The sequence below is a fragment of the Tiliqua scincoides genome, chromosome 4 (genome assembly GCF_035046505.1).
Source record: "Tiliqua scincoides isolate rTilSci1 chromosome 4, rTilSci1.hap2, whole genome shotgun sequence".
Classification (NCBI taxonomy): Eukaryota; Metazoa; Chordata; class Lepidosauria; order Squamata; family Scincidae; genus Tiliqua; species Tiliqua scincoides.
The window spans coordinates 167,571,599-167,694,982 of NC_089824.1; the positions used below are offsets into that span (position 1 = coordinate 167,571,599).

The window sequence follows — 123,384 nt, forward strand, 5'->3', positions numbered from 1 at the left end:
AAATGGAGAAGGTGCAAAAGAGAGCGACTAAGCTGATTACGGGGCTGGGGCACCTTCCTTATGAGGAAAGGCTACGGCGTTTGGGCCTCTTCAGCCTAGAAAAGAGACGCTTGAGGGGGGACATGATTGAGACATACAAAATTATGCAGGGGATGGACAGAGTGGATAGGGAGATGCTCTTTACACTCTCACATAATACCAGAACCAGGGGACATCCACTAAAATTGAGTGTTGGGCGGGTTAGGACAGACAAAAGAAAATATTTCTTTACTCAGCGTGTGGTCGGTCTGTGGAACTCCTTGCCACAGGATGTGGTGCTGGCGTCTAGCCTAGACGCCTTTAAAAGTGGATTGGATGAGTTTCTGGAGGAAAAATCCATTATGGGGTACAAGCCATGATGTGTATGCGCAACCTCCTGATTTTAGGAATGGGTTAAGTCAGAATGCCAGATGTAGGGGAGAGCACCAGGATGAGGTCTCTTGTTATCTGGTGTGCTCCCTGGGGCATTTGGTGGGCCGCTGTGAGATACAGGAAGCTGGACTAGATGGGCCTATGGCCTGATCCAGTGGGGCTGTTCTTATGTTCTTATGTTCTTATGTTCTGTCAAAAGAGGTCTCTTTACCCACAAAACTAGTCACTACCGTGGCAGCATGCACAGGAAACACGTCCCACATATCCTGTAGCCAGTTCCTCATTTCACAAAGCATGCTTGGTTGTTATATCTACACTGGTATTTCCCAACACACAGGAATGAGGACACTTTTTTTAATCATTTGAATACCCCCCCCCCATCCAAACCAGGTGTTGAAAAGATGCATACATGCCATCCACATTTTGTGTTTGCTATAGGAAACACCAGTATACTGGCAGCAACTGTACTTACTGCATTTTGCAACACTGGACCACCCCAGCCCAGCTCTCACTAGCTCAATTTGACAGGAGATGAAAAGACGGTAATTTCATCCAAGGAGGCAGGTGAACTCACAAAATCAGGATTGTAGCAGACCATCCCGAGGCCCATACGGAAATCCATCACCTGATTCTCCAGCATGTCCACTCTGATCTTTTCTTCCTCCGTTTCTCCACCTGGAACACAGGAAGCTGCTTTATGCCGAGTCAGATCATTGGTTCATCTAGGCCAGGATCACCTATACTGACTAAAAGCAACTGTCCAAGGTTTCAGGCAGGGACTTTCTCAGTGATACCCGAGGCCTCCTGCACGCAAGATGTGATCTACAACAGAGCCCTGGTCCTTCCCATCACATCAGGAACTCTGGGCAGAGAAAAAGATGAGCCAAGTAATATCCAGGCCCCAGAAGAACTTGGGAATACTCACACAGCTTGTGCTTGCGTGCAATGTACCGGAGAATAGCATTACTCTGAGTAAGCTTGTTCTTGCCATCAATTAAATAAGGAAGCTAGAAAGTAAGCAGAAAGCAACCAGCTGAAGGCCAAATCCTTGTACTTCCAGCTCTCTGCCAATGCCCCTTTCTATCCATTCACAACTGTTCTTCAGTCACTTCACCTCATACCCTACAAATGAATACTCAAAAGGAGCCTCTTCCCCTGTCAAATACCCCCAAACTCACAAGTAACCTGAGCAAGGTCATTTCCCCAACCACCATATGGGGAGAGGGGGTGAAAAACACTGCTACATACATTAGGGAAGTCCAGCCCCAGCTTCTCTTTTTCATTGATCCACTGGCTCTTGTCATAGTCAGGAGCTGGGAAGGAGGAGAAAGAAGAAATGTTTAACACCATGCATGGAAATAAGTTCAATCGCAATTTATTCTCCATTAAGGCAATCACATATTTAAAAAAGAATCAAAAAAATCCCATCACTACAACATACACAATGCTGCAGTCTTATGGACTAAGGCCCATTGTGTTTAACAAGATTTTCTTTTGACAAAATGTGGTTTGATTGTGCTACACATGCTAACCTGTGCTAACCTGAAACCTTATTTAAATATGTAGATACTGCTTTTCCAACATATTCAAAACAATTTATAATTAAAGGTCTTAAAACCTTTTATTATAAAGCTTTATAATTTATAAGGTTTATTATGAATTATAATTTATAATAAAAGATCTGACATCATAAACCATGGCCATATCATACCATATCCTGGCCATTGTCAGGAGCCAGACAAGACTGCTGTTCTATCCATGCCACCTGTGTGCAGCATTTTAACTGTTACAAGCTGATTTGGTAGCCAATTTTGACTGAAGAACAGGGTATAACAAACAAGGCTCTGTGACAGCTGTCCACTTCAGCAACAAAGCCTCTAGATGGACTAACCTATGCCATTCCTTTATTCAGATGGAAAATACATCACAAAACTGGCTAGAGAAATCTTCACTCTCTGATCAGAGGGAATTGTCCCCACAAGAGTAGCAGGAGCTGATTACTGGTCAGACAGCCAAAGGAGGCAAAGGGAGTACCTGGGGATGTTGCAGTCCTTGATAAGACACAAACCAAACACTGTTCCTGTTGATTATTATTCTGCACTTACCCCTAAAAGGTGTTGTGCCATGGCTATTGTACTAACCAGCCATGCCCAAAACTTAGCTTAGAACTACCAGGAGCTCTAAACTAGAAGGCTGCCTTAGGTACATCCCCATAGAAGCTGCCTTTGCTTCTTCACTGGGCATGTGTCGATCAACCTTGAAGATATCCCCCAGGGATTCCCCCTTGATGATATTCCTCTCTCATCAGCATCACACTGTACAGCAAACAGGTGCATGCACAGACCAAACTGTGGTGGCCAGTTGACAACACTTCACATAAAGTACATCATGGAAGCTGTAACCCCACAGCCTCAGAGTTTGGGCAGTGAATTCATTTGCTTCACATCAGAAATACTTAATTATCTTTCAAAGTTATACATTTTCCTAGAATAAAGAGATACGTGTATTATAGCCCAGTTAATACTCCCCTGCAACTTTACAAATCTTCCAAAGCGTTGTATATTAAGTAGCAAAGGAACAAAGACACCAGTATGTGCCCTTTTACCTGCTTCCTTAAGGCAGCTCCAAGTTTGCCACCCACAACCATTCTTGAGTGTCAGGAGAATATAGAAACATGGGATATGGTGAAGGGACTGTTATGGGAGCAGAAAGCTGCCAAAAACCAAATGGAAGGCAACTTCCGGGAACCAAACACTACTCCAGAGGCAACAAAGTTTGGTACCAAGTTTAACATAGCTGTAAGGTCTATGAGTACAAAATATAGACTCCTAGAGCAGCTCTAGACAATCTAAATTAGGGGTGTCAAACTCATTTCATATAGCAGGCTGAACAGCATTCATGATGCCTGCTGAGGGTTGGAAATGACATCATGAAACAGGAAGTGAGGAAATAAGCACTTTTTCCCTCAAGAACTCATTAGATGCAAATGACAGAAGAAAAAAATACACAATTCTTGACCATATTTTCAAGATATGGGAGAGCCCAAGTATCACAGGGATTGCCCTTTCAGCAGTGACACCTCAGCTAGCTCAGCAGCTGAAAGCAGCTGGGTGGTGCAGAGAGAGCCCAAGGGCTGAATAAAGAGCTTCTGGTGGCTGCATCTAGCCCATGAGCTTTATGTTTAACACCCCTGTTATAAATAAGTGAAATAAAAGAAGCGCAGGTTAGAAAAGCTCTCTCAGCCCATGCATGCTTAGGCAACCTTGATTAGAGGTATTCTATGCACTACTGGACCATTTTGCATATATCAGCAACTTATAAGCACAAAAAAAAAAAAACCCAAACACAGGGACTTTACTACTGAAGTATGTTAACAATACCTTCACCACAACTGTAATATTTATCTTCATAAGGTGTTCCTGTATATTCCAGTAACAGCCGGATGCTATGAGCAAGCTGTAAAGAAGAAAGAAAGGAAGATTAGCCCTGGGAAAAAAGTCAGCCCCAAGGGAGCCAACAGCAAGAGAAAGGAAATCAATGGGGTGGGGGGTATGGACAGCACAGAACATCGAAATGCTCCTCTGAGACTTCCACAGCCCCTAATCATTCATCCACCCAATACGTAGCAGGCATTATACACGAATTAAAACAAATAAACCTAGCAAGCAGAGTCTTGTAACTGAACTCGGAGATGATAAAAGGGCAAGTGGCAGCAACTGTTACCCTGCACATGCCCGATCTCGTCTGATCTCGGAAGCTAAGCAGGTTAGTACTTGGACGGGAGACTGCCTGGGAATACCGGGTGCTGTAGGCTTATACCATAGTCTTTCGAGACTGAAGGTTGTCAACCAAGTTGTCAAATATGAAGCATGCCCAAACAAACAAACAAAAAAACCATTAACCTTCAGATGACCCCTTGCAAGACTTCCCTAGTGACCACTTATAAAATGGTTCCCCTTTCAAAGAAGAGTCAGAGCACAAGCCTCAAGAAACTGTGCTTCTCCTTCCACAAACAGGAGTGTTACAACTGAACTCACAGCTACAAATCTCGCTGGTCAGAAGTTCTAAAAAAAAAAATCCATGCCATTTCCTTGCCTGTGAAATTCACAGCAAAGTCTTCACATCATTGACATCTGAGACATCAAAATCAATTGCAAATTTACAATGTCTTAGGACTGTGTCAATGCTTAACACTGAAGTGAGTGTTGAAACAAAGGAAAACCTCTCTGGCTTCATAGCTGTGATATCAACTACTATCACTGCAGTACATGCTGCTTTCCAGTATCAAGAGATCACAGTAGTACTGCAGAAATAAAATTCCAAAGGCATAGCAGAACTAGGACTTTCAAAACAAGTTTTGTGGGACCCATGCTGGCTTGTTATTCTCAGGTTAACTGTCCAAACTTCTAAGACGCACCATTTTCTCTGCACTCACAGTTAAAGGCCTAATTAGTGTTATGTTCAGTTAAACACCTTTTATAGTGTGGTTCCAAGTAAGCATGTGCAAGATCAACTTCTATTGTGCTCAGTGGGGTTTACACCCACATAATGCATGCATGGGCTTGCAGCCTCCAAGCGCAAATCTAGGAGCAGCAGCAGGAGAGACAGCTTTGCAGGGGGTAGGACACAGATCCAAAAGAACCAGCCCACCTCCCGAAAGCAAGCGACAGTGCTGCAAGGTAGGCACAGAAATCAGGCGGCCTCCAGCAGAACCAGACAGGGCAAAGGCTGCCTTAGAGCCAGCAAGCAGGGAGAGGTGCCATCATGGGGCTCAGAGACCACAGAGTGCCTATGCATGTGGGCAGGTGCAGCTCAAGAGGGAAGGGTTTGACAAGCTGCCAAACTTCTGCCCGATGGCTGAAGGCAGAGGCACTCTGCCCGCCTTGGCATCTGGTCAGCCCGCACTGGGACCGAAGGGCCTTTGGCAGGCGAGCAGTTCTCGCCAGAGGGGACGCACGCAGGGCCCGGAGTGGGCTTTCGCCCGCAGACAGCTGAGCCAGCTCCACGTCCAAGGCTGCGATCCGCGGTGCAGGGAGAGCCCCGCGGGTTGGGCTGGAACACGTCCCTGGGGAGCGCGGAGCAGGGCCGGTGGCTGGGCGTGCGCGCCTCCAGGAGACCCTCGGCCACCCGCTTGCCCAGCCAGGGAAGCCCTGGAGAGGCTCCTGCCAGTCTCTGCCTCCGAGGCGCTTCCAAAGTCCTGCCTCGCGTTGCGCTTCACTCCCGCAGCCTCGGGCTGATCGAGGACCCCCGGGAAAGGCCACCAGGCCGCCCCGCAGCCGTAGCCCCCGCGGAAAACCCAGGGGCGAACTCCCGGCAAGGCTTCGCCACAAGGCACCGGGGGAGGCACAGCCTCCAGCCCCGTGCGCCCCTCGGCGCAGCACTCACCCCTCGGATGTCCCAGTAGCCCAGAACCGCGCTCATGGTGCCCGCAGCAGGTGCTCCGCTTCTCCGCGCTCCCCGCCCGTCTCACTCGCAGCAGCCTCGGGGGACGGACTTCGCCAGCCCCTGCTGGGGGGCGTAGATTTCACTGGAAGTCTTAAAGGCGCAGCGCCGCCGACGGTCCTGGCAGTCCTTCCTCGTATCAGAGCCCCAGCCATGCATGTCTACTCAGAAGTAAGTCCCATTGTGGTCAATGGAGCTTACTCCCAGGAAGTGTGGATAGGATTGCAGTCTGAGAGATCAAGCCTAGGCATGTCCAGTCAGAAGTAAGTGACCACTGACTGTGATGGGACTTCCTTCTTAGGAGGCATGTGTAGGATTGTGCTGAAATTGCTTACTCACATCCTCGAAGACAAGTCTAGTAGGTGCCTGAGGGGGGATATGATTGAGACATACAAAATTATGCAGGGGTTGGATAGAATGGATAGAGGGATATTCTTTTCCCTCTTACACAACACCAGAACTAGGGATGTCAACTAAAATTCAGTGTTGGGAGAGTTAGGATAGACAAAATATTTCTTTATCCTGCATGTCATTAATCTGTGGAACTCCTTGCCACAGGATGTGGTGATAGAATCTGGCCTGGATGCCTTTAAAAGGGGTTTGGACAAATTTCTGGAGGAAGAGTCCATCACAGGTTACAAGCTGTGATGGGTATGTGCAACCTCCTGATTTTAGAAGTAGAATGCAAGTAGAATGCATCTGGTATCAGAAAGCCAGATGCAGGAGAGGGCACCAGGATGCAGGTCTCTCCTTGTCTTGTGTGCCCCCTGAGGCATCTGGGGGGCCACTGTGAGATAAGGAAGCTGGACTAGATGAACCTGTGGCCTGATCCAGCAGGGTCTTCTTAGGTTTTTATAAGACTCTTCTGTCATCTTTCAGATTGTCATAGGACAATCTGAAAGCAATTTCTTTCAGACCTGGGATTGGGGTGATCCAAACCAGTTCAGGGAAGGATCAAGAATATTAAAACTTTGATCACCCTCCTTTTCTCTTCTTTTTTGCAGTGGAAATAGCAACAGGCATTTGTGATCTATTTTAAAGTTTCCCTGTCCAACAGCCCAATCTTAGGCATGTCTACTCAGAAGTAAGTCCCATTAGAGTCAATGGGGCTTACTGTCAGGAAAGTGTGGATAGGTTTGGGCTGCAAGTCAATGTACATCTACTCAGAAGTCTCATTGTGTTCAATAGAGTTTACTCCCAGGAAAGTGTAGCTTTTGCTGTGCAATCCTATGCAATCAAGAATAAGCCCCATTGAGTTTAATGGGACTTGCTCCCAGGTGTTTAGGATTGGGATTTAGCATAAGGGCCCAACCCTACCCAACTTTCCAGTGCTGATGCAGCTGCAATGCAGCCCCATGGTATGGAAAAAAATGTTTCCTTACCTTGAGGAGGCTTCCATGATTATCCTGCCACCCCAGGATGTGGCACATATCCACTGGCATGGCTGCATCAGCATTGCAATGTTGGATAGGATTGGGCCTGAAATTGTTAAAGCCAACTGTTAAGGATGCAGGGTGACCAGATGGAGTAGCCTGAAGATGACTGAGCCCTTGAGAGGGGAGTAGTGGGGATAATTTATACCTGGGCCCAGGAGCCAAAGGAGAGGGACCCAGAACTTTTCTGGGATCTTACATTTTCCAGTCTTACCCAGACTTGCTGCCTGTGTGGCATGCTGAGGGTGCATGACAGCAGCTGCTGCCACAAGCCATGTGCACCAGGCTGAGGATCGCATACAGTACATGACACTCCTTGTCAAATTTGGGAGAAAACTGGCCTGCCACAGTAGCTCTTTGGCTTGTGGAGCTTCTTCCTATGAAGGAGTCTATCAGAGCCCAGGGACACAGCTGTTGGACTACAGCTTTAGCAGAAGTAAGTTTTGGTACACACTTTGCATTCTAGTGTGAGCCTAAAAACAATGATGATAATTTTCTGCAATGGTTTTCTATAGATTTTTGAGAGAGTCAGGAGTGTTTGGTTTTCTATATTTCTGTATCTAGCTGCCAACTTTGTGTGAGCTGGTAGACCTGGGCTCCTTCTCATTCCCCAGTAGATCTGGGCTTCAAAGATTTTCTGACTGTCACCACCATTCCTTTGTTCTGTTTCATTTCTTCCTGGGTGCCCCCCCCCCATTCTGCCCACCTCCATTACCACTCTCCCCTGATCTGTTTCACCTCTCCCCCTTTGGTGGGAGGTCCTGGGAACTTCTCAGAGGACCTGTGGCAGACTGAGGTTCCAATACTTTTGATAGTTTTGCAGAGAGGGCAAAACATTCATTCTTGTACTCAGTTATTAAAAAGCTGCTTGGGTTGCATCCAGTCAGTCTGCTTTACAAAAGCCAAAGGAAGAAGTATGCGCATTGGAGGGGGAAATGTCATACTTAATCTGGAGAAGGCAATTTGAGTGCTATTTAGTGAACTATGGCATCTCCTCCCTGACCATGGAAGTAGCAGAATTAAGTGAAAGCCAAGCAATGTAGGCACAAGTAACTGACCTGGCCAGTTGTCCATGCTCTGGTCACCCCTAGATTAGATCATTGTAATGGGTTGTACTTGGAGCTGCCCTTGAAACAGTCCAGACCTTCAGTTGGTGCAAAATGCTGCTGTCCGTATGTTAATGGGGACAGGTCTCTGGGAGCAGATCATACCTTTTGTTGCTCAGTCTGCATTGGCTGTCTGTATGCTTCTGGGCTCAATTCAAGTTGCTGGCTTTGTCCTTCAAAATCCTAAATTGTTTAGGATCTGAAGACCTGAAGGACTACCTTCTCCCATATGTAAGCCTTCTCCCCACATATGGTCAAATCATCACCTGAGGTGTTGCTTCAGATACTTGGGTTATTGGAAGTACAACAGATGCTCAGAAGGAGCAGGATCTTTTCAGTAGTGGCACCAGCCCTCTCAAATGCTCTCCTCTTGAGGAGAAGGTAGGCATCATTCTTCACTACCGAAGATGTAGGGCAGATACTTGTACCTGAACAGACCCTCTCAGGGAGGGAGTCTGAAGAACTGAGTCAGTTAGAACTAACAAGGGATAAAGTTCTAGGGTGTATTGGCAGATTAAAAATTAATGGCATCCACCCAAGAGTTCTTAAGAAATGCAAGTATGAAATTGCTGGTTGTTAGAAAAAAAAAAATCCTTAAAATCAGCTTCTGTATCAGAGGACTGGAAGGTTGCCAATGCAACACCAGTATTTTAAAATGGATCCAGGGAGGATACAACAAACTATGAACCAATCAGCTTATCATCTGCTCCTGGTAAATTGGTGGAAGACATAATTAAACTATGAAGTATATAGAAGAAGCCTTGCTGTGAAAGAATCAGCATGGTTTCTGCAAAGGTAAATCCTGCCTCACTAACCTAGAGTTCCTTGAGAGTGTCTGCATGGAGACTGAGATGATCCAGTTGACACTGTATCCTTTCAGGAAGCTTTTTACAAAGTCCATCACCAAAGTAAATTTAGCAGTTATGGACTAAGAGGATAGATCCTTTGCTAGATTGGTAACTGGTTAAGGAATAGGGATCAAAGAGTAAAAATAAATAGACAATTTTCATAGTGGTCAGGAGTAAGAAGTAAGACCTTTCAAGGATCAGTATCAAAATCAGTAAGATGATCAAGTTTGCAGATGACACCAAACTATTCAGAGTAGTAAAAACCAAAGTAGATTTTGAAGGGGTCCAGAAGGACCCTTCAAAAATGGGTAGATGGGTGTAGTAGAATAGCAGAAGATCTGGTGAGGAGGTAGAATGTGGTGTCCACAGTGCCCCTTGCTCTATGTAAATGCAGGGTTAAAGCCCAGGTGGTAGATGGAGGTGTGCTGCACAGCTGCAGCCACTAGAGGCTAAAGTGAACCTGGGAGCATATAAACAGCACCTGGAGGAACTAGTGGGTGTGGGGTGTAGGTAGGAGAGATTGATTGGGCTTATTGACTTTGGAATTGGACTGTGACTTGGCACTTTGACTTTAACACCCTGACTGATTTGACTGACTTACCTGGAACCTGACCTCAGACTGTAACTCCGCTTATTGGCTCTGGACTCTGATTTGGCAACTCTCATTGATTGGACTGGTTTACTTGGAATCTGTGGACTGGAACTGGACTCTGACTTTTGCTTGCTGCGCTGGTGAGTTTCACAAGGGAAACTAATCAGCCTTAAGCGGGCATGAGGCCCAGTGGAGTGGGAATCAGGCAGAACAATGGGCAACAATAGCAAATGCAGTTGTCTCAATAAAGCATACAGTGATGATAACTAGGTATTTATATACCGCCTTTCTGATAATTTCATTACTCCTCTGACTTTATTCAAGGCGGTTTACATAGGCAGGCCTTTCTAATCCCTCAAGGGGATTTTTACAATCATAGAGGTTCTCTCTTTCAAGAAACAACATTTCAGAATGGATCTTCCTGGTTTGGTCTCACTTCTGGCCTCCAGTTCTCCCACGCAGGCTGACAAGCAGCTCCATCTCTCACATGGAGGGAGCCAAGATGCTTCTTGCTCACACCAAGAGAGGGTGGAATCACTCAGCTCAGCTTGTCAGCTGCTTCAAGGTCTCACCATTCTCAGCCATTCAGGGAGCTGCCAGTGTCCTCGAACTGGCAACCTTCTGATGTTATCTTTGGGCTAATGGAGGCTGTATCCTCTAGACCAGACCTCCTGCCCTCTTGTGATGCACGTTGAGGTGAAAAAGTACATTTTTGCTCCACACATTGGTAGGGGTCTGAATTGTCAATGACAAACCAAGAAAGTGACCTTGGGAGTCATGGTGGATAGCACAGTGACAATATTGACCCAGTGTGTAGCCATTCTCAAGCTGAGTGTCGTGCTAAGAATCAGAGGAAGGGGTGGACATCAGCTCAACTACCTCCATGCAAGTGGAGAAGCAGGAACAAGTGAGGGACGGCTGTTAAGAAGGGGTAAGGGACAGGGCTAGCCATTAGCCTCAGGGAATATCAACACCTGAGCAAGGCTGATGAGAACACTGTTCAACTGGAGGGTAACTAGGCTGCTGAGCTTTAGTAGGAGCATGAGGGCAGCCCAGGAGAAGGACCACCCTGTGGTGGAGTATAACCCTCACCTCTAGGGTAGTTTATCAGGCCTTGAACTCAGAAGAGAGGCTGAGTTGAGGAGGGCTGCTGGTGGGATAAAAGGTAGGGAACCTAGGAGGGCCTGTGTGATTAGTCTAGTGCTGTTGGATTCATCCAATGCTGACTTTAACTTACCCCATGCCCCGGGATCCCCAACAGCAAGGTGGACACTGAGACAATTAGGTAAGGGACCAAGAATAAAACTGTTATTGTTATATTGTCCCTATACAAATCTATGGTCTGGTCACATTTGGGGTGCTATGTACAGTTTTGGTCACTACATCCCGCTACACCAGTGGGATATTGCACTGGTCAACCCCAGCTAAAGCTTGATTCAGGGAGCAGTAGCTCATACACACAGCAAGTAAGCTTGCCTCACTCTTAGCCAGTACACATGTCCAGCCCCTTCCTATTAGTTTTCAATAAGATGATGCAGGGAAGAGAGAAGCAGAGATCTTAGTACTATTCGGTAAAACCTGACTATTACTTGCTTTAATACAACATGAGGAGATGCAATGGCACAACAGCTACTCTAGGACAAGAGAGAAGTTCAGATTCCTCTCTCAAGAAAGAAGCTTACTGGAATGCTTTGAGTAATTATCACTGTTGCCTAGCCTGACTATCCAAGTTGCTATGAAAATAGGATCCCGTTTTAGAAGATAAGAGTGTTGATGAAGATAGTTATCCAGCATTGATACTTATACTTTTCTCTTTTTCCCTCCAGAATGATTCTCAGCAGTAGCCTTTGCCAGCTTTTAGTCACTGTATGTCCTACACCAGAGACTGACACACCAACAACCACCATCTATTTTAAAACTAGCTTCATTAAGGATGTTACACCAGATGCATGGTGTTAGCTGCAGAAGCATGCATGCTGAGGAAAACACATTAAACAGTGGGGCTGATAACCACACCATGCAAGAAGTCCTGTTTGTGACATATCTAGGCAAAGCTCAAAATACAGTGAAAATTCACATCAGCAACCAACCTTCCTATCTTTAATCCAACTTAAACCTTGTGATGAGAGCAAAAACAATTTGTGTCCTAACTGGGTCCTAAATACAATCAAAATGTTGGTTTTCAATTCATAAGTCTTCCTTGATTTCTTTGTGAGAAAATGACAGACTTCCAGCTCTTCTGGGAGACAGAGATGGTTTTGCCAATTTAAAAATCTTGTGGTTCTTTGTGTCTAATCAGTTGGTCTTAAAGGTACCAGAAGTCTCTTGCTTTTTTTGCTCTGTCAACCTAACTAGCATTCAGAGATGTCAAGAACCATCAAGTGCATGTATTCATGCCTTGGCTGCCAGGACACTGAAGAGAAATTTCTAGCAAGTAGTGGCGTCGCTAGGAGGGTGCGGATCGCACCGGGTGACGTGGCGGGGAGGTGACGCGCCTGGGAAGATGATGTGCTAAAATCACAGCTTTAGGAGATACCCCATCATGCCATACATGGTTGGAGGCAGAATGTCCAGTGGGATGCAATGCAAAAAACCAGAGTGAAATAGCTCCTTTCCTTCAAAATTTATGGTCAAAAAACCAGAACGAAAAAATGCATGGAGCCCTATGGAAAGTGAAAGTGAGCCATATTGCATGTTTACTCATGAGTAGGCCTACTTGCCAAAGTCCTTCAGAAAGGGCAGGCTGACAGGAATCCAACAACACCAGAATGGTCCCAATTCAATGAATGCAGCCCCCAAAAACACCTGAGAAGGAGGTCCCTCCCTCCCAGCTGTGAGTCTATTGAGCCCTACGGAAAGCAAAGCAGCCTCACTGTCATGTTTACTCATGAGTAGGCAGACGAGCCTTGGCTGGTGGTCAGGCCAGGCAAAGGGGAATGTGAGGACACCAGAATGGTGCTGATCCAATGAAACTCGAGGACAACAAATGCTCCAGAAGGCAGCCTCCCCCCCCACTAAAAAGTACAAAAAAGAAAAGAGGCTTGAAGTGGTAAGAGGAATGTTTTCTATTTTGCACTTGCAAAGCCAGGTGGGTCTTTGTACTTGATATGCTTGAAACAGAAGAACTTTAAACTGGGCACTGGAGAGGGCTGGAAATCTCACTGATTCTTTTTGGGGGGTGTTATTGCAGGCAGGCTACAGAGAAAATGCAGGTGGTGGAACAGGACTGGCTCCCCCTTATTTAATTATTTATTTTATTTTAATTTAATTATTTATAATTTTAATTTGCTTGATGACGTCACTTCTGGCCATGACATCACTTCCAATGGGTCCTGGACAGATTGTCATTCTTAAAAGTGGGTCCTGGTGCTAAAAGTTTGAGAACTGCTGCAATAAGGTGTTAGTAAGTTGACACAGGGTGTGTGCGTGTGCGTGTGCGTGTGCGTGTGCGTGTGCGTGTGCGTGTGCGTGTGCGTGTGCGTGTGCGTGTGCGTGTGCGTGTGCGCGAGAGAGAGAGAGAGAGACTCTACAAGTTTTCAAAATCACTAAAATCAGAGTTTGGAGGAATAATACCATCATGTTAAATATCAATCAATGCGTAATTTCATGCAGAATGCAATGAAACAAACCACATTGAAATATCTGTGTTCTGACAAAAGATACAGCCAAAAAACCAGTAGGGGCGATGGTACTGCATGGGGTGGCGTGCAGGCCTCCTGCACTGGGTGACGCAAATCCTAGAGATGCCACTGCTAGCAAGTACAGAAAAGATCAGATAACTAATTGCCTCCAGCCCTGAGGCTATTGAAAAAATCAGTTACTGTAGCTGCTAATTACCCTCCAAGGAGCTCAGCTCCTGCAGTTTGCATGATAGTTGCTAATTGCCCTGCAAGGAGCTGAACTCCTATAATTTGCAAGCATGTGAAATAGACAGCAAGTTTGAGGGTATTTTTTCCAATTATTATTATAAAATATTTCTTTCTAGATCTTTTTTTGAGAGTATGGCAAATCTAGGTGGGGCCTGATAAAGTGTTATTTTAAAAAGTGGGTCCTGGTGCTGAAACATTTGGGAATCACTTACCTAGATGAGCCAATGGATTGATCTGGTATAAAGACAGCTACATATACCACACATTATTTAAACAAGTGTCATCGGAGATAAACACTATGCCTCTGACCCCATCTATGCTTTGACACTTTGAGTTAGCTATGGCTTGAAACATTTTCTCCATCCCTAAACCTTCCTTTTTCTTTCCTTTTCCAAAATGTTATGTGTCATGTTCAAGTATGTCATTACTATGCTGAAGAAAGTAGTTTTCCAATAGAGAGAATCTTGGGTTTCCAAGTACTGCTGAAAATCTACCTTGTTTAATCAGGGTCATTTGTTTTTGATAAGTAATCAGGAGTTGCCTAGGAAGCTTGCCTCTTGAAATTTCTTCATCTAAAAATCCCAGTGGTCCTCATAGTGGCAGAAGACCATGAGCAACACACCCATAAACATCCTATGACATCACCTCTTCATCCAGAGTGATACAACCACTCCTGCTTTAAGAGGAACATAAAGATGGCACTCGTGGCATTAGCCAGCCAGCAAGGAGATGATGGAACATTCAGCACAGCACCACTGCCAACATAATTCCAGAATTTTTTATTAACTATAGCATTCAAGAAAAATGCAAGCTAAGTTGCCTTTCTACAGAAAAAGAGTACTGAGGCTAGAAAACAAATTCAGCTAAGGCAACCACAACAAATATCCAGCAGCAACAGGGATCCGTTCCACTATTCTTTCTTATTACCCCATTTAGCCATCCTGTTATTAATAGGAGTCTTCATAAAACGGTTGGAACGCATGTAAGCAGCAATCTTCTCCAGAGCCTGAGGACACAAAAAAGGAAGTATTTTGGAGGAGTGAGAGTGAGAAAGAAAAGTCTGTTTCCGTAAGTCACAATCTAAGAACGGCTATAGGAAAACTGCCAATCCTCCTTAGCAGGTTTGAACCGGCCAGTTCTGCTTTTGTCAAATTACAAATCCTCTAAGCCAGGGGTGTCCAAACTTTACAGCAGGAGGGCCACATAATCTCTCTGACACTGTGTTGGGGGCCAGGGAAAAAAAGAATTTACTTTTCAAATTTGAAAAAATTTACATAAACGAAGATATTAGAAATGGAACTTATATGAATGGATGAAGGTCTTGCAATAGCTCAAGGCCTATAAAAGGCCTTGCACAAAGCAAGACCAGCCTTTCCTTTGCTGCTGCAGCATCATAGACGTAAAACACCAAGCAGAGGAGGGTCCCCTTGTCCCACAGCTCATGTGAGAGGTCACACAGTTGGCCATCACACTAAGAGCAGTTGCATCAGGCCAGCGTGGGCTCCAGCAAGTCTCCAGAGGGCCAGAGGCTCATTAGAGACTGTGGGCTCCCTGAGGGCCAGATTGGGAATCCTCGAGGGCCACAAGCGGCCCCAGGGCTGGGGCTGGGGCATCCCTGCTCTAAGCCCATGGCTCTTCTTTCAAGAACTGATTTTAGTTCAGACTTTCACTGATAGATTGCTTTTTGGGTTTGGCCCCAGCCAGGAGCCTGCTTCACAGGTGTCCTTAAAGTGGTTCAGTGACTCACATGCGAGCTTATCCTTATAGGAAACGTTCTGAAAATAGCTAAAGTCTTCACCTGCTGAGCAAGACACTTCCCAGTCACACTGTTCTGGAAAGGGCTCCAAGAACTGGCATCCACAAAACCCCAAACAACCCAACCAGGCAACATGTCACCGGTCATGCTGGCAACACAAGACTGTGCCAGAGAAGCTTCCTGGCCTCATCAGATGACAAGAGGCAGCCGTCACATCTGCCAATTGGCATGGGGCAAAGGTGTGGGCCCAGTGGCGTTGCTAGGGCGGTGCAGCCCACACCACGTGACAAGCGTTGGGGTGACACCGCTAGTGACCAAAGTCACTAAAATTGCAGTTTGTAGGAATACCATCATGTTATATACCATTTGACGTGTAATGTACAGCAGAACGCAATGTAAAAAACTCAGAGTGAAATATCTCCATTCTATCAAAAGCTCAGGCCAAAAACCAGAACAAAAAACGGCAACTAACTAAAAAGTACATTTCCATAATTCCAAACGGACCGGTGAGAGAGCCAATGAGATACTATGACATAGTATGGAACCATAAAGGTGTTAGTAAGGCGATACCCTCGGGGGGCCGACACCACTAGTGTCCAAAAATGGCTAAAATCATCGTTTTCAGGAATAATATCATTTGGTGTGCAGTTTACAGCAGAATGCAATGAAGCAAACTGCTTTGAAATATCTCTATCCTACTGAAAGTTATGGCCAAAAAACCAGTAGGGGTGGGACAATGGTACGTCACCACACCCGCTACATGGACTGTTACCCCACCTACTGCATGGGAGGAGGTCCATCATGGGGGTGACACGCTGGCCTCCCACACCGGGTGATGCAAACCACAGTGATGCCTCTGTGTGCACCAACACTACAAGTAAGCCTTCCTCTGTCCCACAAATCCCTACACGTACAAACACCAGTCAAGATTTCAGCACCGTTACTAAAGTTTGCAAATCCATGCACTGCCAGCAGGAACATTAAAATAAGCAGTGAATGAAGTTACTCCTACAATGCACAAAAGCTGAATGTGGCATTCAGAAGCCTGTCCTTGACCCATTATATGCCAAGATAGAGACAATGCCCCTCGTATTCTTGACAGTGCCAGTATGGGTGGCTCATTTAGAAGTTATGGGGCTTCTTGCCAAGAACTAATGAACCAGGACACAAGATACATACAAAAGAGCTGCAAACAAGCTTGTCACAGAAAGGCGAGACTAACCTCAAAGCGAGCAAGGAAGTCCTGGAGGTTCTTGAACTCATCAAGGCACTTGGGTTCAAACATGCGGTTTTGGTCGAGGACATCATACACAAGGAAGTCCACAAATGTGATCTGGAAAGAGATTAAATGAGGATAAGTAACTACAAGAGTCAAGCCAGCCCTCGGATGCTTGCACACAGCTATGCATGTACCTTGTCTCCAGCAAACCACTTTCTCTCCCCCAAGAACTGTGAAAACAGTTTCAGCTTCCCTGGCAGCTGCTCCAGGTACCCAGGTTTCAGTTTCTCCTGCAAGTCAGGGAGGAAGAGAAGGACATTTGACGATGATCAAGGCTAAAACCCAACAGAAACATGAGGCTCAGTGCTGCCAATGCAAGAGCTGCAATCGCCAAGATGCCTCCAGACAGAAACAATAAGGCAGTGGAACAAACAGGTTCCTTCAAGGAACAGCTATTGGCTATTCAGACAAGAAGTTACCAGGCTTCACCCAGAACAGCATTCTTCTATCAAAAGAGGTTTCTTTACCCACAAAACTAGTCACTACTGTGGCAGCATGCACAGGAAACACGTCCCACATATCCTGTAGCCAGTTCCTCATTTCACAAAGCATGCTTGGTTGTTATATCTACACAGGTATTTCCAAACACACAGGAATGAGGACACTTTTTAAAAAACCATTTGAATACCCCCCATCCAAACCAGGTGTTGAAAAGATGCATACATGCCATCCACATTTTGTGTTTGCTATAGGAAACACCAGTATACTGGCAGCAACTGTACTTACTGCATTTTGCAACACTGGACCACCCCAGCCCAGCTCTCACTAGCTCAATTTGACAGGAGATGAAAAGACGGTAATTTCATCCAAGGAGGCAGGTGAACTCACAAAATCAGGATTGTAGCAGACCATCACGAGGCCCATACGGAAATCCATCACCTGATTCTCCAGCATGTCCACTCTGATCTTTTCTTCCTCTGTTTCTCCACCTGGAACACAGGAAGCTGCTTTATGCTCTACAACAGAGCCCTGGTCCTTCCCATCACATCAGGAACTCTGGGCAGAGAAAAAGATGAGCCAAGTAATATCCAGGCCCCAGAAGAACTTGGGAATACTCACACAGCTTGTGCTTGCGTGCAATGTACCGGAGAATAGCATTACTCTGAGTAAGCTTGTTCTTGCCATCAATTAAATAAGGAAGCTAGAAAGTAAGCAGAAAGCAACCAGCTGAAGGCCAAATCCTTGTACTTCCAGCTCTCTGCCAATGCCCCTTTCTATCCATTCACAACTGTTCCTCAGACACTTCACCTCATACCCTACAAATGAATACTCAAAAGGAGCCTCTTCCCCTGTCAAATACCCCCAAATTCACAAGTAACCTGAGCAAGGTCATTTCCCCAACCACCATATGGGGAGAGGGGGTGAAAAACACTGCTACATACATTAGGGAAGTCCAGCCCCAGCTTCTCTTTTTCATTGATCCACTGGCTCTTGTCATAGTCAGGAGCTGGGAAGGAGGAGAAAGAAGAAATGTTTAACACCATGCATGAAAATAAGTTCAATTGCAATTTATTCTCCATTAAGACAATCACATATTTAAAAAAGAATCAAAAAAATCCCATTGATACAACATACACAATGCTGCAGTCTTATGGACTAAGGCCCATTGTGTTTAACAAGATTTTCTTTTGACAAAATGTGGTTTGATTGTGCTACACATGCTGGTGGAATTTTATAGGAAAGCTGTTAACCTGAAACCTTATTTAAATATTTAGATACTGCTTTTCCAACATATTCAAAACAAATTATAATTAAAGGTCTTAAAACCTTTTATTATAAAGGTTTATAATTTATAAATTATAATAATTATAAATAAATAAATTTATAAATAATTATAAATTATAAATAATATATAATTTATAATAAAAGATCTGACATCATAAACCATGGCCATATCATACCATATCCTGGCCATTGTCAGGAGCCAGACAAGACTGCTGTTCTATCCATGCCACCTGTGTGCAGCATTTTAACTGTTACAAGCTGATTTGGTAGCCAATTTTGGCTGAAGAACAGGGTATAACAAACAAGGCTCTGTGACAGCTGTCTACTTCAGCAACAAAGCCTCTAGATGGACTAACCTATGCCATTCCTTTATTCAGATGGAAAATACATCACAAAACTGGCTAGAGAAATCTTCACTCTCTGCTCTGATCAGAGGGAATTGTCCCCACAATAGTAGCAGGAGCTGATTACTGGTCAGACAGCCAAAGGAGGCAAAGGGAGTACCTGGGGATGTTGCAGTCCTTGATAAGACACAAACCAAACACTGTTCCTGTTGATTATTATTCTGCACTTACCCCTAAAAGGTATTGTGCCATGCCCATTGTACTAACCAGCCATGCCGAAAACTTAGCTTAGAGCTACCAGGAGCACTAAACTAGAAGGCTGTCTTAGGTACATCCCCATAGAAGCTGCCTTTGCTTCTTCACTGGGCATGTGTCGATCAACCTTGAAGATATCCCCCAGGTATTCCCCCTTGATGATATTCCTCCCTCATCAGCATCACACTGTACAGCAAACAGGTGCATGCACAGACCAAACTGTGGTGGCCAATTGACAACACTTCACATAAAGTACATCATGGATGCTGTAACCCCACAGCCTCAGAGTTTGGGCAGTGAATTCATTTGCTTCACATCAGAAATACTTAATTTTCTTTCAAAGTTATACATTTTCCTAGAATAAAGGGATACGTGTATTATAGCCCAGTTAATACTCCCCTGCAACTTTACAAATCTTCCAAAGCGTTGTATTAAGTAGCAAAGGAACAAAGACACCAGTATGTGCCCTTTTACCTGCTTCCTTAAGGCAGCTCCAAGTTTGCCACCCACAACCATTCTTGAGTGTCAGGAGAATATCAGAAACATGGGATGTGGTGAAGGGACTGTTATGGGAGCAGAAAGCTGCCAAAAACCAAATGGAAGGCAACTTCCGGGAACCAAACACTACTCCAGAGGCAACAAAGTTTGGTACCAAGTTTAACATAGCTGTAAGGTCTATGAGTACAAAATATAGACTCCTAGAGCAGCTCTAGACAATCTAAATTAGGGGTGTCAAACTCATTTCATATAGCAGGCTGAACAGCATTCATGATGCCTGCTGAGGGTTGGAAATGACATCATGAAACAGGAAGTGAGGAAATAAGCACTTTTTCCCTCAAGAACTCATTGACCATATTTTCAAGATATGGGAGAGCCCAAGTATCACAGGGATTGCCCTTTCAGCAGTGACACCTCAGCTAGCTCAGCAGCTGAAAGCAGCTGGATGGTGCAGGGAGAGCCCAAGGGCTGAATGAAGAGCTTCTGGTGGCTGCATCTAGCCCATGAGCTTTATGTTTGACACCCCTGTTATAAATAAGGGAAATAAAAGAAGGGCAGGTTAGAAATGCTCTCTCAGCCCATGCATGCTTAGGCAACCTTGATTAGAGGTATTCTATGCACTACTGGACCATTTTGCATATATCAGCAACTTATAAGCACAAAAAAAAAAAAACCCAAACACAGGGACTTTACTACTGAAGTATGTTAACAATACCTTCACCACAACTGTAATATTTATCTTCATAAGGTGTTCCTGTATATTCCAGTAACAGCCGGATGCTATGAGCAAGCTGTAAAGAAGAAAGAAAGGAAGATTAGCCCTGGGAAAAAAGTCAGCCCCAAGGGAGCCAACAGCAAGAGAAAGGAAATCAATGGGGGGGGGGTATGGACAGCACAGAACATCGAAATGCTCCTCTGAGACTTCCACAGCCCCTAATCATTCATCCACCCAATACGTAGCAGGCATTATACACGAATTAAAACAAATAAACCTAGCAAGCAGAGTCTTGTAACTGAACTCGGAGATGATAAAAGGGCAAGTGGCAGCAACTGTTACCCTGCACATGCCCGATCTCGTCTGATCTCGGAAGCTAAGCAGGTTAGTACTTGGACGGGAGACTGCCTGGGAATACCGGGTGCTGTAGGCTTATACCATAGTCTTTCAAGACTGAAGGTTGCCAACCAAGTTGTCAAATATGAAGCATGCCCAAACCAAAAAAAAAACAACACCATTAACCTTCAGATGACCCCTTGCAAGACTTCCCTAGTGACCACTCATAAAATGGTTCCCCTTTCAAAGAAGAGTCAGAGCACAAGCCTCAAGAAACTGTGCTTCTCCTTCCACAAACAGGAGTGTCACAACTGAACTCACAGCTACAAATCTTGCTGGTCAGAAGTTCTAAAAAAAATAATAATCCATGCCATTTCCTTGCCTGTGAAATTCACAGCTAAGTCTTCACATCATTGACATCTGAGACCTCAGAATCAATTGTAAATTTACAATGTTTACTGCCCATCAACACAAGAAGTAGGCCAATGTCTTAGGACTGTGTCAATGCTTAACACTGAAGTGAGTGTTGAAACAAAGGAAAACTTCTCTGGTTTCATAGCTGTGATATCAACTACTATCACTGCAGTACATGCTGCTTTCCAGTATCAAGAGATCACGTCTCCAGTAGTACTGCAGAAAAAAATTCCAAAGGCATAGCAGAACTAGGACTTTCAAAACTAGTTTTGTGGGACCTATGCTGGCTTGTTATTCTCAGGTTAACTGTCCAAACTTCTTAAGATGCACCATTTTCTCTGTACTCACAATTAAAGGGCTAATTAGTGTTATGTTCAACCAGTATCCAGATTATTCTGTTATTGACATTTCCTCCTGATATTTTGCACATCAATTCAAATGCTGCTAGCTAAAGCAATCTCTCTGCCCTATTGCTATGATCATGCTGCTATCCTCCAGAAACCTCCTACATGCCGACTTAATTTCTGGGCGAAAGATACATACAAGCCTAGAAGAACAACATTCCAATTTTTCCAGAACCACTATAACAGCAGTTCTCAAACTTTTTGGTCCCCAGGGATCTTTACATCTTTTTTGCATCTTTTTAGATTGTGAGCCCTTTTGGGACAGGGAGCCATTTAGTTATTTGATTTTTCTCTGTAAACCGCTTTGTGAACATTTAGTTGAAAAGCGGTATATAAATACTGTTGTTGTTGTTGTTGTTATTATTATTGGTCAGAAGTTCTAAAAAAAAAAATCCATGCCATTTCCTTGCCTGTGAAATTCACAGCAAAGTCTTCACATCATTGACATCTGAGACATCAAAATCAATTGCAAATTTACAATGTCTTAGGACTGTGTCAATGCTTAACACTGAAGTGAGTGTTGAAACAAAGGAAAACCTCTCTGGCTTCATAGCTGTGATATCAACTACTATCACTGCAGTACATGCTGCTTTCCAGTATCAAGAGATCACGTCTCCAGTAGTACTGCAGAAATAAAATTCCAAAGGCACAGCGGAACTAGGACTTTCAAAACAAGTTTTGTGGGACCCATGCTGGCTTGTTATTCTCAGGTTAACTGTCCAAACTTCTAAGACGCACCATTTTCTCTGCACTCACAGTTAAAGGCCTAATTAGTGTTATGTTCAGTTAAACACCTTTTATAGTGTGGTTCCAAGTAAGCATGTGCAAGATCAACTTCTATTGTGCTCAGTGGGGTTTACACCCACATAATGCATGCATGGGCTTGCAGCCTCCAAGCGCAAATCTAGGAGCAGCAGCAGGAGAGACAGCTTTGCAGGGGGTAGGACACAGATCCAAAAGACCCAGCCCACCTCCCGCAAGCAAGCGACAGTGCTGCAAGGTAGGCACAGAAATCAGGCGGCCTCCAGCAGAACCAGACAGGGCAAAGGCTGCCTTAGAGCCAGCAAGCAGGGAGAGGTGCCATCATGGGGCTCAGAGACCACAGAGTGCCTATGCATGTGGGCAGGTGCAGCTCAAGAGGGAAGGGTTTGACAAGCTGCCAAACTTCTGCCCGATGGCTGAAGGCAGAGGCACTCTGCCCGCCTTGGCATCTGGTCAGCCCGCACTGGGACCGAAGGGCCTTTGGCAGGCGAGCAGTTCTCGCCAGAGGGGACGCACGCAGGGCCCGGAGTGGGCTTTCGCCCGCAGACAGCTGAGCCAGCTCCACGTCCAAGGCTGCGATCCGCGGTGCAGGGAGAGCCCCGCGGGTTGGGCTGGAACACGTCCCTGGGGAGCGCGGAGCAGGGCCGGTGGCTGGGCGTGCGCGCCTCCAGGAGACCCTCGGCCACCCGCTTGCCCAGCCAGGGAAGCCCTGGAGAGGCTCCTGCCAGTCTCTGCCTCCGAGGCGCTTCCAAAGTCCTGCCTCGCGTTGCGCTTCACTCCCGCAGCCTCGGGCTGATCGAGGACCCCCGGGAAAGGCCACCAGGCCGCCCCGCAGCCGTAGCCCCCGCGGAAAACCCAGGGGCGAACTCCCGGCAAGGCTTCGCCACAAGGCACCGGGGGAGGCACAGCCTCCAGCCCCGTGCGCCCCTCGGCGCAGCACTCACCCCTCGGATGTCCCAGTAGCCCAGAACCGCGCTCATGGTGCCCGCAGCAGGTGCTCCGCTTCTCCGCGCTCCCCGCCCGTCTCACTCGCAGCAGCCTCGGGGGACGGACTTCGACAGCCCCTGCTGGGGGGCGTAGATTTCACTGGAAGTCTTAAAGGCGCAGCGCCGCCGACGGTCCTGGCAGTCCTTCCTCGTATCAGAGCCCCAGCCATGCATGTCTACTCAGAAGTAAGTCCCATTGTGGTCAATGGAGCTTACTCCCAGGAAGTGTGGATAGGATTGCAGTCTGAGAGATCAAGCCTAGGCATGTCTAGTCAGAAGTAAGTGACCACTGACTGTGATGGGACTTCCTTCTTAGGAGGCATGCGTAGGATTGGGCTGAAAGTGCTTACTCACGTCCTCGAAGGCAAGTCTAGTAGGTGCCTCAAGGTGCCTGAGGGGGGACATGATTGAGACATACAAAATTATGCAGGGGTTGGGTAGAGTGGATAGAGCGATATTCTTTTCCCTCTCACACAACACCAGAACTAGGGACGTCCACTAAAATTCAGTGTTGGGAGAGTTAGGATAGACAAAATATTTCTTCATCCTGCATGTCATTAATCTGTGGAACTCCTTGCCACAGGATGTGGTGATAGAATCTGGCCTGGATGCCTTTAAAAGGGGTTTGGACAAATTTCTGGAGGAAGAGTCCATCACAGGTTACAAGCTGTGATGGGTATGTGCAACCTCCTGATTTTAGAAGTAGAATGCAAGTAGCATGCATCTGGTATCAGAAAGCCAGATGCAGGAGAGGGCACCAGGATGCAGGTCTCTCCTTGTCTTGTGTGCCCCCTGAGGCATCTGGTGGGCCACTGTGAGATAAGGAAGCTGGACTAGATGAACCTGTGGCCTGATCCAGCAGGGTCTTCTTAGGTTTTTATAAGACTCTTCTGTCATCTTTCAGATTGTCATAGGACAATCTGAAAGCAATTTCTTTCAGACCTGGGATTGGGGTGATCCAAACCAGTTCAGGGAAGGATCAAGAATATTAAAACTTTGATCACCCTCCTTTTCTCTTCTTTTTTTGCAGTGGAAATAGCAACAGGCATTTGTGATCTATTTTAAAGTTTCCCTGTCCAACAGCCCAATCCTAGGCATGTCTACTCAGAAGTAAGTCCCATTAGAGTCAATGGGGCTTACTGTCAGGAAAGTGTGGATAGGATTGGACTGCAAGTCAATGCACATCTACTCAGAAGTCTCATTGTGTTCATAGAGTTTACTCCCAGGAAAGTGTAGCTTTTGCTGTGCAATCCTATGCCATCAGGAATAAGCCCCATTGAGTTTAATGGGACTTGCTCCCAGATGTTTAGGATTGGGATTCAGCATAGTGGCCCAACCCTACCCAACTTTCCAGTGCTGATGCAGCTGCAATGCAGCCCCATGGCATGGGAACAAATGTTTCCTTACCTTGAGGAGGCTTCCATGATTATCCTGCCACCCCAGGATGTGGCACATATCCACTGGCATAGCTGCATCAGCATTGCAATGTTGGATAGGATTGGGCCTGAAATTGTTAAAGCCAACTGTTAAGGATGCAGGGTGACCAGATGGAGTAGCCCAGGAGAAGGACCACCCTGTGGTGGAGTATAACCCTCACCTCTAGGGTAGTTTATCAGGTCTTGAACTCAGAAGAGAGGCTGAGTTGAGGAGGGCTGCTGGTGGGATATAAGGCAAGGAACCTAGGAGGGCCTGTGTGATTAGTCTAGTGCTGTTGGATTCATCCAATGCTGACTTTAACTTACCCCATGCCCCAGGATCCCCAACAGCAAGGTGGACACTGAAACAATTAGGTAAGGGACCGAGAATAAGACTGTTATTCTTATACTGTCCCTATACAAATCTATGGTCTGGTCACATTTGGGGTGCTATGTACAATTTTGGTCACTTCATCTTGTGAAGGATATTGTAGCACTAGAATAGGTGCAATGGGGGCGACCCCAGTGGTCAAAGAACTGAAGCACCTTAGTTTTGAAGAAAGGTTCCAACATTTTGGACTCTTAAACTTGGGAAAAAGGCAGTGAAGGGGAAATCCTTAGGTCTACAGCAGTGGTATTCAAACTGGGGCGTCACGACGTCCCAGCTTGTGGGTCCTGGCCTCTGCCCCCTTAAGGGGCTGGGGCAGCCAGGAAACAGGGGGAAGGCAGCAGCACAATCTGCAGGATTGCACCGCTCAGGGGGGGCTGCAGGGGCTTGGGTGCACTTGCCCAAGCCTCCTGCAGCCTCCCAGGGGTGCAGGGAGCCCTGTGCAACCTTCGGCATGGCTCCCCAGGTCAGGAAAAGTGAAAGCGGAGCGATTGCACCCCGCTCCGCAAAACCGGAAGCAGAGCACGATCACTACGCTTTCCCTTCTGACGGGGCTGCAGGGACTGGGGTGCCCCCTCCAATCCCTGCAGCAGCCGTCCCTGTGTGCAGGGAGCCCTGTGCGAGCACCTGCAGGACTCCCCAGGTCAGGGAAAGGGAGAGTGGGGCGATCGCGCTCCGCTTCCACTTTTGCGGAGGCAGAGCAGATCGCTCCACTCTCCCTTTCCCTGACCTGGGGCGCCCTGCAGACGCTCATGCAGGGCTCCCCGCACACAGGGACAGCTGCTGCAGGGACTGCATCCTAGTCCCTGCAGCCCCCTGAGCCCCCTGAGCGATCCCCAGGATCGCGTCGCTGCTTCCCCCCCCCCCCCCCCGCAGTTTGAAGTTTGAAAACCGCAGGTCTAGAAGGTAGATTATTATCCACAATGTGGAGAGGGTGGACTTCTTTTCTCTCTCCCTCCCTCCTAATACTGGATTCAGGGCTCCTCCAATAAAACTGATTGGCGATTTAGGGCAGATTAAAGCAAGTACTACTTCACACACTGCATAATTTGTGAAATTTCTGTTATGAGATGTGATGATGGCCATGAGTGTACAAAATCCTATCCTCTCTCTTCTGTCAGCTTTTCACAACTCGATCCTACTGCAGCAAAATAGCTGGTACAGGACCATAGAGTTCAATAGGGACTGTGAGAGCTTTCCCAAGGGTAAGTGAACAAAAATTCACTTACCCCAAGGAGACCATGTGCACTCCCCCCCACCATAGGATGCAGTGCATACCTCCTTGGCATGCCTGCATCAATGGTAGGGGTTTTTTAGGTTGGATTGTGCTGTTAGGTTCATTTGAGAGTGGTCACTACAGTAGATCTCTTTTCAATTCTTACAAATTAAACCTTTGTGCTACACTGGTTGCCACCAATCAGTCTGGCATAAGGTGGCCAATGCGCTTGGTTTTCTTCCCATGGTAAGTGAAGGGGTGTCCCATGGAAGGGCTTTTCACATCAAAAAATGTTTCCAAATGGTCACTGGGAATCATTTCAGTTCTTCCCATGAGAAAGTATCCACTAGTCAGGCTTGCTATGCACACAACCCTCACTTTAAAGTGGAGAAACATACAGTAAATTATCAAGCACATTGTATAGCCATAGGGCAGAAAATGAAACTATGTCTTGGTACCTAAAGATTTTTATTAGCTAGTATGTTGCAGTCTTCAGTACTTTGGCTATGAGAGTGAGAGTATAATAAAGCTTAAAAGCATGGCAAGATGTTAAGTGACTCATATTCTGTTTGCAAGTAGCTGTTCTGCATGGCTCTTGGTGTCCTCTACTCTTTTGTCTTATGTCCACTTGGCGATTCTCCAGAAAACAGGTCTCTTCAAGTAGCGACCAGAATTCATGTAAGCAGAAATCTTCTCCAAGGCCTGCAGAGAAAACCAACAGAAGACTCTTTATGGGAAAAAAGTCATTATGCACTGCAATAGTCTCAGGTTCAACAGCAGTGTCAACAGATGTTTAGTAGCAGGAATGCTTCAGAAAAAGCTTTTGTATGTTTGTTTGTTTTAGGGCACAATCTAACCCCTTATGTCAGTCCTTTCCAGCACTGGCATAGCGGTGCCCATGGGACATGTGTTGCATCCTGCAGTTGGGTGTCACTCACGGAGGCCTCCTCAAAGTAAGGGGATGTTTGTTCCTTTATCACAGAGCTGCATTGCCCTTATGTCAGTGCTGGAAAACACTGACATAAGGGGCTAGGATTGTGCTGCAAATTAGCCATCATTATGTGGGATGGGGGGAGGTGGCTTCAGAACCTTTATGATGTGCAATGATAGTGAAACCTTTGCCACTACTCCCCACACCACATCCACCACCCCTCAAATTGGTAGAACCTTTCCAGTGCATGTAGCTAGACGGAGCTGACAACCAGACCCAGAGGCTGGGTTCTGCCCTATGTATCATTGTATCAACCAATTCCATGACATGATGGCACACATTAGCCATTTTTCGAGGCAACTGTTCACAAGGCAACAGCTTCCAAGGGGCTAAATAAAACACTTGTGGGGAATGCAGCACCAGCAGAAATTTCACCAGTTTCTCCCTCTCTCTGCCGATCCTAGATCACCTTAGTGCAATTTCCAGCAGTTCCTTCTAGTACATATCCTACCTACACCATACCTTGATGTGAAGGATGGGAAATAGCCATCCTACTGTTCAGTCTTTAAACAGAGGAAAAAGGATCTTGCTCAGTCCTGAAATATAAATCTCCCAAGGAAAGGGAAAGCACACAATCACTAAAGAAATGGCACAAATATTCAAGCAGTGTGAAGGGAAACACCAAAGTATCACTTGCTTTTTACTTTTGCAACTCAGTTCAATCAACTTTGCTTAGCCTGAAGGAGAAGCAAAATCAATTTAAACATTAACAAGACATCTGTTAAGTTCAGATACATTAAAGCTACAGCAGCAGCTTGAACAAGTCATCAGCTCCTTTTAAGGCACTGCTACCATTATGTTGCAGGTACTTGTGGTTTTTAAAGATCCAGGTACATAGTCTGCCCTTAAAGCTAGGGACTGCAAAAGTCTTTATAAACCAACTTTTAAAACAGGTGTATGCGACTAGGGCAGATGCAGGAGGAGAGGGGAGAGCTTTTTTTGTATCTTGTCACATGGCCATCTGGATACCAGGGGATGTACTTTATTAAAATAAACCTTTCATGTTCTGTGACATAAAATATTGCAATTTCAGTGCTGGTAAGATGCAATGACTTCAATCCCACACAGACTAATTCAAGCTAAGGTCCACTGAAGTAAGTGGGATTAGTCCAATGCTGAATTAAGCATCCTTATTGCTACTACTACAGCACTAGAGACATAACCTGAAAAAAATGAGTTTAGTGATCTGCACACAAGAACTACATTTATTGCACAAACAAATCTTCTCCAAGGAGACATCTTAATTCTTCATAAGAAAAAAAAAGGAAGATTTGGCAGTACTTGTGTCATTCTAGCATGGTATGAACATATACTAGAGAACTGTATATTATGTGCAGTTTGAAAGTGAATGTAGATTCATAGAGGGAGATGCCTGTGCATGGCACAGACACGCAAGCAAAGGAATGGGAGAGCTGGAACCCACAGTGTTCATCTTGTATGGTTACTGGGACAAGACATAATCGCAGCAGGAAATAAAGCCTGAGAGGCAGTATCTTACTTGCATGAATTAGCAATTGTGATACACTGACAAAGTGAAAAGTTGACCCATTTGTGAAATATTAATTGGGGGGGGGGGAGATCATATTCCTTTTGCTGTAGATATCAGAATAACCGCTCAATAATCCATGATAAGAGATCCATACAAAAATCACAGTAAAGTTCACCTCAAAGCGTTCAAGAAAATCCTTTAGGTTTGTGAAGTGATCCAAGCATTTTGGCTCAAACATTCGATGAACATCCAAAACGTCATATGCAAGGAAATCCACGTAGGTGATCTGGGAATTTAAAAGGAAAGACAGACATTTTAAACTGAACCATCAAACTCACAAGAACTTGGTCTTGCTATGTAGTTACACACAGTAAGTGTACCTTCTTTCCTGCAAACCACTTTCTGTTGCCCAGAAAATCAGAGAACAATTTGAGCTTGACTGGCAGTTGCTCCAAGTACCCAGGCTTTAGTTTTTCCTGCAAAAGAGAGGAATGCTATATTCAGGCTCTCTTCCAACTTAACAGTTCAAGGCTTTACAAAAGCTAACTCCCCAGTACTGGGCCTCTTTTTTTTTTTGCCAACTCTAAACACAGATCTTTTGTTTCCCTCCCAACCCCAGGAGTGCAGAAAAGGCTATTTGTTAAGTCTTACATAAGCACTGTCTTCCCAGCCACTCACTTCGTGTTATCCCCAACTGATTCTCAAATCATCTGCTGAATTCCACATCTGACCCATTTAGCAAGGAAAGCACAAATCAACTCACAAAATCTGGACTGTAGCACACTCCTGCTAACGCGATTCGGAAATCCATGACCTGGTTCTCGAGCAGGTCAATTCTGATCAGTTCTTCTTCACTCTCCCCACCTGAGGTAGTAATATAATGTACACAAATGGTAAGAATGTACCTTATGCACCCAATCCTATCCAATTTTCCAGCACCAGTCCAGCCACAATGCACCCCTAAGGTAAGGGAACAAATGTTCCCATACCTTAAGGAAGCCTCTGTGACTGCTGCCCTACTGCAAGATGCAGTGCATGCCCCATTGGCACAGCTGCACCAACACTGCAAAATTGGATAGGATTGGGCCCTGAATCAACTATTCAGGAATGCATTTTTCTGAAATTTAAGCTGGCATTCAAATAATCACTGGTATCAACAATACTCACACATCTTGTGCTTGCGTGCAATATATCGCAGGATGGCATTGCTCTGTGAAATTTTGGTTTCACCATCTATTAGGTAGGGGAGCTGGGAAAAGGAGAAGGAAGTCAATGATAGCAGTGAGAGTATAAGAGGCATTCTATCAACCAGTCATTTTTACTATTTAACTTCCAGTTTACTTGGCAGAAGATAAGAATAGCCCTCTTGGATCAGGCCACAGGTTTATGTAGTCCAGCATCCTGTTTCCCACAGTGACCCACCAGCTGCCTCTGAGAAGCCCAGAAGCAGATGAGAAAAGCATACTTCTCTTCCACCATTGGCCCCCTGCAACCAGTATTCAAAAGGAGTAAAAGGAAGTTGAGGATAATTGTCAAAAGTCTGTCCACTGAAGATTTTCTCAGTAGAAATAGCCTGAAGAGTATGCTGCTGGCTGCTGAAATGTGACCTAAGGCTTTCAGGTAATGAATGCAATAAGTGCTCACTTAATTTGGCAGAGGTTGAGAAACTCCTCTTGTTCCTATTTGCATGTGGGATTGGGCACACACACTACAGCTACAGCTACCAGCAGCTACCTCAGTAGGTTGCCTCTGTGGATGAGAACTGAGAAGGAGCATCAGCATCACCTGGTACATTCCCTCTTCTGATTTAGAGCCCAGTCCTAAGGGCCCTGAGTGCCAGCTCCAGAGCTAACCATAAGGCATGTCCAGGACACCTGGAGTGTAAGGAGCCCCATGACAGTCAGCACTGGGTCCAGCACCAGAGGGATACCACCTGGAACACGGTAAGAGCTTTGGGTGGCAGTAAGGGTGGAGGCAGGAGGGAGACGTTCCAGGGTGATGGGAGGAACTGGGGCAGGAGGCAGTGGGATTGGCAGAGCCCTGCTCTGCCAAATCCTATCCTCTGTGTCGGGCTGCAAAGCCTGACACAGAGGCTCTCAAGTCTGCACTGGCAAAATAGCCGGTACAGACTTGAGAAGCCCCACTGTTGAGCCTGGGGCATTCCCAGAGGGAAGCCCTTCTCTCACCACCCTCTTTCAGTTCAAGGAGGCAGCAGCAAACTGTCCCTCCCCCAAACCTCAGTGATATGCTGCTAGTTGTGTCATGGCTGGCAGCTACGTACATTTGGGAAATCCAAGCCCAACTTGTTCTTCTCATTTTTCCACAACCCAGTTGAGCCATGGCTGCTAGATACGTCTGGAAAATCCAAGCCCAACCTCTCCTTCACAAAAGCCAACCGTTCCTTATCAAAATTACAGCCTGTAAGAATAGAGAGGAACAGTCAATGCAAATTCTATGCACTATCCACCCTCAATATCCACCCAGACTTATTTTCTCCTCCACACTCAGATTACCCAACATTTTTTTGCTCATTCCCAAGAGATTTTTAAGATTCATGTCTGGATCCTATAAAAAAATGACACATTTTTCTAGCTAGAGTGAAATTTTTCAGACTACCTTTAAGGGTACTGATGCAATAAGAAGCATGATGTGAATGTAAATATCATAAAGAAAAATCAGTCTATAGTCCTGAGCATACTTAACTGGAAGCAAGTTCTCCTGAATTCAGTGGGATTTACTTCTGAGTAAACATGTATCTTAATGCTTACATAAGTACTATTTCATTGATACCAGATGAGCTGCACTGTTTTTGATGTTAGTATGAGTTAACAGAGCATCATTATTGATAGGAATTATAGCTGCACAGGCTTAATTGGTCATTATCCCGTACTTGACCAGCACTATTCAAGAGGCAACAGTATTTAGAAGCAAAGACAAAGGCTTAATAAGTGAAGATTATTGGAACATCTCTTCCAGGTCCCACCACAAAAATGTTTGCACAAGATTTGTATAGAACACAAACCTGTGGTGCGGTTCATTTTAAACTAAAATCCCCATGGTCGAACAATAAGTTTTAAGTGTACAAAGCAAGAGAATGATCTCTTAGCAGTTAAAAGTAGCTAATCTGTGTTAAGTGATTACAAGTGTGCACTGTTGCTTAAGAATGTAAATAGTGTCTTGCTGGGTCTGTCCAAAATTCACCTAATTTAGCATTTTTTGGGAGACCAAAGCAGGCACTAAATAGCCAACCAGAAATTGGCCTTCACCTACTTCTGTCCATCCCAGGAAAACACCACCACCAGCAATTACACCAGGAGTGAATTCCCATTTCTCCAGCCATATTAAGAACATGAGTAACTTTTACAAAACTTTCCGATCTGGAAAGTTTCCTTTCCTAGCAAAGTGTTCTTGAGAAAGCAGATAAATCACAATCTCCAAGTCATCCTCACTATTTCTGTAAAACAAGTAACTGAAATGTACTAACCATGAAACAAGAGAAGAAAATGGGCAACAGCCCCAACTGCTGTAGGGAGTACATGCTGGTCAAAGATATTCATATCATCACTTTTGTTCCACAGGGAAGGTCAGTGATAAGAAGTTGCAAAGGTTCAGAGATCACAGTAGGAGAGAGACTGTCGTGAGGCATCATGTACCAAGGCAGTCTGATGGGGGAGAGGTCTTTTGATGTGCTTCCCACAGAAAAGTCATCCTCTTTCTCAGAAGCTGTTTTTCTGCTTATGATTTTTAAAGTGAAGTGTATGTGCATGTTTGTTTGTTTTAAAAAGACATAACGCATCAAGCCTGAACAATCCAACACAGGGAGCAGTCAGACCAGACTCAGGTTCCACAGATGTTCAGAGTGTTCAGACAGAACAAAAGTTTTTGTTTTTGATATGGTTTTTCGTTATGGTTTTTAATGTAACCACTGCTCTTCCTTTAAGTAATGCAGCCATTTTCAACCACTGTGCCGTGGCACACTGGTGTGCCGCGAGTAGTCCACAGGTGTGCCACAGGAATTTGGGGGAAGGTCACTTATTAATAGGGCCAATGGGAGATGTGAGCCCCCACTGGCAGCATGGTGTGCCTTGTCAATTGTCAAAAACCTGGTGGTGTGCCTTGACCATTTTAATGCCTTGTCAGTGTGCCGTGAGATGTAAAAGGTTGAAAATCACTGAAGTAATGGGCAGGGGAAAAGGGACATCACAAGCAGCCTTCCACAATGCCCCTTGTGTTGTACCAATATCAAAAGGAGACAGGTTAAGCTTTAATCATTATACAAGACTTTTTAATCCTGTGTGGAAGGCAGTTGCACTGTTGGAGATTAGAAAAATCTGTAACTTGCCTTAGGGCCAGGGACATTCTATGAGATGAAGTGGGTTGTGGGGGAGGGGGGGCAAGAGAGCAGTGGATTTGGGTGCCCTTCATCTTGAGTCTGGTACCACTTCCCCCCAGCCTGCCATGAATGTGAGTCACATTGATCCACATTCTGTCCTCTAAAAGTGAGCAGAAAGTGGATTCATCCACCTCCTAATTGTGCTCCTTGTGAAGTTTCCTTAGATGTGGAAGTGCAAGACTTCTAGTTTTATTTATAGGGACTGTATCAACGAAGGAGCACCTTCCAGCTGCTGAGCTGTGGAGTGATGCCTCAGCAGAAGTGGTGCTGCTAACAGGGAAGCCTGCATGATAATTAGGCTCTCCCATATCTTGAAAATATGATCAAAGTTTGCCTATTTTCTCTTCTGTCATATGTAGCCAATGAGCTCCTTGGTGGAAAAAAAAAATGCTTATTTCTGGCCATCACTTGCTTATGGATGCAACTTCCTGCCTAATGGCATCATTTCCAGCAGACATGTAAAGAGGGCAGAGCCTGAGGTGCACCTGCCCTGGGTGCTATTCCAAGACATGTGCAAGGCAGTTACTTCCAGGTTCTCCCTGAAGGAGGCAGCACTGGTGGCTTTGTGCCCCCATTGCTCCTCCTGTGGAGGCTCCCCTTTGGAAGCCACTACTGCCTCCACCTCTGGGGAGAGCCCAGAAATGACATCACAATGTCACATGATGTTGTGACATCACTACCATGGGCACCAGGACTTCTAGTTACGCCTCTGATTCTCAGCAGGGTCCATGCATACTACTTGGTCCACTGTATGAAATGAGTTTGACACAGGCCCAGCACACTTTTCCAAAAGATAGCTGGGCAAATGCTCCATGGAAATGCACAAACCAGCCATGAAAGTAATGAAACTCCCCCTGCCCCAGTGTATGTTCTCAACATTAAGTAATTGGAGGAATAGTATCTCTGAACCTGGAGATTCCTTCTAGCTCCTTACTATCTTCACTGCTGTACTGTTTGTCTTCATATGGAGTTTCTGTGAATTCTAGCAGTAGTCTGATCGCATGGGCAAGCTGCAGGCAGGACAAGAGAAAAACATAGTGAACAACTAGTCACCAGCTGTAACAGCAGAAACAAACTGCATTCGCTCTAGACAAAACTTTCAAAGGCAAAGGATACTGGCCTCAGCTGCTGCCATTAACCATAACCAGTACTGGGTGGTGACAAGGCCAGCCCAGCCAGGAAGCTGACACAGGCAATCACCACAGGAAGCAATTGGAAGGAGTTCTTCCTTCTTAAAAAGAAAGAGAGGGACAGAATAAAAGAAGAAGTGTGGAGGAGAGGAGAGTGGCAGGTTACAATGTCTCTGATGGTCTACTACCCCACCATTCCCCTCTCCTCCACACTTCCTTTTTCATTTCATTCTCTCTTCCTTTTTGAGTAGGAGCAGGATGTAGAAGGTGTAGATGCAATGCTGGGTAAGGGAGGGAGGCAACTGGTGTGCTGCCTCAGGCACCAGGAAGTCCTGGAGCAGCCCCTGGCATTCCCACAGGGTGGACACAACACTAAGATTTGTAGGGCATCTCAACAAGCCATGGAAGCCAGAGGCATTACTTGGGGGGGGGAATCCCAGGGCACCACACTGCCAGGGGTGGTGCCACCTTCCTCACACACACACACACACCATCACTGTCCACTGCTGACTGGGATCCTTTGGAGAGCCAGGGAAGCTGCGTGCCACATCCTTGGTCCTCCAAAGGCCTTGTGAGGCCTCTGAAAGGGCAAAAATAGCTGCTTCTGGTTTTTCACCAAAAACCAGAAGTAGCTATTTTTGGCCTCCTGGTGACTTCCAAATGCCTACAGAGGGCCAGGAAGGAGGCACAGCCTCCCTGGCTCTCTAAAGACCTCTGGATGGTGGGTGTGGCATCCTGCAGGGGTGGATATCCTGCAGTCCTGGCCCCTCCCCCTTGCCTCTGTATTGCTTTCATAGCCTGGAATAACTCTGAGGAAGCAGGTTGCATCTCAGGGAAATAGCTTGGCAGTTAGGTCCATTCCATGAAGGAAAAAAAAAAAAAAGCTGGGCTTGGCATATAAACTTTGAGGATTTCATTGACATTGATGGTATCCAGGGTGCCGGTGGTGTAGTGGTTTGGGAGGTGGACTTAGACCTGGAAGATCTAGGTTCAAATCCCTCCTCAGCCATGAAGCTTCCTCAGTGATCTTGGGCCAAGTCTCTCAGCCTCACCTACCTCACAAAAGGAGGGGAGCAGCTGTGTACAATTGCCCTGAGGTCTTTGGAGGAAGGGTGGTGTGAAAAATAAATATCCTGGCAAGTTCTGAAGTACTGTGTTCATCATTTAGCAAAGATGGCATTGCTTCCCAATTGCAGGTTTGGGATAGGGTGCTTGAGCAAGGCTGGTGATTTCCTCAGAGACAGTACTATTGCAACACATTTGAAAGCTACTTCCTCCAATTCCTGTTCATCCTGGCTTCAATTCAATACAGCAGTGGTTCTCACACATTTAGCACCAGGACCCACTTTTTAGAATAAAAATCTGTCCAGGACCCACCAGAAGTGATGTCATGACTGGAAGGAACATTATCAAGCAGGAAAATTTTTTGCAATCCTAGGCTGTAATCCTACCCACACTTACACAGGAGTAACTCCCATTTATTGTCATCATTAAAAGAATATACATAGTAGCTTGTTAAAAGTACAGGTGTGTAACTTTCCACAAAAGCAGTCACATACCATGGGAGCATCAAGTCTCATATATTAAAAATAAAATATTGAAATGAATGGGGACCCACCTGAAATTGGCTCATGACCCATGGTTTGAAGGTGGCAACAGGGGCAAGGGTGGGAGGATAGGGTCCTGGGTGGGGGGGACGATGGGTCTCATCCTGTATAGCGGGGTCATGGCAGGAAAACGGTTGAAGACCACTGTACAGAATTAAGCTGTTTTCTCCTCAGTTTGCCTTCCTTTCCCCCCACTCCCAGGGTTGGAGAGTGTGGGTTGAGAGCCCAATCCTAGCCATGTCTACTCAGAAGTAAGCCTCATTATAGTCCATGGGGCTTACTCCCGGGAAAGTGTGGCTAGGATTGCACACTGGCGTGGGAGTAAGCCTCATTGATCTAAGTAGACATGCATAGGATCGGGCTCTCAGACGGCTATCAACACCAGGAAGGGGAGGAAGGCTGCTCCAGCGTTCGGATTGGCTGCTCGCCTCCCCGCCTCTTTGGTCCCGACGGACTCCCCCCGCCCAGCCCTCTGCAGCTGCGGCGAGGTCAGGAGAGCCCCAGCCCACAGCAGAGCATCTGGGATACTGCCAGGTGCCGCCGCCGCCGCCGCCGCCGCGTGCACCGAAGAAGCGCGCTGCGAAGCCAGTGGCAGCGTTTTTCTCGCAGCAGAAGAAGCGCCACCAGTTGCACGCCCCTCTCGGAGGCTGCCCCTGGCAGGCAGGCAGGCAGGCAGCCGCTGCCCACCCAAGGGAGACAGGGCGGCCCTAGAGGGTGGCGCAGCTAGAGGGGGTGCCAAGCACTAAGTCTTGCAGGGAGCCTGCCAGGGGCCCTCCACTTCGGAGCGGACGCCTCAGTTTGCTCCCCGCGCCCGGAATGGCTCCGAAGGAGAGGGGGAGGCTCCCTGCAAGACTTAGTGCTTGGCACGCCTCTAGGGCCGTCTTAGTGCTTTGCAACCCTCTAGCTACGGCTTCATCCTGGGGGGGACGGGACGCAGCGCCGCCAGCCGAGGGACTGCTCCAGCTGCCCTCCTCTGCCCCCAGGCGCCGTCTTACCCCACGGATGTCCCAGTAGCCCAGGGTCAAGGCCATGCTGCCGTCTCTTTTGGCTTCTGCAAGGCGGGCGAGCGCTGGTTCTGCAGCCTGCGGGAGCCGCTTTGCGAGCTGCCAGAAAGTGGGCTAGTCCCCCCGCGAGCCTCATATGAAGGCTGCCGGCTCCGCCCCGCGCCTTCCTGCCCCCGGGGCTCCTGGGCTCGTTCCCTCCCCCTCGCGCAGCCAAGTCCTCCGGTCGAGCCCCAAACGCAGTGCCAGGGGCCGCTCCTCCTCCCGCAGGACCGTCCGCGCCCTCGAAGTGTTGCAATCCACAGCAGGCTGACCCTCGCAGCTGCCCGCTGGTGGTCCTGCTGCAGGAGGGCAGTTGCGCCCCACTGCCAAAACCCCCTCGCTTTGCTCACTCGTGGAATAAACACTTCTAGCACTGGATGGGTGGGACATAAGAACAGCCCCACTGGATCAGGCCATAGGCCCGTCTAGTCCAGCTTCCTGTATCTCACAACGGCCCACCAAATGCCCCAGGGAGCACACCTGATAACAAGAGACCTGCATCCTGATGCCCTCCCTTGCATCTGACATAGCCCACTTCTAAAATCAGGAGGTTGCGCATACACATCATGGCTTGTAACCCATAATGGATTTTTCCTCCAGAAACTTGTCCAATCCCCTTTTAAGGGCATCCAGGCCAGATGCCATCACCACATCATGTGGCAAGGAGTTCCACAGACCAACCACACGCTGAATAAAGAGATATTTTCTTTTGTCTGTTCTAACTCTCCCAACATTCAATTTTAGTGGATGTCCCCTGGTTCTGGTGTTATGTGAGAGTGTAAAGAGCATCTTTCTATCCACTCTGTCCACCCCCTGCATAATTTTGTATGTCTCAATCATGTCCCCTCTGAGGCGCCTCTTTTCTAGGCTGAAGAGGCCCAAACGCCGTAGCCTTTCCTCATAAGGAAGGTGTCCCAGCCCATCAATCATCTTAGTCGCTCTCTTTTGCACCTTTTCCATTTCCACTATGTCTTTTTTGAGATGCGGCGACCAGAACTGGACACAATACTCCAGGTGTGGCCTTACCATAGATTTGTACAACGGCATTATAATACTAGCCGTTTTGTTCTCAATACCCTTCGTAATGATCCCAAGCATAGAACTGGCCTTCTTCACTGCCACCGCACATTGGGTTGACACTTTCATCGACCTGTCCACCACCACTCCAAAAGCTCTCTTTTGGACCCCGCGCAAAAGCTCTCTTCTCTTATGTGGCCACTGCCATCCACACAGGGGATTAACACCCCCCCCCCATTGCTGCAGGCCCCAGGGCAAAACCTGGCCCGGCCCCCCTCGATCACAGCCAGAAGTACTGAGGGTTCAAAGCTTGGCAGGTTCAGAGTGTTCAAACATTAACATCCTTAATGTTTCCCCTGCCCCACTGATTGCAACACAATTTTTAAAAAGCAGGAAATAACTTACAATACTTGCAGAGTGAATAACTCATGAACCACTAATAGAAGACCAGCTTACATGGAGAAATTATATAGCCAACGAATTAAGCATCTAGACCAGTGTTTCTCACTGTGGGTCAGGGCAGTTTCAGGTGGGTCCCCATTCATTTCAAAGTTTTATTTTTAACCTATTAGACTTGATGCTACCATGGTATGTGACTGCATTTTGGGAAATGTTACAGATAGTAAATGGGACTTACTCCTGGGTAAGTGTGGGTAGGATTGCAGCTTAGGATTGTTAAAAATGTTCCTGCCTAATGATGTCACTTCCGGTCATGACATCACTTCCAGTGGGTCCTGACAGATTTTTATTCTAAAAAGTGGGTCCTGGTACTAAATGTGTGAGAACCACTGATCTAGGCAATATTTAGGGCGTGTGTGTGTGTGGTGGGGATAATGGAGACTGAGGGACCTTGACTCCATTCATACAAGTCAGTGTATTCATATGGCTGGTTGCACTGTGCAACCACTAGCCACGCCTGACAGACAGTGCCTGCTGTTGTAGAGCAAGGCTGAGCAGGATAGGAATGAGGCTGGTCCAGTACTCTGCTGTTGCTGCTGCCTGTTTTGCTTGTCCTGCCAAAGCACAACCACCACTTTCTCCCCAAGACTGAGTTGGTTCTCTTAATTTTGAATATCCCTTTGATTTAAAGTAAGTATTATTAATGGTGGACCCTGCCACCACACACTACAAACACTAAAGAAGAAGAATAAGAAGAATTGATTAATGCTTATTTTATTATTTTCTGCTAGGGCTTTTTGCTGTAAGCTGCCTTGAGGGCCCCTTTGGCAGAGAAAAAGTATGGATCAAAATGGTTAACTAAATAAATCCTTCAGGGCTTCTGTTACCATCACTGTGTTATGAAATCCAGGAGTTTCCAGGAAATTGCTTCCTCAATGAAGCAAGCTGAAAGATGCTTAAGGTAACAGGACCTGGTAAAGGAAGTAAAGGCAAGAACAATGTAATCCGATTTTCAGCTTGTTGGCTTGAGATGTTTCTCCATGATAAGATGCTTGAGTCAATTTCCCAACTCAAAAAAACCTGAACATCTTTATAGTTTAATTTAACCCATTTCTGCCCAGTCCACAGGTGTACACATTTGATCCGTGTTGCATATATGCAACATTGGGCAGGAATAGCTTATGGAGGGCTACAGTGTTTAGTTCTTTGATAGCTCCTGATCAAGTATATGCTTCTGAACCTTCTAGCAGCAGGATGGTTTTTCTCTAGTCAGATTGTGGAAAATAAATTTCCACATGCATCCTTGTTTAAAAAAAAAAAAAGTGGTTTAATATAAATTGCAGAACTAGCCATACTCAGGAATTCTAAAACTGGGAATATAGTCTCCCCTTAAGCACATATTAAACCACTGATAAGATTATTGGGCTTGTGAATATCTGCTGCACACAGGGGGCTTTCACAGTATTTGACAGTATTTGACAGAGCGCAACACATTTCAGGCCAAATCTGCTTTTTCATGATATGGGCATATTTCATGCAATGGATTTGGCCCAGATACAACAGAAGCAATTGGCAGGGGCTACTCACTATCTGTCCACTTGTCTCTACTGTTCCTTCTCCCACTTCCAAGACACTCTAACCCACCACTCTGTTCTCCTTCACACTTCCTCTTCTGCTCCACCCTTCTCCTCCTTTTCCAATCCAGGGAGTGGAAGCAGAAGATATGGCACATGGGGGGGGGGGAAAGCATCTGGCACAGTACCAAGAGGTCTTGAACTAGCCTTGCTCACCACCCTGCAAGTTCCAAATCAAAGCGATCAATACTGCAATATCTAGTCCACATATAATTAAATGAAAAGAGGGAAAGCTTTGCTTTAGGGCAGTCTTCCTTAGGAGGCCAGAACCACTTAAGTCTTTGCAGGAACAGGTTGGTTGGCAACCTTCAGTCTCGAAAGACTATGGTATAAGCCTACAGCACCCAGTATTCCCAGGCAGTCTCCCATCAAAGTACTAACCAGGCCTGACCCTGCTTAGCTTAGAGATCAGATGAGATCGGGCATGTGCAGGGTAACAGTTGCTGCAGGGGCTGGGTGATTGCACCAATGTGACCCCCAGGATCATGCTGCTGCCAGGGAAAGGGGGGTGGTGGTTTCTGGCTTACCTGAAGCCAGCTCTGACCTCCAGGGTATGCATGTGTAGGGAGCCCCATTTTGAGGGCTCTCCAAGCCTCAAAAATAATAAAAATCATGATCAGAAGCAACTTCTGGTGTTGGCCTAACTAGGTGAGCTCTCTGATGGACAAATGCCCACCCCTCACCTAGTGCCTGGCCTGGGCAACCCCTGATGCTACATCTAGTGAGGAGCTTTACTCTTTAAACCAGTTATTTTCAACCTTTTTCAGCTCACGGCACACTGAGAAAGCACTAAAATGGTCAAGGCACACCACCAGGTTTTTGACAATTGACAAGGCGCAGCATGCTGCTAGTGGGGGCTCACATCTCCCATTGGCCCTATTAGTAAATGAAATTCCCCCAAATTCCTGTGGCACACCTGTGGACCACTTGCAGCAGACCAGTGTGCCATGGCACAGTGGTTGAAAATGGCTGCTTTAAACAAAAGAAGTGTGGTGAGGAGAACCAAACCAAACTTGCAGGGTTGTTGCAAGAATTCCAACAAGATAATGTGAGAGTTGCTTTGAACCTTTGAAAGCAGTGATTAATTATGTGTTATTTTAGAAAACAGCTATTTTAGCCAGACAACAGAATCTGGGAGTGGCTACTGAGTGAGTTTTTAACACAGGACTGAATCGAACATTCTCTGTGGTGGATCACGGGTCTCATATTCTCAAAGGTAAAACAAAGCCTTGGATTTTTGGGTTCCCTCATTGATTGCAAAAACGATGTGGGCTCTACAATCACAATGCAAGATACAGTATTCAGGGCAGGCAAGTCTGAGTGCCCCATCCTGAAGCAGACTCGGGACTGCAGCAAAAAAAACTCTGCACTGCAATTGGGACCATTTCATTTTGACAGTCCCAATTATCAAGATGAAGCAGTTGGTTAAAGGGGAGCTCTTCTCAGATCATCTAGAACCCTTTGTGTTCTGGTACCAATCCAGGCATTGGGGGGGTATGTGGTCAAACATTCAGCTCACAAACAGAGGTGAAGCATAAGCAAATTAACTTCTCAACAAACTAACTGAGAAGTGAAAATGAATCATATCTCTGAAATCTAACCAAACGCCTGCTTAAGTGGCATCAAAAATAAATACTCCTGAATAAACAGGGTATTTGCCTGAATAAACAGACTATTAGCTTTCATAAGGGTTAAAATTCACAGTGGTTTTGTTTTCCAGGGTGATTGCCTGTCCTACTGTGGTGTGAGAGAAGGTTAGCATTGCCAGCTGTGGTTCTTGCCTGGACTACTTGTTATTTAATACTTCTCTCTCATATTACCTCTCATTGTCACCTCTCCCCCTGGCATTTGTAATCCAAAAGTACACAGAATTCTTCCCACAACTCTTACATGGTTCTCTAAACTACCTTTATTAAGTGGCATACTTTTTATTTCTTCAAGTGGCTCCAGCACCCAAGCACCCAGGCACACATACCAAACACTGGATCGCATTTAAACCACAGTATCCCAGCTCCACTGCTTCTACCCTTGCAACTCCAAATCATACTCACCACAGTCCAATTAAAGTTAGACTTGTCTAGGTCCTACTGAATGCAATGGGATAGGACCTCAGTCAATCATCACCAACTTGTTTCACGTTTCAATAGGTCATGCATGTTTATTCAGGAGTAAGTCATGAGTTCCATTGAGCTTACTCCCCAGTAAGTGTGCATCATGTACATTGTAAACCCGCTTGCTGGAAGCAAGTTCCGTTGTCAGAGGAACTTCATTTGGGTTCCTTCTTCACTTTGCTTTTATTTGCTCTGGGCTCTGTTTCTTCCCTGCTCCCTGCTGACTCTCGTGCTCTGCCCAAGGCCCATTTGGATGGGCGCACCCAAGCTGTGCAGCTCTAGAGACCTGCCACCACCCACATTCACCCTGTAGCTGCTGTTCTTAGTCCTCACAGGTCAGTGGACATGGAGGGCGGTGGGCACCGCTTTAAAGACACCATGGTCTTACAGGCAGGCAAGAAAGAGTATGTGGTGGTAGGGTGTCTTGCTATCCTGCTGACTACCCCAATTTGTCCCATCCAAAAAATGTTCTGTCTCCCAATGCCCGCTTTTTGGCCAATTAACACCCTCTTTATCTCTAGAAACAACAGCTGTGGTGTGCAAAGGAATGAACACAGAACTCCTTATCTATAGCAATTAACCAGAACTTATTGCTACAAACACATCCCCGGCAATCCCTCTTGTCCAGAGGCTTTCCCTCCCCAAAACTGCACTTAACTTTGGGTAAAGGTCCAAAGCCTCCAGTCCAAGTTCAATCCAGTCTCCAAAGCACAGTCTTCCGCAGCAGTCCCTCCTCTGTATCCTCTCCAGCAGGGTCCTGGCAATCCACTCTTCTGTGTCCTCCAGCAGAGTCCTGGCAGTCCCCTTCTCCCATAGGTCTGGATCAGGTAGCTGTGGGCTCCTTCTGAAGCTGCCTTTTATCCTTGGATGTCCCATAATCCAAAATGTAGCTCAGCTGTGAGCTACCTTGTTAGCCCCTTGTTAAGTCCAAATTAGGCTCAGGTGAGCCATCTCTTCAGTACATGTCCATTCAAAGTCCCATCAAGGTCAAATGAAGCTCAGGTGTCCATCAGTCTCCATTGCCCTTGATTAATTGCAGCTGTGGAGCTAGCCCTGCCCTTCCCAGAGCTGTCAACCAGCTGTCAAAACATGGGAATTGCTGTCACCACCACATCATCCACTGATGATCTTCTGATCTTCCATTACATAGGGAGAGCAGTTTGGAAAAGGCATAATCCTACTAGATGGCCATCTCTTTCTCCCAGTCCATGTACAGAGGCTTAGAAGTTGCCTACAAAAATCTGAGAGACTGAAGGGAGGCTGCATTTATTTATTTGATATAGGGATGAGTGTGGCCCACTGTCCATTCACAGACGTAGCCTCTGGCCCCCCGTGGAAAAAGGCTGCAGACCCCTGGTGTAAATGTTCAACCTCACTGAGTTAAGACAAAGTTAACTGAATCTTAAGTTTTCACTCTAATGATTCACTGTATTCAAATTGCTCCCTCCAACTGAGTTAGACCATTGTTCTATCTAGGTGCGTATGGCATACACTGACTGGCAACAGCTTTCCAGGGCATCAGACGGGGGGGGGGGGGTGTCTTCCCTAGGCTTTCCTAGAACAAACAGAAAATGAACCTGGAACTCTGGCTCTTGTTGCCCCACTCAGTGTGTCAAAAGTGTGTATTAACTGCACTTCTGTGCTTGCTCTTATGCCATTACCAGCACTGCTGCCAACTAGTTCTATTCCCTAGGAATACTGTAAGTACAGAGAGATGAAACCTACTTACTTGGCTGCCGGAGTCAGCCTCATGAATGGACCAGGCCTGCTGTGCAGGAATTTATATCCTAGCTTACACAGTCATTGTCATTTCCAGAAGTTAGTGTCCCAGACCTCTGAATTTTTTCTACTTATGGGGCAGTATCAGCATGTGCATGACCAAGGAATATGGTTGCATCACTTACTAAGATGTCTGACCACGTTCTGTGAGATTGTCAACTGTTTTGTCAATCGGCCACTGAAGGCTCTGAGGCCCCATGTCAGCCATGACTGAACCACCTTCAGTACATGCAGACCATCTGCAAGAGGAGCAAATGCTTAAAAAAGGATAAACAGCTACGGGAATGACACCCACTGAGGATTCTTTACCCTTCGTCCCAACCACCACAACCCCTTGCAATTTTTTAGAAAATCTGAAGCACCATCTTCTGGTGATGATGAGGACTGCACTTTGCAGTAATTTGCTGGTCTCCAAAAGCCTGCTTATGAAAGGGAAGCTAAGCATGCTTATGGGGCTAAAGGGTAGCCACATACACCCTTTGTGTATGTATGATCATGTATGATCCCTCTCCCCTCACCCTTAAGGAGTTGAAAAACCATTTGTAGTGCTACAAAAACCAGCAAAACAGGGTTAACTAGAAACCAACGTGAGCTAAAAAGACACAAAAATGAACATTAGCATTTGAGGCATGGACAGCTCCACAATGAATGACTACAACAGCTGTCTTTTTTTTCCCTTTAGCTCAGGTTGCTGTCAACTTGGGGATGGTCATAAAAGGATTAACAACTGCAGTTTTATGAGCCTATCCCATTCCTTATCTGTTTGTTCTCTCAGGTCAAAATCCATTCGCTCATAGTATTTTCTCCAAACAGGCAATCTTAAGTAGGTATTTGTTACACAACTTTTCCATTTGCATATGAAATTGTTTTGCAACTGAGCACAAAGTTACAGAAGGGCACCTAGCTTTGGTGCTGTTCCAAACTCCTTTAATCAAACTCTCTTAGCAAGGCATGGTGCCAGGCCAGCCTTCTGATGAAGCGGCCTGGAAGGCTTGCATCAAGTGCCAAATTGTAGGAGGGTGACAAACTGTCTGAAAGTGAGAGGGAAGAGGACTGAGCAGCAGCCCTTTTGTGCCCCTAGCACTACAGTCCAGTGGGCTAGGAAATGCAGAGCTCTTTCCACACTGTGTCCTTCCTCTGTGCAGTGTTCATCTAAAATAAACAGATAGATTGGAGCATGCTGGGAGCAGTCCCAGCATGCTCCACTCTTACTTGAAACAGGACCCTTGTAGAGGCAGTTGAGTGTTGCAAAGGAAGGGAGCCTGCCTTGCCTCCCCTCTTTTTCAGTATTTACCTGGAGCTGCCCATACATGCTTGCATGGGGTTGGGATGGCACTCTTGGGCTGACTTAGGCAGCAGCCAAGTTTCAGCTGGGCCTGCATGGTTCAGCAGTAACCAAGACCCCCTGGGTTGCATTGCTTATATCACCTCCACTAATTAATAAGGCATGTAGGGGTAGGCCTTCATTTCTGCATTCTTCCAGCACCTTTGCAGACAGGGTTGCATGTCCCACATCTTGCCTCTTCTGCAAGAACAGTGCTAGACTTTAAAGTGTGTGAAGGGATTGTTAAACTGAAGTATTTGTATGAATAAATGTTATTAGGACAGCAGATTTCCACAAATGAATAAAAAATGAGCTCCAATTAATGCAACTCTGGAAGTCAAGGTTTTTGAGGAATTAGTTCATTCAAGGGTACAAGTGTCATATGAAATTGTTTTGCAACTGAGCACAAAGTTACAGAAGGGCACCTAGCTTTGGTGCTTATGGAATCTATAGATTTTGGCACTCTGAATGATGAATGCCCTGGAGAGGGGGAAAAGTTAAAATTCCATCCTTTTAGTAAAGTGACCCAGGCTCATTTTCAGTCTGTAAGCAACCAAGGGGCACAAGTTCTTTCCATCAGAAACACAAAGAAGCAGGTTTACTTAAATAGTTTTAATGATGATCATGCTTGTATTTGATAGGTTTTCTAACATCACATTGTAGCACAGACAAGCATCGCATTCATTCAAACTACATGGAAATATTTGAGTGATAGGAAGATGCAGTGATTGCCAGGGGGATACAAGTTTCATCTCCAGCTGACAACAAAGCAAAAACTAGCATGGGTTACGCACTACGTACCAAAGAGAAACAAGGCAGGTTGTGGCAAGAAGAAGGGGGGGAGGGGAGGGGAAGAACTCAACACAGACCAAAGAACCTTCCACAACTTAGGAATCCCACATCTTCGCAAATAAGTCTGCTTTGGGCCAAAGTATGGTCATTCTGATCTGCAAGACATCTTTGCTGGCCAAAGCCAAGGTGAGACATTTTCCTTGCGGTCTCTTGGTATTCAGCAAGGCATGGAGACAGGGAGGATGCCAGACACACAAAGAGAACATGTGACTCTTTAAGAATGGTCTCTCCCCCCCCCCCAACATACACACACAGCAACTCAAAGTACAAGAAGTGCCTGTTTCAGGGGTAGAATCATGAGGAAGATTTACCCAGTCACGGCACACTCCATATGCTGTGCTAGGCAAGGCACTGGCTACAATACGGAGCCTCTAACCTTAAGTCCACAGCAGCCCCAGAGGGCACTGCAAGCTCCCCGCTCACCTTAGAAGTGCTTGTCCTTATACAGATGCTTCCCAGCTCAGCAGCCAATCTTTCCACTGATTGCACTGTCTGCAGTTGCAAGGTAAGAAGTGCTTGGCAGCAAATGGGAAGCAGTACTGGGGAACTGGCTGCTACTGGTGGAGTTTTGTATGCTCACAGAAAACTGTAAGGAGCCTGAAGGGAGCAAGTATTCTCTGAGGCTGTTCTCCTGCTCCAGGAAGAAATGCTCACAAGTGATCTCCTGCTGCACCTTGGCTGCGCAAACACAGCTACAGATGTGACAGAGGCTCAGTGTCAGAGTGCAGTAGGCTGCCGTGCTGATGAGGTTCAAAAGTGACATGCTGGTGAATCAGCTGGCCAGGAACTTGTGAAGTGGCTGCCTTCTAGCTATTAGGGACCTTTCATTATGCAGGACCCAAAATGCATGGCTGGAAAGGTCTCAATTCTGTGCTACAGGTATCCTGTTTCAGCCACATGGCTGCAGAAGTAGGGACAGAAAATACGTATTGCCTCATCTAGATTCGTTGACCTGCCCCTACAACAAGTAAGTTCCTGTCTGTTCCCAGAATTGCACAATTTTGCTGTTAAGGAAGCTTAACCATTTCATAGGCTTTTCTTCTTGCCAGCTACAGAAAAGGTATCTCTGCACATACTTGCATTATGCAAGAGCAGGCCTGGCAAGTATTTGTTTCCCCAACCCATTGCAGAGGGCAAGGAGATCACTTCTGCGGTCTGCCCAAAGCATGGGGCAAGGATGTCTCTTCACTGCTGTGAAGCAATCCTTGTCCACAGACCAAAGCAACTGGGAAGAAACCAGCCTTGGAGCGTGAGGATGAGCTACAAGCACTGCACTCCCCAGGCACATATCACAGGCACTAAGGTCAGAAGAGATGTGGGAGATTCATAACTGGACCTCTTGGGGTGTTTTTGTCTTTTACTTTAACACAGCTGGGGAAGGGGATGCTTTGATTTTGACTGGGCAGAAGCAACGGTTGAAACCCTTCCTCCTGTGCCATGCAAGATAGTAGCCACACTCAAAGCTGCTGTGACCTCTACAATACTGTAAAAAGTGCAGGCACGATGCAGGAAACTTTCTCCTCTACTATTGGTCTAACAGTAGCTTTGGAGAGGCACAAGTTAGAGATGAGAAAAGAGGCATGAGGGAAAGAGTATAACTCTCCCCTTTCCCAACACCATTGGTTCAATAAAAATGGAAGTCCTGCAGCGGCTTTAACTATTGCCACCTCAAGAGAGCTGGTCATGGATCTCTCCCATCACATCCGTGCTGGCCCAAAGGCAAGTGTTTCAGCTCCAAGACTTTCCCCTGGAGCCCTGTTCTTCCAGTGCCAGAAGTACATTTAACCTCCTCTTGTTACATTTTAATAAAGAGGTGCCACGCCTCCTCCTGATACATGATTGTAGAGAGGGACACAGGTTCATGGAAGATACACAAAAGTTAAAAATGCCTCTACCTGGCACATGAGCTTCTCTCCATTATCTGAGGTTAGACAGAAGGTCCAACACCACACACACACACACACACACACACACACACACACACAGTCATCCTCCTCCCAAGGCAGGAATCCAAGGATCTCTGCTTTCCCCCAAACTACAGACACAATCTCAGAGTCCTTGACCATACTTCACATTAGACCCTCAACACTGAAAGGTGCAGGCTGTTGCTAAACAGGAGATGTGGCAACAGGCTGCATTGATGACAAAGGGCAGGGCTGTGCAACAAAAAGGAGGCTTCACCAGCCAATGAAACACAGCAGCTAGCAACAATCAGCTTGAAGACATAATGTGAGAACAAATCCGAGGTAGCAGAGGGCATCAAATCTGCACTTTGCAAATTCCTGGGCCCTTCGTCAACACTGCTGGGCCTTAGGGTATGGCGAAAAACAAAGTACAGCATGCCATTCTGAATATAAACCAGGAAAAATGCTCAAATGCTGGTGTTTCACTGTACCCCGTCTGCAAGTGTGCTCGTATGCTAAGGCTTCCCACATTTACTCAATAGCTTCAAGCTGCTACTACAGCCTCTGCCAGTACCTGCAAACACAGCACTGACAGCTTTCCAGTTCAGCTTGCAGGTCTCTCTCCCCTTTTCAGACCCTAGCAGAAGCTTCTAAACACTACCCAAAACGCCCCAGCAGGTCACCAAGTGCAAACAAAACATAAACCCTTTTCCAGGGGGTATAGAAGGTAACAGTATACTTAAAAACAAAACCACAATAAGAAATTAAAAAGGTCCATGGGGCAGGGAGGTGGCCAGGGTCTCTTCATGCTCCGAGACAGCCCCACTTTGACAGGCTAAAATGGGGCTGTGGACCAGCATCCTTCAGCGAGCACCGAGGCTGGAACTCATAGTCAGAGGGTCTTCTTCCTGGATGGTCTCCAGTTCCTCTGTCCGCACAGCCTGTGTGATGAGAGTCAGCTCCTGGCAAAGTGTCTCCTGACGGTAGGCCACCCGGATGTCTGGCACATTGGTGCGCCGAATGTCATTGCCCTCGGGCCCCTCCTTCAGGTAGTTGGGACCCAACCAGTAGCTCTTCACCTGGACAACAAAAGCCAGAAGCCAATCTGTGATTAGGACAACTTGCACTCTCCATTTACCACCCAGCTTCAAGAACACTCATGAAGCCCTTCTAAGAAAAAGAAAAAAAAGTTTCCCTCCCCCCTGCAAATCAACATTTGGAAAAGGTTTTTTTTTTTTCCTTTTTAAAGAAATTTAATCCTTTTACTTTATGCATGCCTCTGTAACACAAAACAGGACATCTGCCCCCTTTTTAAAAAATGGCCACATCTCCATCCCCCTGCAGCAAAATAACTCTGCTATTCATTGTTATTGAGAAATGATGTGGTGATGGGATACCACACTACTAGCACTGTATCAAGGCTAACACTAGTATAGTGCTAAGAACAAAATCAAGCATCCCTGTCTTTTGGTCATCTGGAAAGGCCCTTAGAAGATACAACTGAAGTTGGCAGAGAACTGGTACTGAATTCAGACCTTATTTCCATGGCTTGCCTCATAGTGCCACATTGGATAGCCAAGCCTAGGATGCCTCTTTTTACAACAGGAAAGAAGGTTGACTTAATTGTTCTCTAAATCAATGGTCCCCAAACTTACTGTGGTCACAGCACCCTTCTTTTGCAGTGCCCTCTTCTTCCCAAGTCTCTCAGGTTGCTGCTATCTTGGATATTACAAGATCTCATACAATTCAAGATGGCAGCACCCAGGAGAGCTGGAAAGAAGAGGCCATCAGGGACATCATGCGGTACCCATGCCTTTTTGGGCACTGTGGCACACAGTTAGGGAACCATTGCCCAGAATCACAAAATGGGGTGTCTGTGCACAGCTATCCTGAGGCATACAAAAAGAAAGCAGAATAGAAGAGAGTCTCTACAAACAAATATTGGTTGTTCAGGAAGACCCCTATTGTCACACAGGCAGAGACAGAGTGATGCATATGCTCATAGCTGGCTGGTGCTAGAAGGAGGATTCCTTCCACAGCAAAGGGGCAAGCCTTCTGAAAGGAGCAACACAGGAATGAAGCTTGGAGGATGTATGCCCTGTGACAGATGTCTTCCTAGCCCAATTTTCCTCCTTCCAATGATACTTTAAGCAGTAAGGGTGGGCAAACTTCACTGCTAGAAGATCACAGTACAAGCAAAACTGAAGTCAGAGGATGTACTTCTTCAGAGTTTAAATTCCCCCATCTCACCCCTTGTCCCAACTTATCCTGTTAGAAAGGTACAAGTGTTTAGAACAGCCATTTTCAACCTTTTTCAGCTCACAGCACACTGACAAGGCACTAAAATTGTCAAGGCACACTACTAGTTTTTAATTACATTATTATGTCACAATTTAATTAATATAATTAAGGGCACAAGCCTAACCAGGTCTACTCAGAAGTAAGTCCTATTTTGTTCAATGGGGCTTACTTTCAGGAAAGTGTGGTTGGGATTGCAGCCTAATACACTGTAGGCACAATCCTAACCAGATCTACTCAGAAGTAAGTCCTATTTTGTTCAATGGGGCTTACTCTCATGAAAGTGTGGTTGGGATTGCAGCCTAATACACTGTAGGCACAATCCTAACCAGGTCTACTCAGAAGTAAGTCCTATTTTGTTCAATGGGGCTTACTATCAGGGAAGTGTGGTTGGGATTGCAGCCTTAGATCATTACATGACAATGAAAGAAATTCCCAAGAAGCCTGGAGAGGAAGGTGTATGTGGTTTCTGGAAAGGTTTTGTAGCAGGTCTGTTCAAACTGTTATCAACTGGTATGCTCTGAGATGCCAGGAGGTGCTGGCAAAGAGAGATGAGACTGAGCATACTGGAGAAACAGGGAGGGGGGGTGAGGGGCAGTGAGAAGATGTGGCTGAAAAAAGTTCAGGATTCACTGGGGGGGAGAGAAAGAGAGAGAGAAAGAATGGGAGGCAACTGGTTTTGAACTTTGGAAGGTGAGGAAGAGGGAGGGTTAACTGCAGTTATGACGGGGGGGGAGGTGGGGGGGGAGAGAAGAGAAAAGCATCACTTGCCTGCTCATTTATTCAAGAAAGAGTGTGACCAAGCCTCTGAATGTCTACTCAGAAGTAAGCCCCATTATAGTCAATGGGGCTTACTCCTAGGTAAGTGTGGATAGGATTGTGGCCCAGCGCCCTTCCTGCCAAAGCCTTGCCAGTGGAGGCAAGGCAGGGAGGGTCACTTTGGGGCATTGCTGGCAAGGAAAAAGGTTTCTCCAGGATCCTTTCCAGCTGCTTCTGGCTCCTACCTGCCTTCAGGCTCGCTATCACTCCCTCCTCACTCTCCCCGCTCGCCCGCACTCACTCCACGTTCTGCTGGGAGCTCTTCCAGGTTCTTCTGGTTGCCTGCCCAATCAGCGTGTGGGGCAGGCACCAGGAACAGCAGGAGCATCCAAACCCCTGCGGGCTGCTCCTTTTCTCCTGCTGCCGCGTGTGGCTCCGAGCAGCCGCTTCTCCCATGCGTGCTGCCGCCGCTGCTGCCCGATTCCTTGGCCCCGCAGCACACCTGAGGCGGGCTCGTGGCACACCAGTGTGCCGCATCACAGCGGTTGAAAACCACTGGTTTAGAAGGTCACAGCAGGAATACATTGCTGTATGTGCAAAGTCTGGTTGGATAGGAGGTTTTTAATACAACAATTGCTGGAGCTAGAAAGGGTAGCCCAAGCAGAGGTCTATTGTTCTGGGCTGAAGCGTGCCAAGTTGAGAGACTTTGGTAGAGGTGTAGTCACTGAGAGGTCAGAGCATGTAGGCAGGCAGACATTCTTTTAAAAAAGATCCAATATTACCTTGTGGGAGAATCCACTCATGAGCACACTGTTGCGTGCAAGTTCGCACATGTCACAGGAGCTGAGTTTCCACACCTGTGTGGCAATGCTGTACTCTTCCATCAGGGGTTCCTGTAAGAGACAATCACCAGATGTGGAAATTTACCACAGACACTCAGGTATAAGTCGACCTCACAGATAAGCCAAGGGCAAGTTTTGAGTCATAAATCATGGAATTTTCTATGACCCTCGGATAAGTCGGGGGGGGGGGGTTTAACTTAGGGGGGTGTCTGACTCAGTGGCATGCAAAGGTCATTTAGCACCCAGGGCCTATAAATTTTTGGCACATCCCATACAATGAAATAAAAATTAAATATATTCTACAATTAATTCAAATATTATTAAGAAGCATTAATACACTGTCAATCTCTTGCTGTGAGATTCAGCATGCTCTGACCTCAAAATTTATCTCCACTTTTGACTACTGAAAGAGGGTGGGGTGAAGGAAGACCACTGGAAATAAGACAAGAATTGGCAGCCATCAAAGCACCTATTCCACCTAAAGGAATTATTCTCTCTCCTGACCTTTTCAAAATTTAATGTATTACTAGTAAGGATCAAGAAAATACTCAGAGATAATTTCTCAAGCATAAGATTATTCACACACACCCATGTTTAATGTAGCATCAAAAGCCTCTAGGAACACATATACAAGAATCTAATTTAAAATATCCATATTATAATAAACAACAGACAACTAGTAAGGCTGCAAGAACACAACTAGTAAAAAACCAAAGTGTGAAGTACAATAGAGCAAGCCAATAAGATTATTCACACACAACCCCAAGAGGGTGATGGGGACCTCAGGGGACCTCACTTAATCCCTTACTTCTCCCCCAGGAGGGTTTCAGGGGCTCCTGCATGGACACAGTACATTGCAATGGGATCTCAGGCAGCTAAACTTTGCTGCATAAATGCCTGATTGCCTGGGGATACTGCAGAAGCAAGCATGGTATCCTCAAAACATAAGCAGCAGTTGCAAGTGCTTTGCAGCTCCTGCCAGCATACAGTGAAGATCTCGGGGTAAAATACCTGTTGCTGCAGAATAATTCTACTTTAAATTCTACTCTCTGCCTTTCCTGTGTTTTTCATCTTTGCAAGGTCTCCAGGACTCTTCCAGTGAAAAGAACACACACACAGAGAGATTGCTTTTCTCTCTCTCTTTCACAGATGCTCCCCCCCACATACACAAATGCAGGGACTTTTCCCCTCCAGTCCAACTTCATTGATGAGGATAGGGGGAAATGAGGTTAGCAAGGAGGTTTGCAAAAAGCTTTGCAAGGGAGAGATTGACTGTATACAGTAAGGGGGGGGAGGTGGAGATGAAAACAAGAGGGAATAGACTGGGAGCCCAATCCTAGGCATGCCTACTCAGAAGTAAGTCCCTTAATAGTCAGTGGGGCTTACTCCCATGAAAGTGAGGACAGAATTGTAACCTTAACTATTTTAAGCGCACAAATGCACACTTTTCCTTTTGTAAAAGTAAACTCTTCCTCTCCCCCCCCCCCAGTACAACTTCATCAGTGGTGAATGATTACGGGGAGAGGGGTTGAGAAACAAAGGTACAGCCTTCTGCAAGCTGCCTCTCTCTGTCTCCCCTATTTTTTCTATTTTTCTCCTTTCCCCCCTCCCTACAAGGAGAGGGCTTGAGAAACAAACGTACAGCCTTCTGCAGGCTGCCTCTCTCTCCTATTTTTTTTTTAAAAAGATCACTCTCCCCCTTTCCCGCACCCTGTCCAGCTCCATCTGTGGGGAGATGAGAAAGGGGTTAGCAAGTTGGGCTTTCCAAGGGAGTGCTTGAAGTTTATATACAGTAGGAAGGGGGTGGGAAGGAGGAACAAGAAGGAAAGAGGAGATGGACTCAGTTTCCAATGACTGCTTCTCCCGCTCAGACGCGCCCCCCCCCACACAGCTCATTGTCTCCTGGGCTCCTGCTCTGCTCTGTCTGCGCTCCTGCCCCTGCCTGATGCCTCCATGGGCACTGGTGCTGAGCGAAGGGGGGGCTGCTGATGGCTGTGGTGGCAGATGCCCCTGCTCTGTCCTGCCCTGCACAGCCCAGCCCAGCGCAAGCTCCTGCAGCTGGGCAACAGCCAGAAGGAGCAGGTGGAGTGAACCCGCAGGCAGCTGCAAATGTTCAGAAGCAGCCGCAGCCTGCACAAGGCCTCCTCTCCCTTCCACAATAGAGATTGGCTGGCTGGCTCACTCGCCTCTCCCCACCCTTGCTGCTTGCATGCCCCGGAGATAAGGCAAGCCAATGATTTAGGCTGCATTTCTGGGAAGAAATTTTTCATTCCGGAATTCCATGACATGTGTGATTGAATAAGAGTGCACAATACACCTGAAAAATGTAGACAATAGAAGCCATACTAAGCTTTCCTGTGAGCTCAGTTCTAGCCCTGCCCTGACCCAGCACAACTATTTCTGAATGAAGCATAAATTTCCTGCATCTATTCAATCTCTGACCAGATCAGACGGAAAGCTCTTCAACCTCTCCAGACTGAGAGCAAAGTCCAAAGTCCAGCTGAAATGTCTGCATGACTTCCTCTTTACTGACGATGCAGCTGTCACTACCCACTCTGCCAAAGATCTCCAGCAGCTCATGGATCATTTTAGCAAGGCCTGCCAAGATTTTGGACTGACAATCAGCCTGAAGAAAACACAGGTCATGGTTCAGGATGTGGACTCACCTCCCTGCATTACAATCTCTGCGCATGAACTGGAGGTTGTCCATGACTTTGTGTACCTTGGCTCAACGATCTCCGACACTCTTTCTCTCAATACCGAGCTAAACAAGCGCATCAGTAAAGCAGCTACCACGTTTTCCAGACTCACAAAGAGAGTCTGGTCCAACAAGAAGCTGACGGAACATACCAAGATCCAGGTCTACAGAGCTTACGTCCTGAGTACACTTCTGTACTGCAGCGAGTCATGGACTCTTCGCTCACAACAGGAGAGGAAACTGAACAATTTCCACATGCACTGCCTCCGACGCATCCTCTGCATCACCTGGCAGGACAAAGTTCCAAACAACACAGTCCTGGAATGAGCTAGAATCCCTAGCATGTATGCACTGCTGAAACAGAGACGCCTGCTTTGGCTCGGTCATGTTGTGAGAATGGATGATGGCTGGATCCCAAAGGATCTCCTCTATGGAGAACTTGTGCAAGGAAAGCGCCCTACAGGTAGACCACAGCTGCGATACAAGAACATCTGCAAGAGGGATCTGAAGGCCTTAGGAGTGGACCTCAACAAGTGGGAAACCCTGGCCTCTGAGCAGCCCGCTTGGAGGCAGGCTGTGCAGCATGGCCTTTCCCAGTTTGAAGAGACACTTGGCCAACAGTCTGAAGCAAAGAGGCAAAGAAGGAAGGCCCATAGCCAGGGAGACAGACCAGGGACAGACTACACTTGCTCCCGGTGTGGAAGGGATTGTCACTCCCGAATCGGCCTTTTCAGCCACACTAGATGCTGTTCTAGAACCACCATTCAGAGCACGATACCATAGTCTTTTGAGACTGAAGGTTGCCAACAAATAATTAACATTAATGTTAATAAATGCAAGATACATTCACATGTTTCCACTGCTCTGGGAGAAAGCAAAGTCGTATTTTACCACCTTTTCTTGCTTCTTATCTTGCTGAATCTGGCTTTAGTCCGGTAGTTCGTCTACTATCGAAAGCTCATACTGTCAATATTGTGAACTTCATGGGTAATTTACAAATGCTGTGGCCAGATTTTGCAAGTTAGCATCAGCCATAAGGATCACATTGAAAAAAAGTGCCAATTATCAGAATTATTTTTGTTAGTAGGTCTTCTGCTGCTACTACACATTTTTATGTCTTTAGGAATGTTCTTTGTTACTTCTGAGTAGACATGTATAGAATTGTGCTGTAAGTAAATCCCACTGTGATTACTGGGGCATACTTCTAGGAAGGTGCATATAGGATTGCAGTCTCAGAAATAAAATATCAATCATTAGAACAAATGGTGCAGAAGGTAAAGTAACTTTTTTCCCCAACTAACAGTGGCTATAAAACCACAGAGGTTAATGAGGCTCAGAATGGGGCCATGGGCAAAAAAGTTTGAGAAACCTTTGCTTTAGTGGTTCTAAACCGATGGTATGCATACCACCAGTGGTAAAGTGGGTGGTATGCATGGCACTCACTGCCTAGCAGCGAGACTGCAACAGGAGCTTCAAACGGTTGTAGGAGGCTCAGCCTGGTGGACAGAGCTCCAGCATGTGGTTTTCGCACGCTTGAAAAAGCCCTCCTGCCCTCACTGAGCCCTATATCACAGCTGGAAGATCCCATCTTGGTCTCTGAACATGGAAGCAATTGGTGATGACATCACCGCAAGTTATTTCCAATATGGTTGGCAACCTTCAGTCTCGAAAGACTATGGTATAAGCCTACAGCACCCGGTATTCCCAGGTGGTCTCCCATCCAAGTACTACCAGGCCTGACCCTGCTTAGCTTCTGAGATCAGATGAGATCAGGCATGTGCAGTATATAGTACTTCCAAGAACAGCATCAGAGCAAGCAGTATATTGGGAAAGCAGCGTTGATAAAAGTTGCTTTAGTGGACACAAGTTAACCCAAACAACTGAACACAAGCCACTAGGTGGCAGAACATACATCATTAGCATCCACTCTGAAGAGCTGACAAGTCTCAAATGCTGTGGGTACAGATGGCAGTTCAAGTACATGTGTGACAGCTTTATGCACACATGGCATGTTTGCACAGGCAAATCATGCGAAAATTCCCTTTACAAAGTGGAGCCCATAAAACAAGAAACAAAAAAGCAAAACCAGTTTTCTCCAGGTACAACTGTTCCTGAAGACACTTCTGAACTGCTTCAAAAGCAAGCAAGTCTCAGGGCAGAGTGCCACAACTGCCATTTCTGTCATGCCAAAAGGAGAGGAAGAGAACAGACATTTGGAAGAGTACGCATTTTCATCCCCTAAGCTCCAGGTTCAGTCCCTTGCATCTACAGGTAGAGCTGGAAAACTTCCATCTGAAACCCTAGAGAGCCACTGCTACTCCATGTATCAATCCCCAGCTAGATGACTCAATGGTCTGACTTGGTGCAAGGCAGCTTGAAGTGCTCAAAAATCAAGCAAGACCCACAGCAACAGGACACCTGAAAAGCATCCCACTCTAACAAGTTGTAAGTGATAGCTTCAGGAAAGGTCAACAACCACAAATCCCAGTCTCCAGGCCACTATGTAGATTTGTGATCCTAGAATACCTGCCAGAGCCACTCTTATGTCCCATTTCTGCCAACCTTTGCAACAATGAGCTGTATACAAAGTCATGACTCAGCACCACTGAGATAACAGAGACAAATTTCAATGGGACATAGTCAAGGCAGTTTTTCTTTGGAGCCAATCCAATGAGGTACAGTACTTCATATATTCAACCCCTCATTGATGAGTTAAAGTTTAATATTGTGTATGTTTTTATCTCCCCTCCCCCAACACTAGTACCATATTACTATGAGATGACCTGAAAATAAGGTGAGAAACCTTTATTATATCAACCAATTTGCACTGCAACAACTAAGAATTCTGTTTAATGCAGAGAACTAGTCTCACAAAAACAAGTGCAGACTTCATATTAACTTGGCCTGCATACAGATGTGCTATAAACCTGGCAGGCTTCTATTCATACATATGAGAGCAAAAAAAAAAAAAAAAAAAAAAGAGCATGTCTTCCCCTAGACATGACAAGAAGCATTTTACTTGCAACGCTAGAACTGTTTTGCAGAGGCCAAACATTACACAGAACAGGGGAATGGAGTACAGAGACTCACTCCCAGGACATCTCCCACAAATGCTTGGCCCCAGCAGAGATTGCTCTCTCTCATACAGTTCAATTTCAGATCTTTCTGTTCCTGGTTTCACTGACGCCAGACCCGCTTTGCTCCCTCCCATCAGACATACAGATGTTCATGCTTGCCTGGACAGTCTTTCAAGTGACCAGGTATGTCACAGTCTTCCCTGGCCTCTGCTATGCCACATTTACCTTAGTGAAGTGAAACTGGAGCGGGTCATCTGTGGACAAGGAGACCATGAGGCCTCGGGAGAGGTATTCTGGCAGTGGGTTACGATGGTAGCTCAAGAATAGACTGTTGTTGCTAAGTGGGGACATGGCAATGCCAATCTGGGCCAGATAGTAGAGATACTGCAGGACAGGTGCCTATGAAGAAACTCAGAGTTAGGAGCTGGGTAATAATCTCCTGCAACTGTCAAGTCTTGGCTAGTATCTGGCTCAAAGAGACCAAAACATGGATCTCCTTCCCTCCAACCTACTTAATAAGCAGAAACTTGACTATGATGGTGTTAATTATTTCGAGCATTTGCATATGTTAGATTACTAAGGCAAGATTACCATAGCTGCTTCCTCACCTTCCCACCACATATCTTGTGTCAGGACAATACCAATAGTCTTTCTCCCAGACCTCATCATACAAATCCAGTTATGGCCATGCATATACATGTACACAAGCTTTTGTATCCACATGTGGCACCGCCCACATACAAGTCCCTCACCTTGCGGAGCAGCAGGCCATGCGATATGTTTTCTGACAGCATAAAAGCTGATACCAGATGATGGATGGGTCCTGCCTCCCCACAGTGGGGGCGGAGCACAAAGGTGTGGAAGCCCCTCTTCCTAGAGGAAAATGGCAGGAAAGCACATAGCTCATGTTGCTATATAGTGGCATTTTGCAGTAGAAGCAGAAAGCACAGGAAAAGAAATGGACGCTGAGACCCAAATCTCAGCACCAAACACATGAAGCTAATACAGAACCCAGGAGCCACCAGAACACAAAACTTCCTGGGGACTGGGATGTCTGACATGCCACTATGTAGCACTATCATCAAGAGTCTGGGCTCAGGAAATCACTATTCAAAGCCTTAGAAGTCAGCAAATACAAGAGTGACATTCTAGACTTTCACACATGCAAAAAACATTGTGGAAGGCAAAAGGAGGACTGCCTACCTGCGCAGGTGATTCAGCACCACCATATTGGCATATGTGTAGTAAAGGTAGTAGGAATAGGGTGGATTGTCCTCTTCCACCCAGTTTCCAGGCAAAGGGCTGTCCAGGTTGAAGATGTGGTGTTCTGGTTTGGATTCATCATCCACACTGTCAAAGCCATCTACCTACTCGGCCAGAATCCAAAGAAAAGAAGAGAATGAGAAAACTTCACTCAGTTTCAAGGACCCATGGGACTTCTCTAACCCCATGTGGAAGAAGCCCAAGTGTTTCTGGAGAGTTGCTGATCAAGAACTCCATTTGGAAGAGGAGCCAAACAATGACTTACCTAAGATTGAACTCTCCTAGCCAGGGAAGTAGCTAACACCAGATGATTTGGTGTTTAGCCATAATCCAAAGTCAGTCTGCAAAATCAAGGCGCTCAAACCCCACATCACAATACCAGGATATGGCATTTGGGACTTACTGAAGGCTGGCCAAGAGCTGGAAAACTCCCCAAATGCCAAGACACCTCCAGTTATATCTTTAGCAAGCTTTGTAAGATGTGCTGTGTTTTCTGGTGGTGGAACTTACATGCTCCAAGAAGAGGTGCAAATCTGGGTGGCTGGCAGGATGGATAGTAGCTTCAAAGAGTGGTAAGAAAATGTTCTCAAGCATCTCCTGAAAGTTAGCCAGCTGCTTCTTTGTCTTGTACACATCACTGTTGGAAACAGAGATGCATGAAGTTACAGCAAATACCATGAACACAACAGATAGGCAATCTCATTGCTCCATGAAGAAAATCTCCAAGTTTTCAAGCTTGGTGACTGGCAGCCCAATCCTAAACTACCTGGCGCGCATGGCTGCCGAAGCATCCTACGTGCTCACCAGGTGGCACCAGCAGCTCCTCGGGGAAAGGAGACTTTGGTCCCTTTCCACTGGGCAAGGCTAGCAGCCCCTCAATGGGGCTACTTGATTCTATGGCAACCCTTGGGTCGCCATAAAATTTAGAGCCTCAGTGTTGGGCCGACAGCGCAAAATGGAGGCTCAGAATCCAGTGGAGCAGAGATCTACCAGTCTCTCCTGCCTTGCTCCCTCACTCCAGCACACCTCCTGCCTGCCTTCTCCCCGCTTTGGAACACCTCCTCCTTGCCTCCCCCCACACCCCCATCTACCTCTCTGCCGCTCAGCAGTTTGGGCAACCGCCGAGCAGTGGAGCACCAGTCTTCCACCAGTGCTAGCCCAGCACTGGGTTAGCTCCAGCACTCTGTTGGCACTGAGGACTCACAAGCATGCCTTACAACATGTTTGCGACAGTGTGTGCCTACAGTAAGCCAGGGTGCACTGTTTAGGACTGGGTCCTAAATTCCTTGTGTTCCTACACTGAGGGGCATCATTTTCAGTGAAGCACTCCACCCAATGGTCTGTTTATGTGCTAGTGTTGTAATGTCTGAGTCTGAGCTGTGCATCAAGACTTTTCACCTGTGTCACAAAATCACTAAGTGGCCTTAAGCAAACCACACTATCTCACATATACCCCAACTGCAATATGGAAAGTTATGTTGGGTTTACCTGATTTGAACAGCATATTGATAAGAAAATTGACTTGCAGCCCAATCCTAAATATGCCTACTTGGAAGCAAGTCCCACTGACCTCAATGAGATTTATTTCCAAGTAGGTGCATCTAGAACTGCAGTCTGAACACTTTAAATTGTGAAGTTATAAGTAAAAAATATAAGAAGAGCCCCACTGGGTCAGGCCAAGGGCCCATCTAGTTCAGCTTCCTGTATCTCACAGCAGCCCACCAGATGCTTCAGGGAGCACACAAGGCAACACACATTATTATTTATTATTAATTATTATTAACAGTATTTATATACCGCTTTTCAACTAAAAGGTCACAAAGCGGTTTACAGAGAAAAATCAAATAACTAAATGGCTCCCTGTCCCAAAAGGGCTCACAATCTAAAAAGATACAAATGAATACCAGCAGACAGCCACTAGAACAGACAGTGCTGGGGTGAGGTGGGCCAGTTACTCTCCCCCTGCTAAAAAAAGGAGCACCCACTTGAAAAAGTGCCTCTTGCCCAATTAGCAGGGGCTGACACAACCTGCGTCCTGGTGCCCTCCCCTGCATCTGGCAATCAGAGGCAGCCTGACTCTAAACCAAGAGCTTGCACATACCTACTGACTTGTAACCTGTAATGAACTTTTCCTCCAGAAATTTGTTCAATCCCCTTTTAAAGGCATCCAGGCAAGATGACATCACTACTTCCTGTGGCAAAGAGTTCCACAAACTAATTACACGCTGGGTAAAGAAATATTTTCTTTTGTCTGCCCGAACTCTCCCAACACTCAACTTTTGCGGATGTCCCCTGGTTCTGGTATTATGTGAGAGGGAAAAGAGCGTCTCTGTCCATCCCCTGCATGATTTGTCATAATTTGCACAATTTGTCATAATTTGGTCTTTGGGAAGCTCCTGAAAATGTGGAGGAGAAACAACTGATGTTTTACACAAGATAACCATTAGTGACTTAATCTCACTAAAGTATAGAGTAGGGCAGGGCCTGGCCCCTGCCCCCTTAAGGGGGGCACACAGTCTGAACACAATTAAAAGTGTTCAGACTTAAGGGGGGGCTAAAGCGGAGGCGGGGCGCGATCACTCCACATCTACTTTCACAGCTGCGGGGAGCCCTGCTGCAGGTCGCACTGGGCTCCCCGCACCCCCGGGAGGCTGCAGGGACTTGGGTACGTGTATGCAAGCCCCTGCAGCCCCCCTGAGCAGTGCAATCCTGGGGATCATGCCGCTGCCTTCCCCCACCCCTGCTGCCTCCCCCCTCCTGCCCACGCAAGAGCTTAGTGGCTCTCAAACTCTTCCAGAGAGTTTGAGAACCATTGGAGTAGGGGTATAAAGTATAGGGCCCGGGGGCCGGACGCAGCCTGCAGAAGCTTTTTATCAGGCCTTCGGGCTCTCAGCTGCTTAGCAGTGCTGAAGTGGCACTGCTGAAAAGGCAGCCCACATGAAAATAGGGTTCTCTCATGTCTTGAAATATGATCAAGATTTGTGTGTTTTCTCTTCTGTCATTTGCAGCGAATGAGTTCCTACGTAAGAAAAACTGCTGAGGTTATGACGTGTTTAATGACATTACTTCCTGCCTAATGGCATCACTTTCGGCCCTCAGCAGGGATCATGAATGCTGTTTGGCCCTCGGCATGAAACAAGTTTTACACCCCTGGTCTAGAGCAAGCTAGGATGGATCCGGCTTAGAGATAATATATAAATTTACAGGGCCTGACAGGAAGCCACAGGACACTCTTGCATGATTTTCCAACAAGAACTTGGGCCAGTGCATATTCTGGCCAAACACAGAACAGATGATAAAATTATTATTTAACTTATCTGAACACTTTATCCTGCCTATTTATAAACATATTCAAGGTGGCATGCAGTTAAATAGTGTTAAGTGTATCACTGTCTAACGAATGAGGAAGTGAAGGCTATTTAAAACTAATGATGCAGCTTTTCAGAGGGATAGTATAAGTGAGAATTCTCAGTGTCCTGGGATAAGCAGTGAGGTGGCCAAATTTGTGGATACTAAGTTTTTCTGGGAGGTAAAGACTAGAAGAGATTGTGAAGAGCTTCAGAAGGATCACCCCAAACCTGGAAAATGACCAGAAAAATGGCAGATGCACGTCACTTAAAGTAAATGTAAAGCAATGCACATTGGGACAATAAATCAACACTTCCCATATATGCTAATGGGCTCTGAGCCGTCTGTGACAGATCAAGAGAGAGATCTTGGGATGCATGTGGACAGCTCCATGAAAGTGTCAACGTGGTGCGCAGCGACTGTGAAGAAGGCCAATTTCATGCTCAGGATAATTTAAAAAGGCATTGAGAACAAAATGGCCAATGTTATTTTGTCATTGTACAAATTGATGGTAAGGCACATCTGGAGTATTGCATACAATTTTGGTTGCTGTATCTCCAAAAGGATATAGTGGAACTGGAAAAGGTGTTGAAAAGAGCGAGTAAATAATTAGTAGGCTGAGGAATCTCCCTTATGAGGAAGGCTACAGCATTTGGGCTCAGTGCCTGAGGGAGGGCATGACTGAAGCATATAAAAATATGCATGGGATATAGACTGATGTTCTTTTCCCTCTTGTACATCACAAGTGGATCCAGGGCGGATCCACTAAAATTTACATTGGGAGAGCTAGAACAGACAAAAGAAAATATTTATCCAGCATGTAATTAACCTGTGGAACTCCTAGCCTGATGTCTTTAAAAAGGGAATGGACAGATTTGTCAATGAAAAGTCCATCACAGGTTACAAGAAATAATGACTATAAGCAACATCTGGGCTATAAGAGGCAGCCTAACTCTGAATACCAAATGCAAGGGAGTGGCAACAGGATACAGGTATCTATCTTGTTATCTTCAGTGCTTCCTGAAACATCTGGTGGGCCACTGTGAGATGACAGGAAGCTGGACTAGATGGACCTTTGGCCTAATCCAACAGGGCTCTTAGGTTCATTCCAACTGATTGACCTTTATATAAAGCAAACAGCCTATCCTAGGCAATTATTGCTGGGGCTAAAGCATGATAAGGTACAACGTATTTTTTACTACTTCCTGCAGGAGAAGAGGGTTGCCTTCATGTCCATTCTGCAGGCTTTGCAAAAGGCATGAGGTTGGCCACTGTGAGAAGGAACTTTGGTCTCTTCGTGTGTTTTTGCTCTGGGGCAGATTCCTTATTAGATACTACTCCAGATTTTTGTGAACTTTGAGTCTTCATTTATGAGCAAGAGTTAAACAATTCCAACCCACCCACCCCAATATTAACATGCTTTACTGCTTATTTTAAAAACTGAAATTAAAAAATATAGACAAGCAAAAATATTGATTTATCAAGCAAGGTTGCTGGATTACTGAGATAATGTATGTGAAACACTCTGCCTGCTCAAAAAGTACTATATATAAATGCAGTGTATTATTGTCATCATGAAAGCATGGGTGGCTTCCTGTCATCTGACCTGGACCCAGAATTCAATTACTTTCATCACTTTCTCTTAGGAAATCCCAGCTTCTTCTATTCTCTCCAAGATTAAAAAAAACTGCCCTTTTGGTCACATTAAGGATGTTAGCATGTTTAGTTCCTCAAACAGGCCTCTTTTTCTGTGCACTGGGTCTGAGCCATAGAAGAAAGCGGCGACTCTCTCTATGCACTTGCATACACTTCCCCCAGCAAGCAAAACAGGTGCTCAGCTTAGAACACACAAGCCTATCCGGAGGACTTGCAAGCTGTGGGGATAGTGTAGCTAAGCAGCTAAGCTTCAAGGGTGCTCTCCTGCCGAGCTAGGATTACAAGCACTGCCGTCAATGCCAAACAGATAGAATCATCAATAGAAAGTTAACAGTCAGCCACATTTCTCACATCAGCGTGTTCTCTCAACACACACCCCAAAAATTACTTGTGCTGAAAGTATGCTATTCGTGGAATACACACTTCTGTGGGGTAGCTTTTACACTTCACATTTATAAGGTGCTGGTTCTAAACTTCAGAGCCCTGAATGACTTGTGGCCTGGGTATATCAAAGACATTCTTCTCCCTCTTCCCCAGGCCCTTTGTTCCATATGTGAAGCCCTGGCTCTATATACCACCAACAGGTGACCAAGAAGAGCCAGACCTGTGCAAACATGTGTTGCCCAACACATTTGTGCAAGTGCTGCTGGATGCAAATTTGAAAAGCATGACCTAGGCCAGACTTGCATTGCCTTAGATCAGGTAGACGCCAGGACAGCAGGTTTCTACTGGTCTTTGGGATACATTTTTTCCCTTTCAAAGAAAAAAATTAGGATTTTTGGTCTTGGTTTATGAAGAAACATACAATGTTGTCGTAGCCTACATATATATGAGGATAGACATGGAACTAGGAGATTCCTTCTAAACCAGGCCTTTCAAAATCTGGCCCTCTTCCCACAGCACAGGTAAGTGGTACTCACAATAGACGAGGCACCTGCACCAGCCAACGAACATTGTTGGAATGCACCTTGTGAGTCACAGCCCACTTGGCCAATTTGTCCCACTCATCCCGTGCTCGGCCATAGATGGAGAGCCGCAGTTCCGCATTCTGATACTTGCTCTCTTCCAGGTCGTACATCACTTCCTACCAGAAGAGAAAGGGCCTGTCAGTCTCATCCACAGACTCTCACAGAGTCTCATTCACAGACTCTCTCCTTGGAAAGGAGAGAAGCAAAGTTCCTGGTGAAATACACACAGGCCTGGTGTGCACACCTGGTGAAATGCACACAGCCCTGCTCTCCGATGCTACAGAAAGAGAACATACACACATCCAATGGGAATGTTTTGCATGATGAAACATCACTAAGTCAACGCAACACTTTGTACACATTACATTTTTCTTGAACTCACACATCCTACATAACTTATTTGCCTGTGGTTCTTTGCTTTAGCTTCCCACCTGCTCTTTGATAGCCTTTGAACTTTCCTAAGGTATCTGTTCTTCTGCTCCCATGGTAGATGCATCATTTATTCTCAGCTTACTGGAAATAAGAAGGGGCAGGAAAGATCATGCAACTTGGGTTCTTCTCAGGCTCAACCCTGACAGAAATAGAATCCTGCAAGGAGTACAGTGCGTAGTGAATGGAATTCAGAGGCAAGTCTGAATATTCTGCATATCCTCATGTCCTCTGCTCAAGCTTGGAACCTGGTGCCAAATATTTATTCTTAGTTATTCATTCAAGAAACTGAGAGTGGCCAACATGGTTCTCCTTGTGCCATAATAACAAGAGGTTCCTCTGAGTGATGACAACTGGCCCCAGTGAACTTCATGCTGGTGGGGAAGAAAGAGTAAGTTGCTTCCCTTTCACCAATGCATTTCCTGAACTTTTCTGTTCTTGCCTTTGCAAAAACAGAAAGGGAAGATGTTATATGAGTTTGTATGTCTCGTTCACATTGATCTAAAAGATTTCCAGGAATGCCCCAAAGAGACCAAGCAACCTTCACCTTGATGATATGGGCAAAATATTTCCCAGAGACTCGATTGTCCGTCTTGATGAAAATCTCACGCAGGATAGACTCTCCTATAGGGTTGTATTTGGCATTGAACTTGTCAAAGCGATGGAAGGTGTTACGATCCTGTTCAAAGGAGAAGCCACCAAACATAGTTAGGCAGACATAGTGACAAAGGCTGTGATCCCAGGCCTCCATTCAGCAACCCCATGTCTATAAGTCCTCAAATCACAGCTGGCATCCTCAAGATCTCTTTGGTCTAATATAGAGCCTATTTGGGAAACAGAGCCCTTCAAGCCTGTCTAATGCGCATCTTCCCCCTATACGACAAAGGCCATCACTAGGTGCACCATTTTCTATATCAAAAAAGACAAACTGGACAATGTGCAAAATGTAAATACTAGAAAGATGTGGTCACAGCTGAAAATAAAGAGACAGACACTGCCATTCAGGAGGCAAGATAATCTATGGAGGGGAATGCTAGTATCTGGCTTTGCTTGTTGCAAAAAGGAAGGATCTCCATTCAGCCCACCTTATTACTAAGTACAGAGACTACTTTCTAATAAGACATCAGCCTCCAACAGTCTTGGTTTGCTACTCTCTCCAACAAGGATTTCTGACATACCGCATGGACATCAAGCGTGTCCACACTGAGATCATAGGCTGTAAGATTCATGGTCTCAAAGACCTCCTTGAGGGTTTGCTCCTTGCCCTTCTCCACATGGACAATTTCCTCCAAGTGCTTCTTCATAGCCCGCTTGATGAAGCGCAGGAGATGCTTTTGGTTCATGCAAGACGATGCATGGATATGAGTATCCACCTGAATAAGAGAGTAGCAGTATAGTGACTAACCACATGAGCCAAGAAGTCCCAAGTTCCAATCTCAGCTCAATCACACTGTGGTCAATGGGGCTTATTCCCAGGAAACTGTATACAGGATTGCAGCCATTGAACATATTGGAGCTTACTTCCAAGTGAATAAGTATAGAAGTGCACTGAAGTGATCTCAAACAAGCCAGTGTTCTCCCACCCTCAAACTACCACCACTTTCCTCAATCTTTAACATGGGGACTAAATACTGACCTATTTACAAATTCGTAATAAGGATTGAGTTTGTGTCTTAAACATTCAAAGATCACCATATAGAATGATGATTAACACACTACAGTATAAGATTCTTGCCATGCTGACTGAGCAATACTTAAGTGGGCACAACGTCTCACCAATTCTTTGCCCAGCTTGGCAACTGGAGTGCAAAAATCAACACACACAAACTGCCTATGGATTTAGCCCAAGAGAAGCCTGTATTTCCACTAGACTTGCCAGTTCTTCCTTTGACACTATAGAAGCCAGGCAAAGCTAGGGCTATTGTGTCTGAACACTCTGTGGGAACTGCTGAGATTTGTCTGAATTCCAGTTATGTGCAGCTCTAACACATAATTCCTCAAGCCCACAGTCAAGGCCAGCTGTTGGTTAAATGGTGATCCAGATGAGAAGTGCTTTCAGCATCACTTCTCTTTCTTCAGCTTTTGAACATTCTGGGTTTCTTAATGCATTTCAGCTCCTTTCATGACTTCAATGCCCAGTCTACCTGCATGATGTATCCCATCTTATCCACACACATGACATACAGACACAATAATAAACTGTTTAATCTTATAGAAGCTCATTAAATTGAATATTTGAAGCATCCAGAATCCTCCAAGCTTGATGTCCCAGATGGTTTCCTGGGCTACTGCTCCTAAATCCTGCCCCATACACAACAGCAATACCTTCCGGATATTGTAGAAGTCACGATGTGGCACCTTCTTCTGGGCTGCCAGCTCTTTCATCTCATTGAGCAGGACATGCATTTGGAACTTTGAACTCAGATACTGGAGCCGTCTGTAGCAGAAGGATTTTCTGGCCAAACATTAATAGAGAATTCGGTTAAGCATCACACACCTCCGATCAGATCCTTTCTTAGTTTCGCTTGCTTGGCAATGCAACCCGCTAAGCTCCTTATCTATTCCTGCAGCTGGCTTAGTCTGATGCATAGGACAAATCACCACCACCAATAACTTCTCTTAGAAGTATGGACGCATGAGAAGATCAGTTTCCAAAAGTACAGCGTGATCATTAAAGTCTTCCACAACATCAAAATACATAAAATTGCTATACTGGGTCAGACAAATGGTCCAACTTGCTCAGCATTCTGTTATCAGAAAGGGACAGCTGTATGCCACAGAGGAATTCAAAAGCAAGGCACGATTCAACCTTGTTAGCTGCTGGCATCTAGTAATCAGAGGTGTGCAGTAATGATACTTCTCATTACTGCAGCGAGTAGCAATCAACAGAGCCAACCAGTCATGTATTTATGGAATCCTTTCCAAAACGTTGTTGTTGATACTACTGCCTGCCACAAAGTTTGGCTAAGGCAATGAATTCTGCATGATTATTAGCAGAAGCATAATCTACCCTGATAGAACCAAGTCCAACCAAGTAGAGCAGAGTTGTCATTTAGGAGAGAATTCTTGCCCAGACAAGATAACAAAAGTAGAAAAATTGCACCACTTACATGGGACCGTTGATGATCAGAGCCATTAGGACATTCATGTCAGCAATGAACTCCTGCAGGTCAGGGTAAGGCAAGTCTAATACTGTAGTCCTTTACAAGGGGTAATAAATCAAACAAGACAGAATGAGTGAACAAACGACACATCAAGCAGACCATACAAACCATGTAGCAGCAGCTACCCTGCACAGATTTTTAAAGAAGTAGCGATCTGAGGGATATAAAGCCAAAAATCAGCCTTGCCAATAATACAGGAAGAAGGAGAATCTAAAATCACTGGCAAAGTCACAATGGTGAAAAATACAAGATGTGGTTTTAGTTCATGAGAAAGTTAATAAAACATGGAGCTTCATTTGAAAAAAATGCAGGTCATTGCATGAATTCTCCTGGATGATACTTCTCCTCCTCTAGATAATATCTTAAAGGATGCAATCCTAACCAACTTTCCAGCACTGGCCTGGCCTCAATGCAGCCTCAAAGTAAGGTAACAAACACGACTTTACCTTGAGGAGGCCCCCTTACTACAGGATGCAGTGCATGCCACATTGGTACAGTTATGTCAGAGCTGGAAAGTTGGTTAGGATTGCGCTCAAAAGCACTTAAGGATTTCCTAAACGCACTGCCAAAACACCAAGGTATTCATATCAGTCAAGGTATTCTCATACGCTTTGTCAACACCCATAAGAATCTAAGAAGCACCCTGCAAGATCATGTCAAGGGCCCATCTACTCCAGCTTCCCGTATCTCACAATGGCCCATCAGATGCCTCCCTCTTACTTGTCTGTGATGTCCCTCCTGGTGTATACATGAACAACACCATTAATCATCTTGAGGCCAAAACCAAGATCTGCAGGCATTGATTCAGGCTCACACTTCTCATAAGGGTGCCGGTCAGTGAATGGTGGGTGGACTGGAGCATCTGCAAAAGAAGCATACAAGAAGTTGTACCTTTACTCAGCTGTCATTTTCTACAGCTCTCTCTCTCTCTCTCTCTGGAATTCAAGCCACATTTCCTTATCCAGCTTTTTTTGCTAATTAAAATTGGTGAGCAAGTGAGATGTTTAAGGCACCAAACAAGGAAATCAATTCTACAATGACTGAGTGAATAACATCCTAATAGTTTACTCCTGCAGCTGCCTAGCTGTCCCAGCTGAAGACAATGAATGACTTGCACATTTGGCGAGCACTGGTTGTGAAAGAGATGGAGGCAGCCTTTGAGCTGCTCATCACCTTAGTCTCCATTCAGCCTACCAGCCAAAGCAATAAGAGCTTTACAAATGACATCATCACCTTGTAAGAACTAGGAGGCCATGTGGCCCTGCTGCACCAGTGCAGTTTACAACTAAGCTGCCCATCATTCTCAAAAGGACACTTTGTCACTTTATAGTAAGTGCGAACCTACCTCCCTCCCCACACACCCCTCACCTGCTGCCACAGGTGTCTCAGGGATCTCCTCAAACATCCTTGGGGCCAGGGGCTTTTCTGAAAGGTCCTGTAGGAAGCGGGCTGTTGTCTTGCAGAAGCTTTGTAGAGAAAGCCCCATGTACTTCTCCCGAATGAACAATGCCTTCACCACACTCTTGGCAGCATCCAACAAATCTGTGAAGGGCACCTAAAAGGGGCAGAAGCAGAAACAGTGTGAACCACTAGTATAGCAAGCCCAAATATATATTGCGTACCAGCAAGAATGTTTTTAACTAAATCTAATCCCTTTGCCATCCGTTGCTGTGAATGTGGGACATGGTCTTCCATGCAGCAGTATTCAGACTATGAACTCTGGCCCAAGGAGGCTCATTTGACCCCTTCCTTATTAATCGCCCATCAGTTAGTGAAGGCCATTTTTGACTTGTCTCCAGTCATGGAAGCCGTCCTCTGGGATTAGGAACTGCATTTTTCCTGCTGACTTTCCCTTTTACAAAGAGAAAAGGAAGGGTACTGTATAAATGTTTTAAATAAATTAGGCTGCAATCCTAACCACACTTTCCTGAGAGTAAGCCCCATTGAACAAAATAGGACTTACATCTGAGTACACCTGGTTAGGATTGTGCCCTTACCCCAAGACATATGGTTTTCAAGCTATAGTCTGGTCTTCTTGCTGATACTGTTTATGTTTTCTCTGTTGTTCAAATATTTATTATTTCATTGCACTATTTTGACAGTTTCTTTTTTTGTATTTTTTAAAATTGTATTTATTGAACTTCTGCATGCACTCCAAGTACCACTTTCTGGGTGGAAGAGTGGCTAATAAAACTTTAATATCACTCTATATTATGCATATAATATAATGTACACATTTCAAATGCTACAATATAATAATAGATGAAATATCAATTCAGACCACATAGGACAAGGGCTCAAAATGGAGAAAGGCAAGAGAACATACACAGAAACATTATGTGTCCTATACAGAAGACAAAAAACATACATGGGAAAACACAGGGGTCAATAAGCTGCTGATCATTCCATCTGTTCCATAAGATATAAAGAACCATGTACAAGAAAAACTTCAACAATCCATATAACATAAAAGAACAAAGAATGTAAGACAGCTTTATTTTTGCAAACTGTACATGCCTGAATCTTTGTGTACAATCAGAAGTGTTGTATGATCCCATTAGCTAAGCAACCCATCAAATTTAGAGCCTGCTGTATGGTGCTGTGGTTAGAACAGAATGCTTGATTAGGGCTGGAGAGCCAGACCCACGTTCAAAACCCTGCTCTGATATGAAGCTCACAAGATGACCTTGGTCCAGTCCCCATCTCTTAGTTTACTAAACTACTTGTACTATGAAGTTTAGTATGTTTAGTTTACTACTATGAAGTCTAAACTACTTCATAGGGTTGTCATGAAGATAGAATTATATATGCCACCCTGTGGGGGAAAAATGTATTTAATAAACACAATTCAGATATCTTCTACCTACTACTGAACAAGAGTTGATTAAAATGATCAGAGATGGTTCAATACGATCCAACGATAGACTTTGGAGATAGCTACTTGAAAACACTTCAAAATATGAAAGTGAACAGCGAAAGAAATAGGATGACAGGAGCATGACCAGGTCAATTTGGAAGAAACCACCAGACAGTATATTTTAGCCCAGCTCAAATTTGGAAAGGGGCAGGCTGGGGCAGAAGGAAAAACAGGTCAGGGTATTCCACACCTGGGTGCTATCCAAGGCAGCTTTAAGTCATCAGAAAACAGCAGGTTTCAGAGCTCCTGGGGGGAAAGCATGGAGAATGGTTCCTGAACTGAATTGATTCTTTGCTTTCCTGCATCAGACAACCTTACCCCACAGGTCTCTTCTCCGGAAATGGTAACTCTCTGGAACTCCCTTTCTAGAATCACATCTCGATCTTTGGGGAGATGATCCACCAGGTCCTCACCCTGCTCCTTAAGCAATCTGAGGGGGAAAAACAAACAAGGGGAAAGGTGAGAGAGCAACAATGTGACACATTTATCTGTCTACTTCCTGCCCTGCTATAAGAGTCCCCTTTTCAAACAGGCAGGTGAAGACATCAAAGCAGGACGCACTGTACACAAACACAGGCAAGACAGGGACTTCCAGGCCCCCTCCTGACAGGAACTCTGAGCTGGGGTGGAAGAGCAAGAGGAAACTGGGGGCTAAAGGACACTGGGTATCACCAGAGAGATCACACCCTATTTTGGGTCTTGGAAGGAGAGGCCACTGTGCCACCTTCCTGTATTGGGTAATCAATCATCCAGTAAAGATAGACAGACTCAGAAGGAGAAATCCCAGAGCAACAACCTGACCTGGTCAAGTTGATGGAGCTAGTCTATGAGCAATTCCCAACACTATGACAAGGATCTTGCCTGGCTGAGCTGCTGGATCTACTAAAATCAAAGCTGGTCAACCAGACAATGCAGGGTGGTGGGACTAAAAGAAAGAAATATCAAACACAGAGACAAGCAGCTTTCTCCACCCAGTATGCCTGCCATGAAAAGAATTAACAAAAAAAAAATAGGAGGGAAACAGAGCTCAGAGCAAAAGATCAAGGGAATGTGACCAGCAGTGGACAGTGAGGAGTACCCTCCCCCCATCAGCATTAGGACACTGTAGGCTTAAGACGGGCACTTTTTCTAGCCTGGTAACTAATGAGCAACTTCCCAGCTGCTTCACCCAACAGTACATTATTCTCAAAGAAAGGGTTTGCCAAACAGTCAAATGAACACATTCCAAAATGGCAGCTTACTTTGACCTTTCCTTTCCAGAGATTTCTCCATTCTAACATGCCAACCATTTCTTCAGAGGCAGATCCACCCTGGTGGATTGGATTACCTCTTTTCCACTCTGATGTCCAATGCCTGATGACTCCTACCTGGCCGTTTCAAGGTGCTTCTAATCCTTTTAATTTCTATAGATTAGGTTTTAGTTGCAGGAATATACTGAACACAAACCCAGCGGCTGTACAAAGGTGAGCGGGATGAGCCACACACAGGTGGACCAAACTTAGCAAAGGTGACACTCACTTTGTGTCTGCCAAGGTGGGGACAGGAGAAGGATTCAGCCCACAGGGTGCTCCCGTGCCCACCCCTGAATCAAGGGCAGATAGAGTTAATGCCAGGCACTCACTGGAAGTCAGCAGCACTGTCAATTTTCAGGAAGTCCTGTTTGGCTCTGAGTAAAATGTCAGGTTCTAGTCTGAGGACAAATGGGAAGTGGAGGCCAAGGCCAGGATAAGGACAAACAAAGACAGGGAGAGACAGACGAGGAAGTGGTGGAGAAGAAAAAGAGAAACACTAGCATTAATACAGAAACCAACACCAGAAATGGCAGACACTATACAATAATATTCACCACGCAATGGAATCCAACACAAAAAGTGAATGCAAGAGGCAAGGTTCAAACATCTTCACTAAACCATGGTCTGGCCATCGGGAACCTGCTGATGGCTCACACATTTCCTCCACTCCTCCTGCATGCCAATTCCCTCTTCCACTCCCTGGTTTGTGCCACAGTTGGCCATGACATTCAGGTAAGCTAAGACAACCACTAACAATGGTTTATCTCAAAACCAGAAACCAAAAGTATTGATTACTCAGCCTGGTTTGGCAGCATATAGTCACCCAATTCGGACATCATGGCAAACTGCGACTATCACACACCAGGAAGTAGCGATGGGAATCACTGTGCACAAGGGGAGCATGCAGTACATTCCACACAGCCAGACTCCAGCTGACTAAAACATCCCAAGTGGGCCATCATCTTTCCCTATTCTCTCTCCAATTCTGGTCTCAAGAAGACAATAGGCAACTATGATCAGATGGAGCTAGTGAAAATTCAGGTTTCTTTTGCCTGCTGGTCAGGTAGCTCTGAGCAAAGCAATCCTACCAATGAAAACCTCAGGGCACCCCGGACAGGCTGTGTGCAGGACAAGTGTAGTGTAAAACCGCCAGCCACACATACATATACACTGCCATGCCAGTGGCACACAAGCAACTCCCAGTCGACTTATTGCATGAGTTGTTACTTATTACTGCAAAGCAGGAACAGTAAAATAAAAAATTCTGGAACTCCAGCTTCCTCAATGTTGTTGCTGGACTACAGCAATCTACTCTATCTGTGGCTAAAAAAGATTCCCATTTGCCATCCATTCCCAAGTGTTCTTGTTCATTAAGTCATCCTTGGCCTCAGGTGCCTTTGAAACACTCCCTCCTATTCTTGGGTGCCGAAGGAGCCAGGAGAAGGCCACAAAGCATTAGCAACTTACTTCACATCCTGGCTGATTTGCCGCTCCAACCGCTGGCGTCTCTCCTCCAGCTGTTCAATGGGGCTATCTTCAGGGAACTCATAGGGAGCACTGCGCATCTCACTATCGGCCAATGAGCGGCAGAACAGCTCCTGTGGATGTAGCAGCACAGCGATGCCGTAGTGATGAGGGAAGCAGATAGTCAATCTCCCCCCGCCCCCAAAAAGCAGTAATGAATGAATGAGCCAGCAAGCTCAGGTGACTGAATGGAACTGGCACTACTGAAAGTAGCTTAACCATTATGACTGGAACCCAGTGCTGAACATCAACAAGAGACTGGGACTGAGATCTTGTGCTGCAAAGCCTTCTCTTTCAGGATGGCAATCCACACTGAGATTAGGATTGCAGCTACTCAAAACTGCTCAAAAGAGACCGATGCTGGATGAATCTCATTGTTGCTGGCTTCTCAATGTCCAAGTTATTGGATGATACATTAATGATTAATAACCTCAAGGCCCCACCCACTATACCCCCTCCAGAATGTTTGACCCTAGTGTGTCAACATCAAGAAACCGCAACAGCTGAGCCTATGAACAGGCTCCATGTGCCTACTATACTGTCAGATGGAAGCTAAACTGGTTCTAATGCTTCCAAATCAGTCTCCCGACTACCTCTAACTGAGCACCTCACTTCTCTATTTATGGCTCCTTCCCACCATTATATTTTTAACAGGTATACATTACAGACCTGCACAGTATATGAACTAAAAAATACAACTTTTTTGGTACTGTCTGAAAGACACTGATTCACTGCAAACATTATGTTTTAATAAGTTCACAATGCAGAGGTAAATTAAAATCATCATATGATGTGAAATGTCATTTATAGGTGGCTGCCTAATCCCCAGCACCTGTGATACAGCCGAAATACCTCACCTGCCCAACCTCTGCCACAGTTTCACAGTGGTTTTTAAAATGCACATAAACCACTTAAAAAGAGCAAGCAATCCTCCTGAAGCATTAAGAGAGGGCAACTCTGAGCAGATCCAGCATTTGACTTTTACATACGTATTTATAGAAGCTTGCAAGGCTGCATTCACAAGGAGCGTTAAGAACCTCCGGTAAATACTGTTAAGAATGTTACAGCCCGCCTTTACCCACAGATCATTTATATCCTGTCTGCAAAGGATGAGGGCATTCAGAGGCATGGGTGGAACACCTGATCATCTGTGGTCAGATTCCAGTGCTACCAGTAAGGGTGAGGGCACTAACTGGAGAGGGATGCAAGAGAGTCAGTTTTCCATGTGTATTTCCCTGCTGCAATGAACCAGCCCTGAAGCACAAGCAGTAAGGTGCAATGATGCCACAAACCAGCAAGAGCTAGGAAATGCTGAGTCAGGCCTGCTCTGAAAGGATTTCCGCCAATAAATCAGACAAGCAATTCAATTACTTAACCTGCCACTCGTTCAAAGGAAATGCATTTTCAATTAATTCACTTAGGACCCCATTCTCAAAACCTTCCCTGTGGTGAATTGCACTCACTGCTGAAATGTAACTAAAGGCAGAAAGCCAAGACTGCCGCCAGCAATTACAATCGACTTTTAACCTTTTGCACAGGTTATAGGATAGCATCACCACAATTACTGGACAGGCAAACTGGGACTGCTTGGCAGTGAGCCAGATGTGCCTGCATAGACCCCTCTGGGTCCTTCCTGCTGGAAAAACGCAGCCAAAGTTGACAAGAACCTAGCCAGACATGAAGTCTGGCCAAAACTCTCCTGCAATCACACTCACACTTCAGCAAAAGATTATTCACCTGTCATTGGTGTTAGAAATGTACTCAGATTGCCTGAGACAGGAAGCCTGGAATCAAATCTCTCAACGAATGGAAAATGGGAGGGTTTTGCTCTTTTTCTTGGGTCTCTTGCGATGCTATCAAATAGCCGCAAAGTCCATCAGTCACAGATTGTTGACTCCAAAAATCATTCCAAGAATCCTAAGTGGAGTCCTGTGCACAATGATTGAATTCTGCCAGGCTGAGGCAAATGCAAATTTGCAGCAAGTGAGCCAGGACTGGGCTTGAAAACAGCCACTATAAGCTGAACCGAGTCACAGCTCTTGCTGTGTGTAGACCTGCACTGTACAATTTTGTTGACTTTACACAACCACCAGCAGACAACACAGCCACCAATATGGGGCTGCAAGTCTACCCTGGCTTTGCATCATGGTGAAAAGTATGGGACTGTGGAATTACTGTTGTAATACAGTCTACAACACAAACACTTTAACCTTCTTCTGCAGAGCAGCACTTACATCACTGGTTCCCAACCTGTGGTCCGTGGACCACAGGTGGTCCACAAGACCCTGAGAAGCGGTCCGTGAGATCTCAGGAAAAAAATCACCTTTGATCACTTCCAGTGTTTCACCGAACAAGCAATCTCCCACAGACCACCAATGAGGGCAGAGAATGCACTGCCCACAGCCATAGCCACTGAAGTGTCAGCTGTGGCTGTGGGCAGTCCATTCTCCATCCTCTCTGATAGTCCATGGGGGGGCATTGGGGGGCAGACCACCAGAGTGGGTGAAGACCAGACCCCCCACAGCTACATGTGATCAACAATGATTCCAATTTTTGCCCCAGTGGTCAGTGGGTTCCTAAAGGTTGGGAAACACTGACTTATACAATATGGCAACCAGCCCCTCAGTGAAGCACTTTGGGGCAATTCCACTACCTGCATGCATGCATGCGGTCTCCAATTGTGAACTGTCATTTTTTTCTAGCATCTGCAAAAAGAATCATGTGCGTGAGTTCTAGAAGGCTTTCCCCAAGAATAGGGCTGCGGTTTATTATTGTGAAGCATTGGGATTAACAAGGGACTGAAAAGAGGACCTCAGAGGCCTGTTCTGATTCATAACATTCATAGCTTTTGTTCTAAAGGTGACTCTGCATGCAATCAGCAGCAAGGAACAAGGCAGGCTACCTCAGCAATCTCTTTGTACTTGCCATCCATGGAGGTGCGCAGGTCAACAGGAAAATGCTTCAGGCAGTGGGGAGGCCCAGGGAGGGACCGCGCAGGCTGCAGTTGGCGGGACCGTGGTCCTCCGTGGATCTCTGTGAAAAACATACAAGACAGCAGTCAGGCAAGAGAAAGCCACAAGCTGCAGCCTTCATTGGAACAGCATGAAGGAAGAACAGAATTTCAGTAGAACACAGCCTACATGGCAATTCTGCCTCTGTCTGAAATGAGACCTGCTCCAAGCTTGCTTTCTTAGGATCATCTGCAAAACTGCTTGTAGATTCCCACACAGTTATAATTTCACTAACAATTGCAGAACAGATTCACTATCACGTGCTTCCTTCTCAGTCCACTTCACATACTTGATGGAAGTAGGCTATGGCTACCATAATATAGGCCACTTCTGTACCCTGAAACCTTCTTTGCTTCAGGCAGCGGTTTAGGAATCCCAAATATTCAAGTTAGAGCAATCCATGCCACATACAGAGATGTCAAGAACATCTTATCTTCTCCAACAGCATTACCCTTTAAAGAAGGCTCCAATCGTCTGCTTGTTTTCTGAGAATGCATTCTAAAATCTTCATGCATGGAGAAACAGGAAGCTGGTTCAGGGTATGAGCAAAGCAAATATGCTACTTAACATTTTAACTAGAAACAAAACAACTCTAACTGCCACACCAAACCCATTCTTATATAAGGATATAATAAACGGCAACTATTAACAATCCTTGAGAAACCATTTGTGAACCCTGTTGGTTTTCAGCATATTTTTTGATGCTTTAACATTGTGCAGTTCATTGAGACATGGGCTAAATTTGCAAGTGAGAAAGTCCACATCACAACTGAAAGAAAACTATTTCTAAGCATAAGTGTTCCACTCTTGTCCTGTGCAATCTGTTCACCCTGCCTCAAGGTCTACCTCAAAAGGTCAATGAGCCCCGCAATCAAACTACCAGCTGCCAATCTGAGTCACAGGTCCCCAGATCTGTTCTCTTGCAAATGCCCAAGAACCAGACTGAGCTTTATCCTCCTCCTTTTGCCATATTAGCTGCCCCAACCTCAGAGAAAAAGTCAGAGCCCCCCACCTTCATTCTGTGTCTAATCTGAAACCCACCATTCTACAGAAATAATGAGAAGAGTTTCAGTATAGCTTTTTCATGTCAAATCATTCATTTCAATATATTATACATATTTATATACCATTTTCCACCAAAAAAACAAACAAACCTAAAAGTGGTTCACAGAACATATATAGTCTTATGACAATGTCAATTTATGGACATCAATCCTCACCTCATTCATTCAAATGACACCCGTGTGAGAGGTCACTATTATACCAATTTCAAAGATGAGAGACTCAAGGTTGCCTAGCAAGTTTTTATAGCTATTAAGGGATTGGAACACAGGCTCCCAGAATGAAACCCAACACACTATCTGATCGTGCTGTGTCTCAATGGCGATTTTAAAGTTTCTCTAGTTTAAAGTTTCACAGGAGATGCTAAGAATTTGAGGACCGCATCTCACTGCAACAGGCCAACAATCCATCATCATCATCATCATCATCTATATACCACTTTTCAACAAAAAGTTCACAAAGTGGTTTACAGACAAAGCCAAATAACTAAATGATTTCCTGTCCCAAAAAGGCTCACAATCTAAAAAGATGCAGAAAAACACCAGCAAACAGCCACTAGAAAAGAAACTGTGCTGGGGTGAAGCGGGACAGTTACTCTCCTCCTGCTAAATGCAAGAGGACCACCACCTGAAAAAGTGTATCTTGCCCAGTTAGCCAGGGATTATCAACTGGCATCACCATTTAGTTGCTTTTCTAAGATACAAGAGCAATCACAATAACTTTCAACATATTTTCGGCAGCATCTCCTTACATTACAGATGAGAAAACTACAGCACAGAGATGAAAAGACAGGTGGCAGGTTTAACAGGGAACTTCTGACAGGACTAGAAACTGATCCAGAAGGACCCCTCTCCCAAAAATCCCAGTGCAATGCCCTAATTGTAATGAGGAAGTGGTATAGTGGTAGAACACATGCTTTGCACACAAGAGCAGCATCTCCTGTCATATCCATTGAAAAGCTCTCAGGTAAAAGAGCTGGGAAGTGTGACCTGTTTCAATACTCAGCTGCCCTTCTGAGGATAAGCACTCTGAAAGGTAGTCCTGTGCCATGGCTTTAATCTAGTTGGCTGGTCACTGTCTAATGTGGAAATAATAACCAGCGTCCAGCTTGGAGACTAGTATCTTAAGTGGCGTCCAGGGAGTCTGCGAGGGGAACAACACATCCTTTGTTCTGCTAGAAGGGACCTGGCAAAGATGCATCTTCTTCTGCTTGTGCCGGCAGAAACCGAAGGCAAATGCCGTAGATGGGTCTGCCAAACCCTACGCTGAGCTACAGGAACTCATTTACACAGCAGGAGAAACTGCTCAAAGTCCAATTTATAGGTGAGCGGCTCTCTTCTCTCAGGCCTGAATGTGTTCATGAGAGGAACTGCTTGCCCAGCAGGCATTTCCTCCCTGCTGCTGCAATAGTCCAGCCACTCCCAACTCCCATGCAGGGCTCAGGGGGAGTTGCTGGAGAAATCAATAAACGTCACCACCACAGCAGCCTGCTTACTGCAGTCCAAGATCCACTCAGTGGGTCTCTCTGGGGTCCATTCAGGAATCTAAAGGGGACCAAACTCAACTCCCCGACACAGCCCAGCTTGGAGCAAAGCAAGTTATTAAAACACAAACCAGAGGTGATGACCGTGTTCCCTGTCTCTGCAACTCAAGCCACCAGAGCTTACAGGCCTGACCTCAAAATTCCTAAAAATAAAGTAAGTAAACAATAAAGACTCTCCAAGGGGAGAGGAGGAAAGAACACAGAGTTACTTGAGACATTTTTAAAGCACACTGATCAACATTCCAACTGCTGTGTGGCCAGCATGCTCAAGAACAGGCTACTCTGCTTTACCACATAAAGTATCTTATTATGGACAATGCGCAGTCACATGTATGCACACAAGCTGCCACATCACTTTTTTCTCTCCAAGTCACATAGATTTTACTCTCAGTCACTGCTATCATTAGGTTTGTAATCTATAGGAAATCTGGCATTTCCTATAGCCAGCCTAAGACCTCCTGACTCCTGAGGCAGCATGCCAAATGCTACCTCCCTTACCCAATGATGTGCCAGCCTCTGCTTTGCCCACTCTCCAATGTTCCTGCTCAGCACTCTCCTCCCCATTTCTTCTTCGTCTCTGTTCCCTTCTTCCTTTTCCAATCCAGGGAATGAAAGGAGAAGCCGCAGCACTGGAGGCAAGTAGGTGAATAGATGGTTATCCCTCACCAGTCTGCAGCTGGAGGTGACCAGCTGGTTTCATGGATGGGCCAACCCTGATTAGTGTCACCATCTTTCTACCTGACAGAGCTCCTGTGCCTTCAAAGGCTGCATAACAGCATAAATTCAACCAGGTGAAACATCACGGCATAAGCAGTGGCAGAAACAGGCCAGACTAGAGGTGACCCAACTCAAACGCCTCAAAACTGCACAGCCTGGGGCAAAGCAAAGTTAAACCTGCTATGCTGACATTTGGGGAAACTCTGAGAAGATTCTAAAGCCTTGGAACTGCTAGCAAGTCTATTAAACCTCTTTACCTAAATTTCATTTGGAAGGTCTTCTCTGCCCCGTCCCGTTCCCCCCCTAAAAAGGTCAAAGAAAAATAGTACTAATTCCACAGAAGAGCATGATTAACTGTTTCGGTTCCAATTAGAAATAGAAACCCTTTTTCACAGGCCAAGGTGGAAGTTACAACAGGAGGAGGAGGCAGACAAGCTTAAGAGGAGACACTGCTGGTAAAGATGAACTTCCACATATTTGTCAAGGTTGCCTGCTCTCAAAAGGAGGAAGCCTTAGCACTTTCAAGGTCGATCATGACAAAGTGACAGCAGAAACTATGATCTCTATGTGGCCCCTCCTGGTTGTGGAACTCTGTTTAATGGGAGTGTAGGGCATCCTTTTTCTCTCAGGCTTTCAGAGGCCAATGGAGATCCATTTGTTTCACCAAGTGGGCTCCAGAGAACATCTGATATACCTGCTGCAGCTGGAAAAGATTTTTCCCTCCCCTCTCCAACCTCCATTTTGTTGTTTATATTTGATGCTTGTGTTGTTTGTTATGTCTATATATGTATGCATGCATGTCTCTATGTATATGTATGTGTGTGTGTGTGCACACACACACACACACATTATATGCCATTAGCTGCCGTGGAACAACACAAAATTAGAGGTGGAATAAAAATGAATAAATTGAAGGCAACAATCTTGAGGCTCTACCACAAATTTCCTTCTTTTAATTACCAAAGAAAGAAAGAAAAAAATACACACATACATCAAATCATTAAGCCTTTGCAGTCATGCAGAAGTATTAGGATTGAACTAGAAGACTTTTTAATGATCAGTCATTTCATAGGGACCACTTCTCATAAGCCATAGTCTCTGGCTAGCCCCATTGCCTCTAGCCTTTTTTCACTCTGCAGGTTCATGTTCTTTCCCCCCTTCGCCCCAATATATTCTTAGCTACATTTATATTCTATTCTTAGTATGTCATTAGTATGTATATTCATGGTGAACTTGCATTCTAAACAAACAAATCTGGCCTTTGCTTGCTTAACCTGTGCAACCTGTATCTATAATTACTGACTGGTTACCATTACCCAGACAGCTACATTTGTCTTCCCATCCAGGAGGGTGAGTTGCCTACAGCTGCTGGCCTAGACACTTCCAAACCAGCCCAGCTGCCTCGCAGTTACTGGTTTCCAGTTCTCACATGCTCTTGCAATAAGACTCAGAATTACTTTTTTTTTTTTTTTTGAAAGCTACTCAGTACAAATAAACAAGTAAATTAGCTGCTGTCCACCAGGAGGAGGTTAGGGGCTGACAAACGAAGCTGGGTAGAAGAACTTCAATGGTACCACAGGCACATGAAAGCCAGGCAACGTATCACTCACAGTAGTAGTAGGAAACCTTCAGTCTCGAAAGACTATGGTATCGCGCTCTGAATGGTGGTTCTGGCACAGCGTCTAGTGTGGCTGAAAAGGCCAATTCGGGAGTGACAATCCCTTCCAAACTGGGAGCAAGTGCAGTCTGTCCCTGGTTTGTCTCCCTGGCTATAGGCCTTCCTTCTTTGCCTCTTTGCCTCAGACTGTTGGCCAAGTGTCTCTTCAAACTGGGAAAGGCCATGCTGCACAGCCTGCCTCCAAGCGGGCCGCTCAGAAGCCAAGGATTTCCCACCTGTTGAGGTCCACTCCTAAGGCCTTCAGATCCCTCTTGCAGATGTCCTTGTATCACAGCTGTGGTCTACCTGTAGGGTGCTTTAGCCCTATAAAATCAACACACAGTGCAGATTCATTACTTCAGAGGGAAGCTTCATGTTGATTTACATGGAGGGAAAGCTTCCAATATATACAAGGTTGCCAGATGCAATCTGGAGAATCCTAATTGTTTAAGCCATTTCTGCATAGATGCAACAGGAACCAAATGCGTATACCTGTGGGTATAAACATTCAAATGCAGCAGGAAATTAAGCATTTTCTAATCCAGTCCTCCTCTGGACCTGCCCCAGTACTAACCCCACTACTGCTATAGCAAGCAAGATTCAAATTTTACAATACAGAAGGGACAGTGGTGGAGGAACAGGCCAGGAAGAACAGAGTCCAGTATTGTTGCTGTCTTAGAATATTTAGGACGACAGGCAGGAACTCCAAGTTGCAAGATGGCAACTGAATATACATGCAGGCAATGAGGCCCATATTTTTTTTTTCCATACACACTGTGGTCTACTGCGGCATCTGGAAATTGATACACCTGGAGACATCATTTCTGTAATGAGATACAATTATCAACTTCTACCCCATCTAGTGTTCTCTGCAGCTACATCTACAGTTGCCAGAATTCTTATCCCGGGGTCTCAGCAGCTACTGTGTAACTCAACGCTGTTCAGTTAAGCAGCTGATTGATTCCACCCCAGAAGCAGCTGCACTGCAGTAGTTATTGAGGCATATTTTTGTGAAGGTCCTCAGTTTTCTTTCCTTTAAAATGAGAGTTGCTACAGAAGGAAGCAAGCCCTGCTTTTTTTTTTTGGCTGAGAACAGGTGAGCAGCCTATTCTCAGAAACCTCTGGATGACCTGCCACTGATCCTGAAGGAGCTGTTTTTGTTACCAGGTAGGTTTTGAAAGCACCACAATTATCTAAGCAAGGTGGAGTAACCGATGACCAACTAGTTTAATCTCTTTGAGTTTATTCATTCCCTGAGCTCAATAAAGACATGACAGACTGAGCCCTACCACACCCCAAAGGCCCCTCACTACAAAAGGGTGCTATTTTTGCTTTCCATCTGGTCCTCAGCCCATCACCAGGGTACATGCCGCGCAGCAGAAGTGTCAACCCATGTTGCAATCCAGTCAGCACAAAACCATCAGCTGTCAAACTCAATTCAAAGTGTTTTTCTCTCTGTCACCCCAGGGGCTGACTATCCCCTGTATCCTACTGGGTAACTGGAGTGAAGAAGCATTTGCTCAGGAGCCCCCCCCCCAGGCACTGGCTAAACAGACCAGCTCCAGTGTGCCTCACTAATGACCCTCACATGTCTTCCTAATGGGCTCCCTGTGCGCAGTGCAAACAATCAATTCATTAGGAAAAACCGACAGGGCTGCGAAAGAGCCAGGCCAGTTGCAAGGATCAGGCTTGGCAACCCCATCAAAGTCAGCACGTGTCTTTTTTAGCTCAGGAGGGGACCAGCCAAGAACTGTTGCTCCTGTCGCTCCGAAGGTTGGCTGGGCAAAACTGTGGATGTAGGCACAGATCTCCTTCATTGCCGCCACAGCCACCAAAGTGTGGCACCCAAAACTCTAACCTGGTTGGACAGTCTCTCATCACCCACAAAAGCCAACTCAATCCCAAATCCACAGAATCACAAAGCCCCTGCAATGCTGCAGCAAAATCTCGGTGAGGTCAGCAATGTGGCCCATTCCTCCCACACTCAGGTGATTACCAAAGGTGGAATCAGAGCTTTCCTATTCTGTTTCCTACAACTAGCCACACCACGCTATGTTGTGTAAATGGCATGTTCTGAATGCATGGGAGATCCAGACCTTTCTTTCCACAGACACAAACTCCTTTCCCAAGACTAAGTACACCGAGTCAGTTCTACATTCATGCTGCTCTTTTCAAAAGACCAGTCTTTGGCATCCCAAACCCCGCCCCCACAAGCACAGACACAGAAAAGTGGCTAATGCAGACACACGTTGGTGCTGTAATATAGCCACAGCCTCATTAACACTCACATTATGAAGCTACTTTATCTGGGACACCTTCAGGGCAAGAGGTAGTGAGGTATTCTAATTTGGCTTCGAGTATCATACACTTTTTCTTTTACGCAGGATGTTCTTTGGGTTATCCCTGTAGCAAAGCAACCATGAACAGCAATTATCATAAAACAAGACTTTCTGACAGCACTATCCTATGCATGTCTACTCAGAAGTAAAGTCCACCAAACACAATGGAATTTATTCTTGTGTCAAGGTGCATAGGATTACAGCCTCGCACTGGCAGAACTAGTGCAAGGCCACTCACAGAGGTACAGAAGCCAGGCTGCTACCACACACTGCTGGTGCATAAGTCAAGAGGGGTTGCACACGTGGCAGCAGCACTGGGAGATTCCACAGGGGCAGGCCTTAGGAAGGAGAGGGATTAATGGGATGGGTTGGGGGATTAATTAATCTGGGAATTAATGGGGTGTGTCGGGGAATAAGGGGGTGGACCTGGTGACAATCATGCACACCGGATTGTATCCTCCATTTTTCTGTCCCCTGGCTTTCCTCAAACTTGTGCCAACTGTATAGCTGGTGCAGGTTCGAGGAGAACAATAGGAGATCAGGCAGCCAAATCAGGTCAGTAAAATATACAGTCATGTGCCGCTTAACAATGGGGATTGGGACCACAATCCCCATCATCAAGCAGCAATTGATGCACTGCGGACCTTCTGCAGGGAGGGAGATGCTCTGCTCCCCTCCCCTCTGGAGGGTCGTCTGAACCTCCCAGAGGCAGCAGGTGTCTGAGTGCTGCCTCTGCAAGGCTCCAAGGGAGGGAAATTGCGTCTCTTGCACGACTTCCTGTTTCACAGAGGAGCCTTGCAGAGGCAGCACTCAGACACCTGCTGCCTCTGGGAGGTTCAGACGACCCTCCTGAGGCGAGGGGAGTGGACCTCTCTTCGCATTTGGAGGTGTGCAACCCCCGACGACCAGGTGACCGTATGTGGTCCTTGGATACGCGATCCTGGCATAAGCCAGTATGTCGCAAAGGGGCACGCACTTATTTTTATTTATATTTATACAGGTATTAATATACCACCTCTCTTTGGTCGTCAGATTTCTCTTCAGACTTTAATCCAAGGCGGTTTACGTAGGCAGGCTGTTCTAAACCCCCGTAGGGATTTTTACAATGGAATAGTTCTAGTCTTTCATAGAACTCTTCCTTCCAGCTGGATTCCTTCCCGGTCTGGCCTCTCTCTGGCCCTTCGCCTCCCACGCTCCACTTGACGGCAACTCCTCTCTGCCACCGAGGGTCAGCTCATCAGTATATCAGCGTGTCGTCAGTTCTCGGGTACTTCCAGTTGTTTCGAGCTGCAGCCTCAGATTTTCAGGCATACAAGGCGGCAGCTCTACCAACTGAGCCAGACCTCCTGCCCTCCTCCTACTTACCTAATCCTGCAGCTTGCCAATCACCTCCCCCCTACCATAGTATGCAGTACAGCCTCCATTCGCAAGGCTGCTTGCTATAACATATCAAGGATAGGACCGGGCAGACAGTGGCTTACTTTGAGAAACTGAAAAGCTAGGAGCCTGCTTGAGGGTCTTTGGCAGCTTACTGCAATGGCATCATGAGAAAAGCTAGCATTCTGCAAACACAGGGTAGAGTTGGTTGGGAAAAAAATATATCACCAGCCTTTATAGAAGGTCTTTCAATTCAGTATTGGACCCTCTTCCAAACCACTGTATTCTCTTAAGAATTAGATGACTACACAAACATATTAATGTTTTTTGTATTAACAGAGCAGTGCTTTCCCCCCAAAAACCTCCTTTCTCACCGAAAAAGTCTCATTTCACCAAAATACTAAAACAGAATAGAGGGGACAGGAGCAAGAGGTCAGAACTGCCCTGTTTCTTGCATGTTTCAGCGCATCTTCCCACCACTAGGCATCATTACTCTTGTCATACAACATGCGTAGGGAATGGAACAGCTGCAAAAGAAGCTGTCATCAATCCTTGTTTGCCCCCCCCCAAACACATGCCCCAGCACCTCTATAGGGCTGGAAGACGCAGGTCTCCTTGCAGACCCCCTTTCTCCAAGCTGTCAAAAGCATCCTACCCACATGCACAAAAGACTTCCCCGTCCCCACCAAAATTTGAGACCAACACACATAATACAAACACAGCTGGGGCAGAAGTTGCCGGACCTCTCTCTTGACTTGGGGGGTCTTGATCTCCTGCAGAAGCCTCTACGCAAAGCCCTTCTTAAAAGGGAGTTTCACATGCTCAGCTCATGTCAAAGGCTTTGCAAGCACATGCCCTACAGACATAAAACTAGACTCTCCAGCCTACTAGATATAACGAAAAGGATTTACTTTGCCTGCAAACATCTTATAACTCTTGACTGATGTAAGCAGCTGCAGCTCCCAACCACCCAATCTCAGAGGGATAAATAGGAAAAGGAAAGAGATTTTTAAACCCTTACTGACCTGGTAGTGTTAGGGCCTCTCTAAGCCTCGTCTTTTCCACTTGGAACCCAAGACACTGACAGGCTACGTGTGGAGCATCCCATCGCCTTCTACTGGAGCATGGACCAGGAAGTCCCCAGGGGACACTTGGGGTGGCAGAGTGCCCACAAGCAGAATACTGAGGACTGATCAGGCTGAGGTTCCTGCTGCCGGTATTTCACAGCCTCCTCTCTGCGAGCTGCAGTCCCACAGGATTCCAGCTCCAGAGCCGGCCTGGGCTGTACCAACAACAGCTACGTGGGGGGAGAGGGAGGAGACAAAAAAAAATATTGCAGCCTCTTCCAAGAGGCAGGCAGATCCACAGATAGGAGAGAGGCCACCGGTGGCCAGGCAGCAGAGCCAACTCCTGGCCTCAAAGTAAGGAGAAGTTAACCCCTGAGGTGCTGGCCCCAGTTGCAGAAGAGGTGACAGCAGAGATCTGCCCATTCAACAGGATTTTCCCCCAAAGCATACAGCACCAGATAGCAGCAGATTTGTGCTATACAAAACAGGTGAGCCTCAAACTCTGAAGAATTAAGCAAAATGAGCTGAACTTTAAAACAAAAAAAGAGGAGCATGTTAAACATACATTCAGATGTTCTTCCCTTTTTTCATGAGGGCACAGGCAGTTTGACACCCTCTCCTTCCCATTTCACCCAGCATTCAGTTCATAAGATGTTGTTCTCTGCCCTTTCCAGGCAATAAACCTCACACTGGTTAGAATCCAAAAGCCCCCCCCCCCCCCAACAATTCCCCCTGCTCCAGACAACGAATGCCACTTTCCTCCCATTTTGAACAGCAGAGTCCATCTGATTTACTGGCTTGCTCAGTTCTATTAGAAACTACTACCTTCCAAGCTGTACCCCATGATCCGACTGTTATCACCCACATATGTTAAGGCAAGGTCAAGCTTGGACTAGTTCAGATGAACCCAAGTTAGGGCACAGCAAGTAAGGCTAATAGGGCCAGAGCTCTGCCAAAGGGAAGGAGATGCCAGTACTGGCAGAGGCTGGCTGTGTGCTTTGTCTCCAAGAATGGCTGCAGCCTCTGGTTAATTAAGAACAATGACCTTATGAGGAGCAGCTGTCCCCTCCTGCTCTCACAGGACATCATAGAAGTGTCTAGCCCTGGCCCTGCTGTCACAGAGATGAAGGGCCTCAGGGGCGACAGTGACAAGCATTTTATTACGCAGTTCAGGCTTTTGAAGACAGCCATCAGCAGGCTTCAGAGCCCAGCCTGACAATCTTTCTGGAAGCCTGCAAGCGCACCCTGATCATATATGCACACAAAGACCACACCTGCTTCTTGACTGCCTGGCCACAGTTCCATCTCCTGCTGTTGTTGGAGAAAACAGCTGGATCCAGTTCCCAAGAAACACCTCTATAGACAACAGGGTTTGGCCCCAAGTGGGTCAAGTCCAGGAAAAGTAATGGATGGAATGACAGGAATGATGTGGTGGATCAGGTCACACACATGAATTGCAAAATCACAGGCAGATTCCAGGTTAAACTATTTGTACCTAGTTATTAAACTCAATAAAGATAACCTTATTATGTTTGTTGGGGCAAATCTGTGCCTCATCTGCATGCCTGCAGGGAGAAAAAGACAGATCTGCAGCCAAAGCCTTATAATCATCTGAATCATCTGAAGATAATCATCTGAAGTCTGGCAGAGATGCCTTTCAAAAAGAATACCAGCTGGCATGAAAAACATTGTTTATAGATATACAACCTACGAAGTATAAATGTATTTCAAACATGTTTGCATAGCCTGTATTTTAAATATGTATCACCTGGGGCAGGAGACTGCATCGAAATGGAGTAAGAAGGGAATGTTTGAAGTATGGTATGACAATGTGTATGTTCCTTTTACTTAGGGCCCAATCCTATCTTAATTTCCAGCACTGATGCAACCTCAGTGAAGCTCCGAACAAATGTTCCCTTACCTTGAAGAGGCATCTGGGATTCCCCACCACCGAAGGATGTAGCTCACATCCTGTTGGCACAGCTGCATCAGAAAGTTGAATTGGATTGGGCCCTTAGTGTAAGACCTGGGGGGGGGGGAATCTGTAGTCTGCTGTAAAGAAAATTATACCACCTAGAGCAGTGGTTCTCAAACTCTCTGGGAGAGTTTGAGAGCCACTAAGTTCTTGCGTGGGCGGGAGGGGGGAGGCAGCAGGGGTGGGGAAAGGCAGTGGCACGATCCCCAGGATTGCACGTACCCAAGCCCCTGCAGCCTCCCAAGGGTGCGGGGAGCCCGGCGCGACCTGCAGCATGGCTCCCCGCAGCAGTGAAAGTAGATGCGGCACAATCGCACCCCATCTCCGCTAAAGCTAAATGGGAAAATTACTGCCATTTTCCCAGTCAGGATTTTTTTTTTTTTTTTGCTTTAAACAGCTGCCTGACAAAACTTCCTCCTACATATTTTTTTCTAGTTATTCAAAAATGTATACCCCATCCTTCCAGTTCCATAAGGCAGCTCAAGGCTGTTTACAATAAAAGAACTACAATACACAATCAATTACAGATCTAAAAAAGAAGCCCAGTAAAAGAGCAATAATAAAATAGCAGCAAAATAATATACTGTATTTCCTACACAATACAGGCAAAACCAATCAAGGTCTTGATGAAATAAAAGGTTTTTACGTCCTTTCAAAAATCCAGCAAATAGGGAAGAGTTCTAAGGTCAGCTGGGAGCAAGGCCCATAGACTAGGCAGCACAGCAGAAAAGGCCCTGTCACAAGTCACTACCAACTGCATGTCTACTGGTGACAATACCCAACAGGGGTATCTCCCATGACCTCTGGGAAGGGCAGAGACAATCCTTCAGGTACGAGGGGGCAATGATGAGGAATACTTAAACTACTTAAATTTCCTCCTACTTTGCACCTGATTTTCTTGCCAGAAGAAGGTGGAAAACTACTGTTGATGGAGAAAGCGCCTGTGTTATAACAACTATTGTATGTACCTGCAGTGCACAAGACTCCACCTCTGTGACCAAAGATGTTCATGCCATCTTGTGGCGAGGAAGTGCTCTCTTGTACACCACCACAGTCAGAATTGCTGCTAAAATGTACTGCAGTGCTTTGTTTAACATGGTTTGACTCCTATCAGAAGTCCTCAGTCTAAATACTCCCTGCTTGCCCATCTTTAGCTATGGTAGCCTGTGCTAAAGAACAGAAGGGCATTACTTCAAATCTCCTTCCACTGCTTTTTGTTCCTACCCAATTTTAATTGTGACAAAGCCCATGAATTTCTGTGCTGCAAGTTGCAATGTCATTTTTATAAGAAGCATTTCTTTCAAGGAAAGCGCTATGAGGTACCATGAGGAACAAAAACAGAATTCAAACCAACAAAAAAAAGAATGAGATTGTTTGGAAATACTGTTCTCAACCACACCACTAGGTCAGGCAGATTATTTAGCCAAGCCTACCACTGCATAATTTATTCCAATGGTAAAATTTATTCAGTTGGACAGTTTGGCAAGAGGATGTTGAGGCTTTTCAGAGGTGCACTGAGAGCATTCAGGGGCTTTGTCATGGTATCTCCTCAGAGAATTATACTTCTAAGCAGCTGCTTAACACCTGGTTCATACCACAGGCTGTTATGTGCATGTGACTAATTTTCTTTTTCAATTTGATTGACAACTGGATTATTCCCACAAAGCCTCATTTTTAACAAGCATTTGATAAGAAGTAATTCAACATACAAACAGAAAAGAAATTACAAATTGAGAAAGACAGACTAAAACTGTTTCTAAAGGAGCATCACAACGAATACAAGCATACCCTGCCAAGATCAACAGTTTGAGAAAGATAGGAGTGGAACAAGAAGGCAGGACCATTCACCCAGAACACACTAAAATGTGAATGAGCATGATGATATAAATGGGAGACCCTTGAGCCAAACTTAGGCAGCAACCCTATGCCCACTTTTCTGGAAATAAACCCTACTGAAAAAATGGACGCTTCATGCATAGGATTGTGCTGTCAATGAGAAAATGTGGTTAAGGATTCACACAAACAGCCACACTGTTCTGTAGTCTCGCAAGAAGCAGAATTCACTAAAGCTCTCGCTCTCTTTTTGGCTTAAGTCCACACTTCCCAGATCCCTCCATAAGCCATGAAACACAAACATTTAAACATGCATTTCTCCCATTGATCAATATCCTCTGCCGTGACAGCAGCCTCACTGTCCCCAATGGACAGGAACAACCTATTACTTGGATCTTACAAAGACTTCGTCTTTGTTCTTGCCCCTCATATGTTCAGCTTTCACTTCTTTTGTCCTCTTGTTTTTCCATGGAGCTCCTAATTTCTCTTCCTTAAAAGCACGCACCCTCTAATCCAGGGGTGTCAAACATAAGGCTTTTTTTTGGTTATGACCAGTTTAATGACATCATTTCCTGTCTAATGACATCACTTCCGGCCCTCAGCAGGCACCATGAATGGTGTTCGGCCCTTGGAAAGAAACGAGTTTGACACCCCTTCTCTAATCCTTTAGCCCCTACACATCTTGCTTTTTCCAGAAGCCACTTTGCACTTGCCACCTGTACCATCTCACCTCCTGCACTTCTGTCCTTTTCTCCACTGTTCAGCCTGAGGTTGCCAAGCTAAAGGAGCACCTCTTGGATATACTGCTGCATTTCCCAAAAACAAATGTTTCTTCAGTCACACTGTATGGTTCTCTTGTTCCAAGAACTATCTCCCATGAGGGCTGCAAAGCAAATATGATTGTTTTCTCAAGATTTTTCTCCCAAGAGGACCAGTCACTAATGTTTTTATATTCTTTTTTTTAAAATACGAAGTTCTCAGAATGTTTTCTTTGGGCAGCCAATATGTTAAATCAAGGGCTATGACCAAAGCAGTTTGCCATTTGAACATCTGCCCAACTGTTTCCCCTTTGATGCATGGAGCTAAATACATCTCCCAGGCACAATGCATTTAGATCAGCTCTAATCTTCCCTCTATTTAATATGCTCCAATAAGAAATTGCTTTTTTAATGCCTAACAATAACCCTTTCATCCTGTTTCTCAAATATTCCTTATACTTTTCAAAGAACATATATTTTCAAGAACAGTAGTAATTTTACTTCCCTTATGTTATGATTTCCCCCCAGGTGAACAAACTCTGTTCTTCTCCTGCCTTATTTACTTTAATAAATAATAATATTCTTTTAATCCTTCAGGCCTGCATATGCACAGTGCTCCCAGATCTCATCACAGCCCTAGGGGACAAAGGTGTCATTTAACAAAGGGCCTGAACGCTCACTCAGCAGATAGGTGGCTAGAGTGAAAAACTCAGCAGATTTGGTTGAAATCCTTTGCACTGCTCTGTACGATCCTGGACAAATCAAGGACAGGACAGTTCCCCAAGTATTCCAGCCCCACTTAAGTGAATGAGACTTACTTACACTGGTGGATAAAAGACACAAGAATTGGGACAATTGCAACAGACCTATTACACAAACCATAGGTAAAAACCTGCCTATGCAGTGAGCAAAGGATTCCACCAAATCAATCAAAGGTACCTAAATTCTACTCTAAGAGTGTATACAAACATGCACAATTCTATTTGGTTTGCATATTACACTCTGCACTCAAGAATCAGGTTTCCAAAGGTTAGATTTGTTGGCAAATAAATACTGAGCTGCAAGGTATATAAACAAAGCAAGCTGTAGGGTCATAAAGCAGTGGTCAGAGGAGACAACTCTGGAGCACAACTGCCTTACCATGAGAAGTCCTACTCAGCCTCCACCTCACCATTCTGAAATGGTGAGAGAAGAAACCTGCTTTATTTGTTTTAAGAAAAAGGAAGTCAAGATATCAACAAGTCAGGTTTTGCGCCTTACTTCAACCCCTGTGCCTGCATGGGCCTCTGATCAGCATGAAATAAGACAGCCCTGACATAATTCCTGCCTCACAGGAGGAATCCACAAGAGTGATAAGAGTACTTTGATACAAATTTAAAAAATAAAGTGGGGAAATGGTTGAAAGCATGCCTGGTATTTTGCCCGTTGCTTTAATACAGGGGTGTTCAAACTTTTTGGTAGGCGGGCCACATCATCCCTCTGACACTGTGTTAGGGGCCAGGAAATAAAACAATTAATTTACATTTCAAATTTGAATATGTTTACATAAATGAATATATTCGAGATGGAGCTTATGTCACTGAATGAAGGTCTTGCAATACCTCAAGGCCTATAAAAGACCTTACACAAAGCATGGCCAGCCATTCCTTCACTGCCACTGCTGCATCACACACATGAAACAGCAAGCAGTGGAGGGAGCTCTTGTCCCACAGCTCATGCAAGACAGTCACCCTCATGCTGAGAGCAGTTGTGCTGGGCCAGCATGGGCTCTGGCAAGTCTCAGGAGGGCCAGAAGCTCACTGGAGACTGGGGGATCCCCACGGGCCGGGTTCAGAGTCCCTGACGGCCGCAAGTGGCCCCCGGGCTGGGGTTTGGGCACCCATGCTTTAATATATGTACTGGTCTCCGGCCTATTTTGATATCCCAGGCAACCAGGCACAGCTTCATCAATTACAAGAGCATAGACAAAACCATTGTGTTTGATTGCATATGAAAAAAATTTAAGCTGTCACAGCCAGCAGTCTGGGAACAGGCACTAGGAAGTAGAGACACAGGTACATTCCTCCTTTCATTGCACTGTTTCACAAAATCTAGCCTAACGTTCTTGAAATTGCCTCTGGAAATTTTCACACCTTAAAAAAAAAAGGTTGGGTAAAAAACCAGCTGTCAGTATCTTACACTCTGAAGACCACCAGCAAAATGGGGTCAACAGATAGACTGGTAATATAGCTAAGTATCTTGTAACAGTGTCAAGCAGGGGTGTCAAGGCATTTATCTGGCCCACATGATAACTGGGCTCTCCCAGCTCCATCCTTTCAGCAGCACCATTTCTGCTGAGGCTCTGGGAGGGAGAGATGGAAGGAGGCCTCAGAGGGTAAGGTATGATTCAGGGGAAGTGGCAGACCAAGAGGGGTGCGAGGGATGAATTGCCGAGGCGCTGGGAGAGTTCAGTTATCACACGGGCTGCCCTTTCAGCAGTGCCATTTCTGTTGGGGTGTCACTTCACAGAACCAGCTCTCATAGTGATGCCTCAGCAAAAGCGGAACGGCTGAAAGGGCTCTCCCATAACTTGAAAATATTATCAAGATTTGCATATTTTCCTTTCTTTCATTTGAAGCTCACAAATTTGTACTTGAGAACAAAGTGCTTATTTCTGGCCATCATCTGCTTAATGACATCACTTTCAGCCCTCAGTAGGTGCCATGAATGCTATTCAGCTCACTGTTTGAAATGAATTTGACACCCCTGGCTAAAAGCCGATCTGCTTTAAGATAGAGTGACACAGGATGACAAGGTAGAATTTTGAACCACAGTGCTTCAGAATACATTCAGAATATAAATTTCCTGTAAACAACACACATTTGTGAATGCGAGGTTCTTAACTGAAAGGGTGGGGTATATATTCTAATAAAACATTTGAATGTCTGCCCAAATCTCTCTATTAGTTCAGTATTGTGAGGAAAACCTTAAGCCAGTGTTCTTCAACCTGTGGGACAGGTCTCCAAAGGGATTACAAAGCCTCATTGGGGGGGCATGGCAGTCCTTCAAAGCCTATGCAAGAAAGGGCGAGGATCCAATTTAAAAATGGAACTGCCTTCTCAAAACTGAGTTCTGATACTATCTTGCAGAGTCCCTTCTCGCTGTCCTGCCCCACAACTTTTAAAGCTACCTCACAGGGTTATTGTGAAGACACAAGAGGTAGAGGGAAATGGGGCAGGCAGGGATGGGTGGTGGGTAGATCAGGTCCTAGGAGGGGTGCAAGATCGGCAATGAGTCCCCCAGTCTCATATTTTATTTCTTTTTGGGGTCATGGCGCAAAAAGGTTGAAGACCATTGCCCTGAACTACTCTCCCCAATAAGCTAGATTGCTTCATGGAGGGAGTTTTTCAGAATAAAGACATTGTATTGACTGATTTCCATTGATTATCATTACAGGAATAGGGGAAAAGGGACAGAAGGCAAAACAAGAATCATTCCTTCCTCCCACACGAGGGACTCCCTACTGTCATCCTCTGCTTGCTCACCCCCAATTTCATGATGCAAGATGGAGCAAGAGCTTATTCAGATGAGCAGCCAACAGCAGCATATTACAGTATTATGTTAACCGCCTCCTCAAGTTATCAGCTGAACAAGTGGAGTCCTCTGAACACAATCTACGGAAAAAAATCAGACACTGCTGCAAACACAGGATTTGGAGAATCAGGTGGAACCACACCGTTCTGCAGTAATCTGAAGTAGAAAGATCTCATTCAGGGCAGGCATTTACCTCCAGAAATGCCAAAAGTGACTATAATACTTCTACTTTGATGTTTATGGACCCCAGTGAATACAATTAAGTAAAGATGCAATTATACACACACATTAAACATAATGGGGCTTACTACTGGTGCACAGGACTTTATCTTCCATCACAGCACATTTTATACAAGGCCATTCAGTTCAGGCATCCAACTACAGAACATTTGTTACTGGCAACAAGATACTCATTCTCAACATCAGGCCACCCAACCAGACTAAACTACATCTATTTGCACTGATTAGACCAGTAATTTGTGTTCCAAAAAAGGTCCACAGGTGTGCCACATAAGTTTGGAGGGAGGGTCAGTAGGGCCATTGAGGGATGTGAGCTCCCACTGGCAACTCAGTGTGCCTTGTCAATTGTTAAAAAACCGATGATGTGCCTTGAAAATTTTAGTGCCTTATCAGCATGCCATGAGATGAAAAAGATCAAAGATTGCTGGATTAGATAGTTACAGCATACACATTTTTTGGTACCAACTGCCTAGTATCTCAGAGTTCCAACAGAGAAAAAATCAGGCGCCTATAAGAGGAGCCAGATGGAGCAGAAGTCTGCTCCAGTAGGAGCAAATGCCACACAACCTACTGCGCTACAGCAGTTCCTACATACCCACACACTGCAGATGTACCCACACATGAAGGAGTCTGCATTTTTATGTGCAAAGACCTCCATGCTTTACACCAAAGGCAGCTATGTTGCAAGCAGCACAAAACACTCAAAAACAATCTTCACACCCCTACATAAACTGTCCCAAACTAAGCAGCAAGACTCCACCAAAAAAAGAGGCCAAGGGCAAAGAACCCCAGAAGCTAAGAAGCAGGGCTCAGGCATATAAATAGTCAAACCCTCTACTCTGATGTGCACACACTGCTGCAACTGCAGTGCAGAAATATATTCTGCACATGTTCAAATGCAACTACGTTTTTTAACTACCGCAATGTCTCAGAGTTGAAATCAGACAAATTATGGGATTAATCATTTATAGGGCTTGGTTTCTATTAAGCAGCGAGTCTGTAAAACACACACACACAAAGAACTAGAAACGTGATAAGCACTCTTTCCTAATTATTGTTACACTGCCCAAGGAATGCGCAGTTGCTATTCAGTTGTTGTGGAGGCTCAAAACATCCTTCTACCAGAGCATCTACTAAGGAGGAGGTGGATCTAAGTGTCCTTTCCTCCAGCTAGCGTGTCAGTTGCAAGAGAAGCTTAAGACACAATTAGATGGAGCTCCAAATGCCATTAAGGGTACCATCCTACGCACGCCTACTCAGAAGTAAGTCCCACTGTGTTCTATAGGGCTTCTAGGATTGCAGCCTTAGCCCTCCTAACGCCTTGGGTTCACATGCACAAACACCCCCAGAGGATGACAACACTACTGTCCACTGCAGAAGCTTCAGCCAGCATCCTAAAGACGTGGTAGCCTCGCCAAGGCTGCTTTGGGTCTCTGTTCTTCAGAAGGGGTCTTAGGGAAAGGGCAGGGCAGCCAGAGCACAAGCCTTCGCATGTCTTCTCAGAAGTAAGCCCCATTATAGTTCATGGGGCTTACTCCCAGGTATGGGTGGATGGGATTGGGCTGCCAGGCAACTCCCCCTTCCAAGCATCTCAGCCCCACGCCGCGGCTCTCTTCCCTAGAGCAGGTTTGCACCCGGGGGCGGCACACGGAGGCTGAAGCTCGACCCGCTGCGCCTCCAAACCAACAGGCTACGACGAGCCCCAAGGGAGACCCAACCGCCTGGGGAGGCGCGAAGTCCCTCGCCAACCCACAGCACGGTCAAGGAGGGGGATGTCGATGCGGGAGCTTCCCTGGGGGTGGCTGGTTGGGGGGGCCTGCTCACCGCCCGTGCTGGAAGCCTGCAGGCTGGCTCGCTTCCTGAGAGGGGACCCGCTCGCGGGGGGCGCGACGCCGGAGGACATCTTCCGCCCTCCCTTCCGATGCTCCGCCGAAGTCTCGGGGCCAGCGCTGCTGCTGCTGCAGGCAGCCCTGCTCCAGAAAGAGGCGGGGACTGGCACGGCCGCGCCCTGCCCTCCCGAGTGATGCAGAAGGCGCTCCTCCCACAGCAGGGACCGGGGAGAGCACCCCGCACCAGAGCGCCTTCAGGACGCGCGCTGGATGGAACCGACTACTCCGGGCCCTGCTGGAGTCAGTGCGCTTCACTGTCCAGTAGGCAGGCACAGGCTGGGCTCGGCACAGGCTGGGCTCCCCCCATCCAGGCTCCCCCCATCCTGCTCCCTCGTGGGTGGGCGCGCGCGCGCGCGGTGGCGTACCTGGAGGAGGTGCAAAGCGCGAAGTCTAGCAGGGAGCCCCTCCCCTTCGGAGGCACACGCCTCCGTTTTGCTCCCCACGCCTAGAATGACCCTGAAGAGGAGGGGTCCCCTGCACGCTGCGGTGAGGCTCCCTGCAACACTTAGTGCTTTGTACCCCCTCTAACTACTAGGGCCGCCACCCTCTAGGGCCGACTTAAAACCCAATCCTATGCCTGTCTACTCAGAAGTAAGCCCCTTTATAGTCAATGGGGCTCACTCCCAGGCAAATGTGGATAGGATTGGGCTGTGAGGCTGCAATCCTATCCACACTTACCTAGCAGGAAGCCCCATTGGCTATAATGGTGCTTAATTCTGAGTAGACATGCATAGGATTGGGCCCTTGGTGCTTTGCACCCCCTCGAGCTAGGGCCTGGTGGTGCTCCACACCCTGTGGAGGCAACCCAGACAGGACCACAGTCCTTGTGATTCTAACCCAGAATGGCAACCGCCCTCCTACCTAGAAGAATGCACTGGGGAAAAGTTTTACAATGGGAGGATCCAGGCTGGCCCAAGTTTTTCAGTGAGAGGATCCAGGCTCGCCCCACCCCTTAGCCATCCTGTTTGAGAATATAACAGCAGTGTGTGCATTATGTCACTCTCTGCCTATCCAGCCAGACGTCCCATTGTGTTCCGTGGGGTTTACTCCCATGAAAGTGGGCCTAAGAAGACTACATCCTTAGAGCCCAAGCTTATGCACATCTGCTCAGAAGTAAGTCCCATCATAATCAATGGGGCTTACTCCCAAGAAAGTGTGGACAGGATTGCAGCCTTATTCCCTGGTTAAGTGTGCAGGACTGAAGCCTTAAAAGGAGCAAAAGAGGCACTGAGCCAAATCATTGATCTAGGATACGCACCTTTGTCCGGATGGAAAAGAGTCCTAAAAGTGCAGGGTGACCAGATACCATGGAGCAATGGTTCTCACACTTTTAGCACCAGGACCCACTTTTCAGAATGAGAATCTGTCAGGACCCACCAGAAGTGACATCATCAAGCAGGAAAATTTGTAACAATTCTAGTCTGAAATCCTACCTGCACTTACCTAGCACTAAGTCCCATTTACTATCATTGTTAAAAGCATATAGAGTGTAGCCTGTTAAAAGTACAGGTCTGTAACATTTCTCCAAATGCAGTCACATACCATGGTAGCATCAAGTTTAATATATTAAAAATAAAACTTTGAAATGAATGGGGACCCACCTGAAATTGGCTCACGACCAGCCTAGTGGGTCCCAACCCACAGTTTGAGAAACACTGCCATGGAGGACAGAGTGCTTGTATCTTTTACTACTGTACAGAACATTGATTTTCAACCTTTTTCATTTCACGGCACATGGAGAAGGTGCTAAAATTGTCAAGGCACACAATCAGGTTTTTGACAATCCACACCACACTGCCAGTGGGGATTCACATGCCCCCTTGGCCCTGCTAATAAGTGACCTTCCCCCAAGTTTCTGTGGCACACCAATGTGCCATAGCACAGTAGTTGAAAATGGCTGCTATAGAAGAGGAAATGTTGGCAGGTGAAGCTTTTAGAACCCTTCAATATTGAGCCAAACCTGCCCAAATTCCCTCTTCTATGCAGTAGTTAAAGGTACAGGCACTCTGTCCTCCAAAGGTATCTGGTCACCCTGTTGAAAGTGTGGCAGTGGCAGTGTCCTGTTTCAAAGTCCTACACCCCCTGGCTAGTAGTATCCCAAGAGGTGAAGTACCTATTCTTCCAATTCTAAGAACTTTAGTTTGGTGGGCCAGAATCAGGAAAATAAACCCAAGCAGTGTATTTATGGCTGCACTCCTAGCCACACTTTGCTGAGAGTAAGCTCCACTGACTACAATGGGATTTACTTCTGAATATACAGGCATAGGATTGGGGTCTAAGGATGAAATCCTATCCACACTTTCCTGGGAATAAGCTCCATTGACTAGAATGTTACTTACTTCTGAGAACACATGCATAGGATTGGGTTCTCAGGCTGCAATCCTGTCCCCACTTTCCTGGGAGTAAGCTCCATTGACTGCAATTGGACTTGAGCAGACAGGCATAGGCTTGGGCTCTAAAGCCGCCTGTCGCTTTCCAACGCTTAACCAACTTGATGATCAGGCTCTCAAGCCTGGGTGTTTGTTTTTGCCAAGGAGCAGCGACTTCACAGCCCAAGCCTGTCCATGTCTACTCAGAAGTAAACCCCATTGTAGTCAATGGGACCTACTCCCAGGAAAGTGTGGATAGGCTTTTAGCCCCAGGCAGCCCTTCAAGCGGTCGTGTTTGCCGGAAGCCCTGTGCCTCAATTGATCGATCGCGGCGGGGGTGGGGAAGAGGTGGCTCTGCTTATCTGGGGTCAACCTGGCCGGGCCCGCCCGTCTTTGGGCGCGAACAAGGCCGACTTGACACAATGGACCACAATGGGAGAGCTTCGGCTCCTCCCACCGAGGCCTGGAGGCTCCGCGGCTTCTTCAAAGATGCGGGCTCTGGCGGCCTCATCCGCCCCGGAGGCGGCGCCTGAGCTGCAGGCGTGGCACCGCTGGCCGTGCTCTCTACTCCTGATCCGAATCCGAGCCTGGCAAAGTACATCGGGCACGGCTTGGCCTGCCTGGCCCCACTGCTTGGGCAAAAGGTTCGCTTGCGCAAAAGATTTGGCCTGGGCATCCGTGAAAGAAGCTGGTTCAGAGAAAAGGGGGGTGGAAGGAGGAATTTGAACGATCCTGCGTGTTAGGGGTGGGGGGCGGCAGTGGCGTGGCTAGGAGGGTGCAAAGCACTAGGTTGGGCAGGGAGCCCCACAGCAGCCTGCAAGGGGTCCCTCCCCTTCGGAGCTCTTCCAGGCGGGGGGAAGCGAATGCCTCCGAGGGGGAGGGGCCCTTTGCAGGCTGCTGTGGGGCTCCCTGCCCAACCTAGCGCTCTGCACCCCCTCTAGCTACGCCACTGCCTCCCCCCGCCCTTCACACGCAGGATCCTCCAAATTCCTCCTTTGCACCCCTTCTAGCTACGCCACTGGGCGGAGGTAGCCTGGCCCAGCGCCAGAGGAGGGAAGGGGAGGCCGGCTGCATCTGGGAAATGGCGCCGTGGGCATCAGAAAAGACTGCTGTCGACACTTGCAAGGAGTTCCTAGTTCATTATTTTGATTCTTCCCCTTAAGCCGAGATCACCCGCAGCCAACGCTCCCCAGAACAGAAGTCACCCTCTCCTAGCCCCAGATGAGATTTCCTTCCCCCTCTCTTAATTTCCATCATCCTCACGCCCAGCGGTAGACAAGAGCGGAGTAAGGGAGTGGCAAGGCTTCGGCAAGCCCGGCCACCTACACTTTCACGCGAGGCTCGACCCCCCTCCCCAACCCGGACTCTGATGGGCTCAAGAGCCCAGAGACATGGGAGGCTTGGCGCGTGCGCACCATTGAAAGGGGATCGCGAGTTTTCTTCCGCTTTAGGAATTGTGGACCTGAAAGGGGCTTCAGCCTTAGGAGGCAAGAGTCCCCTCCTGGTTTCAGGGGCATCGCAGGCTTATGAAGTTTGGGGGGAGGGGTGCAGTAGAAGATCTGTGATCCGGGGCGACGATAGAAAGTTTCACCTGCGTCTATAGCTCAGGAACCAAATGGGAGGCAAGTGAAGGGTGGGGGAGAAGGAGCGAGAGGCTTTTTTCCCTACCTGAAGCCATGCTGATCCTGCGGGCTGGGGGCGTCCGGCTATCGCAGACCTAGCAAGGGACAGTACTCAACTGTCTGTAGCTGAGTCGCAGAACCTCGAGAGGAAGCGTCCCTTCGAAGCAGCACCGCTGGAGGCTTGCGCCAGCACTTCCTGCCCCGTCCCTCCCCACCCAGAACAGCTTCTTGCTTTCTGCCCGGGAGGTGTAGCCCAGCTTTGATGTGCAATGGCCAGGATCTGTGGCGCCCCCACCCCAGGACCGTCGCAGTGCTGGCCCCTCGGGTGGAAAAAGAGCTGTCACTGAAGATCCAGCAGCACCCACTTGGCATGGCATGGCACCATCGCCAAACTGAATCGCGGAGCTCAGGTAGGGGGTTTGGAAGCCTCCCAGAGGGGAACCGTGACAAACAAGGGACTTCACGTGAGCGCCACCTCATGGCAGTGTGGACAGCTCAGAATCTGGCTACAGGCATTGGGACGCCTCCAAGTTGTCAACAAAGAGGGCTATTGAGAAATGTAGGAACTTTTTCTGAACAGCAGTAGGTTACAACACCAGCCAATCATCACACAAAAATAAAAACAACTGGAGCAAGGGCTATGCTGCCTTAGGAGTCATGGGTAGTGGCCTTCTCTTTAGATCAGTCATTTTCAGTCTTGTTCATCTCATGGCACACTGACAAGGCGCTAAAATTCTCAAGGCACACCATCAGTTTTTGGACAATTGACAAGGCACACCATGCTGCTGGTGGGGAACTCAGAGCCCAATCCTATCTCTTTCTACTCAGCAGTAAGACCCATTATAGTCAATAGGACTTACTCCCAGGTAAGTGTGGATAGGATTGTGGCCTCATACCCCCATTGGCCCTACTAATAAATGACCTCCCCCAAACTTCCACAGCACACTTGCAGACCATTTGTGGCACACCAATGTGCCACAGCACACTGGTTGAAAATGGCTGCTTTAGATCAGTTATTTAAGATCACACATGACCACAAAGAACTCCCTTTAATTAGTAGTTAACATCCAATTAACATATTGTCACAAGTCTCCCCTGGGGGCTGGGGATAAGAATAGGCCCTCAGTTTGGCTGTACTTGTCATAAGAGGCGACTGAACAGCCACCGGGTAGATGGGACTCATCAGCCTGGGAAGGCAGCTCAACTGAGAGAAGGAAAACTCTGATCCCAAACCTCCACTGCCTTGTGGCTACATCCAGTTATGGAAAAGGCTTCAGGAGTCAACCTCGAGGCAAAATCCGGAGCCAGAGTCCCTCAGGCAGTTCATGGCTGAACACAGTCACGTTCTGGCAACTCCTACGACGTCGCTGGAACCAACCGTATTGGCTTCTGCCTTTCCATTGGACCATTTCAGCGACGTGGAGAGGGGGGATTTGCTGCATGGGTAACAGTCTATCCTCCATTTCTACTTTACCCAGGCTTCGCGCACTGGAGAGGACACTCTGTTCCAGAACACCATTCAGAGCGCGATACCATAGTCTTCCGAGACTAAAGGATGCCAACATGTCTGTCACAAGTATGGATTTACTCTCCTCATAAGCACAGAATGAAAGAGTGGAGAAACCCAGAGGGCTTGTGCAATCCGCCTATGCAATTTGAAGAACAAACTGCCATCATAAACATTCAGAGTCGAAAGTGAATTCCATGTTCACAGGTGATAATTTCTCTTCATTTAAATTAGATGAGGATTCCATGAGAGGCAGAGTGACTGGGCATCCTGGTTTTCCTGGGACAGTCCTGGTTTTTGAGAAGCGTTCCATGTCCCAAGAGTTTCTCACAAATGCATCAAATTTCCCAGTTCCCCTTGCCCAACTTCACAGAACTTGCACCAAGGGTGTATTGTTGCTTTCATGATGATGTTGTGTCTGAGTCCGCCCACCCCTGTTCCACACCTCTGGCCAGCTGTTCTGTGTGCAAGACTCAGGCAAGTGGTTTTGTCACAAAGTGGTAAGGCCAGACTGATGACAGGAGGACTGTCGCTGCAGCAAAACAGGCCGTCCTCCAATTGTTGTGGTGCTGAGTGGAATTCAGGAAGGTAGAGTCTGGGACCAATTTCTGAGTGAGAAATGAAAATGGAGAAGATACAAATGGGCTTGTTCTTTCAGCAGCAGGCCCAACTCATGCATAGCAAAGAGTCATGTGGTATCAGATAGGCTTCCCCCCCTTTCAGGACCTACTGGAGAATTGGATCCCTTAAAACAGAGATTTTCAACCACTGTGCCATGGCACATTGGTGTGCCACGAACAGCCCCCTGGTGTGCCACAGAAGTTTGAGGGAGGGTCATTTATTAGTAAGGCCATTGGGAGATGTGAGCTCCCAACCAGCACAGTGTGCCATGAGATGTAAAAGGTTGAAAATCACTGCCTTAAAACAAAGAACTGCAGAGTCACTGCTACAGATCAGGTCCCCTGCACAGGAGGACATGAGGGAACTGTTGCACACAAGGCCATATCAAGGAAGAGTGACAGCCCAATCCTAACCAACTTTCCAGCACTGATGCAGCTAAAATGCAGCCTCAAGAAAAGGGAACATATCTTTCCTTACCTTGAGGTGGCCTCAGTGACTGCTCCCACCACCGTAGGATGAAGCACACTCCCCTGTTGGCACAGTTGCATTGATGCTGGAAAGTCCATTAGGATTGGGGTGTAAATTGCCCTTAATCAGGCTTTAAAACAAACAAAAAATATCTTTCTCCCCCCCCCCCTTTTTAAGGATTTAAAAGTAAAATGTATGGTGCAACCCAACTCCACCCAGCTTTTATGGAAAACAAATCCATTTTTCCTTGCCGCTGATTGAATGTACCACCTCACTGTGCTCTGTGTCTATTCTTGCTGTTTGATTTTGAAAATCTGTTGACCTTGATGAAAGATAGGTGAAGTCGTGAAATGAAGGTCTAGTTTTATCAACTATTTTGCAGTTTGGCTTTCCAAAAATGTAAGTGTTCTTCTTTTATAGGTTGGGATATTTTACTTCTCTCATGGAGAAAAAGGCTGATAGACTTATGTTACAATTTTGTGCACACTTACAGCCCAATCCTGAGCTTCAGTGGTATGCAGCTTTGGAGGCACAGAAAACGGCTGCCATCGGATCCTGCGTGCCACGGGCTACCGCAGGCAGCACCTTGGGAGAAGGAGACTTTTGTCCCCTTCTCCTGGGTAAGGGAAGTTACTCAAGTAACCGCTGACCAAAATGTCGGCGGGGGGGGGGGGTAAAGGCATTCGTGTAGGGTGCCAGAACACCTTCTCCCCACCCCCCTCCCTGCCCCCACTTACTGTGCTGTGGCTCACAGTCCATGCAACCGCCAAGTGGTGGAGGCCAGGCGCCTGCCCGGCACTAGGCCAGCCCCGGCCAGCGCTAAGCTAACATGGGTGCTGGCCTGGTGGTAAGGCTCGTAAATGTGCCTTACGGCATGTTAGTGACAGTGCATACCAGCGGTAAGCCAGCGCGTGCTGTTCAGAATTGGGCTCTTACTTGGGAGTAATCCCCTGTTGAACACTTGAGTATTGGATTAATGTGGGAAATGATCTCTGATTCCATGGTTTGTTTCTAACCAAACACTTGAGGGTTTGACTTGAAATCTTGCAGCCCAGTCCAACTTATTTTCCAATGTGACACACACTTCATCCTGCAATGGAAGGGGGGCAGTCACCGAATCTTCTCAAGGTAAGGGAATGGTTGTTCCCCTACGTCGGGGCTGCACTACAGCTACATCAGCCATGGAAAATTGATTAAGACAGGGCTGCCAATTATTTGTAATTTTCAAAGTAACATTGGTTTGAATGAAACCTACTCACCAGTAAATATGTTTTGAACTGAGTCTTAAGTATACATATGATAAAAGTTGATGTTGCAATTCAGTACACAAGTTAATGGGTATGATAAATAACAGATAGATGGCTAAATAACTCCTCTGGTCTTTCGAAGATAGACTTATGGAATTTCTTGACAGTGAGCATGTTTCACCTCTGAATATCCACTTCCATGAAAAATTATGAATTGAATTCAACATTATATCTCAATGCAACAGGCAATGATTGCTCAGTTCTTTACACAAGGTTAGCCACTAGTCGGAGCTAGAAGGCATTTTCTTGAAGGACCAAGTAAGATAAGGTTAACAAAAGTATTGCACCTGCAGGAAGATGGACAATGCAGATATTTAATATTCATGGTCCTTGGTATTTGAGAGCATATATTCTACTGTGCTGGTAGGGATTTCCCCTTTTTATTGGCCATTGTTCCTGTGCTCTTAAGAGCAACCTGAACACAGACATTTCAGGTGAAGACTTTTTTACCATTTATTTCAATGCCAAGGAAAGCTCTCTCTCTCTCTCTCTCTCTCTCTATCTCTCTCTTCTATCAGCAAGGAGGGGGGAGGAGGAGCTAGCTATGTGTATAAAACTAGAGCCTGCCACGCCTGAGCCTCTCTGCAGGAAGCAAGCATGGCCTCTGGGAACCCAGTGCCTCGGGAGCAAAGTACCAAGAGCGGGTTTAGCATCTGTGTGAGTTCAGCAGCAGGGCGCGGAAGCCAGGGCCCCAGATACCACCCTTCACTTCTCTTGAGAAGAGGAGCAGCAAACCAGTGTAAGGTTTTTAAGCACCCCTAAACAAAAACAAAAAAAACTATGCAGTCAGGCAGCCAGCAGCAGGGTGTGGGCTATCCAGTGTTTTGTGTAGAGTGTCACATGTATGACTGTATGCCTCTGGGGCATATCATGGGTGTGTCCTCAGTACAAGGAGCTCCATAGACTCGGGGAACATTTCACCCTTGAAGCCTTGGTTGCCAACCTGGAACAGCAGAGGCAGGCAGAGAAGGATCATGGGGAGACTTCCGGGGACGATCAGGCTTTGTCCCAGCCTCAGGCGTGCAGCTCCTCAGCTGCCCAGGTGGGAAGTCTTGGGGCTGGAGGACATCATCCTGGAGGGAAACAATCTCCTAGGGGGACCCTTTCTTCGGGGTATGGGCCTAGATCCATACACAAGCAGGATACTCCTCGGCGTGAGGGGGGGTCAGGGGCTTCTTGTAGTGGAGATTCGATTATAGAAATGAGGGGGGTTTGTGACGGATGTGAGGACCGCATGGTGACTTGCCTGCCTGGTGCGAAGGCTGCAGACATCACTTCTCATCTAGACAGGCTGGTAGATAGTGCTGGGGAGGAGGTAGCAGTTGTGGTGCATGTCAGCACCAACAACGTGGCTGGGAGGTCCTGGAGGCCAAATTTAGGCTATTGAGTAGGAAGCTGAAAGCCAGGACCCCAAAAGTAGCATTCTCGGAAGTGCTACCTGTTCCACGCGCAGGGCCAGCTAGGCAGGCAGAGATCGGGGTCTCAATGCATGGATGAGACGGTGGCTTAGGGAGGAGGGGTTTAGATTTGTTAGGCATGGGGAATGTTTTGGACAAGCGGGGCCTGTACAAGAGGGACGGGCTTCACTTGAACCAGAATGGAACCAGACTGCTGGCGCATAACATTAAAAAGGTGGCAGAGCAGCTTTTAAACTGACCCCTGGGGGAAAGCTGACAGGAGCTGAGGGACATCTGGTTTGGGACTCCTTATCCCTATGGGACGAGGACAGGGAGATTAGAGAACAACAAGGTAAAGACAGAGTAGGAGAAGAAATTGGGAATGATAGCATGATGGGATGTGATAGACGGTTTGGCACAATGAGAGGTTGCAGGGATAAAGGAGCTAATAAGCAGCCCATCCTGGGGCATTCCATGTTCAGATGTTTTTATGCAAATGCCCGAAGTCTCTGAGCAAAGATGGGAGAACTGGAATGTCTGGTGACTAGGGAAAACATTGACATAGTGGGCATAACGGGAACCTGGTGGAATGCGGAAAATCAGTGGGATACCGCAATCCCGGGCTATAAACTCTACAGGAGGGACAGAGAAGGGTGTGTTGGAGGTGGGGTGGGCCATGTATGTTAAAGAAGGGATAGAATCCAGCAAAGTATAGATTGAAAGTGAGTCCGATTCCACCATGGAATCTCTGTAGGTTAAATTACCAGGCCTGAGGGGCGTAATACTGGAGGCATTTTATCGTCCTCCAGACCAGAAACCGAAAGGGGACCTTGAAATGAGGAAACAGATCAGGGAGGTGTCAAGGAGGGAGAGGGTTATAATCATGTTGGACTTCAATTATCCTCATATCGACAGGGTCAATTTGTGTTCTGGTCACGAAAGAGAGACCAGATTTCTTGACATGCTAAATGACTGTGCCTTAGAGCAGCTAGTTATGGAGCCCACCAGAGGACTGGTGACTCTGGATTTAATATTGTGTGGTACTCAGGACCTGGTTAGAGATGTAAATGTTACTGAGCCTTTGGGGAACAGCGACCATGCTGCTGTTTCAACATGCACGTCGGGGGAAGAATACTAGGCAAATCTGTCACAAAAACTCTTGACTTCCAATGAGTGGACTTCCCTCAAATGAGGAGGCTGGTTAGAAGGAGGTTGAAAGGGAAGGTAAAAAGAGTCCAATCTCTCCAGAGTGCATGGAGTCTGCTTAAAACAACAGTAATAGAGGCCCAGCAGAAGTGTAACCGCAAAGGAAGAAGGGCTCCACTAAGTCCAGGAGGGTGCTCGCCTGGCTAATGAGTCAAATTAGAGAGGCTATAAAGGGCAAGGAAGCTTTGTTCCATAAATGGAAGTCTTGCCCTAATAAGGAGAATAAAAAGGAACATACAGTTGCAAAAGAAATGTAAGAAGGTGATACGGGAGGCCAAGAGAGACTATGAGGAACGCATGGCCAGCAACATTAAGGGGAATAATAAAAGCTTCTTCAAATATGTTAGAAGCAGGAAACCCACCAGAGAAGTGGTTGGCCCTCTGGATGGTGAGGGAGGGAAAGGGGAGATATAAGGAGACTTGGAGATGGCAGAGAAATTAAATGAGTTCTTTGCATCTGTCTTCATGGCAGAAGATGTCAGGCAGATAACCGCTGCCTGAACGGCCCCTCCTGACTAAGGAATAAAGTCAGACAGAGGTTAAAAGAGATGTTTCAGACCTAATTGATAAATTAAAGACCAATAAGTCACCGGGCCCTGATGGCATCTACCGAAGAGTTATTAAGGAAGAATGAAGTTGCTGATCTCTTGACTAAAATATGCAACTTGTCTCTAAAAATGGCCACGGTGTCAGAGGGTTGGAGGATAGCAAATGTCACACTGATCTTTAAAAAGGGAAGGAGAGGGGATCTGGGAAACTATAGGCTGGTCAGCCTAACATCTATACCAGGTAAGATGGTGGAATGCCTCATCAAAGAAAGAATCTCAAAACACATAGGTGAACAAGCCTTGCTGAGGGAGAATCAGCATGGCTTTTGTAAGGGTAAGTCTTGCCTCACAAACCTTTTAGAATTCTTTGAAAAGGTCAACAGGCATGTGGATGCGGGAGAACCCGTGGACATTATATATCTGGACTTTTAGAAGGCGTTTGACACGGTCCCTCACCAAAAGGTACTGGAAAACTCCACAGTCAGGGAATTAGAGGGCAGGGCCTCTCATGGATTGGGAACTGGTTGAAGATCAGGAAACAGAGAGTGGGTGTCAATGGACAATTTTCACAATGGAGAAAGGTGAAAAGTGGTGTGCCCCAAGGATCTGTCCTGGGACAGGACTTTTCAACCTGTTCATAAATGACCTGAAGACAGAGTTGAGCAGTGAGGTGGCTAAATTTGCAGACAACACCAAACTTTTCCGAGTGGTGAAGACCAGAAGTGATTGTGAGGAGCTCCAGAAGGATCTCTCCAGACTGGCTGAATGGGCAGCAAAATGGCAGATGCGTTTCAATGTAAGTAAGTGTAAAGTCATGCTCATTGGGGCAAAAAGTCAAAATTTCACATATAGGCTAATGGGTTCTGAGCTGTCTGTGACAGATCAGGAGAGGGATCTTGGGGTGGTGGTGGACAGTTCGACGAAAGTGTCAACCCAATGTGTGGCAGTGGTAAAGAAGGCCAATTCTATGCTTGGGATAATTAGAAAAGGTATTGAGAACAAAATGGCTAATATTATAATGCCGTTGTGCAAATTGATGGTAAGGCCACACCTGGAGTATTGTATCACCACATCTCAAAAAGGACACAGTGGAAATGGAAAAGGTGCAAAAGAGAGCGACAAAAGGCGCAATCCAAACCTTGAGTTTGGGATGTTTGCGCCTCCCAGAAGTGCCGGCCTGTGGCTCGGATGAGCCGATGCAAAGGTGACAGGTAGGTGTGGGGGAGGCGGGGAGGGGGAGGGAGGGAGGCGTGCCTGGGCAGGGAGAGGGAGGGCGATGGGCGGCCCCGGGGGTGGGTGTGTGGGGAGCCAGAGCTGGGTCTGGGATCTGGCAGTTATGCTGGATCCCAACCCCCATCCCCAGGGAGAAGAGAGTGGCTTCAAGCCGTTCTGCTCTCCTTAGACTTGTGCCACCTCAGGAGGTGGCGCAAGTCCAAAGAGACCCATTGGGGCCAGCAGCCCTTACCCAGGGGTAAGGGGAAAAGTTTCCCCTTGCCTCTGGCTAAGCCGTTGCTGGCCACAATCCTGCACTGGATACAAGCCTCCTGGTTTGCCTGTTCCAGCGCCAAGTTAGGATTGCGCCCTAAAATGATTACTGGGCTGGGGCACCTTCCTTATGAGGAAAGGCTACAGCATTTGGGCCTTTTTAGCCTAGAAAAAAGGCATCTGAGGGGGGACATGATTGAGACATACAAAATTATGCAGGGGATGGACAGAGTGGATAGAGAGATGCTCTTTACCCTCTCACACAATACTAGAACCAGGGGACATCCACTAAAATTGATTGTTGGGAGAGTTAGAACAGACAAAAGAAAATATTTCTTTACTCAGCGTGTAGTTGATCTGTGGAACTTCTTGCCACAGCATGTGGTGATGGCATCTGGCCTAGATGCCTTTAAAAGGGGATTGGACAAGTTTCTGGAGGAAAAATCCATTCTGGGTTACAAGCCATAATGGGTATGTGCAACCTCCTGATTTTAGAAATGGGTTCCATCTTGTGTGTTCCCTGGGGCATTTGGTGGGCCGCTGTGAGATACAGGAAGCTGGACTAGAAGGGCCTATGGCCTGATCCAGCAGGGCTCTTCTTATGTTCTCTCTCCCTCTCCCTCTCTCTTTTTCTCTCTCTCTGTGCTTGTATGACCATGTGTGCATTTGTATCAAATCAAAGGCATGAGAGCACTACTATTAAAACAGTGAAAGTCTTACATATTAGGATGTGTCACTTACTAATCAAGACTACTATTCTCTTCAATTGACACTAGTTCTGAAATCCTCAGATTCAGAACTGGTGTCTAAGAAATGCCTGATTTACCTGAAAATAATCACTTTCCATATTGTTTATTTTCAGAAACAAGAGATTTAGAAACACAGAGAACATGTTATGACCTCCTCAAATGTCTAAGGGCCGTCTAGTGCCATTTTTACGTACTATTTGGAAATGTAATATATTTATGATGTATATAATCTTCCAAGTATTTTGTACAGCTTCTTGAAACAATCTAATTAAACTATATTTCTCCTTTCTTTTATTATGGAACTCAAAGCAGCATATGTGGCATTTCATTTCTTTAATATAGACATTTTGCATTATATTTTACTTTGCTATATTTTTCTCTGGTGTGCATCTGATGGATTCTGCGATGGGCATTTTTGTCCATTATCCAACAAAAAATTACTTTGTTCTCACCTTGGGTTCAAATCTGACCATGACAGTAAATTCCAGAGAAGTGTAAGAGGAAGTCTTTTGTCACTTTCAATAGGTTTCTACCCGTGATTTAACAAATCCAAGCAGGAAGGCAAACGCAATCGCTGGCCAAGCAGACACTCCACAGGAACAATGACAAGGCCTACACTCTCTTCATCTAGTTCAGGGGTGCTCAAACCCCAGCCCTGGGGCCACTTGCAGCCCTCGAAGCCTCTCAATGTGGCCCTCAGGGAGCCCCCAGTCTCCAATGAGCCTCTGGCCCTCCGGAGATTTGTTGGAGCCCACACTGGCCCAATGCAACTGATCTCAGCATGAGGGCAACTGTTTGACCTCTCACAGGAGCTGTGGGATGAGGGCTCCCTCCACTGCTTACTGTTTCACGTCTGTGATGCAGTAGTGGCAGCAAAGGAAAGGCCAGCCTTGCTTTGTGCAAGGCCTTTTATAGGCCTTGAGCTATTGCAAGACTTTCATTCAATCATATAATAATAAAAATAATAACAGGTATTTATATACCGCCTTTCTTGGTCTTTATTCAAGACTTTATTCAAGGCGGTTTACATAGGCAGGCTTTATCTAAATCCCTATTTAAATAGGGATTTTTACAATTTCAAAGAAGGTTCTTTCTTTCAAGAACGACTACATTCAAGGTGTTTCATTCCGATCTGGCTTCACATTCTGGCCTCCATCCTCCCACGCTCAGAGCAGATGGAATTGCTCAGCTTCAGCTTGTCAGCTGCTCCAAGGTCGCACGGTGCCGGTGGCCTCGAACTGGCGACCTTGTGGATGTTATCTTCAGGCAGACGGAGGCTCTACCCTCTAAACCAGACCTCCTGCCTTATAAAGATATAAGTTCATCTTTAATATATTCATTTATGTAAATCTATGTAAATTTATTCAAATTTTAAATGTAAATTAATTCTTTTTTTTCCCTGGCCCCCAACACAGCATCAGAGAGATGATGTGGCCCTCCTGCCAAAAACTTTGGACACCCCTGATCTAGTTTATAGCACGATCACTGCCTTTTCTCATCTACCCTTTTTTATATTGTGAATTGTGGCAATGTAGCATTTAGGCAAGGCTTCTAAGAATGAAGCCTGAATACTTGGAGTTCTTGGCAAAAGGAGGAGTAATTTATTAAAATATTTATTTCCAATGAAACACAACAGATACATACAAAAAAGAACAGAAAAATACATTCACCTTTTATTCATCATCTTAAACTTATGGCCCAGTTCTGTTCCTTGCCAGCCCATAGCATGCAGCACTGCCAATGGAGAGCACTTGCTCACTGCATGCAAAAGTGGGAAGTGACCAGATGTCCTGGGAGTGATATGTAAGAAACTTTTTTATTTATGTCCCTGTATTCTGCCTCTCCTACACTGGGTCTCCTTGAACCCGTGCCAGCTATTTAGCTCTCAGTCTCTCTCTCAGGAGGTGTGACAGTCTTGGGAGAGGGGGTTAGGATCTTTATGCACCTCTGCTGCAAGATCCCCAAACTGCCCCTGGTTTGACCCAGTCCCCATTCTGATCCTCCCCCAAACTACCTCAGCACCACTTTACCTGCCTTGGTGGGCATCTGGGAACTGCTGGTGTGTGCATGGGGCATCTGGCTGTTTACACTGGCGGCTCTGAAGCATACAATTGCTGTGTGACTTTCACGTTGCCAAAACAGGGCTTATGCTAATAGATTGTGAGATCCATCAGCATAAGCCCAGCATTGTACTGGGCTGTTACTTAGAAAACATTTGTAAAGGAACAGGATCTTTCAGTAAATTCATTTAAAAACCAGCAGACTAGGATTCAATTTTATGCACCTTTTGTTGTAAGTTCAGCTGAATTCTTCTATTATTTTCGATATTCCCACATAAGTATGCATGTGGTCAGGCTACACACCACAGCATGCTATTGCCATTATATTGCACTAGAAAATTGCAGTCTCGTGTCAAAACATAGATTCACACAGTCAAAGGTTAATTGCCATCTGGAAGTGCAAGACAATGAGCACTTCCTCAACATCAGTTTTTAAAAGAAAGAAATAAGAAAGAATTCAGGCCTGATAATTCAAAAAGCCATGTAGCTCCTAGTTGTCCTAGGATGGGTTCTACTGATCTTTACGGAGATCAAGCTGAATTTGCTATAGGTAGTGAGAACTTAAACAGACAAATAGGTATCCATCACCCAGGACATCAAATACCATGTCTTCTTTGTTCAAACAGACATTTAAGCATGCAAATTACCTAAACTAATCCAGCATCTGTTCTGTCGAGGATCACCTGGCTCTGGTGATTAATAATTCAAAAGGGTATGTATTCCCTAAGTGCTTGGTGTCCACTCATGATCTGGGAATAGATGTTGTAAGGTATGGAAATGTTCTTATCATCAAATTCCATTGAAGTACCTGGCATCTTGTCCTTCAAAGAAAAGCAAGGAGCCTAAGTACTTTGCTTAGGGTAGTTATAAGGAAAGGAAGGCTTTATAATTGCATCAAATTCTTCCACTGAAGAACTCCGTTGGTGTAAACATCCAGAAGCTGGCCTAGTCAGACTCTGCTTTCCCCATGTTCAGAGCGTAGCCAAAGACAGCCAGACAATGTGTGTTAGAAAGAGAAATGTCCTGTTGCATTTTCTGTAATTGCAAGCTCTCTCTCTCTCTCTCTCTCTCTCTCTCTCTCTCTCTCTCTCTCTCTCTCATATACCTTTGCAGTACAGCTATTAATACTATTAATATTTCTAAAATACTATTAATATTTCTGATATCTAACAATTATACTGTCTTTGGCTACTGAAGTTCTTGCTTAGATTGGAACTACTTCTCTTACAAACCTTTTGTAAGTGCATTTGTGGCATCTGACAGCCATTCATTACAGAGATCGAGCCCAAGCATCAACTTTGCTAACAAATGCTGGCCCTTTGCTTCTGATATGACTATTTACTACCCCCTGAGGGCTGGGAATAAGAATAAGCCCTCAGTTTGGCTGTACTTGTCATAAGAGGCGACTGAACAGCCACCGGGTAGATGGGACTCATCAGCCTGGGAAGGCAGCTCATCTGAGAGAAGGAAAACTCTGATGCCAAACTCCACTGCCTTGTGGCTACATTCAGTTATGGAAAAGGCTTGAGGAGTCAACCTTGAGGCAAAATCCGGAGCCAGAGCCCCTGAGGCAGTTCATGGCTGAACACAGTCACGTTCTGGCAACTCCTGCGACGTCGCTGGAACCAACCGTATTGGCTTCTGCCTTTCCATTGGACCATTTCAGCGACGTGGAGAGGGGGGATTTGCTGCATGGGTAACAGTCTATCCTCCATATCTACATTACCCAGGCTTCGCGCACTGGAGAGGACACTCTGTTCCAGAACACTATTCAGAGTGCGATACCATAGTCTTCCGAGACTGAAGGATGCCAACATTTACTACTTATACCTGGCAGGCATCCAGGGTGTTTACAAAAAGAAAATGCACTGTTTGTGTGGATTTATTTAAACATGCCTTAGACATGCACTTATCAATGGTACTTTTTGTGTGTGTGTGTGTGTGTGTGTGTGTGTGTGTGTGTGTGTGTGTGTGAGAGAGAGAGAGAGAGAGAGAGAGAGAGAGAGAGAGAGAGAGAGGTTCTGCTAGTTCCTATTTCTGTCGCCATTCCTGACAGAATCCTCACAGAAATCATGAGAGGATATGCAAGGTCTGTAAACTAAAGAAGCAAATTTCAGTGGCTGGATTAAGGAACCTGTTCTGTGCAATTGCTCTGCAAAATCAATTTAATCCTTGAACTTGGGTATTTTTAGAAAGCCAGTTCTGAGCAAAGGGAATTCCACATACTTGCTCACATGGCTGTTTTCAAAGCATGTGGATATTTCCAAGGCAAAACCAGGGAAGTAAGTAGTATAACAAGGATATTATGGCATATGGTACATGCAGAATGCAGAATAATCAGATTGTCCAGAATAAGAATATGTGATGTATATACACACAAAAACTGGAAATTGGGTCATCACTGTTCTTGGGAACAGATCCCAGAACATGCCTAAGTGGAAGATACTGTCTGTACCCCTGGCTTTCCAAACATGCTGTTCTGTGCGCCACACCTGGCAACATTCACCCTGTCTCTAATCCATTGTTTTTGTATCTGTAGATTGCAAACGGTGTTGCAAAAATAGGTCATCTAAGTTTTTCCAGTGGTGGAGCGAACATGACTTATCCAAGGTCACAAACAACCTTGCGGAGGTTTTGGCAATAGCTCACACTGCTTTTCCGTCAAATTATTCATTGAAATTATTTACTTTGGTTTATTGCCCACAACAACCCTGTGAACTACATCCTTGTTATTCTGACTTCAAACATGCAAAGCTTCATGCTCACTGAACTGAAATATCACCTATGTAAGATCGCCTACGTAACATAAGAACACAAAACGATTCCTGCTGGATCAGGCCAAAGGCCCATCTAGCCCAGTGGCTAGACACTCATGGGGGTGGGGGGGGTGATATCATTACAGGCCAAAATTTTTAAAATTGTGGTATTTTTGAATAATACCATCATGTTATATATCATCCAATGTGTAATTTCATGCAGAATGCAATGAAACAGACTGTGTTGAAATATTTATATTCTATCAAAAGTTATAGCCAAAAACCAGCATTGCAAAAACCATGCTCACCACCCTGGATGTTGTCCCGCCCACTGCATGAAAAGAGGTCCATATGGGGGTAATGCGCTGGCCTCCCATACCGGGTGACACAAACCTTAGTGACATCAGTGATCTAGCCCAATGTCTTCTGTGGGGCCCACCAGTTGTCTCTGGGAAGCCTACAAGGATATTCCTCCCCCACTATAGCTCCCTTCACCTGGTATCCACTGAACCTGAAGGGAGCATAAAGCCATCACGATTAGAAGCCAGCAAGAATTTGCTCTCCAAGTTATTACCCTTTTCAAGCCATGGAAGCTAGTGGCCACCCCCCCCCCCATCTTGTGCAGTGAATTGCACACTGTGTGATTAAGTACTTTCTTTTGTTTGTTCTAAATCTCTCACTAATCGGTGTAATTGGATGACTGAAGGTTTGTTGTTGTGACAGAGGGAGGCAAAAAAGGGTAAGGAAGTCAACAGGTTACCCTATCTATTCCAGAAAGCAGTTCTCTAACTACTCACCTACAGCAGGAAACCCATGGGTGAAGCAAAATCTGAAATCAGGTCTTCAGCTATATGCAGGGTGTTATGTTAATTCTGAAACCTGGGTACTTGTGATATCATCTTATGAATTGTTACCATAAGCACCCATGACTCTCAGATAAGCAATATGTTACAGGCTAATGTGAGACGGAAAGCTCTTCAACCTCTCCAGACTGAGAGCAAAATCCAAAGTCCAGCTGAAATGTCTGCGTGACTTCCTCTTTGCCGACGATGCAGCTGTCACTACCTACTCTGCCAAAGATCTCCAGCAGCTCATGGATCATTTTAGCAAGACCTGCCAAGATTTTGGACTGACCATCAGCCTGAAGAAAACACAGGTCATGGTTCAGGATGTGGACTCACCTCCCTGCATTACAATCTCTGAGCATGAACTGGAGGTTGTCCATGACTTTGTGTACCTTGGCTCAACGATCTCCGACACTCTTTCTCTCGATACCGAGCTAAACAAGCGCATCGGTAAAGCAGCTACCACGTTTTCCAGACTCACAAAGAGAGTCTGGTCCAACAAGAAGCTGACGGAACATACCAAGATCCAGGTCTACAGAGCTTGCGTCCTGAGTACACTTCTGTACTGCAGCGAGTCATGGACTCTTCACTCACAACAGGAGAGGAAACTGAGCGCTTTCCACATGCGCTGCCTCCGACGCATCCTCGGCATCACCTGGCAGGACAAAGTTCCAAACAACACAGTCCTGGAACGTGCTGGAATCCCTAGCATGTATTCACTGCTGAAACAGAGACGCCTGCGTTGGCTTGGTCATGTCGTGAGAATGGATGATGGCCGGATCCCAAAGGATCTCCTCTATGGAGAACTCGTGCAAGGAAAGCGCCCTACAGGTAGACCACAGCTGCGATACAAGGACATCTGCAAGAGGGATCTGAAGGCCTTAGGGATGGACCTCAACAAGTGGGAAACCCTGGCCTCTGAGCGGACCGCTTGGAGGCAGGCTGTGCAGCATGGCCTTTCCCAGTTTGAAGAGACACTTTGCCAACAGTCTGAGGCTAAGAGGCAAAGAAGGAAGGCCCATAGCCAGGGAGACAGACCAGGGACAGACTGCACTTGCTCCCGGTGTGGAAGGGATTGTCACTCCCGGATTGGCCTTTTCAGCCACACTAGACGCTGTGCCAGAACCACCTTTCAGAGCGCGATACCATAGTCTTTCAAGACTGAAGGTTGCCAATACAATGTGAGGAGGAAGGAAGCAAAAACAAGGGTGAGCCTAATCAGTCTGGACCAACCAACAAAAATCTTGCTTTTGTTGATAAGGCTGCCACAACCACTGCATACCACAGTTTCCACTGCATTAATCTTGTGCAGTGACATAACAGCTCCTGTGTATCATCCAAGTGTGGCTCACCAAATGCTCTAAGACAGTGTTTCTTAATTTGTGGGTCTCAAAATGGTTTCTCAAGCTGGTGGGTCATGGAGCATTACTGAGAGCATCCAGAGGCCACTTCTGGTGTGTACCAGGCCCATGACCCACTCCATTGGCCCCCATGGGCCCCAGAATGCATTGCAGAAGCGACTTCCAGGCACTACCATAGGGCATTCAGAGTTTGTAGGGGCCAGTGGAGTGGGTTGTGGGTCCAGCATAACCAAGAAGCTACCTCTGGAGGCTGGCGGTAATGCTTTGCAGTGTGACAGACAGCACTGCATCATGACCCACCGATGCAATGAGGACGAGGTGGATCATGGCACTAAAAAAGTTTGGGAACCGATGCTGTAAGAGGTAATACACAACGGTCTGTTCCCAACATCCCATTACAACTTCAAAGAGTTATGCTGTGCTTGTTGACCACAGAGTGTTGAGGTCTGAACCCAGGAAATCACTCAGGTCCTGTGCACAGGAGGGAATGTAACAAACGCTGTGGTGGACAGTCTGTTTGTAGCAAGTAACAGGGAGCAGCTGTTCCTGATTGCTGACTCTGTGCAGCTGATTGTGGGTGTGCCTTGTGCATATACCAAGGCTGAAGACAAACACTCCTCGGTGAGTGAGGGGGTGAGTGAGGGTGAGTGTGTAGGGTGGTGAGTGTTAAGGAATAGGAATCAGGATGCCGTAATGTGTGTTGCTGTATGATTGACCAGTGTTGCTGTAAATATCCTTGTATATAATATATCTTGGTGATGGAACCTAACTCTCGTGTCAAGTGCCTCTTTGCCTTCTGAGAGTTTGCCTTGGACATCAGCCTCGAGTTTCTGTTGTGCTGCCGTTTGATTTTGCTCTGCTGGAGACTCCTACACTCCACCCCCAAACCTCCCGCAACACAGAGGGCTTGTGTCTCTTTAAGCACTGTGATGAAGAGCAACAGTAGATTTGATTTTTCTTATAGCTGCCCCATCATGATGGAGGGTGCTGTACCTGTGGTACATCAGAACACTAAGCATGACAGAAATTATTTCCCCTTTCAGATATACTTATCCTAATCCTCTTGGCTTGTGCATCCCCACAACCTGGTCTCAGGGAGTTTGAGAACTGCCAGGCAATAAATCTTTGTTTTGTCTCAGCTTCTCTGGATCAAAAAGTCTTTTCCATTTTGTAAGGATGGCCACTAGAGATAATTTTAGCCAGTATCTGATTGTGGGACATCAGTAAAGAATGAATTTAAAATAACTCTAGTATGTTTATTGTGCAGAATATTGTGCAGGGTGTCACAATTGCTCTCCATTGAGTGGTGGGGTCCTCACTACCTCCTTCCATTTTACCTGCAATAGAGGAAAATAACTTCCAGGCTGGCTTGCGGCCTGGTACCAGATCAGATTCTTTAGAAATGGAATCACTGGCTTATGAAAACCATAAGGTCATTCCAGAGTATTCCAGATGAGCATGCTGTTCCTTCACTACTTGAGTTTATATGTAATTGCAACACAGTGCAATCATTTTATTATATTAATTAGGCTAGACTCCTGGCATTGCATTCCCAGAATCTGTTAACACAAAGGTTATTTGAGGTGGTTGACGCCAGCATGCTTTTGAATGGGCTCAACTGAATGAATTCCCATACAGTGCCCTCATGTGTGCCCACACAGACACAAATATTTTTCTATCAATGGGCCATTTGAGTCAAGTTTTAAGAATGTCACGTAGGGGTGGCAGGGTTGCCAGCTGCTAAGTTTACCTGCTCACTCAGTATTTTTGCCTTCGGTATTTGTGTTGAGTAAATGAGATATTTTGAGCCAGGCATTTCTTTTTTTATGTATTGACAACTTATTTTTAAAATCCTCTAGGCCTTGATGCCTGACCTACCAAAACCTGCCAGATTCCATCTCCCAGCCCACCAAAACCTGCTAGACTTAGCCCACAGTCCACTCAAAAACCACCTCTGACTCAACCCATTAATGACGTACTTTTAAAATAACAAACCCTAGCTAGGTAAAATGTCCAGGAGTCATGCTGTTTTGAGTCATGCATGTTTGTGATTTCGACACACAGAAGATGTGTGTACTTGCAGCCATGGATTAAGTCAGAATGCCAGATGTAGGGGAGAGCACCAGGATGAGGTCTCTTGTTGTCTGGTGTGCTCCCTGGGGCATTTGGTGGGCCGCTGTGAGATACAGGAAGCTGGACTAGATGGGCCTATGGCCTGATCCAGTGGGGCTGTTCTTATGTTCTTATGTTCTTATGGATCAGCCATGGATCAGGGTCAGCTAGGTCAGGCACTGCCTGAGGGCCCATCTCGATGAACTCTGTTCAGCAGCCCACAAACACTGGGAGGAACTCAGCTGAGCAACTTGTGGCATCCTTTTTTTCTTCCACTCTTCCCATATGCAACTGGGCTCCCTTAGAAGCCCCTGCAATGACTCAGAGGATCTTAAAGAAACCTATTTACATATTGGGAGGTCCAGAGGAGGCTGCTGCTGCTTCCCATGAATGCTCTGTCCATAGTACCCTCAGAGAGCGGAGAAAGGAGCAACCTGATCTGCACCCTTTTCATTTTCCTTTACCTGGTGTTGGTGGGTCCAATGGCAACAGCAGCTGTTTCTTTCCCCACCCCCCACCTCAGGTTGCCTTCCACTGCTGGCCTTACCACAGCATTAGCAAGCCAGATCTGGCTGCACTGGCTGCTGGAGCAGACAGGATAAGGAAGCTTGTGAGCGGGCATGGTCTTTTTCCTCCTTTGCCCATGGCTATCTCAGCTGTGTCCAGCAATGTTCCCCAGCTGTGAGGACGCTGCCAGAAAGCAAGCCAGGGGTAGGGGGCCCAGAGCACCCTGGAGGGGAACCATGTGTGGAGGGGTCTGTGTGTTCACCTGAAGGCTCCTAATGGGGCTTTGCCTGAGGCCTTCCAATGCCATGTCACTGACCCTGCATACATCAATAATAAGTATAATATCATGGTCCATTCCAGGAGGCCCTACCAGTGAGTAGACCTTGAGGGAGATGTTCCACTACCCCACACAGATAGAATACAGGCTGAGAAATGGTCTCAGGATCAGCAGCAGGTCTTCTGAAGGCCCTAGGCAGTTGTCCAGTTATACCAGCCTCTGGCACCAGTCCTGTATGGTGCTTTCCTGCTTTTCCTTTTTGTTGTACAGGTTGCTGATATGTATCCGCCTGTACATGTCATGAGTTTTCAAGCCAACTGTAATTATTTTGGCTGGCTAGTTGTGTGTATCTTCATTGGGCAAAGATCACAATTGTGGTAACGTGTGCTGAAAATTTTTGAAATCCTGAGTACTTGGGTATTAAGGCACATGGTCAAAGGGAGCAAGCTGATGACGGTTTCATGTGAAAACTGACAGCCTGGGTATTATGGAACTATATATTCCATGTTACTCTTTATATTGGGGGAAAAAAAACCTGGGTTTCACATGTTACTAAACAGTGTGGGGACATGTCTCACCTTTGGTCTTGCTCACTGTTCTTCTTGGAATCCTTTATATTCAATAAGTGTGCCTATCAGAGCACAAACAGTTCTTGCTCTATTGGTACTAGAAAATCAGATTGAGGTCCAGAAGTTCTTTGCAAACTGTGGGAAACTATGTATCCCGTGGGCTGCCCCCTCTCTTCTTCCTTTGTCCTGTCTTAGGATCCACTTACATCCACCCTCTGTTTTTCCATCTACACCCCACTAAGAATTATATAGCAAGGATTATTTCAAGGAACACAGTGCTTAATTTGACTCAAGGCCTACCTTCCTGTTACAGTTTCAGATGAAGGCTTTGGTGGGAGGAAAAGACAACAGCTGCATCTAGGCACAACATTCTGCTCTTCTGGACTGAACAAAATACAAAAATAGTAACTACTGAGTGTTAGTATGCTGTACATATATGGGAAAATCCAATAATGTTGGGCTGTGGATCTAATCTGTGCATTTTTTATGAGCTGTATGCTGCAGTGTTGTGGAAATTCCTTGTTAGGAAAAAAAAGAGAACTAGCCTTATTTTTGTTTGTATCGATGAGTTCTGTATGTGACCACATTTCAAGTAAAGGGTTATTATCACACGTGGTTTGTTGTGACCAGCCTTAGCCCCAGGTTGCTGGAGCCTCTCTCCATATAGTATTGATGGCACTCACCTCCTGATGGCACATTGCACATTGCCACTGGTACAGAGGGCCCAGCAGCCAGGCCAGGTGGACCTTCTGATGCACACAGGCCTTTGACCAGTGGTGCACATCACTGATCTCTGACACCACCCCTGGCTATGGCTAAGAAATTCTCCAGGTTACACACGCACACACAAAAAAACACCTAGCTAACTTGGTACCATTTTTGTTGCCCATGCAGCTTGGTAGTGTCATGGAGTTGGGCAAGTGGCCTAACCCTGTGACAGGGTAGTTTTCTTTGTCATCAATATTCTTTCAGGCTTCCTTTTCAAAGATAAAGCGAATAAAAATAAAAGGCTGCAGAGCTGTGGTTCAGCTGTTATCCACGTTGAATCATCCTCAGAGGAAGTTACTGGTGAGCAAGGAGCTCTGCAAATTAAGCAGCAGGGAAAGGGAAGGGAGACTGGGTGGTGCTGCTGTCACCAGGCTATTGTGAACTTTAACAGGGCCTCCTCCTTAAAGCATTACTCAAGCATAGATCTCCTGATCCTTCTAGAGCAGCAAGCCTCCCAAGATGGAGAAGGGGGAAGGGAAAGATTTTGTATGCCAAGCTAACACTTTAAAGAGCTTAAGTGGCAGGATGGAGAGAAGTACGATTAGCCTGTGTATCCTCTAGCCTGTGCAATTCCTCTTGCCAGCATTTAGGGATTAAACTCACTTATTACCCACCTCAGTGAAATATCTTATTCCTCATAAAGACTAAAGCACAAGGAAGAAAAAAAATGAATGTTCCATGTACATCTTGTTTTGCCTCAGTCAGCAAGTACTTAGGAATACAAGTCGACAGGAGACACTTCACACCCTTTTGAAGTCCAGAGCTAAGATGGCATTGGAAGTTTGCTTAGAGGAACGGAAGTTGTATGGGGCAGTCAAACAGCAAAGTAAAACAAAATCAGAAAGCTTCACCTTCCCTAACATCGTGTACAGAATATTTGTTTTGATGTTTGCATCTCTGGAAAAAAGCTCACTTTTTCAATTGTGGGAGTAGCAAGAATCATAGGCCAGGCCTATGAGCAAAGCGCTATGAATACTTTCAGTGCCCTTTCCCTGCAGCTGCTACATATGCAGGGTCCTTCCGCTCGACTCATCCCATTGCAAGTAGGCAAGAGAGAGGTTATTTCACCCTTTCTCAAGGGGGGCTGATGCAGTTAGGATTCTAGACTTGTCCTATGCAGAAGAGGAGTAGCCAGGGGACATAAACAACTACATCCAATGACATATGCATTTCAATTATGCCATCTACATAGTCCCTAAGTGGCACCTGTTGGGGATAACTGATATCCAGTTTACTGGGTTGCAGCTGCCAAAATGAAGATACTAGCTTGTCCATTTGGTCCAGAACTAATAAGTATCCTCAAGGTACCTTCCTCACCAGCTCTTAGCATTCCCTACAGGCTGCCAGTGGAACAAGAGGAGGAGCAGATGCAGGGTATCATCCCCGGAGAAATTCAGATGGTTGCCAGTAGTAAGGTTTTTTCACTTGCATGTAGGTGGGGAGACCAGCAAATGCATTCTTATATTACATAACTATCTTTTCCATACCACAGTTTAGGTTCAATGTTCTTTGTTGCCAGGCATTAATCTTTGCCATCTTGGGCTTTTATAATTGGATTTCCCAGGTCACATGGTGAGATAAAAGGTCCTCAATCCATCGTAACAAAATTGGGTTATCCATAAAGAATTAAGTCGGGGGGGGGGGAAGAGTACAGGGCAAGGTGAAAGGCTTTGATGCTACCTTCTTAGCAGTCTTGGGCCAGCAGCC

General features: G+C 46.2%; 4 protein-coding genes across 4 annotated transcripts in view; all 4 read right to left on the reverse strand.

Annotated features, from left to right (window-relative positions):
* Positions 1–5,891, reverse strand: part of LOC136647835 (glutathione S-transferase Mu 1-like) — an 8,888-nt gene extending 2,997 nt beyond the window's left edge. The window contains exons 1-5 of the mRNA XM_066623637.1: positions 5,797–5,891; positions 3,792–3,867; positions 1,660–1,724; positions 1,337–1,418; positions 986–1,086 (exon numbers count right to left, since the gene is read on the reverse strand). Coding sequence (XP_066479734.1) covers positions 986–1,086; positions 1,337–1,418; positions 1,660–1,724; positions 3,792–3,867; positions 5,797–5,832 — 360 coding nt within the window. The 5' untranslated portion in view covers positions 5,833–5,891. The remainder of the gene's footprint in view (positions 1–985; positions 1,087–1,336; positions 1,419–1,659; positions 1,725–3,791; positions 3,868–5,796) is intronic.
* Positions 5,892–14,464: 8,573 nt separating this feature from the next.
* On the reverse strand, positions 14,465–23,228 carry LOC136647829 (glutathione S-transferase Mu 3-like). Its single transcript, XM_066623630.1, has 8 exons — positions 23,134–23,228; positions 20,274–20,349; positions 18,119–18,183; positions 17,796–17,877; positions 17,565–17,665; positions 16,871–16,966; positions 16,680–16,790; positions 14,465–14,707 (listed from the first exon to the last, which is right to left on the reverse strand). Exons 1-8 carry the CDS (start codon positions 23,167–23,169, stop codon positions 14,612–14,614), a joined length of 663 nt encoding a protein of 220 aa, XP_066479727.1. The 5' UTR covers positions 23,170–23,228; the 3' UTR covers positions 14,465–14,611.
* A 3,445-nt stretch (positions 23,229–26,673) lies between these two features.
* On the reverse strand, positions 26,674–36,900 carry LOC136647863 (glutathione S-transferase Mu 1-like). The gene is made up of 8 exons (XM_066623693.1): positions 36,800–36,900; positions 34,002–34,077; positions 30,956–31,092; positions 29,842–29,923; positions 29,438–29,538; positions 29,055–29,150; positions 28,850–28,960; positions 26,674–26,896 (listed from the first exon to the last, which is right to left on the reverse strand). The coding sequence occupies exons 1-8, from the start codon at positions 36,833–36,835 to the stop codon at positions 26,813–26,815; spliced, it is 723 nt and encodes a 240-aa protein (XP_066479790.1). The 5' UTR covers positions 36,836–36,900; the 3' UTR covers positions 26,674–26,812.
* An 8,843-nt stretch (positions 36,901–45,743) lies between these two features.
* AMPD2 (adenosine monophosphate deaminase 2) lies at positions 45,744–97,152 on the reverse strand. The gene is made up of 18 exons (XM_066623354.1): positions 97,079–97,152; positions 77,005–77,135; positions 74,046–74,176; positions 72,908–72,976; positions 71,605–71,716; positions 69,738–69,924; positions 69,090–69,231; positions 68,316–68,405; positions 67,531–67,660; positions 66,384–66,578; positions 65,753–65,884; positions 64,729–64,892; positions 59,315–59,441; positions 58,745–58,908; positions 58,294–58,414; positions 57,767–57,940; positions 51,707–51,817; positions 45,744–48,946 (listed from the first exon to the last, which is right to left on the reverse strand). Exons 2-18 carry the CDS (start codon positions 77,032–77,034, stop codon positions 48,731–48,733), a joined length of 2,295 nt encoding a protein of 764 aa, XP_066479451.1. The 5' UTR covers positions 77,035–77,135; positions 97,079–97,152; the 3' UTR covers positions 45,744–48,730.
* Between the last annotated feature and the right edge of the window lie 26,232 nt (positions 97,153–123,384).

Coding starts and splice junctions, on each gene's coding strand:
- LOC136647829 (XM_066623630.1), bottom strand. CDS start 23,169: ATGAGCGCGGTTCTGGGCTACTGGGACATCCGAGGG. Junction 20,350..23,133: donor GCTACTGGGACATCCGAGGG/GTGAGTGCTGCG, acceptor TCTTCTTTACAG/CTTGCTCATAGCATCCGGCT. Junction 18,184..20,273: donor ATATTACAGTTGTGGTGAAG/GTATTGTTAACA, acceptor CCTCCTTCCCAG/CTCCTGACTATGACAAGAGC.
- LOC136647863 (XM_066623693.1), bottom strand. CDS start 36,835: ATGGCCTTGACCCTGGGCTACTGGGACATCCGTGGG. Junction 31,093..34,001: donor ACAGTACAGCAGTGAAGATA/GTAAGGAGCTAG, acceptor CTATTCTTACAG/GCTGTAATTTTGATAAGGAA. Junction 26,897..28,849: donor ATTTTCTTGAACGCTTTGAG/GTGAACTTTACT, acceptor TTTTCTCTGCAG/GCCTTGGAGAAGATTTCTGC.
- AMPD2 (XM_066623354.1), bottom strand. CDS start 77,034: ATGGATGGCAAGTACAAAGAGATTGCTGAG. Junction 65,885..66,383: donor ACACGCTTGATGTCCATGCG/GTATGTCAGAAA, acceptor TCCTTTGAACAG/GATCGTAACACCTTCCATCG. Junction 64,893..65,752: donor ATTTTGCCCATATCATCAAG/GTGAAGGTTGCT, acceptor CTCTTCTGGTAG/GAAGTGATGTACGACCTGGA.